At 53.4% G+C, this 138,609-nt stretch overlaps 4 protein-coding genes, 1 long non-coding RNA gene and 2 other non-coding genes across 18 annotated transcripts in view; 2 read left to right on the top strand and 5 right to left on the bottom strand.

The window, feature by feature from the left end:
• The window catches only part of ATP13A2 (ATPase cation transporting 13A2), a 28,535-nt gene extending 1,678 nt beyond the window's left edge, over positions 1–26,857 (top strand). The window contains exons 2-29 of one of the 3 annotated variants that reach the window (XM_010373023.1): positions 5,029–5,123; positions 5,251–5,433; positions 5,735–5,793; positions 5,978–6,092; positions 6,387–6,466; positions 8,405–8,482; positions 8,676–8,745; positions 10,587–10,721; positions 10,809–10,875; positions 10,972–11,103; positions 14,278–14,433; positions 14,959–15,069; positions 15,154–15,200; positions 15,289–15,477; positions 17,628–17,834; positions 19,085–19,180; positions 19,264–19,423; positions 19,537–19,657; positions 19,808–19,932; positions 22,201–22,361; positions 22,485–22,601; positions 22,717–22,796; positions 24,344–24,496; positions 24,583–24,679; positions 25,547–25,770; positions 25,856–26,007; positions 26,184–26,353; positions 26,457–26,857. In XM_010373023.1, the coding sequence (XP_010371325.1) occupies positions 5,029–5,123; positions 5,251–5,433; positions 5,735–5,793; positions 5,978–6,092; positions 6,387–6,466; positions 8,405–8,482; positions 8,676–8,745; positions 10,587–10,721; positions 10,809–10,875; positions 10,972–11,103; positions 14,278–14,433; positions 14,959–15,069; positions 15,154–15,200; positions 15,289–15,477; positions 17,628–17,834; positions 19,085–19,180; positions 19,264–19,423; positions 19,537–19,657; positions 19,808–19,932; positions 22,201–22,361; positions 22,485–22,601; positions 22,717–22,796; positions 24,344–24,496; positions 24,583–24,679; positions 25,547–25,770; positions 25,856–26,007; positions 26,184–26,353; positions 26,457–26,594 (3,518 nt within the window). In that variant the 3' untranslated portion in view covers positions 26,595–26,857. The remainder of the gene's footprint in view (positions 1–5,028; positions 5,124–5,250; positions 5,434–5,734; positions 5,794–5,977; positions 6,093–6,386; positions 6,467–8,404; positions 8,483–8,675; positions 8,746–10,586; positions 10,722–10,808; positions 10,876–10,971; positions 11,104–14,277; positions 14,434–14,958; positions 15,070–15,153; positions 15,201–15,288; positions 15,478–17,627; positions 17,835–19,084; positions 19,181–19,263; positions 19,424–19,536; positions 19,658–19,807; positions 19,933–22,200; positions 22,362–22,484; positions 22,602–22,716; positions 22,797–24,343; positions 24,497–24,582; positions 24,680–25,546; positions 25,771–25,855; positions 26,008–26,183; positions 26,354–26,456) is intronic. The other 2 variants (XM_030913828.1, XM_010373024.2) reach the window with 2 other exon arrangements.
• A 4,930-nt stretch (positions 26,858–31,787) lies between these two features.
• MFAP2 (microfibril associated protein 2) lies at positions 31,788–38,388 on the top strand. 3 transcript variants are annotated; one of them, XM_010373021.2, is made up of 9 exons: positions 31,788–31,870; positions 34,561–34,638; positions 35,684–35,773; positions 35,972–35,998; positions 36,101–36,187; positions 36,352–36,396; positions 37,173–37,260; positions 37,534–37,607; positions 37,852–38,388. In XM_010373021.2, the coding sequence occupies exons 2-9, from the start codon at positions 34,602–34,604 to the stop codon at positions 37,953–37,955; spliced, it is 552 nt and encodes a 183-aa protein (XP_010371323.1). In that variant the 5' UTR covers positions 31,788–31,870; positions 34,561–34,601; the 3' UTR covers positions 37,956–38,388. The 3 variants fall into 3 exon arrangements, with proteins under 3 accessions (XP_010371323.1, XP_030769687.1, XP_010371322.1); XM_010373020.2 differs by lacking the exon at positions 31,788–31,870 and adding an exon at positions 32,110–32,228; XM_030913827.1 differs by lacking the exons at positions 31,788–31,870; positions 35,684–35,773 and adding an exon at positions 32,011–32,228.
• A 1,801-nt stretch (positions 38,389–40,189) lies between these two features.
• CROCC (ciliary rootlet coiled-coil, rootletin) lies at positions 40,190–99,623 on the bottom strand. 7 transcript variants are annotated; one of them, XM_030913819.1, is made up of 37 exons: positions 99,565–99,623; positions 92,135–92,270; positions 90,467–90,621; positions 85,668–85,853; positions 85,492–85,575; positions 85,352–85,413; positions 85,105–85,270; positions 84,174–84,280; positions 79,022–79,258; positions 78,155–78,251; positions 77,393–77,476; positions 76,733–76,966; positions 75,763–75,962; positions 72,055–72,237; positions 70,430–70,574; positions 69,636–69,797; positions 69,069–69,299; positions 67,552–67,745; positions 67,150–67,277; positions 65,243–65,412; positions 62,629–62,808; positions 61,756–61,890; positions 61,225–61,368; positions 60,435–60,673; positions 59,837–59,996; positions 56,671–56,838; positions 54,294–54,666; positions 47,589–47,758; positions 47,362–47,482; positions 46,910–47,073; positions 44,738–44,953; positions 43,815–44,039; positions 43,216–43,365; positions 42,693–42,893; positions 42,379–42,510; positions 41,517–41,699; positions 40,190–40,804 (listed from the first exon to the last, which is right to left on the bottom strand). In XM_030913819.1, exons 3-37 carry the CDS (start codon positions 90,599–90,601, stop codon positions 40,718–40,720), a joined length of 5,853 nt encoding a protein of 1,950 aa, XP_030769679.1. In that variant the 5' UTR covers positions 90,602–90,621; positions 92,135–92,270; positions 99,565–99,623; the 3' UTR covers positions 40,190–40,717. The 7 variants fall into 7 exon arrangements, with proteins under 7 accessions (XP_030769679.1, XP_030769681.1, XP_030769680.1 ...); XM_030913821.1 differs by having other exon boundaries at positions 41,538–41,699; XM_030913820.1 differs by having other exon boundaries at positions 69,636–69,782.
• On the bottom strand, positions 98,617–99,526 carry LOC115892411. Its single transcript, XM_030913826.1, has one exon. The coding sequence runs from the start codon at positions 99,385–99,387 to the stop codon at positions 98,830–98,832; it is 558 nt and encodes a 185-aa protein (XP_030769686.1). The 5' UTR covers positions 99,388–99,526; the 3' UTR covers positions 98,617–98,829.
• A 22,635-nt stretch (positions 99,624–122,258) lies between the features above and the next one.
• LOC115892409 lies at positions 122,259–136,213 on the bottom strand. 2 transcript variants are annotated; one of them, XR_004052302.1, is made up of 3 exons: positions 135,799–136,213; positions 135,433–135,514; positions 122,259–123,263 (listed from the first exon to the last, which is right to left on the bottom strand). It is a non-coding gene; the product is annotated as an uncharacterized LOC115892409 (long non-coding RNA). The 2 variants fall into 2 exon arrangements; XR_004052301.1 differs by lacking the exon at positions 122,259–123,263 and adding an exon at positions 125,450–125,875.
• LOC115892427 lies at positions 122,261–122,424 on the bottom strand. The gene has a single exon (XR_004052317.1). It is a non-coding gene; the product is annotated as a U1 spliceosomal RNA (small nuclear RNA).
• Positions 135,580–135,743, bottom strand: LOC115892425. The gene has a single exon (XR_004052316.1). It is a non-coding gene; the product is annotated as a U1 spliceosomal RNA (small nuclear RNA).
• Positions 136,214–138,609: the final 2,396 nt, after the last annotated feature.

Here is a 138,609-nt window from a genome sequence, read left to right as displayed (position 1 = left end):
AGCCTGGCCAACATGGCGAAACCCCATCTCTACTAAAAATACAAAAATTAGCTGAGTGTGGTGGCGTGTGCCTGTAGTCTCAGCTACTTCAGAAAGCTGAGGCAGGAGAATCGCTTGAACCTGGGAGGCAGAGGGTGCAGTGAGCCGAGATCTCGCCACTGCACTCCAGCCTGGGAGACGGGGAGACTCCATCTCAAAAAAAAGAAGAGCAATGCCATCATGAAGGTGCTCTCGCCCCCCACACAGCCTGTGGGTGCCTGTTCTGGGCTGGTCTGAGCTGGTGAGTGTTCGGATACCCTCCCGCAGCAGCCCTGGGGAGACTGGGCTGTGGCTGGGGATAAACAGATGTACTGCAGGAGAGAGTGCCCTGGGCATGATCCTTGCAGGGAGGGGCTCTGGAGGTTTCCACACCAGTGACTTCCTCCCTCAAGTTCTGTACCCCTTCTCCTCCTTGCCAAGGTTGACAGAAAGTGTCATTGTGAAGTGACAGTCATACGATTGATATGAGGAAGAACTTCCCAGGGGGACCGCTGTTTACATACTGGGGACTCCACCCTCTTTATGAAGAACCTTTTGTTCATAAAGAGTCTCGAGGCTGGGCCTGGTGGCTCAAACCTGTAATCCCAGCACTTTGGGAGGCTGAGGTAGGAGCATCGCATGAGGCCAGGAGTTCAAGATCAGCCTGGGGAACAAAATGAGACCCTGTCCCTACTAAAAAAAAATAAGCCAGGTGCAGTGGCACCTGCCTATAGTGCCAGCTACCCGGGAGGCTGAGGCAGGAGGACCTCCTTTAGCCCAGGAGATCAAGGCTGCAGTGAGCTAGGATCGGGCCACTGTGCTTCAGCAGCCTGGGTGACAGAGTGAGACCCTGTCTCCTTTTTTTTTTTTTTTTTGAGACGGTGTCTTGCTCTGCTGCCCAGGCTGCAGTGCAGTGGCCGGATCTCAGCTCACTGCAAGCTCCGCCTCCCGGGTTCACGCCATTCTCCTGCCTCAGGCTCCTGAGTAGCTGGGACTACAGGGGCCTGCCACCTCACCCGGCTAGTTTTTTGTATTTTTTAGTAGAGACAGGGTTTCACCGTGTTAGCCAGGATGGTCTCGATCTCCTGACTTCGTGATCCGCCTCCCAAAGTGCTGGGATTACAGGCTTGAGCCACGGCGCCCAGCCGACCCTGTCTCTTTAAAAAAAAAAAAAAAAAAAAAAAACAAGGAAGAGGCTCGAGCCCCTCCCACCCCACTCCCAGCACCTTTGCCTTCAAGCTCTGTTGTGTCCATGAGACGGACATTCATTCATTCAGTCAGTCAGTGTTTCCTGACCCCCCAGCACATGGCAGGTACTGTGAGCAGGCAGGGCAGTGACACCCACACGAGCCTGATGCTGATGGGAATGTCAGGAGTAGGTGTGCTGGGCAGAGAGGACCTGGGAGTAAGGTCTGCCCTGTTCTAGCTTTGAGACAAGTCTGAGGGCAGCTGCCCCAGAGGCTCAGGGCTCTCGTTTGTCAAACTGGGTAAGGGAGCTCACCTTGTGGGTTGGTGCGGGAGGAAATCAAATCAGCACCACAGTGATGGCTCCTTTCCCATCCCTGAGCCCGCTGGGCTGTTGGCCTGAGGGTTTGTTTGTTTGTTTGTTTGTTTGTTTTTGAGTCTCGCTCTGTCACCCAGGCTGGAGTGCAGTGGCGTAATCTCAGCTCACTGCAAGCTCCGCCTTCTGGGTTCACGCCATTCTCCCGCCTCAGCCTCCCAAGTAGCTGGGACTACAGGCGCCCGCCACCACACCCGACTAATTTTGTTTTTGTATTTTTAGTAGAGACAGAGTTTCACCGTGTTAGCCAGGATGGTCTCAGCTAGTCTCAATCTCCTGACCTTGTGATCCACCCGCCTCAGGCTCCCAAAGGGCTGGGATTACAGGCGTGAGCCACTGCACCTGGCTGGCCTGAGGGTTTTAAGGTACAAGGAGCAACTGTTGAATGGGCCTAGGGAGCCGTGGGCAGCCAGGACTTCAGACAGCACGGTGATGTGAAAGGAGAAGAGAGCCTGGGAAATGGATGAGCAGAAGCCACGTGCCCCTGGCCCGGGAGCCGGGTCCCGCTCACCTCTCCAGGCAACCCCCCCAAGAAACTTCAAATGCCTGGGCCAAGCCAGCTTCTGCCTCCCTATGTGCTGGATGCTTCGGGACTATCATCCTAGAGATGAGAAATGGAAGCCCAGAGAGGCAAAGGCACTTGCTGTATGAAACACAGCATCAAAAAATAAATTCTTAGGAACAAATGATGGGCAAAAAGACAGAACCCCATCTCTACAAAAAAAAATTAGCTGGGCGTGGTGGTCTGTGCCTGTAGTCCCAGCTATTTGGAGGCTGAGGTGGGAGAATCGCTTGAGCCTGGGAGGTCAAGGCTGCAGTGAGCTATGATTGCGACACTGCACTCCAGCCTGGGTGACAGAGAGAGACTGTGTCTCAAAAAAATACTTATACACTGAAAACTGTAAGCTGGGCCTGGTGGCTCATGCGTGTAATCCCAGCACTTTGGGAGGCCGAGGCTACAAGAGTGAAAAATAAATAAATAAATTAATTAATGAAAGGAGATCACAACCGAGGTTACCTGGCAGGGTCAATACGTTCGCCATGTAAAGAGAGCCAGGGCAAGGTGACCCTGTGCACAGTGAGCCCTCTAGGAGTCTTGAAGCCAGAGTGTTTGGGGATGGGGCTATTCAGAGGCTGGGGGTACTGTGTCCACAGCAGCTGCCTGGGGCACTCTGGACTCTGGGTAGAAATTTTAGAAGGACTCAGACTGGGGGATGGAGGAGGGAGCCCAGAAAATCAGCAGCCTTCCCCACACCCGCCCAACTTTCCCAGCCTGCTCAGTGAACTTCTCCAGAGGCTCCTATGAAACCACAGATGCCCAGCGCCACCCCTGCCCCAGCCTGAGGAGTTGATCCAGCCAGTCTGGGGAGGGCCCCGGCATCTGCATGTGTAAAAGGGTGCTCCAGGTGGTCTAGGACCATAGATGAACCCTGACAGAGGCTGTCCAAGGGCGGGAGTGGTGAGCTTTACCCACTCTGGAACCCCAGAACATCCACTGGCTGCCTGCCCTGCTAAGGCCACAGCTCTACAGCACAGGAGGGAGGAGTGAAAAAAATATCTGTGGCCTGGCGCAGTGGCTCAGCCTGTCAGCCCAGCACTCAGGGAGGCGAGGTGGGTGGATCACCTGAGGTTGGCAGTTCGAGACCACCCTGACCAACATGGTGAAACCCCATCTCTACTGAAAATACAAAACTTAGCTGGGTGTGGTGACGGGTGCCTGTAATCCCAGCTACTCGGGAGGCTGAGGCAGGAGAATCGCTTGAACCTGGGAGGCAGAGGTTATAGTGAGCCAAAATCATGCCATTGTACTCCAGACTAGGCGACAGAGCGAGATTTCATCTCAAAAAAAAAAAAAAGAAAAAAAGAATATCTACAATAGAACCACCTGATTACATTCACCAGTTTACCCATCTGTAAAGATAGGCCTGCAGGACTGACCTCTTATCAGTCCAGGCTCGACTTTGCATCTCCTCACTGCCAGACCTGGGCTGGGCATGGGATCGAATGAAGATAAGCAGCCATGACCCCTGCCCTCAGGGTGGGGACTGGATGAGGATGGCAAAGTGAGACCCAGAGCTCCAAGAAAGCTAATGGCTGGATGCACGAGCACCGCGGGGTCTTGGGGCACTGACCAGGCCCCATTCTCCAATTCTGGACCATACATAGCAGAGAGAACCACACACGCAAGGAAACAAGACACTATTGGCCCAGCATGGTGGCTCACGCCTGTAACCCCAGCAGTTTGGGAGGCCAAAGTGGGCAGATCACTTGAGGTCTGGAGTTTGAGACGAGCCTGGCCAACATGGTGAAACCCCATCTCTACAAAAAAACAAAAATTACCTGGGCATGGTGGTGCCTGCCTGTAACCCCAGCAGTTTGGGAGGCCAGAGTGGGCAGATCACTTGAGGTCTGGAGTTCGAGACCAGCCTGGCCAACATGGTGAAACCCCATCTCTACAAAAAAAAACAAAAATTAGCTGGGCATGGTGGTGCCTGCCTGTAATCCCAGCTACTCAGGAGGCTGAGGCAGGAGAATCGCTTGAACCTGGGAGACAGAGGTTGCAGTGAGCCAAGATCACGTGACTGCACTCTAGCCTGGGTCACAGAGTGACACTCCGTCTCAAAAAAAAAAAAAAACCACTGTGAGTAAGAACCGATAGAAAGAAGAGCCAGATAAGGGACACAGTAAGACATGAGCTTTGGACTCTATCAGATCAGGTGCTTATTGTTTTTTGTTTTGTTTTGTTTTGTTTTTTGAGATGGAGTCTCACTCTGTCACCCAGGCTGGAGTGCAGTGGCATGATCTTGCCTCACTGCAACCTCCACCTCCCGGGTTCAAGTGATTTTCCCTGCCTCAGCCTCCTGAGTAGCTGAGATTACAGGCACGTGCCACCACGCCCGGCTAATATTTTTATTTTTAGTAGAGATGGGTTTCACCATATTAGCCAGGTTGGTCTCGAACTTCTTTTTTTTGTTTTTTGTTTTGTTTTGTTTTGTTTTTTTGAGGCGGAGTCTCGCTCTGTCGCCCAGGCTGGAGTGCAGTGGCCGGATGTCAGCTCACTGCAAGCTCCGCCTCCCGGGTTTACACCATTCTCCTGCCTCAGCCTCCCAAGTAGCTGGGACTACAGGCGCCCGCCACCTCGCCCGGCTAGTTTTTTTTTTTTGTATTTTTAGTAGAGATGGGGTTTCACCATGTTAGCCAGGATGGTCTCGATCTCCTGACCTCGTGATCTGCCCGTCTCGGCCTCCAAAGTGCTAGGATTACAGGCTTGAGCCACCGCGCCCGGCCTGGTCTCGAACTTCTAACCTCAAGTGATCCACCCGCCTCGGCCTCCCAAAGTGCTGGGATTACAGGCGTGAGCCACCGCGCCCAGGCTGATGTTTATTGTTTTTAAGGAAGCAAGAGGAGGAGACGCCTCCCCAAATGACCTTTCTCTTTTCTGTCCACAGACAGCAGCCCTCTCGTGGGCAGCACGCCCACCGGTTATGGGACCCTGACGATAGGGACATCAATAGATCCCCTCAGCTCCTCAGTTTCATCCGTGGTGAGTGGGCAGAGCGGGGTGGGGAAAAGCTGCAGAGGCTGAATGCCCAGGCCCACCCAGACACCCCAGCTTCCTACTCCAGCCCTGCCCCCACCCCGACCTGGGCCCTCTCTTGCTGCTTTCACAGAGGCTCAGCGGCTACTGTGGCAGTCCATGGAGGGTCATCGGCTATCACGTCGTGGTCTGGATGATGGCTGGGATCCCTTTGCTGCTCTTCCGTTGGAAGCCCCTGTGGGGGGTGCGGCTGCGGTTCCGGCCCTGCAACCTGGCCCACGCAGAAACACTCGTTATCGAAATAAGAGACAAAGAGGTGAGAGTCGGGCTGAGCCTGGGGCTAGAGAAGGGCAGTGAGGGTCAGGGTCGGGGGTGGAGGATGCTTGGGTGCCAATCCGGCCACTGACTTTCCATGGGACGTTAGGCAGGTCCTGTTCTTCTCTGGACCTCAGCTTTCCCATCTGAGCAGTGGGCACAAGAGACGGGTCGGGTGGTTTCTGGAGGGCTCCCCGTAGCCTTGATTTCTGCCTTCTCCAGCAGAGGCCCCCTGGCTGTGGGACAGGGCCTGGGAGGGGAGGGGACTCTTCCGGGACTGAGTCCACACCTCTGTGTTCCAGGATAGTTCCTGGCAGCTCTTCACTGTCCAGGTGCAGACTGAGGCCATCGGTGAGGGCAGGTGAGGCAGCCCCATTGCCGCTTCCCAGAAGCCCCTGATCCCCTGGCCTCCCCAACCCTCTGCCCCCCGATTAAGGCTGACTGTGGCACCTCCCATCCTAGGGAGGGAAGGTGGCTCTGTGAGCACAGGGAGGTGCCAGGGCAACTCCCAGAGCTTGATAGTAACTCTCACCCCCTCTCCCCAGCCTGGAGCCGCCCCCACAGGCCCAGGTGGAGGATGGCCGGAGCCAGGCGGCAGTGGGGGCGGTACCAGAGGGTGCCTGGAAGGATACGGCCCAGCTCCACAAGAGCGAGGAGGCGGTGAGTGGACGGGTGGGTTCTGGAAAAGTCCTTGCCCCTCTCTGGGCCTCAGTTTCATGATCTGTGCAATGGGAGAGTCAGACTTCATATTCTCCAATCACCTTTTGGTTTTGTTCTCCCAAACATCCAGGATGCTGTCTGAGCACGTTTACACTTTCAGGCCCCTCCCCACCTCTCCGTCTGGTGACTCCAGTCCCTGCCCGCTTACTCCCCATCCCTCAGCTCCCAGCACAAGCACACTCCTCCTGGGGCTGGGGCCAGCTTCCAACCCATCCTCTCCTCTCTCCCACCCAGAAGCGGGTGCTGCGGTATTACCTCTTCCAGGGTCAACGCTATATCTGGATCGACACCCAGCAAGCCTTCTACCAGGTCAGGTAGGAGTCAGGGCCTGTGTGGCTCTCATCACCTCCCAGAGTGGCACTGGCTCGGGCATAGATGGTGGCATGGCATGGCCTGGGCTCCCCTCTCACCTCTAATGCTTTTGCTCTCTGAAACCTTGGGCAGGTTACTGAGCCCCTCCAGGCCTGGGATTTCTGTCTGTAAATGGGGCATGAAGATAACTTCTTCCTCCTAGGATTGTTTTGATGGTGAAATAGATAATAATTCATGTAGGGCTTGGCACCACGTCTGGTCCGAGGTGCTGATACCACTGTGAATCACACCATCAGCTCTGGACTCAGACTGTCCCCTCGGGGTTTAGTCATTGCTCTGCCACCTACAAAAGGCTTAAGAAACATGAGCTCGGGCCGGGCGCGGTGGCTCACCCCTGTAATCCCAGCACTTTGGGAGGCCAAGACAGGTGGATCACAAGGTCAGGAGTTCAAGACCAGCCTGGCCAAGATGCTGAAACCCTGTCTCCACTAAAAATACAGAAATTAGCTGAGCATGATGGCACGTGCCTGTAATCCCAGCTACTCAGGAGACTGAGGCAGGAGAATCGCCTGAACCCGGGCGGCAGAGGTTGCAGTAAGCTGAGATCACACCACTGCACTCCATCCTGCCTGGGTGACAGAGCACGACTCCATCTCAAAAAAGAAAAACACAAGCTCACCACACACCTTAGTTTGTGTGTGTGTGTATGTATGTGCGTGTGTGTGGTTTTTTGTTTTGTTTGTTTGTTTTTTAAGATGGAGTTTCACTCTTGTTGCCCAGGCTGGAGTGCAATGGCACAAGCTCGGCTCACTGCACTTCCGCCTCCTGGGTTCGAGTGATTCTCCTGCCTCAGCCTCCCGAGTAGTTGGGATTACAGGTGCGCGCCACCACACCCAGCTAATTTTTGTAATTTTTGTAGGGACGGGGTTTCACCATGTTGGCCAGGCTGTTCTCGAATGCCTGAGCTCAGGTGATCTACCCACCTCAGCCTCCCAATGTGCTGGAATTACAGGCGTGAGCCCCCGGGACCTGCTCACACACCTTAGTTTGAATGCCCCAGGAGCAGACCCCCAGACGAGGGCGCAAGGGCAGGGAGTTGGTTTTGAAGCTGATCCCAGGCAGTGCTGGGGAAGGGACGGAAGCACGGAGGGAGGTTATGCTGGCTGCCACTGCCGTGGACACCCCGAGTTCAGTCACCCTGGGGATCTCCTCAGGACAGTGGAGACCACACACCTCCGGGCGACCTCACACAGGGAGTGAGGGAGCTGGGACACTTACCCATCAATTCCCTGCCGTTATCAGTCATGGGACAGGAACCTTCTGCGCTTTCCAGGCTCACAGGCAGAGGGTGCACACACAGGCAGAAGGCCTCAGGTAAAGACAGGTGTTTTCAGGGTCCAGCTGTCATGTGGAGGTGAGGCAGATGGGAGATGGGGATGGCAGCAACAGCCTCTGCTGCATGATGGGGATAATAGCAAAAATCACTTGTGCATTCATCACTTAGCAAATGGCAGGCACGTCCAAAGCAGTCCATGAGGCTTGCTCCACTTAATCCACCCATGGCCCTATGTGGTAGGTGCTGTCACTGCCCCCATTTTGCAGATGAGAAAACTGAGGCAGAGAGGTTAAGTGACTCTCCCAAGGTATCATCAGTGTAAATAGTGCCCTTATCACTAAATAACAGCCACTCTTTCACTGTTCATATTGTTAGCATCATCTCTCTGTTCTCCTTCTTCAGTGACTTGGTTTGGAGCCCAGTAAGAGGAATAAAAGGGCAAAGCCAAGCCTTGGGTTCAAGGGGGGCTTACTTGCTCCCAGGAGCTCAATGTGGCAGAAGAGGGATGGGGGGCCTGGAGCCAATAGTCTCCGGCCTGCACAGGGTAGGGGATGCAGAGCTCAGGCCCCATGGCCCATGTGTGTCCCCTCGCACCCATCCTCAGCCTGCTGGACCACGGCCGCTCTTGTGACGACATCCACCACTCCCGCCATGGCCTCAGCCTCCAGGACCAAACGGTGAGGTCAGTGCTGCCCTGGGCCGGGATGCCCTGAGAACCGAGGCTCCTTGTGTTGCTCCCCAATGTGGTTGGCTTCCAGTCACCTGCCTTCTCTGGGCCTCAGTTTCTCCAGCTGTAAAATGGGGAGCTCCTTCACCCCGGGAGGGTCCAGCCACAGCTCCTCCTACTCATGGCTTGACCTCATCCCCTCTTCCAGGAAGGCCATTTATGGCCCCAACGTGATCAGCGTACCGGTCAAGTCCTACCCCCAGCTGCTGGTGGACGAGGTAGGGCTATCCCTGGGTCTTGCTCCAGCCCTGGCTTGGCATGCTGTGTGACCTTGGCCCAGGGCTTGCCTCCTCTGGGCCACTTTACGATGGCAACCAGGCCAGCTGTCCCCTTCTCCATAGTGGATCGTCATCTCAGAACCTGCCGCAGTCAGCCCAGCCAGAGAGACCAGGTCCAGGAATTGGAGGTTCTGCCCAAGGCTTGGGTCACAGATTGGGGCCCCACTTGCAGGGATTGGAGGCCAAGAGGCAAATCCGAGGCCGGGCGCAGTGGCTCAAGCCTGTAATCCCAGCACTTTGGGAGGCCGAGACGGGCGGATCACGAGGTCAGGAGATCAAGACCATCCTGGCCAACATGGTGAAACCCCGTCTCTACTAAAAATACAAAAAACTAGCCGGGCGAGGTGGCGGGCGCCTGTAGTCCCAGCTACTCAGGAGGCTGAGGCGGGAGAATGGCGTGAACCCGGGAGGCGGAGCTTGCAGTGAGCTGAGATCCGGCCACTGCACTCCAGCCTGGGTGACAGAGCAAGACTCCGTCTCAAAAAAAAAAAAAAAAAAGAGGCAAATCCACATGGCCTAAGCTCCTACCGGGTCCCCAGAGACACACTCTAGAGCCTGGGTCCTCTCTGTGCATCCTCCACTTTGTGCTCCCAACAGCCCCGTGGGATGGGCCTGGGACTGCACTGTTCACACCTGAGAAACCCAAGCTTCAGTGGGAGGCTGTGACATGGCCCAGGTCACACAGGGACAAAGAGAAGCCAGTGAGTGACCTGGACACATCTAGGATAAAGTGTGAACATCCCAGCCCTCGGACCAGGATCAGGCACCATGAAAGAGAGAGAGATCTTTGAGTCTGGCCCCGTGTAAATCAGTCTGTCACTTAGGAGCTATGTGGTTTTTTGTTTTTTGTTTTTGAGATGGAGTTTTCTCTTGTTGCCCAGGTTGGAGTGCAGTGGCGTGATCTCGGCTCACTGCGACGTCTGCCTCCTGTGTTCAAGCGATTCTCCTGCTTGAGCCTCCTAAGTAGCTGGGACTACAGGCTACTTAGCTGGGACTACACCACGCCCGGCTAATTTTTTTTTTTTTTTTTTTGTATGTTTAGTAGATACGGGCTTTCACTATGTTGGCTAGGCTGATCTTGAACTCATGACCTCAGGTGACCCACCCGCCTCGGCCTCCTACATTGCTGGGATTACAGGCATGAGCCACCACACCCGGCTGGAACTATGTGGTTTTAGGCCAGTGGCTCAACCCTTCCATGCCTTGGTTTCCTCATCTGTAGAATTGGTGCTAATGGTGGCACCCGCCTTGTGGAATTGTAATTGCTGTTGTGTGACACTTAGATAAAGTGCTTGGCATGTAGTGGGGGTTCAGTAAATACCCTTGTCCTATTTATTTATTTATTTATTTGTTTGTTTGTTTGTTTATATTTTTTGAGACAGGGTCTCTCTCTGTCACCCAGCCTGGAGTGCAGTGGTGCGATCTCAGCTCACTGCGACCTCCACCTCCCCGGCTTAAGTGATCCTCCCACCTCAGCCTCCTGAGTAGCTGGGAGCATAGGTACAGGCCACCCCATCAGGCTGATTTTTGTATTTTTTGTAGAGATGGGGTTTCGCCATGTTGACCAGGCTGGTCATAAACCTTGTTCTCTTTAGAGTGGAGAAACTGAGGGCCCTGGGGATGTCTGGGTGGGTGGAGATGGGATTGACCAGGAGAAAGGCCTGGCTCCAGTCCTTTGGCAGCCACTGGGCCCTCTGCTCCCATGGGCACAGGAGACCCAGCCTGTGACTGGGCTGCCCTGGGGGACGCAGCCCTGACGCTGCCTCCTGCCCCCTCCCCAGGCACTGAACCCCTACTATGGGTTCCAGGCCTTCAGCATCGCGCTGTGGCTGGCTGACCACTACTACTGGTACGCCCTGTGCATCTTCCTCATTTCCGCCATCTCCATCTGCCTGTCGCTGTACAAGACCAGAAAGGTGAGTGCCATGAGGTGGGTGGGGACAGGGCAGGTGGGTCCCCAGGGGCCCCCACCCACTTACAGCCCTCTTGTCCCCTGCCCACAGCAAAGCCAGACTCTAAGGGACATGGTCAAGCTGTCCATGCGGGTGTGCGTGTGCCGACCAGGGGGAGGTGAGGAGCTAGAGCCCAGGGAGTGGGGGCAGGAACCTGGGGGGCGTGGCTAGGGCTGGCCCCACCTAGCTGAGCTCCTCTCCTACCTGCCTGCAGAGGAAGAGTGGGTGGACTCCAGTGAGCTAGTGCCCGGAGACTGCCTGGTGCTGCCCCAGGAGGGTGGGCTGATGCCTTGCGATGCGGCCCTGGTGGCCGGGGAGTGCATGGTGAATGAGAGCTCTCTGACAGGTGAGCCCCCAGCCCCTGGCCTGCAGCTTCCTTCCTCCCCTGCCATCCAACCCTTTGCCCTGCAGCAAAAGTTTTCATTTGAGTTTCCTTTTCCTTTTTTTTTTTTTTTGAGATGGAGTTTCACTCTGTTGTCCAGGCTGGAGTGCAGTGACATGATCTCAGCTCACTGCAGCCTCCACCCCCCGAGTTCAAGTGATTCTTGTGCCTCAGCCTCCTGAGTAGCTGGGACCACAGGTGCATACCACCAAGCCCAGCTAATTTTTGTATTTTTAGTAGAGATGGAGTTTCACTATGTTGCCCAGGCTGGTCTTGAACTCCTGACCTTAGGTTATCTACCCACCTCGGCCTCCCAAGGTGCTGGGATTGCAGGCGTGAGCCACCGCGCCCGGCCTCCTTTTCCTTTTTCTCTCAAGTAACAATCTTGGCTTTAGCACTTGCTGACCTCACACCCTTGGGCCATTACAACTTAACCTCTCCATGCCTCAGTTTCCTCTTCTGTAAGATGACTGTCAGTCGCTCCTCCTGGACAGAGTTGTGCAAAGCGCTTAACAGCGTGACAGGTGCAGCATAAATGGCTGGCCACCCAGTGCATCTGAGCTATTTCTTTCTTTCTTTTTTTTTTTGGAGATGGAGTTTCACTCTTATTGCCCAGACTGGAGTGCAGTGGTGCGATCTCAGCTCACTGCAACCTCCGCCTCCTGGGTTCAAGTGATTCTCCTGCCTCAGCCTCCCAAGTATTACTGGGATTACAGGCATGCACCACCACACTGGGCTAATTTTGTATTTTTAGTAGAGATGGGGTTTCACCATGTTGGTCAGGCAGGTCTCAAACTCCTGACCTCAAGTGATTCGCCCACCTCAGCCTCCCAAAGTGCTGGGATTACAGGCGTGAGCCACCGCACCTGGCTGCATCTGAGCTGTTTCTATACCAGTGCCCACTTTCAGGTCATAAAGATTCCAGATGGCACAGGAGAGTGGGAAGCCCTCTGCCAGAGTGAGAGACTGGGGTCCCCATTCACTCCCCCACAGACCCCTTCCCTTCCCTTCCCCTCCCCAGGGCAGACACTGTGAAGGGTGTGAGGTGTCTTTCACGCCTTTTTCCGCATAACGTGTGTGCACATGTGCTGATATGCCTCTCCTTTTGTTCTGAATGTGGGATCGTGTGCTGTGTATTGTTCCATACTTTGCTTTTTCTCCTGGGCATCCTTCCGCAAGCACGGATGGCCCCACCTCACGGCTGCCTGAGAGTCCACAATACGGATGTATCGTAACTGACTCAACCGGCCCACTCCCCATGATATTTAGAATGTGACTTTCCAGTCATTGCAAAGGATGCCACAGGAGGAGCTTTGTCCTGTGTCTCTTGATAAGTGCAAGTATTTCTTTCTCTGAGATATGTTATATTTTGGTGGTAGATATTGGAGAGAGTTTACTAAAAAACTGCAGGATAGTGGTTTTTTTCCAGGGAAGTTTTCTGGCTGGCGTTGTATTTGTATAATAATAGTTAATCGTAGGCCGGGCGCAGTGGCTCGCACCTGTAATCCCAGCACTTTGGCAGGCTGAGGTGGGCGGATCGCCTGAAGTGAGGAGTTTGAAAACAGCCTGGGGCCGGGCGCGGTGGCTCAAGCCTGTAATCCCTGCACTTTGGGGGGCCGAGACGGATGGATCACAATGTCAGGAGATCGAGACCATCCTGGCTAACACGGTGAAACCCCATCTCTACTAAAAAAATACAAAAAACTAGCCAGGCGAGGTGGCGGGCGCCTGTAGTCACGGCTACTCGGGAGGCTGAGGCAGGAGAATGGCATAAACCCGGGAGGCGGAGCTTGCAGTGAGCTGAGATCTGGCCACTGCACTCCAGCCTGGGCGACAGAGCGAGACTGCGTCTCAAAAAAAAAAAAAGAAAAGAAAAGAAAACAGCCTGGGAAACGTGTTGAAACCCCATCTCTACCAAAAATACAAAACATTAGCCAGATGTAGTGATTCACGTCTGTCGTCCCAGGTACTTGAGAGGCTGAGGTGGGAGGCTGAGGCTAAGCTAGAGCCTAGGAGGTGGAGGTTGCAGTGAGCTGGGATCACACCACTGCACTCCAGCCTGGGTGACAGAGTAAGACTCTGTCTCAGAAAAAAAAAAGTAGTAATTGTGATCGGTATGATTCATGGGCACACGCCCTGAGCCCAGCCCTGCATAAACTGTCCACACATGCTTCATCTGTTCATCTCTTGTGAGGCAGACGTGGCAGAATTGTCTCTGAGTCCCTCGCAGGAATGTGCACACAGTAGGTGCTCAGTAGTCCCAGCCTGCAGGCATTCGATAAGGGAGTGCCACTCTTTGCCAGGCAGGCTGCCCAGGGCTTCACAGGGCCATGGCAAGCATGCAGTGCTCTTCTCATTCCAACTCATGGAAATATTTGCCCGCTCCATGTAAATATTTCTCTCCCCTCCCCCTTCCCCTTCTCCCTCCCGCTCCTTTCCCCCCTTCCCTCCCCTTCTTTTTTGAGACAGAGTTTCACTCTGTTGCCCAGGCTGGAGTGCAGTGGCACGATCTCGGCTCACTGCAACCTCCATCTCTCTGGTTCAAGTAATTCCCCTGCCTTAGCCTCCCAAATAGCTGGGATTACAGGTGCCCACCACCACATCCAGCTAATTTTTGTATTTTAATAGAGACAGGGTTTCACCATGTTGGCCAGCCTGGTCTCGAACTCCTGACCTCAAGTGATCTGCCCACCTCAGCCTCCCAAAGTGCTGGGATTACAGGCGTGAGCCACCGCATCCGGCCCCTTGTAAATACTTCTATTGGTTGGAGTTAGAAAAGCACTCCATACATGTTATAAAATAATTCTAGCAGAAAGAGAACGACCCCCCCGACCCCGCCCCACTGCACACATGATGCCCATACACGCTCTGTCTGACCACCCCCCCCCACTGGTTCCTGGGAGCTGGCTGCCACCCGCTTCCAGTGCCTTTATGTCTCTGTCTCCCTGTGCCTTTATGTCTCTGTCCTCTCTGAGCCTCAGTGTTCCTCTCTGTAAAATGGGGCTGTGATTTCTTGTTCACACCTGGTTACCGAGTTAACTGAGACCTAGAGCTTGTGGGACAGTTGTACACGTAACTCCTGGCTTGCTGGTGGGAGGGAGGAGTGTGGAGTGGTTGTCACACCATGTTCCCTGCCAGGAGAGAGCGTTCCAGTGCTGAAGACGGCGCTGCCTGAAGGGCTGGGGCCCTACTGTGCAGAGACACACCGGCGGCACACGCTCTTCTGCGGGACCCTCATCTTGCAGGCCCGGGCCTATGTGGGACCGCACGTCCTGGCAGTGGTGACTCGCACAGGTATGAGCCAAGAGGCTGGGCTTGAGAGAGATCCTGGGCTCAGCACCCATGGGAGAGGTGGAGCGGGGCAGGGTGTGACCTGAAACCCTGGACCCCACACCCACCTCTGCTGCTGCCCTGCTGTGGGACCTCGGGCAAGTCGGCCCACAACTGGGGTCTGATATTCCCATCTTAGCAGGAGAAGTTGGGCCAGACTAAGGCCAAGCATTGCAAGGTCTGGAGGAGCCACCGGGGTTACAGTGCTGGAGTGGACAGGGATGTAGCGGGCCGGCAGGAGCCTTCCCTGTGTCTGGATTTTAAGTGGAACCACCCAATGTTTAGATGCTATCCACTAGTTCCTTCTTTAAAGCCCTCAAAAAACCTACAAGAGCTGGGCCAGACTTGTTAGGACTCCACACTGCTGATGGCTAATCTCACAAACACCGTGTCTTGCAACTCCAGAGGCACAGGTCGGGAGGGCTAGGGGTGGGGAAGACCTGTCCTCACCCTGGCTTCCCTGCCTTGGGGTCCCTGCCTCCACCCCAGGGTTCTGCACGGCAAAAGGGGGCCTGGTGAGCTCCATCTTGCACCCCCGGCCCATCAACTTCAAGTTCTATAAACACAGCATGAAGTTTGTGGCTGCCCTCTCTGTCCTGGGTGAGTGGCCCCCTGTACCCTCCTCTGCCCATAGCCTCCCCGCCTGGGTCCCAAATCCCACTTAGTCCCTCACTGTCCCCTCAGCTCTTCTCGGCACCATCTACAGCATCTTCATCCTCTACCGAAACCGGGTAAGCCTTGGGGGTGGGGTGGCGGGTGCTGCCAGTAGGGCCCAGGGGCCAACCAGCCAGGTGCTCACATTCATGGTGCCCCTGCCAGCTGCCTCTGAACGAGATTGTGATCCGGGCTCTGGACCTGGTGACCGTGGTGGTGCCGCCCGCCCTGCCTGCTGCCATGACCGTGTGCACACTCTATGCCCAGAGCCGGCTGCAAAGACAGGGCATCTTCTGCATCCACCCACTGCGCATCAACCTGGGGGGCAAGCTGCAGCTGGTGTGTTTCGACAAGGTGGGGCCACAGGCGGGGTTGGCGCGGGGTAGCGGGACAGCCACAGGCACCCAGCCAGGCCTCCACTCCCATGTTATTCTCTCAGCAGCACCCACAGGATGCCAGGTCCTGTCTAGGGATGGAAACCCCCAGAGGATCCACCCCCGTCCCCCACCCCACCCCACTCCCGCCCTCACTGGGCTCATGGTCTAGCAGATGAAATGTCTAGAATCACGTATTCATGTGTTCAAGAACTGGTGGGGGGCCAGGCGCGGTGGCTCACACCTGTAATCCCAGCACTTTGGGAGGCCAAGGCGGGCGGATCACCTGAGGTCAGGAGTTCAAGACCAGCCTGACCAACATGGCAAAACCCCGTCTCTACTAAAAATACAAAAGTTAGCCAGGCATGATGGCACATGCTTGTAATCTCAGCTACTCGGGAGGCTGAGGCAGGAGAATCGCTTGAACCCAGGAGGCAGAGGTTGCAGTGAGCCAAGATCACGCCATTGTACTCCAGCCTGGGCGACAGAGTGAAACTCAAAAAAAAAAAAAATTACTGGTGGGGCCCTGGGGCCCTAGTGTGCATCCCGTGCTGCTCTCAACCCTTGGGGCCCAGCAGTGACTAACACAGGCATCCTTGTGGTCACTGGAGTGTGTGTGTCCCCCACCAAAATAAGTGATCCAGGAGTGCACAAAGGAGCTGCCGGGGTGGGGGGTAGGCGATGGGTTTTAGGAAGGAAGCCATTGGGGTAGAATGATGGGTTGTAGATGGGGACACTTCCTTAGAAGGCAGTCAAGGAAGCCCCCTGAGCAGGTCCCTCAGTGACCTCAGTGAGGGGTAGGTCAGGGAGAAGCAAGGGTAAAAGGCGGGAGTGACATGGCACAGATGTACCATGCACCTGGGGCACAGGGAGTGGCGTGGCACAGATGTGGCATGTACGTGGGCATGGGGAGTGGTGGAGCAGGACAGGGCTGGGTAGGCAGTGGCCTGGTTGACAGAGGCTAGAGGCTAGATGACATTCAGAGGCTTTCGGGGGCCACGGAGAGCTTTTAAACTGGGGAGGAGGCCCAGTGCAGTGGCTTATGCCTGGAATCCCAGCACTTCGGGAGGCCGAGGTGGGCGGATCATGAGGTCAGGAGTTCAAGACCAGCCTGGCCAATATGGTGAAATCCTGTCTCTACTAAAAGTATAAAAAATTAGCCAGGTGTGGTGGTGCATGCCTGTTGTCCCAGTTACTTGGGAGGCTGAGGCAGGAGAATCACTTGAACCCAGGAGGCGGAGCTTGCAGTGAGCCAAGATTGAGCCACTGCACTCCAGCCTGGGCAACAGAGCGAGACTCCGTCTCAAAAAAATAAATAAGCCAGGGAGGGGGGCTGACCAGATTCCTATAGCTCCCAGGCTAGCCAAGGAGCCAGACACATACTTGGGCAGTTAGAGTTTAGGGTGGGGAACACAGGCACTGACTCATGCACTCAGTCAACAAATATATTGAGGCTGGGCGTGGTGTCTCACACCTGTAATCCCAGCACTTTGGGAGGCTGAGGCGGATGGATTGCCTGAGGTTGGGAGTTCGAGACCAGCCTGACCAACATGTTGAAACTGTCTCTACTTAAAATACAAAAATTAGCGGGGCAGGGTAGCGCATACCAGTAATCCCAACTACTTGAGAGGCTGAGGCAGGAGAATCGCTTGAACCCGGGAGGCGGAGGTTGCAGTGAGCCAAGATCGCGCCACTGCACTCTAGCCTGGGCGACAGAACAGCAAGACTCCATCTCAAAAGAAAAAAAGAAAGAAAAAAATATATATATATACATATATTGAGCACCAACCGTGGGCTGAGTTCTTAACCACAGTGCACAAGTGTGGGGAAGTGAAGAGGCCATGGGTAGGAGCCCAGAGCAAACCAGCTGCCCTGACCTTGGGAGTTAAGGAGGAATACTCCCTAGAAGAGATGATGCTAGACAGGGGAACAGCGGGGTCTGGGCAGGGGGACCTCAGCAGAGGGAACCGCATGTGCCAAGGACAGCAGGCAAGAAAGGGCATCTTCTGGCTCCAGCTCGGGTTCCTGGAGTTCCCATAGGGTCCGCCGGGCCTGGGGTTTGGATGCCCAGCTCAGCAGGGCACCCCCATCCCAGGACTCATCACTACCCCACCCACCTGTCTCCCGCAGACGGGCACCCTCACTGAGGACGGCTTAGACGTGATGGGGGTGGTACCCCTGAAGGGGCAGGCATTCCTGCCACTGGTCCCAGAGCCCCGCCGCCTGCCCGTGGGGCCCCTGCTCCGAGCACTGGCCACCTGCCATGCCCTCAGCCGACTCCAGGACACCCCCGTGGGCGACCCCATGGACTTGAAGATGGTGGAGTCTACTGGCTGGGTGAGGAGGCCAAGCAGGTCAGCCCCCTGCCTCTGGGCAGTGGGGCCTAACGAATCCTACCCTGTCTTCCCTCTCAGTCTTCCAGAGTGGTCTCTTACTATGCCCACCATTAATAATAACAGGCCAGGTGCAGTGGCTCACACCTGTAATGTGGCTCCTGGCACTTTGCGAGGCGGAGATGGGAGGATCACTTGAGCTCAGGACCCCAGCCTGACCTACATGGCAAAACCCCATCTCTGCCAAAAATACAAAAATTAGCCAGGTGTGGTGGTGCATGCCTGTAGTCCCAGGAGGCTGAGGTGGGAGGATTAATTGAGCCTGGGAGGGCGAGGCTGCAGTGAGCTGTGATCACACTACTGCACTCCAGCCTGGGTAACAGAACAAGACCCTGTCTCAAAGAATAATAATAATGATAGGCCGGGTGCAGTGGCTCATGCCTGTAATTCCAGCACTTTGGGATGTTGAGGTAGGCAGATCACCTGAGGTCGGAAGTTTAAAACCAGCCTGGCCAACATAGTGAAACCCCATCTCTATTAAAAATATAAAAATTAGCCAAGTGTGGTGGAACGTGCCTGCAGTCCCAGCTACTCAGGGGACTGAGGGCAGGAGAATCGTTTGAATCCAGGAGGCAGAGGTTGCAGTAAGCCGAGATCACACCACTGCACTCCAGCCTAGGTGACAGAGTGAGACTCCGTCTTAAAATAAAAATAACGTAATAAGGGCAAGGTCACATGCTGAGTGCCTAGTATGCGCCACCGCGCGGGCTGCAGCGGCCTGGTCTCATTTCCTCTTCCCCAAGCCCTAGCAAACAAGCTCAAGTGTTGCTTCACGGAGGATGCTGAGGCTCCTCCGTGATGCCGAGGCTCCTCCGCGACGCCGAGGCTCCTCCCTGATGCCGAGGCTCTTCCGCGACGCCGAGGCTCCTCCCTGATGCCGAGGCTCCTCCGTGACGCCGAGGCTCCTCCGTGACGCCGAGGCTCCTCCCTGATGCCGAGGCTCCTCCGTGACGCCGAGGCTCCTCCGTGACGCCGAGGCTCCTCCCTGATGCCGAGGCTCCTCCGTGACGCCGAGGCTCCTCCGTGATGCTGAGGCAGCAAAGCTAGAGTTTGAATTTGAGTCCACCTGACTCCAAAGCCCACATTCTTAACCCACCATCCAGTCTCCCACGAAGGAAGTCTTCCCTGAGTCTAGCTCAAATCCTTCTGTGCACCAAAGCCCCCAGACACCAACCTTCCCTGCCTGCCTGCCAGGTCCTGGAGGAGAAGCCGGCCGCGGACTCGGCATTTGGGACCCAGGTCTTGGCAGTGATGAGACCCCCACTTTGGGAGCCCCAGCTGCAGGGAATGGTGAGCTGAGGGAGGCCTGTGGGGTGCAGGGCAGAGGGGTGGGCTCCGCAGCCAGCGCCTCAGCTGCCTCTCCAACCCTTCAGGAGGAGCCCCCGGTGCCAGTCAGCGTCCTCTGCCGCTTCCCCTTCTCCTCGGCTCTGCAGCGCATGAGTGTGGTGGTGGCGTGGCCAGGGGCCTCTCAGCCCGAGGCCTACGTCAAAGGCTCCCCAGAGCTGGTGGCAGGGCTCTGCAACCCCGAGACAGGTGCAGGGGGCAGCCCCTGAGGCCCCCTGGTTGGGCATTGGCACAGAATGGGGTGGGTGCCCAGCCTCTGTCTCTGCTGTCCCCTCCTCGTGACACCTGCCTCTCCCTGGCAGTGCCCACCGACTTCGCCCAGATGCTGCAGAGCTACACAGCTGCTGGCTACCGCGTCGTAGCCCTGGCCAGCAAGTCACTGCCCACTGTGTCCAGCTTAGAGGCAGCCCAGCAACTGACAAGGTGGGCCTGTCCCCTGTCCCACCCTCTCTGAGGACAGGGCAGAGGGAAGCTCTCATGCAGGCAGAGCCCAGGGAAGATGCCCTGCCTGGTGGCTGGGAGAGGGGCCCTGGCTACTGTGTGACCTCTGATCCAGGTCTGCCCACCCTCCAGGGACACTGTGGAACGAGAGCTGAGCCTCCTGGGGCTGCTGGTCATGAGGAACCTACTGAAGCCACAGACAACGCCAGTTATCCAGGCTCTGCGGAGGACCCGCATCCGTGCCGTCATGGTGACAGGTACAATGGCATGTAGGGGCCCGAGCTAGCAGGGCAGAATCCACCCCTTCCTGGCAGAGAGAAGGGGCACCAGGGATCCCTTTTTGGGGCATCTTTTTGGGCCCTTGCTTAAGGCCAGGTCCTTTTTAAACATTTAGTGAATCTGCACAATATCCCCCCCACCAAGTGGTAATTGTCACCCCTGTTTGACAGATGAGGAAACTGAGGCTCAGAGGAGTGGAGTGACTTCCAAGGAGCCCAGATGTGCTGTCAGACAGCCCGGGTTCTGGGTGGCGCCCCTGAGAAATGGGGATAATGATGTCAGCCTCAAAGGCTGTGACAAGGCCGGGCGCAGTGGCTCATGCCTGTCATCCCAGCACTTTGGGAGGCTGAGGCGGGTGGATCACGAGGTCAGGAGATCGAGACCATCCTGGCTAACACGGTGATACCTGTCTCTACTAAAAAAGACTATTAGCCGGGCATGGTGGCGGACACCTATAGTTCCAGCTACTTGGGAGGCTGAGGCAGGAGAATGGCGTAAACCTGGGAGGCGGAGGTTGCAGTTAGCTGAGATCCAGCCACTGCACTCCAGCTTGGGCAACAGAGCGAGACTCCGGCACAAAAAAAAAACAAAAACAAAGGCTGTGACAAGCTCAAGGAGGAGGAAGAGAAAGATTCTGGCCGGGCATGGTACCTTGTGCCTGTAATTCCAGCACTTGGAGAGGCTAAGGGGGAAGGATCCCTTGAATCCTGGAGTTCAAAACCAACGTGGGCAACATGGCAAAACTCCGTCTCTACAAAGAGTACAAAAATGGCCGGGGACAGTGGCTCACACCTGTAATCCCAGCACTTTGGGAGGCTGAGGCGGGCAGATCACTTGAGGTCAGGAGTTCGAGACCAGCCTGGCCAACATAGTGAAACCCCATCTCTACTAAAAATACAAAAAATTAGCCAGGCATTGTGGTGGAGGCCTGTAATCCCAGCTACTCAGGAGGCTGAGATAGGAGAATCACTTGAACCTGGGAGGTGGAGGTTGCAGTGAGCTGAGATTGCACCATTTCACTCCAGCCTGGGCAACAAGAGCGAAACTCCATCCCCCCCCCAAAAGAAAAGAATACAAAAATTAGCCAGGCATGGTGGCATGTGCCTGTGGTCCCAGCAACTTGGACGACTGAGGCTGGAGGATTGCCTGAGCCCAGGAAGTCGAGGCTACAGTGAGCCATGATCATACCACTGCACTCCAGCCTGGGCAACAGAGTGAGACCCAGTCTCAAAAAGAAAGATTTTAGCCAGGGTGAAACAGCAGGAGCTAAGAGGTCTGTATCCTTCTTGTCCTCCCTGCCCCTGCACACACACACATGCATGCACACACAGTCATGGGCACTTGGCAGCAGAGTCACACAGCAGTAAGGAGTGTATGTGGGCTGGGCGCATGGCTCATACCTATAATCCCAGCACTGTGGGAGGCCGAGGCAAGGGGATCACCTGAGGCCAGGAGTTTAAGACCAGACTGGCCAACATGGTGAAACCCCATCTCTACGAAAAATACAAAAAAATTAGTCTGCCGGGCGCAGTGGCTCAAGCCTGTAATCCCAGCACTTTGGGAGGCCGAGACGGGTGGATCGCGAGGTCAGGAGATCGAGACCAACCTAGCTAACACGGCGAAACCCCGTCTCTACTAAAAAATACAAAAAACTAGCCGGGCGAGTTGGCGGGCGCCTGTAGTCCCAGCTACTTGGGAGGCTGAGGCAGGAGAATGGCGTAAACCCGGTAGGCAGAGCTTGCAGTGAGCTGAGATCCGGCCACTGCACTCCAGCCTGGGCGACAGAGCGAGACTCCGTCTCAAAACAAAAAAAACAAAACAAAACAAACAAACAAACAAAAAAACAATTAGTCTGGTGTGGTCGCGCCCTCCTGTAATCCCAACTACTCAACAGACTGAGGCAGGAGGATTGCTTGAGCCCAGGAGGAAGGAGGTTGCAGTGAGCCGAAATCGAGCCACTGCACTCCACCCTGGGCAACAGAGAGAGACTGTTGTCTTAGAAAAAAAAAAAAAAAGAAGTACATATGGAGCTCCAGCCCAGGGCTCCAGTTTCTCCTAAGACCCTTCGATGCCTGGATCTACAGATGAGGAAACTGAGGCAAAGGGATGTTGATAACCTGCCTCAGCTCACTTGGCTGGTGGTGGCAGATGGATTTCATCCAGCCTGTTTTCCCATCTGTCAGGATCAGGGTGAGGATGGCCCCCCCGGATAGCCTCAGACCCTCACCTTGCCCCATACCCTCCAGGGGACAACCTGCAGACAGCGGTTACTGTGGCCCGGGGCTGTGGCATGGTGGCCCCCCAGGAGCATCTGATCATCGTCCACGCCACCCACCCTGAGCGGGGTCAGCCTGCCTCTCTTGAGTTCCTGCCGATGGAGCCCCCCACAGCCGTGAATGGCGTTAAGGTGAGGCTAACCCAGAGTTCCAGCTGTACCGCACCCAGTGACCCCACCGCTGTGTCACCTGACCCAGGCCCCAACTCTCCAGGGTGGGCAGGGGGAGCTAAGCTGAGCTTCCTGGGCCCCTAGGATCCTGACCAGGCTGCAAGCTACACCGTGGAGCCAGACCCCCGATCCAGGCACCTGGCCCTCAGCGGGCCCACCTTTGATATCATTATGAAGCACTTCCCCAAGCTGCTGCCCAAGGTAGGACCGCCCCAGCTCCCTGGCCGCCCCACGCCTCCCCTGCTCTGTCTCCCTCCTCATGGCTCGCTCTCCCTGGCGGGTGCCTCAGCCCTCCCCCATCTCCCTGTGCTTCCAGGTCCTGGTGCAGGGCACTGTCTTCGCCCGCATGGCCCCTGAGCAGAAGACAGAGCTGGTGTGCGAGCTACAGAAGCTTCAGTGAGTGCTCAGCAGAGGGTGTGGGCAGGGCCTGCGGGGGCTGAGCTTGTCCGCTCATCTGTTCATGTGCCCTTCCCTAGGCCTGTCTCCCTCCTCAGGCACCAGAGAGCTGTCACCCCTCCCCACCAAAAGCAGGCAGGCTCTCCCGGGTCTTTCATGCTAAAAATAATCATTGTAGCCTGGGTGCGGCGGCTTATTCCTGTAATCCCACCTCTTTGGGTGGCTGAGGTGAGAGGATTGCTTGAGCCCAGGAGTTTGAGACCAGCCTGGGCAACAAAGTGAGACCCCATCTCTACAAAAAATTTGAAGATTAGGCCGGGCGTGGTGACTCATGCCTGTGGTGACTCATGCCTGTAATTCCAGCACTTTGGGAGGCAGAGGTGGGCAGATCATGAGGTCAAGAGATCAAGACCATTCTGGCCAATATGGTGAAACCCCGTCTCTACTAAAAATACAAAAAAAAAATTAGCTGGGCGTGATGGTGCTCGCCTGTAGTCCTAGCTGCTGGGGAGGCTGAGGCAGGAGAATTGCTTGAACCTGGGAGGCGGAGGTTTCAGTGAGCCAAGATCGTGCCACTGCACTCCAGCCTGGCGACAGAGTGAGACTCCGTCTCAAAAAAAAAAAATTTTTTTTTTAAATTAGCCAGGTGTGGTGACACACCTGCTGTCCCAGCTACTCAGGAGGCTGAGGCAGGAGGACTGCTTGAGCCTGGGAGGCCATGGCTGCAGTGAGCCGAGATCACACCACTGCACTTCAGCCTGGGAAACACAGCGAGACTCTGTCTCAAAAAATAGTAATAGGCCGGGCGCGGTGGCTCATACCTGTAATCCCAACACTTTGGGAGGCTGAGGCAGGTGGATCACCTGAGGTCAGGAGTTCAAGACCAGCCTGGCCAATATGGTGAAACCCCATCTCTACTAAAAATACAAAAATTAGTTGGGCGTGGTGGTGCACACCTGTAATCCCAGCTACTCAAGAGGCTGAGGCAGGAGAATCACTTGAACCCGGGAGGCAGAAGTTGTAGTAAGCAGAGATCACGCCACTGCACTCTAGTTTAGGCAACAGAGAGAGACTCTGTCTCAAAAAATAATAGGCTGGGCACAGTGGCTCATGCCTGTAATTCCAGCACTTTGGGAGGCCGAGGCGGCTGGATCACCCAAGGTCAGGAGTTTGAGACCAGCCTGGCTAACATGGTGAAACCCCATCTCTACTAAAAATACAAAAAATTAGCCAGGTGTGGGGGTGGGTGTCTGTAATCCCAGCTACTCGGGAGGCTGAGGCAGGAGAATCGCTTGGGCCTAGGAGGCAGAGGTTGCAGTGAGCCGAGATCGCACCATTGCACTCCAGCCTGGGCAACAAGAGTGAAATTCTGTCTCAAAAACATGATAATAATGATTATTATAATAATTGCATCTATTCACTGAGCACCTCCTGTGCACCAGGCACCATGTGGTGTTAGGGGCCCAGCTATCATCATATTCTGCTAGCCCACGCGTGGGGTGGGTGGGGTCGTTCCCCAGGCCACACCGGGCCACACCTCTCTTCAGGTACTGCGTGGGCATGTGCGGAGACGGCGCCAATGACTGTGGGGCCCTGAAGGCGGCCGATGTCGGCATCTCGCTGTCCCAGGCAGAAGCCTCAGTGGTCTCGCCCTTCACCTCGAGCATGGCCAGTATTGAGTGCGTGCCCATGGTCATCAGGTAAGGCAGGCAGGGACCGATGGGCAAGGGCTCGGCAGGGCTGGTCAGCCAACCTAGACCCCTAATGTCCATGCCCTGCCGCTCAGGGAGGGGCGCTGCTCCCTCGACACTTCGTTCAGCGTCTTCAAGTACATGGCCCTGTACAGCCTGACCCAGTTCATCTCCGTCCTGATCCTCTACACGGTGAGTACCTGCAGAGCTGCATACCCAGCACTGTCCCAAGACTAGGGAGGGGACACAGCCGTGTGCCTTGGAGCCGGCAGGTCCTGGGATAGATGATGTGGGCCCAAATCATGACCCTGCCACTCTCCAGCTGTGTGGTTGGAGAGGTGGCAAGGCTCGGGGGAGAAGAGGAAAACACCAGGCACAGAGCCTGGTGCCCACTAGGTCCTCACAAATGGCAGCAGCTGTCATGGGCTAACATCTTGACCGCAACTCTGGGAACTCCCCCATCTGCAGGGAAGACTGAATGGAGGCAGGGCCAAAACCCTTGCCCTTGCCCCATTCCCACAGGTCTGCCCATTTCTCCAGACGCACTTGTTCTGCCCTATACCTTGGCTGTACCTCCCACACCCTACTTGGAGGAGATCTCCCCTCCCCTCCTCTGGGCATGGCCTGCTCACCCCCAGCGAATGAGGTGACACTGTAGGGCAGCGCACATCTTACACTCGGGTCTGCCCGTGTGTCTGCCTGAAAGCAAGGAGCTTCCTGAGGGCAGCAACTGTGCATGCCCTGGTAGCTATAGGGACTCCGCAAGGCAGAGCCGAAGCCTCCCCATTGGGCTGGGAGTTTGTTACAGGGAGGGAAACCTCCCCTCAGATTTAGGCCCCGAAGGTCAGCAAAGGTGCCCTTTCCATCAGACCAGAGGTTTGTCTCACATCAAGAGCTATGCCTCCTCCACTGGGCTGGCAGGAGAGCACTGCCCCCATTAGACCGGGGATGTCTTACCCATCAGACTCCTTTGGGGCAGGGGTGGGGCCTCTGCTGTCAGACTAGGGGCTGCCAGGGCCAGGTCTTAGTTTCCCCCCTGTCCTCCCTTCCCGGTGGCAGATCAACACCAACCTGGGTGACCTGCAGTTCCTGGCCATTGACCTGGTCATCACTACCACAGTGGCAGTGCTCATGAGCCGCACGGGGCCAGCGCTGGCCCTGGGGCGGGTGCGGCCACCGGGGGCGCTGCTCAGCGTGCCCGTGCTCAGCAGCCTGCTGCTGCAGGTGGCCCTGGTGACCGGCGTGCAGCTAGGGGGCTACTTCCTGACCCTGGCCCAGCCGTGGTGAGTAGGGAGCCGACCACCCCCATCCCGCCCCTGCCCCGTCCACCCCACGTTCGTTCCCTGACCCCCATCCCTGTACCCCCAGGTTCGTGCCTCTGAATAGGACAGTGCCCGCACCAGACAACCTGCCCAACTATGAGAACACCGTGGTCTTCTCTCTGTCCAGCTTCCAGTACCTCATCCTGGCTGCAGCCGTGTCCAAGGGGGCGCCCTTCCGCCGGCCCCTCTATACCAATGGTGCCACTGCAGGCGTGGGCGGGAGATGCTGGCGGAGGAAGGGAGGAAGGAGCCCTGGGGTGCTGGGGGAGGCAGATGGGAGAGAGATGCTGGCTGAGTGGAGACTGGTGTGCACACGTGTGTGTCTGTGGGTCCCGGGGGCGTGGCTCCTGCCTGAGAGACTCTCCTGCTCCCAGTGCCCTTCCTGGTGGCCCTGGCGCTCCTGAGCTCCATCCTCGTGGGCCTTGTCCTGGTCCCCGGCCTCCTGCAGGGGCCGCTGGCGCTGAGGAACATCACCGACACCTGCTTCAAGCTGCTGCTGCTGGGTCTGGTCACCTTCAACTTCGTGGGGGCCTTCATGCTGGAGGTGGGGCCCGCCCTGGGTCTCAGCAGCGGGAGAGAACGGAGGTGGGGGTGGATTGACCCCAGCTCAGCCCCGGCTGCCCCGACACCCTCCCTGCCCTTCGCAGAGCATGCTAGACCAGTGCCTCCCCGCCTGCCTGCGCCGCCTCCGGCCCAAGCGGACCTCCAAGAAGCGTTTCAAGCAGCTGGAACGAGAGCTGGCCGAGCAGCCCTGGCCGCTGCTGCGCGCCGGCCCCCTGAGGTAGTGCAGGCCTACGGGCACCCCAGACACTGGAACTCCCTGCCTCTGAGCCACCAACTGGACCCCTCTCCAGTGACACCACCGCCACCACCTCCCACATCCCCGAGGTTGGCGATTGTCTACACTGCTCCCCCGAGACCACCCCCACCATGGGGAAGTGTTGACTGCTGTCCCCCACCTTGGACCATCCCGAGTAGGAATGGCAGCCCCCAACTCCCCTCAGCGCTGCTGTCAGTGTAGCAAATAAAGTGACGATATTTTCCTGGCTCTGCCGTGCCTATCTCGTACCTGGCACCATAGACCCTCCCACCTGCCCAGGAGGAAATGCATGTACCCCTGGGTGCCCAGCGGGCAGCCCCTGCATGTGTCTGCCCCTGGAACCCCCTGGGGGGTTGGTTTTTCAGCCTGACAAGCCCCTGGAACCCCCTGGTTTTCAGGCTCCATTGGCCAACTCCCCTCTCTGGGCCTCTGGCCCTCATCTCACAGTAGTAATGTTTCCTGTGTCCAGCATGTGCCTGGATATTCTGTTTAGCTTTTTTTTTTTTTTTTTTGGTCTTGAGATGGAGTCTTGCTCTGTCATCCAGGCTGGAGTACAGTGGCGTGATCTCTGCTCACTGCAACCTCCGCCTTCTAGGTTCAAGCGATTCTCCTGCCTCAGCCTCCCAAGTAGCTGGGATTACAGGCGTGTGCCAGCACACCCGGCTAAATTTTGTATTTTTAGTAGAGACAGGGTTTCCTCGTGTTGACCAGGCTGGTCTCGAACTCCTGACCTCAGGTGATCTGCCCATCTTGGCCTCCCAAAGTGCTGGGATTACAGACGTGAGCCACTGTGCTTGGCCCCGTTTAACATTTTACATACGTTGTCATGTCATCCTTCCAACAAGTGGGGTACTATTCCCATTTTACAGATGAGGAAACCGAGGCTTAGAGGTTGCACAAGTAGTCAGAGTGGGGCTGGATAGCTTTGACTCCAGCTTCGATATTCCTAACCCTCCTACCCTCCTTTGGAGGACAAGGAGATGTGGGCTTGCCTGGGAGGCATTTGCTAGGGGACAGTTCCCTCTCTCCCACCTTTCCCCCTCCCCGTCCCACCCCAACATCCTGGGACATGTTTGTGGGCAGTTCCTCCCTCAGATGAAATCCAGGCTCAGAGCCCACATCTCCCAGCCAGAACCACGTGCATCATCCCTCAGGGAAGGGTGGGTGCCTCTGAGCTCATCTCACCAGCGGGCCCCTGGCCAAGCCCCTCTGCTCTAGAGAGGCAGCTTGGCCGTCTGGCTCATCTGGGCAGGGGAGAACAGGAAAGACTGGCTGTTTCCTGCCTTCCAAAAGCCCTGGCCAACCTCATTCCTGGAACCCCTGGTGCTATCCCCAGGCCTGCCAGAGTAGGGGCTGAGAAAACGTTGAATCATGCTGGGGAGAAGGGATGTGGGTGTGAGGATGTAACTCCTGCCAGGAGGCACATCATGGTGGACCTCTGCTCTGGGCACTGCGTTGCCAGCCAGCGACGGTTCAGGGTGGCAGATGCTATTTCAGAGGAAGCCACAGAGAGGCCTGGGTTCAAATACCTCCTCTACCCTTAGCCGATTATTCATGAATCTATTGGACAGGTGTGTGCCAGGCACCAGGACTAACTCAACAACCTGAATAAAACGGGACAAAAACGTGGTCTCACCCTGCAAGCAGTTCACCATCCAGCATGAAAGCCTGGCAGGGAAGGAGCACGTCTCCAAGGACATAGTGGGAGCACAGCAACCACAGCCCCATCCCCTCCCCTGCCCAAAGAAACAGCCAGGGGAATGGGCAGAAGCAGCAGAGAGGACCTGAGAGCCAGGACATGAGTTGGCAGCTTTAGCCCCTCAGTCTCCCAGTTTTTCTTTCTTTTCTTTTTTCTTTTTTTTTTTTTTTAGACAAGGTCTTGCTCTGTTGCCCAGGCTGGAGTGCAGTGGTGCAATCATGGCTCACTGCAGCCTCCACCTCCCCAGGCTCAGGTGATCCTCCTACCTCAACCTCCTGAGTAGCGGGGACCATAGGCAGGCGCCACCACGCCTAGCTAATTTTTGTATTTTTTGTAGAGATGGGGTTTTGCCATGCTGTCCAGGCTGATCTCAAACCCCTGGGCTCAAGCCGTCTGCCCGCCTTGGTCTCCTAAACTGCTGAGATTACAGGTGTGCGTCACTGTGGCCAGCCTCCCTCTTTTTTTTCGAGGGTAAGGGACAGCATTTCTACTGGGTGATTTCCTCTCTTTTGCCAGTGGGATTGCTCCTGGCAGCAGTGGGGTCTAAGGGCAGGCAGAGAGGGCTGGGCTGGCCTGAGGGCCCACCTCTCTCCAGGTGACAAAAGTTTCTGCTGCACTGCAATAGACACTGGGGGACGGGGCATGGTCATTCTTCAACAAAGCAATCCTGGGGAATGAAGGAGGCACAGGACATATTGAGTCCCTTCCTAAGACTCAGAGTCTAAGGGAAGTGGGGGAATGACTAGGGGTGAAGAGATCACACGGCAAGGGTCTCAGTCAGGGACCATCCTCATCTCCTCCCAGCCCGCAGCCGCTACAATTCTCACTCCCGCCTCAGGCCTAGGCTCCTGGGCAGGACTGAAGCCTGCCCCAGAGGCAGAGGATCTGCACTCCCAGCCAGTCTCTCTGGGAAGAGTTTAGAGTACAGTTCACTCATTCATTCCACAACTGTTTGCTCAACTGCTGCTGGGAGCCGGGCTCTGAGCCTAATCAGCAAAACTAAAGATAAGCAAAAACAGGCCTCAGTCCTGGCCTTCACGGGGCAAGATGACAGTCTCATCGGGAAGAGGGACAGGGCTCAGATGGTCACAGACAGGCCAACAAGAGAGCTGCAAGCAGTAAAGCTAGAAAGCACAAAAAAAGGAAAAAGGGAAGGCCCCTCTGAGGAAGGGAGGGTTTGATCTGTGACCCCATGGAGGAGACCTCAGCCAGTGCTCGGAGGAAGAAACGCCCCAGTCTGGGAAGGAGAGGGATTTGGGAGAAAGCCCCCAAAGGCCGGTGGCTAGAGGAGGAAGAGGAGGCAGAGCCAGGTTGCCATAAAGGGCAGGGGTCCTGGAGGCCACAGGGGAGTTGAGCCCCCAACCTGAGTGAAAGGCGTTCAGTAGAAGCGGGCATGATCTGTGGGGGTGAGGGAGGCAGAACCCACATGGGAGAGCCCGGAGCAGAGGCTATCGCAGAGCCCAGGCAAATGATGGTGGTGTCAACTAAAGAAGAAATCAGCCTTTTGACCAGGCCCAGTGGCTCACGCCTGTAATTCCAGCACTTCGGGAGGCCGAAGTGGGTGGATCAACTGAGGTCAGGAGTACAAGATGAGCCTGGACAACGTGGGGAAGCCTCATCTCTATTAGAAATAAAAAAAAATTAAATTAAAAAAAAAAAAAAAAAAGTTAGGCACAGTGGCGGGTGCCTGTAGTCCCAGCTACTCTGCTACTCTGGAGGCTGAGGCATGAGAATCACTCAAACCTAGGAGGCAGAGGTTGCAGTGAGTCGAGGACGCGCCACTGCACTCCAGCCTGAGAGACAGCAAGACCCCATCTCAAAAAAAAAAAAAAAAAAAATCCACCTTTCGGCCAGGCACAGTGGCTCATGCCTATAATCCCAGCACTTTGGGAACCCAAGGCAGGTGGATCAGCTAAGGTCAGGAACCTGGCCAACATGGTGAAACCCTGTCTCTACTTAAAAAAAAAAAAAAAAAAATGCAAAAATTAGCCTGGCATGGTGGCATGTGCCTGTAATCTCAGCTACTTGGGAGGCTGAGGTGGGAGAATCCCTTCAACCTGGGAGGTGGCAGTTACAGTGAGACAAGGTCACGCCACGGCACTCCAGCCTGGGCAACAGAGTGAAACTCCATTTAAAAAAAAAAAAAAAGAAAATCAAGCCGCTGAAAAAATTAAAGTTAGTTTTATTGAGTCTTACTGAGGACTGCACCCCGGGAGAGCGTTTCAGAGAGTCTCTGTCAGACTGCTCCAAAGCAGCATTTTAGCCCACACTTTAGATACAGAGGCTGGTGGTTCTGCATATACTCAGAAGTATGGTCAGGCACGGTGGCTCACATCTGTAATCCCAGCACTTTTGGAGGCTGAGGCGGGTGGATTGCTTGAGCTCAGGAGTTCGAGACCAGACTGGGCAACATGGCAAAAGCGCTTCTCTACAAAAAAAAAAAAATTAGCCGAGCATGGTGGCTCTTGCCTGTAGTCCCAGCTACTTGGAAGGCTGAGGTGGAAGGATCACTTGAGCCCAAGAGGTGAGCTGTGATGGTGACACTGCACTCCAGCCTGGATGATAGAGCGAGACCTGGTCTCGTTAAAAAAAAAAAAAGAAAAGAAAAAAGTTACATCAAATGTCTTCAGAAGCTACACTAGAGCAAATCTCACCGAGGTTTGGGTTCGAGGATGCACCTAGTTATATAGATTATAGAGGCATAATCGTCGGTCCTGTCAGGTGCTATCTTATGTACAGGAAAAGGCACAGCCAGGATCATTGAACTTACCTTTTCTAACAATGCAGTGATTCAAGCAAGAGGCGTGGGAGCCTGTGTTCTGCCCTGCCTGCCATCTTCAAGGCATCCTTCCGTTGCGCTGCCACCGGTCACTGAGTCAGGGCTTTGTCAGCTTCTGACAAGCAGAAAGAGCAAATGTGGTTTCTTGGGATTGCAACTTGGTCTCACAGTGGCTTAGGCCAGGGAGGGAGCAGTGGACAGAGTCACAAAAGAAATTTTTAGTAGCATTCGCAGGTGGGTGCTGGATTAGATGCAGGGCTAAGGGTAGGGGAGGAAGCCTGGGTAATGGAAGGCTGGGGGGCCAGTGGAGAACTGGGAACCCTGGAAAGCCAGGTCTTGGGGAGAGTCAGGAGGTTGTGAATTTGGACTTGGATGCTTGTTGAAGTTGATGCACCTTGGGGACATTTGTGGGACACATAGATAGGGTCAGGGCTGAAAAAAGTGCTGGTTATGACCGGGGGCAGGAAATCTTGCCTGTAATCCCAGCATTCCAGAAGGATGAGACAGGAGGAACTCTTGAGGCCAAAATTTCGAGGCCAGAAGTTCGAGACGAGCATGGGCAACACAGCAAGACCTTGTCTCTAGAAAAGGAAAGAAAGAACGGCTGGTTGTGGAAGCCAGCCATGGCCCAGAGCTCAGCAGTGTAGGAGGAGACGGTGCGGGCCTGGGAGAGGCAGCAGGAAAACCAAGGCAGGAGGGTGTCCTGTGAGCTGGGAGAAGGCAGAGTGGGAGCGAGGCTTACTTCCTGGCTGAGGGGCCTATGGTGAGTCACTTGGGAAGCTTGGTTTTCTCCTCTGTGAAATGGGCTACACACCCACCCTTGCTCACCTCACCCACCTCACCCCGTCGACGTCGAGTGAGGAGCAGCTGTGAGAAGGAGAAAGCTTTGCACGGACGTGAGGACGGCTCCGGGCGCCTCTCCCCCGTGGACACTCCCGAGGAGATGGAACCCCGAGGGCACGGCGTGGCGGCCTGTGCGGGGCACTCGCGTTAGGACCCAGAGGCTCTGGGGCTGGAGGGCGGGCGCCAGCCCCGTCGGGGGCCCGGAGGGGGACTCGGAGCGGGCCAAGGGGCGGCTCCGGCGGGCGGACTTGGAGCGGGCGGCGGAGTGACCCGGACAGGTAGGCGCGGGCCTGGCGCTCGGGGGCCCCGGGGAGCGGTCAGAGGCGTCGACGGGTCCCCCGGCGCGGGGACGGGGGTGCCAGGCTCTCCGGGTCCCCGATCCTGGGGCGACACGCGGAGGTCCTGAACCCAGCGCCTTCAGAGCGGACGCCAAGGGGGCACCTGGAAAGTTTGGAGTTGCTCTGCAGCGAAAATGTGAATTGGGAAGGGTGGGGAGCCCGAGTTTGGGGAGAGCCAGAGGTGGGGGCGTCGGGGGATGGGACATCTTTTGTTCTCCCGGGGAGGTTGGAATGTGGCGGGTGGGGTGGGGGCCCGGGTGGGAATGGCCGAGACAGAGACGCAGAGAGACAAAGAGAGATCAGAGACGGGAGCGCGAGGGCGCGCGAAACAAGTTTCCTCGGCTGACTGTTCCCAGCTGTGCGGCGCTGCAGCATCTGGGTTCCCCCCGCCGGGACCCCTCCCCCCTAGCTCGACTCTGGAGCGGGCAGAGCCCTCCCTCTGTCTGAGGTCTGAGCCAGCGTCAGGGCCCCCTGTCCCCCTCCTCCCAGGACGCAGGGGAGTCGGGGTTGGGGGAGGCCGCAGCTGTGGAAGAGGCCAGAGGTGGGGGTGGGGCAGCCTCCCGGGCAGGTCCTGGCCTCCTGCACGCCCCAAAACCCCTTGGTCTAGAAGTGCTTGGAGATGTGGTCCCCTGGGAGGAGCCCATGAACTCCACACTGACTTCCCTCTTGCCTGTCTCCCCACTAGCCCGTGGGCCTCCTTCCCCCAATAAGCCTGGGTTTGGGGGCCAGTCCTAGGGAAGAAGACTCCACGCAGGGGACCGACAGGCATCCCCCAACACCTTGCAGCCCCTCATGCCCCAATTCAGCGCCTTCTGCTGAGCAGCAGGGGCTCCGACTGGCCTGACCGATGGGGAGAGGGGCGAGGATGGGGAGAGGGGCGACGATGGGGAGGGGGGCGACGATGGGGAGGGGGGGGATGATGGGGAGAGGGGCGACGAAGGCTCTTGGGGTCTTTTCATCCCCTTTCCATGAGGAGGTCAAGGGTTTTCAGAATGGGGTGTGGGGAGTCAGCTATCCCTCACCTCTGGGGCAGCTTGGTCCTGAGCCTCGTCTCCCTGCTCCCACTCCACCTCAGTGAAGTGCCCAACGCATGAGAGGGCCAGGGGGTCAGGGAGGCCTCAGGATTGAGAGGAAGAAGGGAAAGACCCCATGCTTTCTCCCCTTTCCCTCCCCTCCCCCTGGATTCCCGGTGGGGAAAATAGAGCACAGTTGGGGTTTCCAGCTAGCTTTCTGGAAAGACTTCCTGGGTTGCAGCAAGGAGGGGCCCTCCTGGAGAATGGACCCCACCCTCGCAGCCCTCCCTACAGAAGGCTGACGGACCTGAGGTGGCCCTCCATGGAGCTGGGGCTGGATGTGTGGAACTGGAGGCTTCCCCAAGTCCCACCGAGTAGCCAGGACTGCAGGCTGGGCTTTTGAATGTCAGGATCCTAATGAAAGCCATGACCCCGTGCCCTCTCCCTCCAAATGACACACATACTTGCCTACAATGTCAGGGGGTGCGGAACCCCTAGGCTGGGTGATGTCATGGCCCCTTCAGTGCTGCTGTTCTAGAATCCAGAGGAGCCCCCTCAGACTTCACTCTAGTGTTTCCTGCTGCTGCAAATAGCCCAGGTCTCGTGAGCCTGTGATGAACACAGCCAGGTCTTGCGAGGCCTGGAGGCCTGGCAGGAGAGGAGTCTTCTGGGCACTGGGAGCCCTGCCCGGCCTGGCCGCTGTGGGGGCCCGGCAGGCCCATGTGTATGTGGTTTCCTGCTGAGCAAGATGCTCAGGGCCCAGGGGCTAATTGGGAGCAGGTGGTGGGCTTGGCAGACACTGCTGAGTCCAGGCGGTGATGCCGGTTGGCCAGGGTTGGGGTCCCAAGGATGGGCCTGGTTCAGCGATTCATGCAGTCAGTGCCTTGGACACCCGGGGAGGCATTGGGCCAGAGGGCTGAGCATGGGTGTGGGTGAGGACAGAATGGCCCGGGCTGGGAGCACGTTAGGAATGTCCCCTTAGTGAGCAGGGCAGGGTCCACCCTTCCCTGACCATGTCTAGTACACACACGACATGGGGTTTGCTTGTCAGGATCAGTCCTGGAGCTGAGTTGGAGGCCTTGTTCCTTGTGACCTGAACACCTGGGTGGGCCAGCAGGGACTGGGATGTCCCTCCAATCCAGCCCTCCCATGCCTGGTTTCTGGGTGCCACCTTCTCCAGGGTGAAATCAGGGGATCAAAGGTGGGCTCTGCTGTCCTGGGTGTGGCCCTGGGTAGAGCTCCCACCGGTCTTTCCCCAGCTGTCCTCCCTGACACCACTCCGGCCTGCCTCTTCGTTGCCATGAGAGCTGCCTACCTCTTCCTGCTATTCCTGCCTGGTAAGTGGCTCCTGGGGCAGAGGGTAGCTCCCCTTATGTGGGGGTGGGGAGTAGGGTTAGTAGGGGGGATTAGCAGTGAGACTTTGTCACGACTTACGGCCAGAACTCAGCTTCCCAGCCCCCAGGGCCTCTTGCCTGCTTGGACCACAGACTGGACCGGCCAACACTGGCAGCATCTGGAGGCAGCTCCCGGCCCTTCCCCCAGCCTTCCACAGCAGCAGGCAGGCAGGCAGGGTTCTGGAGGGCACGTCCCAGGCACAAGGACTCCGTGGCACAAGGCACAACGCCCCTCTGGGAGCCGATGTGCAGGTGGAGGTGCAGGGGCACCCAAGGCAGGGAGTCCGGACGCTTGGGTTCTGGATCCATTCAGGGCCCTTCAGCTCTATACAGTCTCGACCTTGAGGGGGTCCGTACTGGCCAAATGAGGAGAATCAATGAGGACCACAAAAGTCCTAGCAGGGCCAAGATTCATTCATTCAGCTGTGATGTGTTGAGTCCCTACAACATGCCAAGTGCTGGGCTAGGCCCTGGGGATTCAGCGATGAACCAGGCAGACACATCGTTGCTCCTCATCATGCTGCCAGTCCAGGGAAGGGAGACAAATAGGAAACAAGCAGATATGAGAAACTCCAGCATGTGCTGAGTGCTGGACGGAAATCAGCAGGAGGGCCGGTGGGCTGGGGGTGGGGCAGCCTCTCGTGAGGCTGAAATTCCGGGGAAGACCTGAAGCAGCTGAGCAGGCCTCACAGGCCCAGGGAGCATCAGGTGCAAAGGCTCTGAGGGAGGCAGGAGCATGTGGAGTCCCAGGAACAGCCAAGAGGCCAGCAACAGGAAGGGGCAAGATGAGGTCAGGGAGGTGACCATGACCAGGGTGGGGAAGGGTCTTTACCATCCAAGAAGAGTCTGGATCCTCTAGGAATCTGCTTGTAGGGTCCTAGGTTCTTACAGACCTGCCCTTGTGACCCCCGCCTCCCCTCCCCAGAAGTGCCTCGGGCCCCCGTTGCCCCTCCCCGTGGGGTACACCACACGCTTTGCCTCCCCACAGCAGGCTTGCTGGCTCAGGGCCAGTACGACCTGGACCCGCTGCCGCCGTTCCCTGACCACGTCCAGTACACCCACTATAGCGACCAGATCGGTAAGGGCCTTCCACCCCCAGCCCTGCTGGGTCACGGAGGCCTGGCTGCTCAGATGTGCATGGCTCAGCCAGGGACCGCACTGGACAGGCTGACGGGAACTCTGGGGGTTGGTCCCTGGCTCAGCGGGGACCTGTTTGCCCCTGGGGCTGGGGGAGTAGCCTGACTCCCACCAATTCCACTTTCATCTTTGTTTGCAGACAACCCAGACTACTATGATTATCAAGGTAATGGGTTGAGGGTAGGATAGGACGGGCGGGCAGCTGGGGTGGGGAGAGCCCCTGGGAGGGGTAGAGGGAGCAGACCCCCTTATCCTCCCCTGGCTGCAGAGGTGACTCCTCGGCCCTCCGAGGAACAGTTCCAGTTCCAGTCCCAGCAGCAAGTCCAACAGGAAATCATCCCAGCCCCAACCCCAGGTAGGTGCCAGACCCTGCTCCCACCCCTGCCCCAGCTCCTGCCTCACCCCTCCCCACTCTGTCAACCCTGGGAGTGGGGGTCTGCCAGGGCTGGGAGAGGTGACTCCCCTTGCTCTGAAGATACCCCTCCCAATGATGTCTGCCTACCTCTGTCTCAACGCCAGAACCAGGAAATGCAGAGGCGGAGCCCACAGAGCCTGGGCCTCTTGGTAAGGGCTTTCTTGACAGCCAGAGAAATGGAGGCACGGCCTGAAGTTGGGGTGGAGTAGGGGACGGTGCTGGTGGGCTGGAGGTCTTTGTCCCTTGCCCATGTGGGCTGTTGGCAGTAATATGGGGCAGTATGACTGCTGTAGGCTGGCATCCCCAGGCCCCACTAGGCAGCTCCAGGAGGTCCCACCAGTCCCCAGCATGCCTGACTGGAGGCTAAATTGGCACCCTAGGAAGGCCCCTGTCCTCACAGTTACTGGGAGGGGCAGGGAGTGTGCTGGGGACTTCCTGTCAGCCAGAGAGACTGGGTGGTGCCCATGTGGAGGCGAGGAAGGGCCAGGGAGCGCAGGCTGGCTGAGCGGTGCCCCTCCGGCTGCCCCAGCTGAGAGCTTAAAAGAACAAGGTGTGTGTGTGCGAGAGAATCCGGGTGCTCACCCTCGTTTGGGTTGGTGTGTGCGTTCCTATGTGGGCTTCTGTGAGCGTGGGCAGATCTGCTTGGAAGTTGGTATGGGCTTTTGTGACGATGCATGGGTGGGTGGGAATTTCTGTTGAACTTAGGCTTCTATAGTAAGTGTGGTTTTGAGTTGATACATGAATATTACAGCCCTGGTAAGTCTGACAGTGCTGCATGTGTCTATGTGGGCATGTGTAGGTATGGGTGTCTGCACGGGGCCTGAGGGTACAGGGGGGACTAGGCCCTGCGAGCCAGCCTCAGGTGGGTGAGGCTGGGGGCCACCCCCCAACTCTGGGCTCCTAGTCTGACCCCACCTGTCACCAGACTGCCGTGAGGAACAGTACCCGTGCACCCGCCTCTACTCCATACACAAGCCGTGCAAACAGTGTCTCAACGAGGTCTGCTTCTACAGGTGAGCACAGGTGGGCAGCTGTCGGGAGGACTTCGGAGTTTGGGGGGCTAGAGGGCACAGGGGACAGCTCTGGCCAGCCAAGGTGGGAGTTGGAGGAAAGATAGTGAGTCCTGAAGTTGAGCTCAATTCTGTGGTTGGGCCTGGGCCAGGGACCTCCACTCCTGGGCTCCAGTGCCGGGTTCTGCCTGGGCTCCAGTGCCAGGTTCTGTCTGGGCTATCCCAGTGGGGTTGGGTGGACGTGGGGCTGAGACCTCCCGTGCCCTGTCCCCGCAGCCTCCGCCGTGTGTACGTCATTAACAGGGAGATCTGTGTCCGTACAGTGTGTGCCCACGAGGAACTCCTCCGAGGTAGGAAGGCCTCCTCCCCAAGACCTCCCCTACCCCCACGTCCACTTCATTATCTGGCCACCTAGTCACCTGCCTGATGTTTATTCAACACGTATTATCCACCAGGCCCACTTCCAGGACACCCTGAGCTCCCCTCCCTGCTACTTTTCATCCTCAACACTCCTATCACCAGAGTTGGGGGAGGGACAGCGGTTCTCATCTCCCAGCTCCACCCTGACCCCCCCCTCCTTCCTGCCCCCAATAGCTGACCTCTGTCGGGACAAGTTCTCCAAATGTGGCGTGATGGCCAGCAGCGGCCTGTGCCAATCCGTGGCAGCCTCCTGTGCCAGGAGCTGTGGGGGCTGCTAGGGTGGTGCTGGCATCCGGAGTTCTGGCCCTCCTGGGATCTGGGGCCCTCGGGCCCTGCCTGACCTGGTGCTTTTTCCCCCATCCCCATGTTCCTTTTATTCTGTAAAAAGTTAGTGGACTGCAGCCCTGGGGGTTGCAGGCTGCGGTGCCTCAGGCCACTCCTTCAGCCTGTGGCCACCTCTGGGGCATGATGGGGGCTCCCCACTGCCTAGTCTCTGCCCCTCAGGTTGGGGGGGCATCCCAGGCCTCTCTGTGGGACCTTGGCCCCTGATGGGCCTTCTCAGCCCCTTTTGAGGACAGACAGTCCCCCCTTCACAGTCCCCTGAGGTAGGCTACGTCCCCCACCCCAGCTGGTCTGCTTGGATTTCCTACAGCCCCTCTGGGCATGGACCCCCTTTATTTTATACAAAATTAAAAACAAGTTTTTACAAAAGATTGAGTCACTTTTTTGGTGGAGAGCACAGAGGGGCCAGCCAAGTGCCCCCAACGCAGACTGTCCTGAGAGGCTCCCCACCCCTTCGCGTGAACGGTCTGCTCGGGTGCCCTGTGCTTCTGCAGTCCCAGCCCTACCTCCTCACCCACTGGCTCCAGTTCTGCCCTGCCCAGAACACTGCGTCATGACAGTGTACGTGCGCACGCGTGTTGCAGGAATTGCATGGGAGATGGAAGGCTTCAGGGACACAGCTTTCCCATGATCAGGGCTGCTTGGTGAGGACATGAGTTCCCATCACCAGAGGGACACAGTGAAGATGGGAGGCTGCCCATGGGGTTGGAGGGCATGGGGTCAAGGCAGGCGGACTGACATCCAAGGCCTTTGAGAAGTTGGGGAGATGGGTGCCATTAAGAGAACAAAAATGGCGGGGTGCAGGGGCTCACACCTGTAATTCCAGCACTTAGGGAGGCCGAGGTGGGCTGATCACTTGAGGCCAGGAGTTCGAGACCAGCCTGGCCAACGTGGTGAAACCCTGTCTCTAGTAAAAATACAAAAAAAAATCAGCCAGGCGTGGTGGCATGCGCCTGTAAACCCAGCTGCTCAGGAGGCTGAGGCACAAGAATTGCTTCAACCTGGGAGGCGGAGGTTGCAGTGAGCCAAGATCGCGCCACTGCACTCCAGCCTGAGCAGAGCAAGACTGTCTCAAAAAAAAAGAAAAGAAGAGGGCAAAAACCAGCAAGCCATGATAACACCTCCTTCTGACCAGCACGTGGGGCCTGGGCTCTGCGTGAAGGCTCGCATACTCCTTAACTCTGAACAGGCATATGTGGTGGATGTAATTCATATCCCCCTCTTAGAGACAGGAAAACTGAGCCCAGAGACATGAAGTAACCCACCCAAGGGTCCCACCCACGGGTCCACAGCTGTCAGCGGCAGTGCTGTGGCCGAATCGGGCAGCTGGACTCCAGCAGATGAGGATGAGTGTTAATTTCTCCTTCAGACACTGATTGAGCACCTCCTACGTGAACTTCCCCAGTCGCCCTATGTGGTAGGTTCCCATTTTACAGATGAGCAAATTGAGGCTTTAAGCGGTTAGGCAGGCTGGGCATGGTGGCTCACGCCTGTAATCCCAACACTTTGGGAGGCCAAGGCAGGTGGATCACCTGAGGTCTAGAGTTTGAGACCATCCTGATCAACATGGTGAAACCCTGTCTGTACTAAAAAAAAAAAAAAAAATTACAAAAATTAGCTGGGCATGGTGGCGGGCACCTGTAATCCCAGCTACTCAGGAGGCTGTGGCAGGAGGATCACTTGAACTCGGGAGGCGGAGGTTGCAGTGAGCTGGGATCGTGCCATTGCACTCCAGCCGAGGCGACAGCTTTGCTCAGGATCACTCAGCGGAGCCAGGCATGTTCACGCCCAAACCTGCACTTGTTTGCCATGCTGCCTGGAAGGCCTGTCACTGTCCCGAGGGTGGGCTTGGATCTAAGGAGGGGCCAGAGAAAGGGGCAAGAAAGCATAGACTGGAAAGAGTCAAGCTGCCCAGGCTCGGCCCAGTCCCAGGCTTCAACAGCCCCATCTGTTCTATGCACCGGGTGACTGAGGACCCCAGAGGGCTCCCCATCTGACATCCTGTGAGGCTGGCAAGTTCCCTTCCCAACACAGGCCTCCGTGCCTCTCCCTGCTGCCTCCCCAAGCACCCCTCCCTACAGGGCCCCATCCCTCTTGCCCCAGACCCCACCTGTCTCCCCCCACCACATCTCCTCCAATCGTCTAGAAAAGGGACACACCTGTACAAACTTTTTAGAAAAGGAGGTCTTGTTACAAAAAACAGTTCTGAACAGTTAACATTGTAAAAAGGTATAAAAATACAGGGACTCTGAGCACTCTGAGGAATTTCCTGACACACACTCTCAACTAAGGTGGACAGATCTCTGGGAAGCCAGAGTCAGGGACTGGGCCTCTGACCCCTGCCCTGGGCCTGGCCCCTCTCCTCTTTCCCACGAGCCCTTGCTCCAGGGCTGACCAGAGACGAGGGCGCTCCCCAACCCTGGCTGCGGCTCAGCCCCTCAAGGAGGAACTTGTACGATCTACAGTGGCTCATCCTGGAAGAGGGAGGCTGGACTGAGGTGGGGCCTGCAGGCGATGCCGGGAAGCCTCTCCAGGCCTGGAGCTGGAGCACCCCTCCTCAGCACTGCCAGCAGAGCGCCTCCTCATCCCACCCCAGCTTGAGGCCCCCAAGGGACTGGGCTCTGGGGGGTGGGCTGTGCAAAAGGAGGGCCCTCCCCTGTCCCGGGCACAGGGCCTTTTTCCAGATGCCAGGAGGGGCTCATTTCTCTGGGGGGCCGGAGGGCGGAGAGAAGGGTGCTGAGCTCCTTCGACACTCCTGCTGCAACTGTCCCTTCAGTGTGGACACCTGGGGAAAAAAGGGAAGATAAGGCCAGTCGGGCCCTCAGCCTGGCTTCAGAGAAAGGAAGGCAGCTGGGAACCCCAGAGGGACACAGTGCCACGGTTTCAGGAAAGGTCTGACCTGACTGAGAGTCAGGGGCTGTCCTGCCCTTCTCATTTTGTTCCTTACTGCGGAGTCAGGCGTCTTCTGACTGTCGGCACCTTTGAGGGCAACTCCACCCCCATTCTTTATCCCCATCATCACTTGGGTGGGCATGGCTCTAGCCCAGACCCAAGAGGTGGACATGTGACCCAGCCTGGCCTAGCAGAGCAGCCTTGCCCAGCTGACAAGGCTGGCTCAGGCATGGTCAGGAAGGGGTGTGTGATCTGAGCAGGCCAGTGAGGGACAGCCCTGGGACTTCTGCCCCTGCTGTCTTCAGGGATGAGATTGCTGGGAGAACCTGAGGCTGGAGCTGCTGAGGACACCTGGCCACCCAGGGAGAAGGCTGCCCTGAGCATGGAGCCAGGGGGAGCAGAGCCATGGCAGGAAGGCCTTGGGGCCCAGGAGCATCCCGTGGCCCCTGGTCTGGTCTTGGCTGATACCAGCGCAGAGCCAACCCCACCCTTTTCGGTTATGGGAGCCATCAACTGCCTATACCCAAGAGGTCTTGACTGGGTCTCTCCTCTTCCTCCAGCCCCACACATGATTCTGGCCCAGCCTTCCGAGGGGGCCTGCACACCTGCTCCTCCAGCCCACGCACCCTCTGGCGGTGGGCCCGCTCCCGAGCCTCCAGCGTGTGCTCAGTCTGCACCTGGGCACTGCGCAGTCGTTCCACCTCCTGCTGCAGCTCCAGCTGCTGCTGCTGCGCGTCTACCTCCAGCTGGGCTGGGCTGTGGCTCTGCTCCAGCACCACCACCTGCGCCTGCAGAGAGGGGCTGTGGTCAGGGTTCTGGCCCAGCATGAGTGTGTGTGTGCACGTGTGACAGGTTGTCAGGTACCTCCCTGGGAGGTGGCCAGTGCAGAGGGGGAGGGCAGGAGAGATCCTTGTGTGTCTTCCATCCTGCTGGCCCTGACAGTGAGCCTGCGAGCCCAGGGTGAGTGCACCCAATGACCCCCACTCAGGTAGGTGCGTGCACACACACACACATACACTCACACACTCAGACGTCATACACACAGGCACAAAGGCAAGCATGTAAATCCCTGCCTGGACTCACACAGGTGCATGTGTATGTGCAAAGGCCCAACTCCCACATACATGAAAACATCTGTACACAAACACATATTCACAATACCCAGACACGCCACACCATGCACAAGGTTCATGCTCCATACACAAGAATGATCACATGGGTTCTCACACTGCCGCATGGCCACAACATACACGAACCCACAGGCTCACGTGCAAACAGGCCTTTAGTGTCTTTTCTGTACACCTTAGGGAGAACCCCTCCCTCCATAGCCTGGCTGGGTCACTGGAAGGCTCAGGGCTCCTAGAGGAGGGGTTTGTGGGCCCTGGGCTGGCTGGGCCATCAACACTGGGATTGCTGAGCACTCAGACTGGGGATGAAGTTGGGGTCCCAGACTGGGTGGGGTCAGACCTCCAGCTGCTGGATCTGCCTCTGCGCCTCTGCCAGCTCCAGCTCAGCTCCCGTGAGGGTGCGGTCCAGGCGGCCCTTCTCTGCGCTCAGCCGCACTGTGTCCTCGTGGCTACGAAGATTCTCCCGCTCCACCTAGGCAGGAGAGCCAGGGGAGATCAGGGTGCCAGGAGGAGCTCACTGAGGGGGCTCCAGTTCCTGAACCTCAATGGAATAACCTAACCCCACCAGTGGCAGCAGACCCTGGGGATGTGCAGTGGGATCCACCACAGCTAGGCCCCAGAGGAAGTGAGGGGAGAGCCCAGGGAGCAGCCTACCTTGTCCAGCGTTCTCCTGAGGGCTACACGGTCCTTCTCCAGCCGCAGGGCTGAGCGCTCCACCTCCCGCTTCTCGGCTTCCAGCTGAGCCAGGGCGCGCTGCAGGCTGCCCAGGCGCTCCTGCAGCAGCCGCCGCTCATCTTGCAGCTTCTGGACCATGTGCAGGGCTGCAGCCTCACCGTCCTGCCGCTGCCGCAGTACCTGCAACAGAAGCCAGGCAGGCCCTGAATCCCTCTGGGCCTGAGCGTACTTATCTGAAGCTTGGGGATAATGAGGCTGGCCCACTCACAGAGCAGGCGATGGTGAGGCCCACATCAGAGAATTGTCACCTGAAGCCAAACCTTTCTCTCAGACTCTCAGTTTCTCCATCTGTGTAACAGAACTATGCTCTGAATGAACCATGTTTCCTTACTGGAGGTTGCACCAGGGTTTGGGATGAGGTTGAGATGGGTGGGAACGTCCCCCCCGCCCATCCCAGGGCCTCGCAGTCTTGGGGACAGAGGAGGCACACCCTGGCCCTCACCTCCCGTAGCTGTTGTAGCTGGCCCTCGGCCTCCACCCGCTGCAGCTCCAGGTCAGCCACCTCGCCTCGCAACGTCTGCACCTGCTCGCCCAGAGAGCTGCTTTGCTTCCGTGCTTCAGATAACGCCTGCCGGGCAGCATCCAGCCGTTCCTGGGGGACAGGGGCTGATGGTGCCAGGCTGGCCTGGGAGCCCTGAGAAGTCCTCTCTATTCTGTACCTCCGGATAGGTCCACAACCCATAAAACAGGCAGTCATCTCACCTGGAGGGTAGGGTGCACACCAGACCCATCCACGGCCTATCCACTGACCTGCGTAAGGTAGGACCCACTCAGACCCCAACTCTCCCCAATAAACCCTGCACCTGGGTCCCCCCAAGTCTAGTAGTCTTGTCTTCTTAAGGGACATACCCAGAGCCTCTTCTCATTGGCTGATGGTCTACTGGGCCCACGCCCTCCCTTTAAGCCTGCTCTCATTGGCTCCAACTGACTGCCCCATTGGCTGGCTCTTTACCGGGGCGGGGGGGGGGGGGGCCTCCAGGCCTGCTCTTACTGGCTGACTCTCTCACTGGACCCACCCCAGCCAGACCCTGGGTCCCAGACCTGGAGCACTTGGCAGTCATGTTCACAGGCGGTCAGCGCCTTCTGTAGATGCAGGTTCTTGTCCTGGGTGCTGTTGAGGCTGGCACTGCTCTGGGCTAGGGCCTCTGTCAGGCCCCGCACCTTGTCCCGCAGGGCCCCCTCGCTTTCCTCCACCTTGGCCAGGGCTCCGTTCAGCCGCTCCACGGTCAGCTGCAGGGTCCCTGCCTTCACCTCGCTGTCTGCCACCTGGCAGGAGGACAGCCAGAACAATCAGGGGGCTGTTCCCATCTGGCCTCTACACCTCTGCTCCTACTGTGACCTCCACCTGGCATGCCGAATCCACTCCCTTCCCACTTCTCTCTGGGCCTCCATCATCGAGACCCTCTGTTCCTAAGAACTCCCGCTAGCTCAGCCTACTGCAACCTGGGCCCCACGTCACTGCTGGCTAACTACTCGTGCCCAGAGTGCCATCAACCTAGTTGTCTTAGACTCACTGGTCTCCTCCCTGTCCTCATTCCCCTCTCCTCTCTGCCATGGAAGAGACAGGGTAACCACCACAACACTAAAATTTTCTATTTTTGACTTCGGTGGGTGTTCAGGCAAGGCTAGCCAAATTATTTAACATTCCAGTTAGAGCTGAGCTTCCTAGCAGTTAAGGCAAAAAGGGAAATGAGTGAAACCTACATCTCTAACTTATCCCAGATGACCCCTATGCATGCAGATTCTGTCATCAAATAGCCCTGAATTCTAATTTTGGCTCTGCCTCTTACTAGCTGTGGGATCTTGGACAATGACATCACCTCTCAGCCTCTATTTTTCCATCTGTGAAATGGGGATGTTGGTAATACTTGCCTCACAGGGTTGTTGAGGGACTGCGTAGTGCCTACAAAGCTCTTGGCACAGGGCATGTGAATGTTGTGGCCGTGATTTGGAGAGGGGCCCACCTGTCTCTGCAGGGAGTCCACCCGATCCTGGAGGGCCTGGGCATGGGCCTCACGGTCACTCAGGCCCAGGCGGCTGCGCTGCAGCTCCCCCTCAAGCGAGCGCCGCTGCAGCTCCAGCTTGACGGTGCGGCTCTCGGAGGCGTCCAGGACCTCCTTCAGGCGCCGCTTGTCGCCCTCCAGCTTTGTCTCATTGGCCTTCATCTTGCTGATCTTCTCCTGCAGGTGGCTCGGGGCTCAGGCCCAGACATCCAGTGCACCCCACAGCCCTCCCGCACACGCCCTGGGGCCCATAGGGGAAGAGTGGGGAGCAGCCTTGAAGGGTGACCTGTGTGACCTGGGGCCAGCCTGGGACCCTCTGGAGACCTCGGTCTCCCCACGTGTTCCCAGGATGAGTGGACGTGAAGATCCCAGAGCCCACCTTTCCAGTTTTAGCCCAGGCCAATGGGCTGTGGAACCCAGGACTGCCCCTTCCCGCTCTCTGGCCCCATTTCATATCTGCACAGTGGGGATACTGGATTGGTCCCAGGGTACCACAACCTGGGTGCTCACAGAAGCCCTGAGGAAGGGGCTATAGAAATGCAGATTCCAAGGCCCTGCCCCACTGACTCACGTGCAAACTGAGCTGAGCCTGACAGTTCTGAGGGGGCCCTGCTGTTCTAGGGTTTCAGGTTGTGATTCCCCCTCCCCTGCCCAGGGTCAGCCAGTGAAGAAGGCCTGGGGAGTGGGGATGGGACAGGAAGGCAGACTAGGGGTCCTCCAATCCCTGGTTCTATCCTAGAGACAGGGTGGATCAACAGGGGGTGTTATTAGAGCCTCCCCAGCCCCCATCCTGAGCCTGGCCCCTCTGCCACCCTGCCCACAGCCCCAGCCCTGCCCTGTCTGGGGCCCCCACTCTGGCTCCCGCCCAGCTTTGTTCCTGGCCTCCTCCCGCAGCCCCTGCGGCTGGGCCCACGGCCAGGGCTGAAGCCGCAGACACAACAATCCAGCTAAGCTCGGCCCCAGGCCAGAGGCAGGGGGTTGAGTGGGGGGCAGTAATAGAGGGACAGGCTGGGGAGGGCGGAGAGGAACTGTGGCTGCACTGTCACCACCAGGGCCTAAGTTTCCTGCCCCAGACAGGCGGACACACACACTGGCACCCGCAGCTGTCCCCCAAACACACATAAAAACCCCAGAACTACAGAGACATAAAACAGAGGCTCCCTGAGTACCACCTGTGATAAGAGCCTATGTGTATCACCCTGTGAGGTAATCACTGCTCCTCCTTTTACAGATGAGGAAAACGAAAACCAGGCAGATGACAGCTCAAAGCCCAAGCTCTCTTTCTTTCCTTTCTTTCTTTCTCTTTTTTTTTTTTCTTTTTTGACAGAGTCTTGCTCAGTCGCCCAGGCTGGAATGCAGTGGCCCGATCTCGGCTCACTGCAAGCTCCGCCTCCCAGGTTCACGCCATTCTCCTGCCTCAGCCTCCTGAGTAGCTGGGACTACAGGCGCCCACCACCGCGCCTGGCTAATTTTTTTGTATTTTTAGTAGAGGCAGAGTTTCACCATATTGGCCAGGATGGTCTCGATCTCCTGGTGTCAGGTGATCCGCCCGTCTCAGCCTCCCAAAGTCCAAAGTGCTGGGATTACAGGCGTGCGTGAGCCACCGCGCCCAGCCTTGCTCGCTTGCTTGCTTGCTTTTTTTTTTTTCTGAGACAGGGTCTCACTCTGCCTTGCTAGAGTGCAGTGGCATGATCACAGCTCATTGCAGCCTCGACTTCCTGGGCTCCAAGTGATCCTCCCACCTCAGCCTCCCAAGTAGCCAGGACTACAGGCCCACACCACCATGCCCAGCTACTTTTTGTATTTTTTATAGAGATGGGGTTTCACCATGTTGCCCAGGCTGGTCTCTGAACTCCTGGGGTCACGGGATCCACCCACCTCGACCTCCCAAAGTGCTAGGATTACAGGCATGAGCTATTGCACCTTGACCAAGCTCTTTTTTCTACAGCTAGTGACCACAAGTGACACGAGAGGATGGAGTCTGAATGTGATTTCAGACTCACAGGCTGGTCACCTCAGTGGGTTGCAGAGAGACTCAGGCAGACAGACACAGGGAGACACACGTAAGAGTTAGACAACCACTCGGGTACACAGATTCCCTGTCGCCCCCGCTGGCCCTCAGCTCGTACCCACCTGGCTGGCCCGGAGCTCGCTCTCAGTGGCCTGGAGGCTCCTCTCCAGTGTGGCTACCTGGTCCAGCGTGGCCCGGCGCTCCCGCTCACTGCGCCGCACACTCTCCTCCTGCAGCGCCAGCTCCGCCTGGACCCCGCTCAGCCGCCCATCCACGCTGCGCCGGGCTGCAGCCACCCCCCACCCCATCAGGCATGGCCAAGCACAGCCCCGAGACCCAAACCAGGTCACAAAATGTCCAGCCTGCACTCCACCCAGTGCAGGGCCAGCCTGTCTGCACCCTTCATAGTGTGCAGGTCTGCACACAGGTGAGGCTGTCCAAGGAGGGTCCTCTTGGAGACAGCCCCGAGTCAGGTCATGGGGGCCACAGCAGGGTCAGAGGCCAATCCCCCGGCTTCTGCCTCAACTGCCCAAAACACAGGAGAGAGACCAGGGACCCCGAGGATCAGACTCACCTTCCTCACTCTCAGCCACCACCTTCTGCAGCTGCCTGGCCCTCAAGGTTGCATGGTCTCTCTCAGCCTCCATCTCAGCCAGCTGGCGACTCAGGGCACTGGTCTGCGTCCGAAGATCATCCTACAGCCCCAACATGGGGGAACGAAGGAAGACCCCTGCTCTGACACCCTGCAACCCCTCCAGGGCCCTGCAATTTCCCTATCCAGCCACGCATGCCCAGGCTTACCCGTTCTCTCTGGGCACTGCGCAGCTCCTGCAGAAATTCCCGGAGGGCCCCGCGCACGGCCTCCGGGTCCAGGTCTGGAGGAGCCGGGGAGGTGGCAGGTCCTGGAGATGGTGGCTGGGACCCAGGGCTGCATTCTAAGGTGCTGGGGCTGCTGAGCCCGTCCCCACTTCCTAGAAGAGAACACTTGCTCAGTGATGCAGGAGCCATGGGCCGGCCTCCCACGCATCTCACTCACTGTCATCCCTGCCTTTCCCAACAGCCCTCAGAATCAAGCCCAACTTCTCTGCTATAGCTTAGGGGCCTTCTTGCCCAAACCAGCTGAAACCTTCTCACCGTTTACAAACTGGCCACCCTGCATCCCCCATGTTCTAGAACATTCTTTGTCCCAGCCCTAGGGCCTCTGTACATGCTGCTCCCCCTCTCCCCATGGTGTCTCTTTGCCTGGCCCGTCCTTTAGGGCCGCCCCCCTCCCTCAGAGGCCTCTCTGGCCCCAGGCTGGATTACAGTGAGCTCATCCCATCCTCAGGGGGGTCTGATGTCTGCCACCCCACCCAGACCATGAGCACCACGAGGGCTGGGCCTTGTCTCTTCCATCCACCACTGTTCCCAGGGCCCAGTGCAAGGGTGGCTGCTGCATAACCTCAACGTCTCTCCACACTGAGTGCTTACTGTGCTAGGCACTTCATCTTCACAACAACTTCCTGACAGGTAAGGAACAATTTATCCTCTTCCCAGGCAAGGCTGGCACAGAGCAGTTAAGTGATTTGCTTGTTCTCTTGACTGGGTGTGGTGGCTCACGCCTGTAATCCCAGCACTTTGGGGTCCGAGGCAGGCGGATCACTTGAGGTCAGTTCAAGACCAGCCTGGCCAACACGGTAAAACCCCATCTCTACAGAAAATACAAAAATTGGCCAGGCGCGGTGTCTCACACCTATAATCCCAGCACTCTGGGAGGCCAAGGCGGGCGGATCACCTGAGGTCAGGAGTTTGAGACCAGCCTGGCCAACATAGTGAAATCCCATCTCTACTAAAAATACAAAAATTAGCTGGGCGTGGTGGCGGGCGCCTGTAATCCCAGCTACTCGAGAGGCTGAGGTTGGAGAATTGCTTAAACCCGGGAAGCGGAGCTTGCAGTGAGCCAAGGTCGAACTGCTGCACTCCAGCCTGGATGACAGACCAAGACTCTGTCTCAAAAAAAGAAACAAAAGACTGGGAGCAGTGGCTCACGCCTGTAATCCCAGAACTTTGGGAGGCCAAGGTGGGCAGATCACGAGGTCAGCAGTTCGAGGCCAGCCTAGCCAACATGGTGAAACCCCATCTCTACTAAAAATACAAAAATTAGGTGTGGTAGTGGGAGCCTGTAATCCCAGCTACTCAGGAGGCTGAGGCAGGAAAATTGCTTGAACTGGGACCCAGGAGGCAGAGGTTGCAGTGAGCCAAGACTGCACCACTGCACTCCAGCCGGGGCGACAGAGCGAGACTCCGTCAAAATAAGAAGAGGAGAGGAGAGGAGGGGAGAGGAGGGGAGGGGAGGTGAGAGGAGAGGAGAGGAAGGGAGAAGAGGAAAAGAAAAGAGAGAGAAAGAGAGAGAGAGGAAGAGAGGAGAAGAGAGGGGAAGAGAGGGGAAGAGAACAGAAGAGAGGAGAAGAGAAGAGAAGAGAAAAGAAGAGAAGAAAATAGAAAAATTAGCTGAGCATGGTGGCCCACGCTTATAGTCCCAGCTACCTGGAGGGCTGAGGTACGGAGGCTGAGGCAAGAAAATAGCTTGAACCCCGGAGACAGAGCTTGCAGTGAGCTGAGACTGTGCCACTGCACTCCAGCCTGGGCGACAGAGCGAGACTACGTCTCAAAAAAAAAAAAAGGGGGGTGGAGCCGGGGGCGGTGGCTCACGCCTGTAATCCCAATACTCTGGGAGGCCAAGGCAGGTGGATCACCTGAGGTCAGGAGTTCAAGACCAGCCTGGCAAACCTGGTGAAACCCCATCTCTACTAAAAACACAAAAAATTAACTAGGCGCAGTGGTGCACGCCTGTAGTCCCAGCTACTCAGGAGGCTGAGGCAGAAGAATTGCTTGAACCCGGCAGGCGGAGGTTGCAGTGAGCCGAGATCGCACCATTGCACTGAAGCATAGGCAACAGAGTGAGACTTGGGCTCAAAAAAAAAAAAAAGTGATTTGGTTGTTCTCAACACTGGGAAGTTTCAGGGCTGAGGTGGGAATCCAGGCAGCCCCACTCCCTGGCAGAAAATTGTGCACTTTGCTTGGAGTGATGGCCAGGGGAGGTAGAGGGGGTAGGGCGGGTGGAACCAGGGCACTACCTGGAGGCTGGCACTGGAACTGCAGGACACGGGTCCTGCCATGAGCATCCTGCCTAGGCGGCGGAGGGACACCGAAACTTCCCCGCAGCCACGAACTTGGTCACCACCCAAAAGGCCTCGCTCAGAGGTTCCCAAAGAAGCAGGCCTGCCCCTGGTGGACCAGCTCTAGAAGGTCCCATCATCATCTCGTGAGACTTACTCACTATCATGAGAATGGCATGGGAAAAAAAAAAAAAGAAGGTCCCATCGTCTCGGGGTAAAAGTCCTCGTAGAGGCCTACAATGTCTATTGGAGCAAACCCTTCGTCCCCAACCCTCACTCCCCTGCTTGATGCTCTGGGACTGATGGCCCCTGCTGTCCACAGGACAGGGGCACCTCCACTCAGGACCTCCCTCCCTCAGCTGCTCGCTCACGTTCTCCCCTTACCTATCACCTCCTCAGTAAGGCGCCTGCTGCCCCCGCATGAACTGCCCCAGCCCTTCCCTTGGCTTTGTCCTTTTTTTTTTTTCTGAGATGGAGTCTCGCTCTGTTGCCCAGGCTGGAGTGCAGTGGCGCGATCTCGACTCACTGCAACCTCCCCCTCCCAGGTTCATGGGATTCTCCTGCCTCAGCCTGCCAAGTAGCTGGGACTACAGGTGCCTGCCACCACGCACGGCTAATTTTTGTATTTTTAGTGGAGACAGGGTTTCACCATGTTAGCCAGAATGGTCTTGATCTCCTGACCTTGTGATCTGCCCACCTCGGTCTCCCAAAGTGCTGGGATTACAGGTGTGAGCCACCGTGCCTGGTCTCCTAATTTTTTTGTTGTGGCAAAACATATATAACATAAAGTGTCCCAGTTTCACCACCTTTTTTTTTTTTTTGAGACAGGGTCTTGCTGTGTTGCCCAGGCTGGAGCACAGTGGTATTATCACAGCTCACTGCAGCCTCGAATTCAAGGGCTCAAAAGATCCTCCCACCTGTGCCTCCCAAGTAGCTAGGACTACAGGCATGCGCCACCATGCCTGGCTAACTTTTGTTGTTGTTGTTGTTTTTGTTTTATAGAGATGGGGTTTTCCCATGTTCCCCAGGCTGGTCTCAAACTCCCAGACTCAAGCGATCCACCTACGTCAGCTCCCCAAAGTACTGGGATTAACAGGCGTGAGCCACCGCACCCAGCCCATTTTCACTTTTTTTTTTTTTTTTTTTTTGAGACAGAGTTTCACTCTTGTTGCCCAGGCTGGAGTGCAATGGCACAATCTCGGCTCACTGCAACCTTCACCTCCTGGGTTCAAGCGATTCTCCTGCCTCAGCCTTCTGAGTAGCTGGGATTACAGGCATGCGCCACCATGCCCAGCTAATTTTGTAATTTATTAGTAGAGACGGGGGTTTCTCCATGTTGGTCAGGCTGGTCTCAAACTCCCGACCTCAGGTGATCTGCCCACCTCGACCTCCCAAAGTGTTGGGATTACAGGCGTGAGCCACCATGACCGGCCTTTTTTTTGTTTTTTTGTTTTTTTTTTTTTTGAGACAGAGTTTCGCTCTTGTTGCCCAGTCTAGAGTGCAATGGTGCGATCTCGGCTCACCACAACCTCCGCCTCCTGGGTTCAAGAGATTCTCCTAGGCCGGGCGCAGTGGCTCACGCCTGTAATCCCAGCACTTTGGGAGGCTGAGGCGGGCAGATCACAAGGTCAGAAGATCAAGACCACGGTGAAACCCCGTCTCTACTAAAAATACAAAAAAAATTAGCCGGGCGTGGTGGCGGGCGCCTGTAGTCCCAGCTACTCAGGAGGCTGAGGCAGGAGAATGGCGTGAACCCGGGAGGTGGAGCTTGCAGTGAGCTGAGATCTGGCCACTGTACTCCAGCCTGGGCGACAGAGTGAGACTCTGTCTCAAAAAAAAAAAAAAACAAAAAAAAGACAAACAAAAAAAAGAGATTCTCCTGCCTCAGCCTCCCGAGTACTGGGATTACAGACAGGTGTCTGCCACCACACTCGACTAATTTTTTGTATTTTTAGTATAGACAAGGTTTCACCATGTTGGCTAGGCTGGTCTTGAACTCCTGGCCTCGAGTGATCCACCCGCCCTGGCCTCCCAAAGTGCTAGGATTACAAGCATGAGCCAACACGCCAGGCCATTTTCACCATTTTAAAGTGTACAACTGAGTGGCATGAATTACATTCACACAGTTGTGCAGCCATCACCATCATCTGTTCTCAGATCATCCCGACTGGAGGTCAGGAGTTTGAGAGCAGCCTGTCCAACATGGTGAAACCCCATCTCTACTAAAAAAAAAAAAAAAAAAAAAAATATATATATATATATATGCATATGCACATACATATATATACACACATACATATACATACATACATTTTTTATATATATATAGTACTTGCACATATGTAATATGTAAGTACTATGCCATTTCATATCAAAGACTTGAGCATCCACCAATTTTGGTATCCAGTGGAGTCTTAGAGCCCATGCCCCTCAGATACCAAGGGATACTGCATATTACATATGTGCATCCTGTCATATACTCCCATACACTTTCAATCATCTCTAGGTTACTTATGATACCAAATACAGCTAAGTGGAAATAGTTGTTATACTGTATTGTTTTTAGTTATTCTTTTTTTTTGAGATGGAGTCTTGCTCTGTGGCCCAGGTTGGAGTGCAGTAGCATGATCTCAGCTCACTGCAACCTCTGCCTCCCAGGTTCAAGTGATTCTCCTGCCTCAGCCTCCTGAGTAGCTGGGAGACTACAGGCACGTGCCGCCACGCCTGGCTACTTTTTGTATTTTTAGTAGAGATAGGGTTTCACCATGTTGGCCAGGCTGGTCTTGAACTCCTGATCTTAGATCTGCCCTCCTCATCCTCCCAAAGTGCTGGGATTACGGGCATGAGTTACTGCGCCCGGCACACCCTGGCAAACTAGGACAGCCCCAAACAAAAACTTTAACTACTAAATAAAGCAGTAACCCCCAAATCCCCCACTTTCCTCAGCCCTTAGTAACCTCTAATCTGCTTTCTGTCTCTACGAATTTGTTTATTCTAGATATTTCATATAAGTGGAATCATACTGTATTTGTCCTTTGGTGACATGGATTTCACTTGGCATAATGTTGTCAAGGTTTATTTGTGTTGTGGCATGTATCAGAATGTCATTCCTTTTGAAGGCTGGATAATATTCCATTGTAGGGCCATGCCATATTTTGTTTATGCATTCATCTGTAGATGAACATTTGAGCTGTTTCCTTTGACTATTGTGAACAATGCTGGAATAAGCATTGGTGCTCAAATATCTGTTCATGTCCCTGTTTCCAATTATTTTGGGTATATAGCTAGGAGTGGAATTGCTGGGTCTACAGTAATTCTATATTCAGTGTTCTGAGGAGCTGCCAAACTATTTTCCATGGTGACTGCAGCATTTTACAATCCCACCAGCAATGTCCCTTGCCTGGTTTTTCCTTTGGAAGGATTTCCTGGAAGGGGTCAGGCCTGGTGGTGTATACATCTGAGGGAGATATTGGGGTTACAGGTGTGGTGTGGAGCTGAGGAAGACAGGCTGAAGAAAATGGGATGTTGCTGGAGAGAGGGCAGGGGTCAACGAAGAGGATGGAGGTTCAGAAAATCAAAAAAGGAGTCAAGAGCATTAAGAGCCCTCCATCCCCCCATCCAGGAAAGGTGCAGTGGCTCATGCCTGTAATCCCAGCAGGAGGATCCCTTGAGTCCAGGAGTTCAAGACCAGCCTGGGCAATATGGTGAAACCCCATCTCTACTAAAAACACAAAAATTAAGCAGACATCGTAGTGCACACCTGTAGTCTCAGCTACTTAGGAGGTTGTGGTGGGAGGATAACTTCAGCCCAGGAGGCAGAGGTTGCAGTGAGCCAAGATCACACTACTGCACTTCAACTGGGGTGACAGAGTGAGATCCTGTCTCAAAAACGGAAAAAAAAGAACCACCCCACCTCCCCCCAAAAATAAGTGGCCCAGACTGGGTGCCATGGCTTGTGCCTGTAATCCCAACACTGAGAGGCCTAGACAGGAGGATCGCTTGAAGCCAGGAGTTCAAGACCAGCCTGGGCAACATAGTGAGACCCCCCGTCTCCACAAAAACTACAAAAATTAGCTGGGTGTGGTGGCACACCTGTAGTCCCAGCTACTCAGGAGGTTGAGGAGGGAGGACCACTTGAGCCCGGGAAACAGAGTGAGGCCTTGTCTAAAAAAAAAAGAATCGCCCTTGAGAAGCACGGATCAGTGAAGGGAGGGGCCTTGGTGAGGGGGCGGGGCTAAGAAGCGGGCCTCAGTGGAGGGGTGTGGTGGACTCCTTGAAAAAAAAAAAAAAACCTGCCGTGTGGGGGCGGGCCACCTTCCCCCTTCCTGCAGCGCGGCGCTGCCCTTACCTCCTGCGGGTACGTCCCGGGCAGGGGAGCCGGGCACCGGCCGCGGGGCTGGGCTGGGCGCGCGACCAAGGCCAAGGCCCCGGCGCAGAGCCGAGCGCAGGCCACCCAGCTGGGCCTCCGCCGCGCGCCGCTGCGCCTCCACGCGGGCCAGCTCGGCTTCCAGGCCTTGTGCCCGGCCCTCGGCTGCGCTCAGCCGCAGGCCCAGCTCTGCAGCCTCGGCCCGCGTCGCCTCCAGCTTCAGCTCTAGGCCGCGGGCGTGGTCCAGCTGCTGCTTTTCAGTGCCACGCGCCTCCTCCAGGGAACCCAGCAGGCGTCGCTCGCGGGTACGGAACTCGCCTTCTTGTTCCTGCAGCTTCCGCTGGGCTACCTGGAGCTGGAGTAATGCCAGGAGGTGGGGGTCGGCAAGGGCTCCCCTAACCCGATGCCCCACCCCTAAGGCCCAGACTGGAGCCCACCATCCCTGGCTGTGTGCTCAGCACAACCCTTTATCCTTTAGTGCTCGCCACTCAAGCAGGAGATGCAAATACATCCCCGTGGGATGAAATACTATAATTTGTTTATTAATCTCTTTATTCTTTATACAAGCCTTGTAATGCCCATAGTTTATTAGTAATAACAGCTAGCATTTGAATACATAGGGCTTATCAGTGCCAGCCACCAAGTAACTTTCCAAAAAATATTAACTCGAATTACTACTCTATGAATTGATCTCACTTTACAGAAGATGAAACAAGCACAGAGATGCTAAGTAACTTGTCCAAGGCCACAGAGTTAGTAAACTGCCAGAGCTGGGATTCAAAGCCAGGCATTCTAGCTCCAAAGGCTGTTTTTTTAATTGTTGTTTTTGTGGGTTTTTTGTTTGTTTGTTTTTGGAGACAGAGTCTAGTTCTGTCACCCAGGCTGGAGTGCAGTGGCGCAATCTCAGCTCGCTGTAAACTGCCTCCTGAGTTCAAGTGATCCTCCCACCTCAGCCTCTGAGTAGCTGGGATTACAGGTGAGCACCACCATGCCCAGCTAATTTCTGTATTTTTAGTAGAGACGGGGTTTCACCATGTTAGCCAGACTGGTCTCGAAATCCTGGCCTCAAGTGATCCACCAGCTTCAGCCTCCCAAAGTGCTGGGATTACAGGTGTGAGCCACTGCTCCCAGCTGTTTTTGTTTCTGTTTTTAAAGCTTTTTTAATAGCTTGACAGCAGCTTATTAATCACATGTACTCACAGCCCTAGGGGGTGGGGGAAGGCAGGGAGGCACACCACACAGGGCCACGCAGGGGCTGCAGGCTGGGAACACAGTGAACAGCTAGGAAGGTTAAGTGCCCACTGGTTCCAGAGGGAGGTGTGTCCAGAGGCTGTTCCCTTAACCACTAGGCTACATTGCCCCTCCTTGCCCATAATTTATCAATCAATCTGCACACAATGTGGGCATGCATTAAAAAATCATTTACCAATGGGATGCAGGGTCACACAGACACAAAGCCACCCCTGCCATTTAGAGAGTCAACCTCTCACAGTCACCAATTTCACTGGAAACCCCATCTACTGAGCAGCTGGGTGCCAGGACCTGTGCCAGGGCCCTTCATACATGCCCAGCTGTGCTAGTCCATCTCTTATGAGCACTCTGAGGCATAGAGATGAAATGACTTGCTCCGGGCCATACAACAGATTCACAGCGATGAGACAGCCGGAAAAGGTAGAGCAGCAAGAGTGGGGGCTTTGGAGTCAGACAGACCTAGGTGACTGTGTGACCTTGGGTAGATCCCTCCACCTCTCTGAGGGTTCCGTAAAATGGGGCTAATGGTAGGACGGGCGTGGTGGCTCACACCTGTAATCCCAGCACTTTGGGAGGCCGAGGCAGGTGGATCACCCGAGGACCAGAGTTTGAGATGAGCCTGACCAACATGGTGAAATTCTGTCTCTACTAAAAATACAAAAAAATTAGCTGGGCGTAGTGGTGAGCACCTGTAATCCCAGCTACTCGGGAGGCTGAGGCAGGAGAATCACTTGAACCCAAGAGGCAGAGGTTGCAGTGAGCCAAGATCGCGCCAGTGCACTCCAGCCTGGGTGACAGAGTGAGACTCCTTTTCAAAAAAAAAAAGTAAAAATAAAAATGGGGCTAACGGTACCTATCCCATGGGGCTGCTGGTAGAGTCAAACAAGGTCATATTTACAGGGCCTCTCCCTGCCCATTTTGTGGCGGCATACAGTAGACCCACTGTTCTTTGGGCTGTTCTTATTATAACTTGGGAAAGTTCTCAAGGAGTGGGGGAAGGAACGAGCCCTAGGGAGTGGCCTTTCAGAATGGTCCCAGCATTGGGGTGCCTACCTGCTTCCTGCTGGAGGGAGGAAAGATGCACCAGCCCACCCGCCTGCTCAGTTACCTCCTGCCGCATCACCTCCAGGCTGGCCTCGCCCTTCAGCAGCCTCTGCCGGAGGCCCAGGGTCTCCCGCCGGCTCTCCTTTTCTGCCCGCTCGCCCAGCGCCAGGCGGCCCTGCAGCTCCGCCAGCTCCCGGCCCAGTCTGGTGTTCTCACTGTCCAGCATCTTCATCTGTGAGAGAGCAGGAACGCCAGCGGGTTCAGCTCTGCCCCGTGCCCTCCTAGTCCTGGCCCAAGGCCACTTAGGACCTACTGCTCTAGGGACACCTATATCAAATACCACCCCATATCCACTGGGAGCCAGCCCCTAGATAACCACACTGAGCTCAGGCGATGCTAGGCACTTGAGCATCAGTGGCCTGTTTACCATTTAATCAGTGGGTCAAAACTACCTTTCATGAGGGGATTGGTATAGTAGAAGGAGGGCTCAGCCCTTAGCAGACCAGGAGTTCACAGGCAGGAACCATAGCTCCCTGGGTTGTTTTTCATTTCTACAGTGGTGATGAACATGTTTGAAGTGCTCACCATGTGTCCAGTCCTGTTCTAAGCACTTCAGTTACATTAACTCATTTAATCATCGTACAGTGCTGTATGAGGGAGGTAGAAACATTATCCCTATTTAACAGATGAGAAAACTGAGCCTCAGAGTGTCAGAGTAACCTGCCCAAACTCACAGAGCCCACACACACCAGACTGGGATTTGATCTGAGACAACTGCAACGTTCTAAGCCCCCATTTCCCCACAGGAGCAGGTGGGGGTACTGCCTACCTACCCCATATGCTACAGCAGGGGTAACAGGAGATGCCGTAGCATGAAACATGCCCAGCAAAAGCTGGCATGCAAACGCCAGCTCCTTTCAGGGAGTCTTGTGGTTTCTCAGGAAGGGGCCTGGGTGAAGGGGGCTATGGTATCTCTGGGCTATCAGAGTATCAGAATATCTCTGGCTATCCGGTTGTGATATCTCTTTTTTCGTAACTAAAAACAAATTTTTTTTTTCTTTTTTTGAGATGGAGTCTCGCTCAGTCACCCAGGCTGGAGTGCAGTGGCGTGATCTCGGCTCACTATAAGCTCTGCCTCCCAGGTTCATGCCATTCTCCTGCCTCAGTCTCCTGAGTAGCTGGGACTACAGGCGCCTACCACCACGCCCGGCTAATTTTTTTTTTTTTTGAGACGGAGTCTCGCTCTGTCGCCCAGGCTGGAGTGCAGTGGCCGGATCTCAGCTCACTGCAAGCTCCGCCTCCTGGGTTTACGCCATTCTCCTGCCTCAGCCTCCCAAATAGCTGGGACTACAGGCGCCAGCCACCTCGCCCGGCTAGTTTTTTTTTTGTATTTTTTAGTAGAGACGGGGTTTCACAGTGTTAGCCAGGATGGTCTCGATCTCCTGACCTCGTGATACGCCCGTCTCGGTCTCCCAAAGGGCTGGGATTACAGGCTTGAGCCACTGCGCCTGGCCCTTGAGCCACTGCGCCCAGCCTATTTTTTTGTATTTTTAGTAGAGACGGGGTTTCACCGTATTGGCCAGGATGGTCTTGATCTCCTGATGTTAGGTGATCCGCCTGTCTCAGCCTCCTAAAGTGCTGGGATTACAGGCATGAGCCATAAAGTTTCTAAAAAAAATTTGGGGAGGCCAGGCGCGTGGCTTACACCTGTAATCCCAGTAATAATTGGTGGCCAGGTGCGGTGGCTCACGCCTGTAATCCCAGCACTTTGGGAGGCAGAGGACAGTGGATTGCTTGAGCCCAGGAATTCGAGACCAGCCTGGCCAACACGGTGAAACCCCGTCTCTACTAAAAATACAAAACAAAAATTAGCCAGGCGTGGTGGCGGGCATCCATAATCCCAGCTACTCGGGAGGCTGAGGCAGAATTACTTGAACCTGGGAGGTGGAGGTTGCAGTGAGCCAAGATCGCGCCATTGCACTCCAGCTTGGGCAACAAGAGTTGAGACTCTGTCTCAAAAAGTAAATAAATAAATAAAATAAAAATAAAAATTTTAAAAACTTTTTTAAGAGACAGGGTCTTGCTTTGTCACCCAGGCTGGAGTGCAGTGATGTGATCACAGCTCACTGCAGCCTTGACTTCCTGGGCTCAAGGGATACTCCCACCTCAGCCTCCCGAGTAGCTGGGACTCCAGGAGCATGACATGACAACTAGCTATTTTTTAAATTTTTTGTAGAGACTGGTTCTCACTATGTTGCCTGGGTTGGTCTTGAACTCCTAGGCTCAAGCAATCTTCCCATCTTTGCCTCCTGAAGTATGAGATTAAAGGCATGAGCCACCACAGCTGGCTAATTTTTTGTATTTTTAGTAGAGACAGGTTTCCACCATGTTGCCCAGGCTGGTCTCGAACTCCTGGGCTCAAGCAATCCACTGGCCTCTGCCTCCCAAAGTGCTGGCATTACAGGCGTGAGCCACTGCACCTGGCCTGGTTGTGATATCTCTGGGTGAGGACAGCAGGTGCTTCTTCAATGCATGCTGCTGTTCATGAGTTTGGAGATCATCTAATTCACAGGTCAGCAAACTACAGCCCACAGGCCAAATTTGGCCAGTCTCCTGTTTCTATAAGGGTCTGAGCTAAGGATTTTTTTTTTTTTTTTTTACATTTTTAAATCGTTGAAAATGGATCATTTCTAAAGGAAGAACAATATTTCTTGACACATGAAAATGACAGAAAATTCACATTTCAGTGTCCCTAAACAAAGTTTTACTGGAACCCACACCCCTCTGTTCATGTGCTGTTTGGGGCTGCTTTCTCACTACCCCGGCAGAGCCAAGTAGCTGCAACAGAGACTGTGTGGCCGGTAAAGCCGGAAATATTTACCATTTGGGCTCTTTACAAAAAACAGTTTGCCAACCTCTGACCTAGTTCACGAAATCTGTACCTTTTGTTGTTCGCAGATTCCTCTGAGAACTGGACAAGGACACCAGCTCCTCTCCTTGGAGAAACGTGAGCCTGAGCGTGCACACAAATGCACGCAAACTTTTGCACAGTTTCAGGGATTCAAGGATTCCTCAAAGCCCATCCATTCACACCAAGGTTAGGTGAGAGGACGAGTCAGAGTTCAAGGCCCTGGTTTTACCTAGGGGGAAACGTGATTCCAGAAGGGGGGAGCTACTGGCCCTAGGACGCACAGCAAGCCCTGGGGCAAAGGGTGGCGCAGGGAAAGTACCTGACGCCGGAGCTCCTGCAGCTCCCGCCGAGCCTCCAGCCGCGAGCGCTCCACCTCCTGCAGTCCAGTTCGCAGCTCCCCGGCCTCCTTGCCCACAGCTGTCCGTGCCTCCTCTAGGAGAGCCAGCTTCTGCTCCTTGTCCTCATTGGCAAGCTTCAGGCTGGAGAGGGCAGAGGTCAGGGGCTGCCCTGGGTCCTGGGAGTAGTCAGTGGCTCTACACAAAAGCAGCCTCCTCCAATTCCTGGAGTGGGTCAGACACTGCCCGCCTATGCGGCCTCTCCCAAGAGCTGAGCCCTCCAGGGCTGGGGCCCAGGCCCTCAGCTGAGAGGGGTAGACTAGTGACTCCAGGAGGAGACCTGGTTTCCAGGGTGATGAGGCAGGTGGATCTGAGTCTGGACCCAACCCTGCCCACTGCCCCTCTGCCCCTTTCCCCAATCAACAGGGAGGAAACCTTCCTAAAATGAGCCAGGTGCCAGGCTCTGCTTAGGAGACAGAGAATTCGTATCTGGGCAATTTCCCCAGAACCTTGGGGCTGAAGTTAGATTTCAAGGATAGGATTCCATGAGAACTCAGGGCTGGTCCCCCTGCGACGCCCCACCTGATGCGCTCGCTTTCTGCCTTCTTCACAGCGGCCCGAAGCTCCTCGTTGGAGCGCCGCAGGGCCTCGCGCTCCTTGGCGCCCTCGCCCAGGCTGCGCCGCAGCTCGCCTGCCTCCTGGCGCTGCACCTCCCGGCCCTCCTGGCTCTCACGCAGCTTGCGCTGGGCCTCCAGCAGCTCCCGCCGCAGCCCATCGCGGGCATCCTCCAGCAGACGCAGCTGGGTCCGAAGCTCTTCTGCCTGTGAGCACAGCAGGTGTCCCCAGGCCAGCGGTCAGGGACCACCCCTCAAGCTGGGTCTTGTATCCCAGATCCCTGGCCCTGGGGAGCCTGCCCCATCCCTCTGCTGTGCTGAGACCGCAGGCTGTGAGTTATCATTTGAGCAAGGCGTGCTGCAACCAGTCATGTTTTCACCTGAAGTCACCATCAGTCAGGAGTGTCCTGAGCACACCAAGACGGCAGAGACCCCACTCACCCCTCCTTGAGGCCAAATCCCACCTGTACTCAACAGGTGCTTCACAATGCTTGCTAAATGCCACCTGCACACAACAGGCGCTTCACCATGCTTGCTAAATCCCACCTGTACACAACAGGCGCTTCACCATGCTTGCTAAATCCCACCTGTACACAACAGGCACTTCACAATGCTTGCTGCCTCCTTTCTAAGTGCTATTCATTGGTCCTCACATGCAGGGAGGAATCTTATACTCTTCCGGGGCCCTGGGGAACTAGGCCCCCAGGCACACAGCGCCATTTAGGATATGCTGCTCAGAAGAGGGGGCGGCTGCTCACCTCGCGAAGACAGGAGTCCCGCTGCTTGCCCAGGTCTCGGGCCTGCTCTTGCAGCCTCCTCACCTCCTGGGCGTGGGCTGCAGCAGCCTCCTCCAGCTGAGCCCGTAGGTCCCGCAGCTCGGACGTCAGAGCATTCACGGTGCTCTGGGACAGAGGGGCTCCTCAGACTTGGTCCTGCTGTGTCCCCAAACCCTGGCTCCTCCCAACCCGCTTGGTGCACTGTCCACCTTCAGCCCTAAACATGCCCCCCCCACCCCCGCCACCCGCTGGCCTGCCGGACCCTCTGCCATCCCCTGGATGCATAGTGAGTGCTGCCCGTGTAGCCAGGCTCTCCCTCAGGCCAAAAGGATTCATCAGGGCAGGGCTGAGCCACCTCCCTCAGATGGGGGCTCCCAAAGGAAGGGCTAAACCTCCTCTCCCACAGCCTGGAAGCTTCTCCAGGACAGGGCCATGCCTCCCCGTGGTGGGAGCTCCTCAGCCAGGGATGTGCCTCTCTATGAGACGGCAGCCCAGCTGCCCAGCCCGCCCTACCCGGTCTTGCTCCTGCCGGCTCTGGGCATCTCGTTTCTGCCGCTCCATCTCCAGGGAGATGGTGGCCAGGCTGTGCCGTGTACCCATCAACTTCTCTGACAGCACCGTCTTCTCAGACTCCTTCAGAGACAAGGCCTGGGCAGAGGCAGGGGACAAAGGGCTTGGGGGATGGGCTGGTCCTGGGGGCATGCTCAGGCTTCTTCCTGCCTGGGAAATGTGCCCACTGTGGGCTTAGAGGCCTGAGTGTGCCACCGCAGGTGGACCCAGGGCAGACGTGCAGCCCTGGAAAAGGCCATAACGGCAGTCACAAGAATCCCGGACATGGATACCACTCACAGAGCTCACTAACCCGCCACAGCACCCTGACAGCAGAGTCTTTCATTCTACCCATTTTACAGATGAGGAAACTAGACTCAAGGAGGTAAAGCGACTCGCCCAGGTACACAGCTAGTGAGGAGAGGAGATGGGCGCAGTCTGCCCTTTCTCTGTTACATTATAGAAAAGTTAGGGACTTGTTATTTGTGGGGACGGATCAGCTGATGCCTGTGGGCATCGTGGGGACTGCTCAGAAGGCAGTCCTGAGGATCCATGCCCGGCCTGGGTGGGATGAGGCATGGGAGAATACGGAACAGCTTTCCTGGTGTCACAACTGTCACTGTCACTCAGTGAGTGCTCACTGTGTACCAGGCATGGAGCACAGCAAGGCCTCACAAACCCTCTTCTAATCCTCCCGTCCTGCAGGTGAGGAAACAGAGGACCCCAAGAGGGCAGTGGCCTGCCCCAGGGCTCTTAGCTGCCATGTGGCGGAGTAGGGTCCACCCCAGAACAGGAGCAGCTCAGAGAGCAGCAGAGGCCATGCCAGGGCTCACGAACCTGCTGCTTCTCGCTCTCAGCCAGGAGGAGGCCCTCGTCGCGCTCCTGCTGCAGGGTAGCAATCTCCTCACTCAGCTCTTCCTTCTCGGCCTCCAGCCTGGCCAGCAGCTCCTCCTGCTCGCGCTGCAGCTGACTCTGCAGCTGGGCCCGCTCGGCCTCCAGCTCCCGCCATGCTGCCTCCTAGGGGGCCAGGACCGGACACATGTGACACACCAGGAGGGGCCCAGGCAGACCCCACAAGACATCAGGGCAGCAAGAGCCATCTGGCCCCCATACCCTCAGTGACAGGGAGGGTGACCAGGTAACTACAAGGGGGTGACGGAGACACACCAGGGCTTTCTGAAAGTGCCAAGGGGCAGCAGTGGGCTGGCCTGGTGGTCCGAACATGGTCCCCTGAGGAGGGACAAGCAGCTGTCAGCCAGGTAAAGAGAGAAAGACAAAGAACCCCAGGCCAAGAGCACAGCTCCTGGAAAGGCCTAGAGGATGCAGGGTGCAGAGGGAAACGGGACGCAGTGAGCCACAGTGCCAGAGCCCCAGGCAGTGGCCGGGCCAGGCCAGGCTGTGTGGGCCACGGGGATTCTAAGGACAGTGAGGGGAGTGGGGGAGAGGACTCGAGCCAAGGTGACAAGGAGCAATCTGATTTTTAGCTTAGGGGATGTTCCAACAGCTGTGGAAGAGGGATTGGGGTTGGGATGGAGGGGAGTTAGGACTGGCTGTGACGAATGAATGGGGTCAGGGGGTGCCAGAGGAGCTGGAGAGAAGAACACAGACTAGGGGACATTAATGAGGCCAAGCCAGGCAATGCAAAGGGCAAGAGCAAGGGGGAGGTCACAGGAGTTTAGATCCCTGGGGACTGGAAAGGCGGGCAGGCAGAGCCCACAGGCAAAGAGCAGCCCACCTGGGGAGCCCGAGGGCAGGTGCCTGCCTTTTTTTCTTTCTTTCTTTCTTTTCTTTTTGATGGAGTCTTGCTCTGTAACCCAGGCTGGAGTGCAGTGGCGTGATCTCAGCTCACTGCAAGCTCAGCCTCCTGGGTTCATGCCATTTTCCTGCCTCGGCCTCCTGAGTAGCTGGGACCACAGGCGCCCGCCACCATGCCTGGCTAATTTTTTTGTATTTTTAGTAGAGACGGAGTTTCACTGTATTAGCCAGGATGGTCTTGATCTCCTGACCTCGTGATCCACTCACCTCGGCCTCCCAAAATGCTGGGATTACAGGCTTGAGCCACTGCGCCCAGCCTCTTTTTTTTTTTTTGAGACGGAGCCTCGCTCTGTCACCCAGGCTGGAGTGCTGTGGCGTGATCTTGGCTCACTGCAATCTCTGCCTCCCAGGGTCAAGCAATTCTTCTGCCTCAGCCTCTCGAGTAGCTGGGACTACAGGCGCATGACACCATGCCCAGATAATTTTTTGTAGTTTTAGTAAATACGGGGTTTCACCGTGTTAGCCAGGATGGTCTCGGTCTCCTGACCTTGTGATCTGCCCACCTCGGCCTCCCAAAAGTGCTGGGATTACAGGCATGAGTCAGCATACCCGGCCAAGCCGCCCCTTCTTTAAGAGCTTCACCGTAGCTCATGCCTGTAATCCCAGCACTTTGGGAGACCGAGGCAGGCAGATCACGAGGCAAAAGTTTGAGACCAGCCTGAGGAACATGGTGAAATCCCGTCTCTACTAAAAATACAAAAATTAGCCAGGTGTGGTGACGCGTGCGTGTAATCCCAGCTAGACAGGAAGCTGAGGCAGCAGAATCGCTTGAACCCAGAAGGTGGAGGTTACAGTGAGCCGAGATTGTGCCACTGCACTCCAGTCTGTGCAACAGAGCGAGACTCCATCGCAAAAAAGAAAAGGAAAAAAAAGAGTTTTATCGCCACCTGCTGGAGAAGCGTGATAACAACCACCCAAGGCCATGGGGACTGCAGGATGCACGGCATCCCCTGGAGCCATGTAATCATAGCCTGCACCTCTGTTGGAGGTAGCCCTGTCTAGGATTTGGTGGCCCAGGGCTCCTGTCCCGAGGGCCACTCTGGAGAGCATGCCAGTGCCAGCAATAATAACTTATGGAGCATTTGCTAAGTACCAGTCACTATGCTAAGCCCTCTATGTGGATGGTCTCAGTTCATCCTCAATATCTTCCACTATCCTATCCCTATTTCTACAGGTGGAGAAATGAAGGCACAGACACCTTGGGTAGCACCACCAGTAAGTAACCAAGATTACATTCAAACCCAAGCAATGTAACCCCAGAGTCAGTATTCTAGTAACTTCCCTGGCCCCTTGCCTTTCTATATACTCAGGTCTGAGTGGCCCTTCATATGCAAACAGTACTTAGCAAATGAAAGTGCTTTCCTGCTGTACATTAGGTCAGCATTTCCCAAATGTGGTTGTGGACCCTCTGCATCAGGATTACCAGGGCTGGACCAGATTTGGGACCTGGGAATCTGCATGTCTAATAAGGACCACAACCTCCCCCCCGCCTGCCCCCCAAGTCCTCCCAGCTGTCCCCAGGGCCTCCACAACAGAGAGGAAGTCCCATTTCACAGATGTAGAGACCAAGGCAGAGGAAGAACGATGATGAGACACTGGCTCAGAGTCCTGCCCACCCCTCCCCAGCTGCCTGAACCTTTTCACGCTGGAGTCGCTGCAAGTCCTCCTCGTGGGCTGCCCGCTGCTCCCGCAGAGAGGCCTGGGCCTCCCGCTCAACCTGCACCAGCTTCTGGGCCATCAGCTCCTTGTCTAGACTGGCTTTCTCCTGTGTAGCTATTATTTGCTGCCGCAGGCCCGCCAACTCCCCTGCACAAGAGGAATGGAGGAAAGGGCAGGGTTGGGTTCAAACTTTTCCTTGGGCCAGCAGACTTAGGTCAGGTGAGCCATATGGGCAAAATCCCAGAGGCAGAGGGCCTGCCTGGCAGCTAGTTTGGGTCCTCTTGAAGAAGTAGCTTGCCCTCTCTGGGCCTCAGTTTCCCTATCTGCTACATGGGCTCACTGGCCCTGACCCCTTTCCTGCCTACCTAGAATGGCATTAAAGGCATAAAATGACTGACGAGAAGGCCTCCCAAATGGGAAGGATGCCAAAGATATAACAACCCTAGGCCAGGCGCAGTGGCTCACACCTGTAATCGCAGCACTTTGGGAGGCTGGGGCAGGTGGATCACCTTAGGTCAGGAGTTCGAGACCAGCCTGGCCAACATGGCAAAACCCTGTCTCTACTAAAAATACAAAAATTAGCCGGGTGTGGTGGTGGGCGTATGTAGTTACAGCTACTTGGGAGGCTGAGGCAGGAGAATCGCTTGGACCAGGGAGGCAGAAGTTGCAGTGAGCCGAGATTGCACCATTACACTCCAGCCTGGGCGACAAGAACGAGACTCTGTCTCAAAAAACAAACAGGCTGGGCCCAGTGGCTCATGCCTGCAATCCCAGCAGTTTGGGAGGCTGAAGCAGGCGGATCACCTGAGGTTGACAGTTCGAGACCAGCTTGACCAACATGGTGAAACCCTGTCTCTACTAAAAATACAAAATTAGCCAGGTGTGGTGGCACATGCCTGTAATCCCAGCTACCTGGGAGGCTGTGGCAGGAGAATTGCTTGAACCTGGGAGGCGCGGAGGTTGAGGTGAGCCAAGATCATGCCATTGCACTCCAGCCTGGGCGACAAGAGTGAAACTCCGTCTCAAAACAAACAAACAAAAAACAACCCTATTACTGACTGAGCACTAACTATAGGTCAAGCACCCAGCTAAGTATTCTAGACATAACTTCATTTTGTCTTCATAATATGCCTAGGTAGTTTATCCTCATCCCCATTTAACAGATGATGAAATGGAGGCTCAGAGGAGATCAGCAGCGACTTCCCAAAGCCGCACAGCTACACATAAAGCATCTTCTTTAATGACTGACATAAACATACCTGTCAAACGTCAACTATCAGTATTAATGGAAATGACTACAGGAAATGGAAATGGTATAGCCACCATCTCAAAACCATCTCCCGGGTTGGAACCCACCAGCATTTCCCTTCCTGGTTCTGTCTGGCTCAGGTGTACATGGACAGGAAAATTAATTTCCATGACCCAAGTAGGTGCTTAGTTAATGTTAGGTGAGCAGAAAGGAAGCCCTGAGTTCAGAGACTGGATGGGGAACGGTGTAGGGAAGCGGGGCTGGGATTTTGGGGCCAAGAGAGTCATCTGAAAACCACAGATAACTCAGACTTTCTAACAGGCCTGATGACTGCAGTTACCGTTGACTCAGCCAGGCACCATGCCACGGCCTTACACGCTTTTCCCACGTCATCCTGGCAATAGGCTTAGAAGGTGGGCACTGACACCTGTAATAATCAGATGAGGAGTCTGCAGCCCAGAGAGGAAAGGGGCTTGCTCAAGGGAAGGTCAGGTCTAAGTGGTGGCACAGGACTAGAACCCAGACCAGCCAGACTCCTACTCCAGTGCTCCCAACTTCTGTGAGACCCCAGACCCTGGGAGGTTGCAGTCTGGTCTGGAGCCTGGTGTTCCCCCCAAGTCCCCAGCCCCTCGTACCAGTAAGGGTCTCCTTGGCCAGCAGCAGGGCCTGCCCCTCGGCTTCCAGCTGCTCCCGGCGGGCCTCAAGCTGGGCCAGCTGCCGCTGCACCTCAAACAGGCTGCCCTCCAGGGCTTCCTTCTCCAAGCTGCAGCACATACAGTCCCTGAGGCCCTGGGACTCAGCCTCCCTGGCCCCAGGAAACTGTGGATCTCAGGGAGTGGCCAGGCATGGGCCAAGTGCCAACCTACCTGCCTGGCCAGGTCCACACTCCCTGGGGAAGCCTGAGCCACAGCTAGGACATGTTGGTAAGCCAGACTCCTTAGTAACTGCCCCTGGGGGCCCATGCCTGGGTGTGGCTGGTCATGGTGTGGCCCCGGGAGGACCCCCCAAGGTGGGTTGGGCAGAGCCCAGGGCCTTACCGCAGGCGCGTGGCCTCCTCTGACAGGGTCCTGCCTTCACGCTCCGCAGCTGCCAGCTGCACAGCCAGGCCAGCGCGCTCCTTGGCTAGCGCCTCCTTCTCCCGGGCCGCTCGCTCCAGTGCCTCCACCTGCCGCTGGGCCTCCCGCCGGGCCTGCTCCAGCTCCTGCTCCCGCCCGCTCAGCTGCCGGGAGAGCTGGCCCCCACCCAGAGACTGAGCAGCACTCCCACCATCCCCCAGCTTGTTCGTCGTGCAGCACCCCAACTCTGGGCCTAACCCAGTCCTGGCAGAAGGCCTGGGTTCGAGCCCAGGGTCTGCCCTCATGTGCTATATGTACTTGGGCAAGTCATGACCTTCTCTAGATCTGCAGTGCACGTGTGTACAAAAACAAGGGCCCGGCCGGCATGGTAGCGCACGCCTATAATCTCAGCACTTTTGCTGGTGGATCACTTGAGGTCAGGAGTTCAAGACCAGCCTGGCCAACGTGGTGAAACCCTGTCTCTACTAAAAATACAAAAATTAGCTGGGCATGGTGGTGCACGTCTGTAGTCCCTGCTACTTGGGACGCTGAAGCAGGAGAACAGCTTAAACCCCGGCGGCGGAGGTTGCAGTGAGCCCAGATCATGTCACTGTACTCCAGCCTGGGCAACAGAGCAAGACACTGGCTCAAAAAAAGAAAAAAAACAAAACCAAAAAAACGAGGGCCGTCACTCAGCTTCGGGACTAACAAGTAACAGAACCCTTGTATTATGCTAAACTTGCAGAGAAGTTGAATATAGAAAACAGACTCAAGTGTAGCTGCTCAGTAGGCCTCAAGGTGGAGACCTGCACCTTGCTCCCTGCACCCCCTGCCCCATCCTCTAGAGGCCCCTCCCAGTAACCCAGGGGCTCCAGCATAGACACTGCATGAAGGTCCTTGGATCCTTGAAATCTTAAGGTCTCTTCCAGATGTGATGTTCCCAAAAGTCTAAGATTCCAATTCTAAAAGTCTTGACCTCTTATTAATCTGTATCATTATTATTATTATCATTATTATTATTTTGAGACGGAGTCTCACTCTGTTGTCCAGGTTGGAGTGCAGTGGCACCATCTCAGCTCACTGCAATCTCTGCCTCCCGGGTTCAAGTGATTCTCCTGCCTCAGCCTCCCGAGCAACTGGGACTACAGGCGCCAGGCACCATGACCAGCTAATTTTTTGTAGAGATAGGGTTTCACTGTATTAGCCAGGATGGTCTTGATTTCCTGACCTTGTTATCCACCCGCCTCAGCCTCCCAAAGTGCTGGGATTATAGGCGTGAGCCACTGCGCCTGGCTAGCCCCATGTTATAGATGGGGCAACTGAGGTATGGGGAAGTTGGGCAGCTTGTCCAAGGTCCCCAGCTAGCAGAAGTGGGGCTGGATTTAACCCAGAAGCAGGCTCCAGAGCCTGTGACTTAACCCAGGACTGGATGCAGGGGGCTGGGAGCCCGGCCTGCCCCACATGCTCTCCACACTGCCCCCACACACAGCTTGGCCCACCTGCGCTAGCTGCTCCTGCAGCCGGCTGCGCTCATGGCGCAGCGTGGGGAGTTGTTGCTCCAGGGCCTCCTGGGCCTGCTCTGCCACTCGCAGGGAGCCCTCCAGGCCCTGCCGCGCCACCTCCTGCTCCAGCCGCAGCTCCTCCAGCCGCTCCTGCTCTTCCCGCGCCACTGTGGCCTCCTGCTCTGCCTGCCGCTGCCGGCCCTGCAGGGCGGCCTTTTCTTCCTCCAGCTGTGGGCCGGGTATGAGTGGGGCCTCATGAGCAGGGCGCCCCTCCCAGGACCAGGATGCCTTCTCCACCCACCCACCACCCACAATAGCCCAGAGGAGGCTCCAAGGGAATAAGGGACAGTGCCCTTGGGTGTGTGGGACACTGGGGAAGGGGAGATGAGGGCCCATGGAGCTTCTGTGCTTTGACGCCTAGAGAGGATAGACGGAGACAGACAGACAACCAGAGACAAAAAAGGAGGCAGCGGGCAAGACAGGTACAGGGCTGGGGCCGGGGTGCCTCACTGAGTGGGGAGGATGGGTGGGCAAGGCAGGTGGGCCTGCAGGTGCACAGCGTACCTGGGCGACAAGGCGGTTCAGATCCAGCTTGTCCTGAGCAAGGCTCTCATTGAGGGCGCTCAGCTTGGATAGGGAGTCCTGCAGGGAGGCCTCCTCTGCCCTCAGCTTGGTCATGGAGAGCTCGAGCTCCACGCGGCCAGCCTCAGCCTGCAGAGTCAGGCCCTCAGAGATGAGGAAAGGCAGAAAGGTTGGGAGGAGGTGAGGAGAGACAAGAAGAGACCCAGAGAGATGGACCCTCAGAGACAGGGGAGGGGAAACAAGGAGGGGACACAGCGTGAGATGGAAAAAAAAATCATCGCAGAAAGCCTGCTGCTTATGGAGCCATTTAAAATCCACGCACCACAGAGCTGTGCAAAAATAGCTCAAGCTGCAGGGCAGGACCAGAGTTCAGAGGATCCCTGAGTAGGGTTTAGGGATAGCACTGCTCAGAGCCCAGGCTGCAGCGGACAGGGCCGGCCTCCCGCCAAGGAGTCTCTGGGCTGTGGCCCCAACTCTCAGGCCCCAGGAGCTGAGTCTCAGGCACTGGATGACCCTGAGTTATAGGCATTGTCCCCGGGAGCATCCACAAGAGCAGGGATATGGCCATAAAGAGAGGTCAGTCCACTTATACCTGGGACCAGAGGTCCAGAGGATCTGTGGCCTGCGACAAAGATCAGCCTGTATCCAGAAGGAGGGGTCAGTCTGTGCAGGCCCAGAGGTCCGCCTGACACTGGGACCAGCCGGTGCCAGAGCGAGAAGTCTTGGGGCTGGGGGTCAGAGGTAAGTTTGTGGTTGTGCAGCAAACAGGGACCCACCTTGGTCAGTGCCTCGGCCACCTCGGCCTTCTCGGCCTGCAGCACGTCCCGCTGCAGCGTGGCGTGGCTCAGCGCCTCCCTCACCTCCACCAGCTCCTTGGCCAGGACTGAGCGCTTCCCTTCCAGCTGCTCTAGTTGTCTATGGCTGCGGGACAGAGGGCGGGCGGGTGCCCCATGTCACTTTCCTGCCCTGAACCTCCTGTAGCCAGTGAGATGCTGGGCCAGGGACCAGGCCTGAGGCAGGAGTTTGGAGAGAAAGAGCCTGGCCCACAGGGCACCCAAGCCCACTACACTTAGCTGCATGACCCTGGCCTCCGTTTTCACATCGGCAAAATGAGGTAACACTTGCCTCGTGACATTGTTTTTTTGAGACAGAGTCTCACTTTGTCACCCAGGCTGGCATACAGTGGCGCGATCTCGGCTCACTGCAACCTCTGCCTCCTGGGTTCAAGCACTTCTCCTGCCTCAGCCTCCTGAGTAGCTGGGATTACAGGTACCCACCACCATGCCTGGCTAATTTTGTAGTTTTAGTGGAGACGGGGTTTCCCCATGTTGGTCGGGCTGGTCTCGAACTCCTGACCTCAGGCGATTTGCCTGCCTTGGCCTCCCAAAGTGCCGGGATTATAGGTGTGAGCCACCATGCCCGGCCTGTTTTAAGGATACAGACTTCACATGTGCTTAAAATGGTGCCTGACACATCTCCCCAAGGGCCTTCAGAAACAAGAATAACATGCACCACCACAGTCTACTAAACACCATCATCGATCACGTCCCAGAGAGGTAAGCAGCGCAGTGGGGAAGAGGTTAACTCTGAAGGCAGAATGCCTGGGTTCAAATCCTGGCTCTTCTGCTAACGAGTCGTGTGACCTGGGGCAAGGGACATGGCTCCTCTGTGCCTCAGTTTACCATCCACAAAATGGAGATAACAGCTTCTACGACACAGAGTTATCATAGAGTTGAATGAGAAATGAATTTCCTTTTTTTTTTTTTTGAGACGGAGTCTCGCTATCACCCAGGCTGGAGTGCAGTGGCCGGATCTCAGCTCACTGCAAGCTCCGCCTCCCGGGTTCACGCCATTCTCCTGCCTCAGCCTCCGAAGTAGCTGGGACTACGGCGCCCGCCACGTCGCCCGGCTAGTTTTTTGTATTTTTTAGTAGAGATGGGGTTTCACCGTGTTAGCCAGGATGGTCTCGATCTCCTGACCTCGTGATCCACCTGTCTCAGCCTCCCAAAGTGCTGGGATTACAGGCATGAGCCACCTCGCCCGGCCTGAGAACTGAATTTCTTAAAACGGTATCTGGCACTTAGTGAAATTAGTAAGGATATTATTATGATCATAACTAAATTTTAAAAATACTATTGTTAATATTACTACTGTTATTTTAATTATTGTTGTTATTATCGTCCAAGTTCTACCTTTTAACTAGTTCTCTGATCCCAAGTAAGTGACACCTCCCTGAGCCCCAATTTCCTGAAATGGGTCTGGTTAGAAAACCTGACATCAGAGGGGTCCAGATGGTAGGAGGCCCAGGACCCAGTGGGTGCTCCCTAACCCCCTGGGGGCACTGTCAGGGGATCTGAGGCACATCTGAAGGGCCCTGGCAGGCAGGCGAGATGCTGCTCACCTGCGCTCAAGCTCCCGGCGCACCCTCGCACCATCCTGCACCGCGTCCTCCTGCTCTTCCTCCAGCCGGTCCCGCTGGCGCCGCAGCTCCTCCTGGGCAGCCTGCAGCTTCTCCCGCTCCTGCCGTAGGTCCTCGGCCTGCTGCTGGGCCACCTGCAGGCTGTGGGCCAGGTTGCTCTTCTCCCTTCAGGACAAGGGGAGGGGAGCAGAGGGGATGCTGGGGCTGCGCTCTCCTGGGAAGGTGGCTGGCTGCTCCTCTAGCCATGAGCTACAACCTTCCATCTTCCAACGCACCTGCCTCCAAGGAAGCCTTCCCTGACCACCCTGCCCATGGCTGACTCATTTCACTAACAGCCTCCAGCAGAAGAACCTGGCTTTCCTTCTCTCCAGCCTGCCCACTTGGAGGCCCAGTGGAGTGAATGGAGGCACCGGCATGATCTCCAAGCACCCCACCAGGTAGAAGAGGCCACGCTGGGCTCCTGGGACACACGGGCAATTGTGCCCCCAGCTCTGCTAGGCCATGTGACCAGGAAATGACCCCTGTAACACCCCATGCCCCTCAATTCTGAGAAGCCTGATAGAGTTGAGTCTGCAGATCCCACAGCTTCCTGCTACATAGGCACATGGTGGCCACGGCAGGGGAGGGAGGAGAAGGCAGCAACTGGGACCCCAAAGACTTGCTGCGAGCTGCCACTTTCCTCACTGGCAGTAGGTGCAAAAAACTTCACAACGTGATTTTTTTTTTTTTTTAGACCGAGTTTCGCTCTGTCGCCCAGGCTGGAGTGCAGTGGTGTGATCTTGGCTCACTGCAAGCTCTGCCTCCCGGGTTCATGCCATTCTCCTGCCTCAGCGTCCGAAGTAGCTGGGACTATAGGCGCCTGCCACCACACCTGGCTAATTTTTTATATTTTTAGTAGAGACAGGGTTTCACCGTGTTACCCAGGATGATCTTGATCTCCTGAACTCGTGATCCACCCGCCTCAGCCTCCCAAAGTGTTGGGATTACACAGGCATGAGCCACCGCGTCCAGCAATTTTTTTTTTTTTTTTTAGATGGAGTCTCACTCTGTCACCCAGGCTGGAGTGCAGTAACATAATCTCGGCTTGCTGCAACCTCCACCTCCAGAGTTCAAGCGATTCTCCTGCCTCACCCTCCCGAGTAGCTGGGATTACAGGCGCCTATCACCACGCCCAGCTAATTATTGCATTTTTAGTTAGAAGTGGGGTTTCACCATGTTGGCCAGGCTGGTCTCAAACTCCTGACCTCAAGTGATCTGCCCACCTCAGTCTCCCAAAGTGCTGGGAATACAGGCGTGAGCCACCACACCTGGCCCTAATTTTTTTTAGTTTTTACTTTTATTTTTATTTACTTATTTTTTTTGACACAGAGTTTCACTCTTGTTGCCCAGGCTGGAGTGCAATGGTGTGATCTCGGTTCACCGCAACCTCCACCTCCCGGGTTCAAGTGATTCTCCTGCCTCAGCCTCCCAAGTAGCTGGCATTACAAGCATGCGCCACCATGGATGGCTAATTTTGTATTTGTAGTAGAGACGGAGTTTCTCCATGTTGGTCAGGCTGGTCTTGAACTCCAGACCGCAGGTAGTCCTCCAGCCTTGGCCTCCGAAAGTGCTGGGATTACAGGCGTGAGCCACTGTGCCTGGCCAAATTTTTTTATTTTTAGTAGAGATGGGGTTTCGCCATGTTGGCCAGACTGGTCTCAAACTGCTAACCTCAAGTTATCCACCCGCCTTGGCCTCCTAAAGTGCTGGGATTACAGGCGTGAGCCACTGTGCCCAGTCGACAATGTGCTGTTAAGTAAAAATAGCAGAATGCCAAATGGGATGTTTGCTGTGAACACAACTAGAGTTCTTAAAAAGATCTTCTCCTTTCCAGGCATAGCAAGCCTCGGTTTACTCTCACATGGACCTGAATTCCAATTCCCACCCTGCCACCCCCAGCCACACACGCTGTACAAGTCTGAGCGAGTCTCTCAAGCTTACAACAATGGAGTTCCGAATTGCATGAGTCTGACAGGAAGACTAAGTGACAGAGTACATAAAAAACACTCGGCCAAGAGCCCGGCACACAGTAGGTGTTACAGGCATGAGCCACCACACCCAGCCTGAATTTTCACTTTTTAAAATTTTTAATTAAATTTTAATAGAGCCAGGCACAGTGGCTTATGCCTGTAATCCCAGCAATTTGGGAGGCTGAGGTAGGAGGAGTGTTTGAAGCTAGGAGTTCAAGACCAGCATGGGAACATGGTGAGACCCCCATCTCTACAAAAAATTTAGAAATGTTGGGGGCTTGTCTAGCATCCTCGGGGATGAGATCAGAGTTGCCCAGGACCCGGGGAGGTGAGGGCTCAGAGGGTGGTGAGGGCACAGAGGAAGGGAGTGGAAACCTCAGGCATCGGTCCCATATCCTTCCCCAGGCCAGGCCCAGGCCCTGGCCCCCAACTAGGGGCAGTAGGGAGGTAGAGGTGGGAGGACCGCTTGAGTCTGGGAGTTCCAGGCTACAGTGAGGTATGATGGAGCCACTGTGCCCCAGCCTGGGAAACAGAGCAAGGGCATGACTCAAAACAAAGCAAAACAAAACTGAATAATAAAAAATAAATGTAGGCCGGGCGTGGTGGCTCAAGCCTGTAATCCCAGCACTTTGGGAGGCCAAGAAGGGCAGATCACGAGGTCAGGAGATCGAGACCATCCTGGCTAACACTGTGAAACCCCGTCTGTACCAAAAATACAAAAAAATAAATAAATAAATAAATAAATAAATAAATGTTGGCCAGGCGCTGTGGCTCATGCCTGTAATCCCAGCACTTTGGGAAATGGAGGCGGGTGGATCACCAGGTCAGGAGTTCAAGATCAGCTTGGCCAAGATGGTGAAACCCCATCTCTACTAAAAATACAAAAAAAATCAGCCAGGCATGGTGGTGGGCACCTGTAATCCCAGCTACTCGGGAGTCTGAGGTGAGAATTGCTTAAACCTCGGAGGCGGAGGATGCAGTGAGCCAAGATCACGCCACTGCACTCCAGCCTAGGCCACACAGTGAAACTCCGTCTCAAAAAAAAAAAAAATTAGCCAGCCGGCCGGGCGCGGTGGCTCAAGCCTGTAATCCCAGCACTTTGGGAGGCCGAGACGGGCGGATCACGAGGTCAGGAGATCGAGACCATCCTGGCTAACACGGTGAAACCCCGTCTCTACTAAAAATACAAAAAACTAGCCGGGCGAGGTGGCGGCGCCTGTAGTCCCAGCTACTCGGGAGGCTGAGGCAGGAGAATGGCGTGAACCCGGGAGGCGGAGCTTGCAGTGAGCTGAGATCTGGCCACTGCACTCCAGCTTGGGTGACAGAGCGAGACTCCGTCTCAAAAAAAAAAAAAAAAAAAAAAAACAAACAAACAAAAAAAAAATTAGCCAGCCCTGGCGGCAGGCACCTGTAGTCCCAGCTATTCGGGAGGCTGAGGCAGGAGAATGGCATGAACTCGGGAGGCGGGGCTTGCAGTGAGCCAAGATCGCGCCACTGCACTCCAGCCTGGGCGACAGAGCGAAACTCCATCTCAAAAATAAATAAACAAACAAACAAATAAATAAATATTAATAGGCACATGTAGCTACTGGCGACAATATTAGCGCATAAGGCTCGACTGGTGTTATGCCAGGATGTTTATGTATTCTTCAGCAGCCCCCAACTCAGACCTCCCTGGCACCTGCTCAGGAGCTCGTTGGCGCTCCGCAGCCGCTGCACCTCGCGCTGGGCGTCCTCGTGGGCCTGCATGGCGCTGTCGGTCTTGTCCCGCAGGCGCTGCAGCTGTTCCTCTAGGGCCCGCCGCTCACTCTCGCTGTCGCTAAGCTGCTTGCGCAGGGTGCCCAGCAGGTCCTGGCTTGCCTCATAGCGCCCACGCATGTCCTGGGGCGTGGGGATCACAGAGTCTAGAGGGGTCCTGGGAGGCCTCCAGAGCCCACCTACTCTCTTCTGGTTCCAGGGATACACACTAGACTACGCTAGGCGGGGTCCAGGACCTGGACCTGGCCTGGGACAGAGTAGGGGCCTAGGCCTGAGAGCCAGGCTTCCGCTCTCCTACTATGTGCCCTCACCACTGTCTGAGCCCTCACCTCCCTGGGGTCCCGGACAACTCCTATCAAAGTCTCCCCTCCCCCCATGCCACACAAACCCCCAGGCACACTAGTCTCCTGGGATCTGACCGCACCCACCCCCCAGGGCTCCCAGGCCCCTCCCCTTTGCATCCCGGTTCCACCCTCAGACTCCTCCCTACCCTGACTCTGCCCCTAGTTGCCAAGCTCCTCTCATCCTAGGCTCAGATTCCCCTTGCTAGACCTTTTCCCAGGGTCCTGGCTCTGTATGACCAGGGACATGTCTCCCTCTCTACCAGGACCCTAACACTGCCGCATTCTCCTCCCTCCACCAGCTGCCCAAGCACCCCTACTTCTGGGCTCCGTTTCACCGCAGAGCTCTCGGCCACCTCCTTGGGGGTCCTGACACCCTCAGACACTATTTCTAAGGGCTCTGGCTGCACCACAGGGCGCTCAGACTCCTGTTCCGGACCCTGGCCCCGGACCCGCCCCCTCCGGCACCCCCACCCCGACCCCTACCCGGAGGGCGCGAGCACCTCCCCCGGGGCCTCTGGGGGCGCCCAAAACACTCAAACCCCTTCCTACCTGGACCTGCAGCTGGCGCTTGTGCAGGGCGGAGTGGATCAGGGCGAGCGTGGAGGAGTCTGAGCAGGCCGGGGAGGGGCCTCGGCGGGGCGAACGGCCTCGGCCCGGTGAGGAGCGCCGCGGTGGGGACGGGGTCCGCTGGCCCGAGAGCCCCCGTAGGCTGCCGTCGGACGCATCCGCGGTGGGCTCGGAGCCGCTCAGCTGGACGCCGCTCTCAGAGTCCGACAGGACGGCCTGAGGGCAGGGGAGGGAGGCAGAAGGAGGCCACCGAGTTAGGAACCGCGGGGTTAGCTGGGCAAAGACGCCCAGGCGAGGCTGGGGGGCCGCCTCATCCCAAATGATCCCTCCTACAATAAGCCTTCCTGATTTCACCTCATCCACTAGTTCAGTTCTCAGCTCGCAGCTGAGGCCTCCGATTTATTGCGAAGACATCATTTGGCGTTGCTCACAGGTGGGCTCCGAAAGGGCCGTGCCCCCGCTCTGACACTGGGGGTTCCCCAGGGCAGGGGCCGGGTGAGCTAGCAGGGGTGCTGAGCAGCTACAGCCTGGGCCCCAGGACCCCACCGATTTGCAGTTCAGTCCTAAGCCACCGAAAGGCGTAGCGGGGGAGCCCGGGACCGCCTGGCAGGGCCCTGTCTTCCTGCCTCTCTGGGCTCACACCTGTGCCAGGTCCCTTAGGGTCTGCTGTAGCCCCTCTCCGTCCTCTGTCTCCAGGGCTGCCTGCTCCTGTAGCCGCAGGGATTCCTGGAGTGCGGTTAGGGAGACAAAGGGTGGTCTGGGTTCTGTCTTATCTGAAACCTCCCCTTCCCCTCCTCCCTCCCTGGCCCACCACTGACCAGGTGGCCTCTGAAGCCATGTCCATAGGCCAGCCACCTGGTAGACCTCACAGCAGGCCCGAGGCCCTCGCTGAACAGTCCAGGCCCAGAGAAGAGCTGTGTCCTGCCCCAGGTCACACAGTCGATTGGAGGAGAGCCGGACCTAGAACCCAGGCCAGGCCCCACACAGAGGGGTGACCAAACCAGGCCGAACCCTGGAGGAGTGAGTGTCCCACTGGTGGGGGAGGGGGAGCAGCTGGGTTGCCAGAGGCAGCATCTGGACCTGGAGAGCGCGGATGGGAGTTCAAGTCCCCACTCTCCCGCTTACTGGCTCTGAGACTGGACAAGCATTTCCCCTCCTGGGCCTCAGTTTCCCCATCTGTGTCATGAGGATTACGCTACTGGGCTGCTGGGGGGAAGAAATGGGATGGGGGAGGTGAGTGTGCTTACCACGAAGATTGCACACCTGTGAGGGCTGAACCTGAGTGTGAGTGGGATGCTGGGGGTGGCCCAGGCGGCCCAGGCAGCCCAGCCCTAAGCCTGCGTCCATGGATCTGGCCAGTACCCCATCCCACCCTGCCACATCTCAGGGGAAGCGACAGCTCACCAGGGCCTCAAGCTTCTCGGTGAGGTCCTTGTTGACCTGATCCTTCTCCAGATTCTGCTTCTGAAGACGCTCCACTGCCAGGCCCAGCTCTGTCACTCTGGAGTTGGGGGAGCAACAGAGGTGAATAGGGGACCACCCCTGCCTCTCAAATCCACTAGCTCTGTGTCCACCATGCTTCTCCAAACCCGAGGCAGGGACCCTAACATCCACCTCCCTGGCTGTGTGACCTTAGGCAAGTCCCGGCTCCTCTCTAGACCTTACACTTCTCATCTGTGAAACAGGAATGAGCTTCCCACCAGCTTTATCTCATGGGAAAGCACTTGAGGACTTGTCCAGGTGGCAGGAGTAAGGGGCACAAGTTCTTTTTTTTTGTTTTTTTTTTGAGACGGAGTTTCCCTCTGTCATCCAGGCTGGAATACAGTGATGTGATCTTGCCTCACTGCAACCTTCACATTCTGGGTTCAAGCGATTCTCCTGCCTCAGCCTCCCTCATAGCTGGGATTACAGGCATGCGCCACCACGCCCGGCTAATTTTTGTATTTTTAATAGAGACAGGGTTTCGCCTGTTGGGCAGGCTGGTCTTGAGCTCCTGACCTCAGGTAATCCCCCCATCTTGGCCTCCCAAAGTGCTGGGATTACAGGTGTGAGCCACCGCACCCGGCCACAAGTTCTGTCATCAGAGGCTAAGCTGTTTATGATATACACTGGGCAAGTGCCTTCGGAACCTCAGTGGGGTGCCTGGGAAGACTGGCTGAGCTCACAGAGGAAGGTCCTGTGCCTAGTGAACAGATGCTCCCTTCTCCTCAACCCTCCAGTTTTACCTTCTGCAGGGACGCCTGCCTTGTGCAGCACCCACCAGGTACCCACCTGGCACTGAGGTCAGCCTTGTCCAGGTCGCTTTGCATCTGCTGCTGGGCCAGGTCCTTCTCGCGGAGCACCTTGTCCTGAAGCTGCTCCTCCAGCTGGGCCTGCAGCAGGGCCTGCTTCTCCAGGGCTGCCTCGGTCCGGCTCTCTGCCAGCCGCAGGCCCGTGCTCAGTCCCAGGCCTGCCTCCTGGACAGCTCGTGATGTCCGGGCCAGCTCCCCTCCCAGCTGCAGCAGGTCCCTTGGGGAGAGAGCACAAGCTGGCAATGGGATGGGGCTCGCTCCCAACTACAAATTAAAACTATGCTGGGGCCAGGTGTGGTGGCTCACATCTGTAATCCCAGCACTTTCTTTGGGAGGCCAAGACGAGCAGATCACCTGAGGTCAGGAGTTTGAACCAGCCTGGCCAACATAGTGAAACCCCATCTCTACTAAAAATACAAAAATTGGTGGGGCATGGTGGCACCCGCCTGTAATCCCAGCTACTTGGGAGGCTGAGGCAGAACTGCTTGAACCCAGGACATGGAGACTGCAGTAAGCTGAGATCACGCCACTGCACTCCAGCCTGCACAACACAGCGAGACTGCGTCTCAAAAAATAAATAAATAAATAAAAATAAAAATATATTAGGCTGGGTGCGGTGGCATGCACCTGCAGTTTCAGCTATGTGGGAAGCGGAGGCAGGACTGCTTGAGCCCAGGAGTTTGAGGCCAGCATGAGAAACATAGTGAGACTCCATCTCAAAAACAAAAGAGGAAGAAAAAGAAAAATACAGCAACAAACCCTACACTGGGATGCCATTTGTCCACTATCAGATTGGGAAAAAAAAAAAAAAGGGTCACATAATACACAGGGAGGGGTTTTGGGGTAACAGGCGCTCCCCTACACAGCTGGTATGAGGGTGAGTACAACCACAAGGGAGGGCACCGGGGGAGAGTTCCGAAAACTATGCATGCATAGGACCTTCCCACCAGCTCCTCCTCTAAGAACGTATCCAAAGATATACCCCAGCACAGAGGAGATGGCTTGTGGACAAGGAGGTTCACTGCAGCATTGCTCGTGTAAAAAAATCCTGGTGACAACCTGAATGTCTATCAAAGAGGGACTGCTACTAAGTACATGATGGTACATCTATTCAGTGGAACACTCTGTGGTCAAAGAAAACCAGTGAAAAAGTTCCTCCTGGTCTGACACAGAGTCACATCCCAGTTAAAACTGGTAGGTGAGGAAAGCGTCTTCAAGAACTGTGAAGATGAAATTTTACCAGGTGCATATACAAAAAAGTGTGTGTGTGTTGTGTGTGTGTGTGTGATCTGCTTTATTTGATTATATAAGATAACCCTGGAAGGTCACTTAAGAAACTGATAGGCCAGGCGCAGTGGCTCACGCCTATAATCCCAGCACTTTGGAAGGCTGAGGTGGGAGGATCACCTGAGGTCAGGAGTTCGAGACCAGCCTGGCCAACATGGCGAAACCCCGCCTCTACTAAAAATACGAAAATTAGTTGGGTGTGGTGGCTCATGCCTGTAATCCCAGCTACTTGGGAGGTGGAGGTGGGAGAATCGCTTGAACCTGAGAGATGGAGGTTGCAGTGAGCCAAGATCGTGCCACTGCACTCCAGCCTGGGAGACAGAGGGAGACTCTATCTCGAAAAAAAAAAAAAAAAAAGAAACTGATAATGCGTCTCATAGTAACTTGGTGGCCAAAAGAAAAAAGAAAAAAGAAAAAAATTGTATATATAAAAAGAAAAACAAGCTGATAATGCTGCTTGCCTCCAAGGAGGGAAGGGGAATATCTGGGGTCAGCGGGGAGAGGGAGCCGTTTTACTGTGTACTGTTTTGAAATGTGAACCTTGTGAACACGTGACTTAATCAAAAGTAAAATATAAAAATATTAAAAGGCTACTTAAAAATTTTGTTTTTGTTTTTGTTTTTTTTGAGATGGAGTCTCTTTCTGTTGCCTAGGCTGAAGTACAGTGGTGTGATCCTGGCTCACTGCAACCTCTGCCTCCCCGGTTTAAGTGATTCTCCTGCTTCAGCCTCCCAAGTAGCTGGAATTACAGACATACGTCACCACATCCAGCTAATTTTTGTATTTTTAGTAGAGACAGGGTTTCACCATGTTGGCCAGGTTGGTCTTGAACTCCTGACCTCAGGTGATCCACCTGCCTCAGCCTCCCAAAGTGCTAGGATTACAGGCATGAGCCACCACGCCTGGCCTTAAAAATGTATTTTAAGGGCAGGCGTGGTGGCCCATTTCTGTAACTCCAACACTTTAGGAGGCCGAGGCAGGTGGATTGCTTGAGTCCAGGAGTTCGAGACCAGCCTGGGCAACATAGCAAGACCCTATCTCTAAAAAAAAAAAAAAAAAAAAATTAGCTGGGCATAGTGGTGCACACTTACAATCCCAGCTACTTGGGAGGCTGAGATGGGAGGATCACTTGACCCTGGGAGGTCAAGCCTAACATGAGTTGTGATTGTGCCACTGCACTTCAGCCTGGGCGACAGACAGACACTGTCTCAAAAAAAAAAAAAAAATGTATTTTAAGTCTGTAATACAGGTTAAATCCTTTCCTTTCCTTCCCTGAATGAACTGTACCACTGGTTATCCAATAGTAAGCAGGGAAAGTGCCTCATTCCAGAATTCTAATTAATATACAAAGGAGTGACTAAATGAGAAGCTCATAGTTTTGCAGCCTCTGATGAGTGGGTTGGATCTCGAAAAGAGAGACACCAGGCATAGGGACATCCCGATGGAAGAATACATTCTACTTATGGAGTCTTGATTAAGAAAAAAAAAAAGAAAGAAAAGCAAGCAGAAGAACCTGAATCTGACCTAGCTTTAGATCCAACATCCAATTTACAGGAAATACATGGGATAAAGAAACATGTTAATTGACACCATAAGGATGCAACCAGCAAAATCCAGACCATGAGAATCTCCGAGGACAATTGGCCCAGTTTCCTGAACAAGTAAGTTAAAAGGAACTTAAAAGACAAAGCAGGGGCCAGGCACAGTGGCTCAGCCTTGTAATCCCAGCTCTTTGGGAGACCAAGGTAGGTGAATCACCTGAGGTCAAGACCAGCCTGCCAAAATGGTGAAGCCCCCATCTCTACTAAAAATACAAAAGTTAGCTAGGCGTGGTGGCACACGCCTGTAATCCCAGCTACTCAGGAGGCTGCAGCCATAGAATTGCCGAACCCAGGAGGCGGAGGTTGTAGTGAGCCAAGATGGCGCCACTGCACTGCAGCCTGGGCAACAAGCGAGACTCCAATCTCAAAACAAAAACAAAGACAAAGCAACCACTCACATTTTGTGAATGTCTATGGATCTGGATTCAAACAAACTGTCAAGAAAACACTAAAGCAAGACTATCCGTGAATTTTTTTTTTTTTTTTTTTTTTGAGACAGAGTTTCACTTTGTCACCCAGGCTGGAGTGCAGTGGTGTCATCTCGGCTCACTGAAACCTCTGCCTCCTGGGTTCAAGCGAGTCTGGTGCCTCAGCCTCCCCAGTAGCTAGGATTATAGGCTTGTGTCACCACGCCTGGATAATTTTTGTATTTTTAGTAGAGATGGGGGTTTCACCATGTTGGCCAGGCTGGTCTCGAATTCCTGACTTCAGGTGATCCGCCTGCCTCGGCCTCCCGAAGTACTGAGATTATAGGCGTGAGCCACTGTACCTGGCCTATCTGTGACATTTATGAGACATATGGAAAATCTAGACACTGGCTATTTGATGATATTAAGAAAAGATTATTAAACCAGGTGTGTGTAATCCCAGCACCAAAGGAGGTCAAGGCAGGAGGATCACTTGGGCTCAGGAGTTCAAGACCAGCCTGGGCAACAAAGTGAGACCTCAACTCTACAAGAAATAAAAAAATCAGCAAGCCTGGTGGCATGCACCTGTGGTCCCAACTGCACAGGATCTGAGGTAGGAGGACTGCTTGAGACCAGGAGGCATAAAGAAATGAAAAGATTACTAACTAAAATGTTTTTAATGCACTAAATGAAACACCTTGGTCCCCTGCCTTGGGGCTCTCTCCACAGCCTCCCCGACACTACTGTTGAGCTGACTGCTCACACCGATCAGACGCCCCTGTTCAAACATCAGGCAGGCCCAAGCCTCCCCGCTGAGGCAGGCTCTCCTTTCCCTGTACCAGTGCTTCGTTGCAACCCCCCTGGCTGCCATGGGCTCCCACCTCCCTGCCTTTGCTCCTGCCTTGCTTCTGCTTGGAGTGCCCGCTGCTCTGCTTCAACCCTACCCATTCCTTGAGGCTCTGAGCAAATTCCATCTCCACAAAATGGTTTTTCTGACCTCCCCACCCCTCCCATCCTTCTGAGCCTCCAGGACATTCCCTCTGTCCCATGTACATATCACTGACCACTCGCTTCCTTAGTCTAGAATTTTGGGGATCTACGTCTCTTCATCCCTAGAGGCTGTGAGGTCCTTGGTAGCAAAGCTGAATATTCTAGTGGGTTTAAATCAGGAACTTCGGCCTGGTGCGGTGGCTCATGCCTATAATCCCACCACTTTGGGAGGCTGAGGCTGGAGGATTGCCTGAGCTCAGGAGTTCGAGACCAGCCTGGGCAACATGGTGAAACCCCGTCTCTACTAAAAGACAAAAAAAAAATTAGCCAGGCGTGGCGGCATGCCCGTTATCCCAGCAACTCAGGAGGCTGAGGCAGGAGAATTCCTTGAACCCAGGAGGTAAGAGGTTGCAGTGATCCAAGATCGTGCCACTGCACTCCAGCCTGGTGACAGAGCGAGATTCCGTCTCAAAAAAAGAAAAATCAGGAACTTCAAACTCTGACTCAGCCACTTAGGTACTACTGTGTGACCTCAGGAAGATCACTCAACCTCTCTGTGCTTCAATGTCCTCATGTGTAAAATGGGAATGAACACAGTTCCTACTTCACAGGGAAGCTATGAATATTAGTTGAAATGAAATATACAAAGAGTCTAGCTCAGAGTAAACATCTAATAAATGCTGACTGCCATGACTGTGGTAATGGTTATTACAAGTTGCCTCTGTGTCCTCACACGCCCTTGTGCACAGTAGGTGCACTGAGTTGAACTGAAATTCAACTGAGTTGAGTTGGATGTAAAGAGCAGGGCTGGCTCTCAGCTGCTGCCCCGTCCCCGGCCAGGCCTCACCTCTCAGTGAACATCTTCACCTCGCTGACCAGCCGCCGGAACCCCACTACCTGCCTCCAGAGGAGGAGCAGGCGACTGTGCTCGTTGCTGAAGTAGGCGTTGAAAGACTGGAGGGAAGACATGCCGAGGGAAGGGTTGGGGTGAGAGCAGGTTTACCACCTCCCCCAGCTTCCCCCATCTCCGACCATCCCAGGAGGCACCACCGTTCAAGGGAGTGGGTCTTCTTGTGGGCCTGTGCACAGAGTTGTGTCCCAGCAGCCACGCTCAGCCTCCCCAGCCTCATGGCTCCCTCCTGCACAGGGACCTGGCTTTCAAGTCCTCTTTTGGCTGCAACAGGCAGCAAGGAAGGGAAAAAATGCAAGGGACCTAGCTTTGCCTCTCAGCTGCCAGTTGCATGACTGTGGGCAGGTTACTTAACCTGTCTTTATTTATTTTGAGACAGAGTCTTGCTCTGTTGCCCAGGATGCAGTGCAGTGGCACGATCTCTTAGCCTCCTGAATAGCTAGGATTACAGGTGTGTGCCACCACGCCCGGCTATTTTTTGTATTTTTAGTAGAGATGGGGTTTCACCATGTTGGCCAGACTGGTCTCGAACTCCTGACCTCAGGTGATCCACCTGCCTCAGCGTCCCAAAGTGCTGGGATTACAGGCATGGGCCACAGCAACCAGCTTTAACCTCTCTTTATAATCAGGAGAATGATAGCACCTACCACATGCTGTTATCACAAGGAATAAAGGTCAATGCACACCATGCACATGGTACATGCTACACATGGATAAAGACCAGCTATTGTGATGATGGCTATTTACTTCTCCTAACATGCTCCCTTGGACAGTGCTCCCTCTCCCTCTCCAGGCTTCTGAATCCTCCCTCCTTTGCAGTGTACCTTCCCCTTGGGTCAAGCTGGCCTCCCTGTACCCCTATGCCCACCTCCTCCTCACGCCTCCATGCTGCCTCCCGCTGCTCCAGCTCCTTGCGGCTGCGTGCCCAGTCGCTGGTCACCTTTCGTATGTCCTCACTCAGAGCCTGGTTGGCCGAGCCTGCCTGGTCAAGCTGTTCTCGGAGCATGGCATTCACCTGGGCCAGACTGGCACTCCTGAATGGGGCACAGGGGATCAGCAGGCACTCGCCCAGGGGGTCATCCTGCCAGCCCTGGCCCTCCCTGCTGCGCCCTCACCTCTGCTGCTCCTCCTCCAGCCGAATGAGGGCGCTCTCCAGGTCTTGGCTGTGTTCTGTGTCCTGGGTGGGAGAAAAGTTAAAGCATCAGGCTGGGCAGGTAGAGGGCAGGGCCTGCCCCTGCCCCACCCTGGCACCCACCCTCAGTCGCTGCTGCTCCAGCTCTCCAGATCTCTCCAGCAGCTGCTGCTCCAGCTCCGAGCACCTCTTCTTGTACTGGAGAATCTGGGGATGGGGAGCTGATGGTGAGCCCCAGGGGTTGGGGCAGGGCAAAGTGAACACGTGGGAGGGCAGGAGCAGGAGTGGGTGGCCCTGACCTTGCCCTGCAGCCGCTGCACAAGCTGGGCCTGCCGCTGCTGGCCCTCCTGGTAGGCCTGCAGCTTGCGTCGGTAGGAGGCCTGCTCCTCCTGCAGCTGCCTCCGCAACTCCACACTCTGCCGTACCAGCCCCCTGGGCTCCTGCGTCTCCAGCTCCCCAGACTCCAGCCGCAGAGTCTGCTCCAGCTGCAGGGAAGGGCCGTGGGTGAGAGTCCTGGGCCTCCTGGGAAGGCAGGCTCAGGCCTCTGTAGGGGACACCAGGCTGGGCCCAGACCCACAATGCCTTATAGGCTGATAGTCTGGCATTCTGGGGAGCAGGCATATGTGGGCAAGCCCAGGGGCAGTGCACATGTGCAGGGGGTGATGCAGCCATGCACAGACATGCAGATGGGGCATGCATGGACACATGCAAGTGAGCCCACAAACCCAAACCATGTAGGCAAAGCTCAAAGGTGCACCTGGGATCAACCTCAGGGGCCTCAGTATACCATGTGCCTCTCCTCCGGAACACTCAGCCCTGTCGTGGTTTCTGTTTATTACATTGATGCCTGTGTCTCCCCCACCATGCCCCCACCCCAATGGAGTCAGGCCTGGATTTTTGCTCCAGTGATCTTAGTATAGATGTGGCTTGGTACGGCTGGTCCGCTCAGTTTTGTTGTGATGGTGAATTATGCTATGAGTGGGAATATTTAAACAGTGTCATCCACTACGCATATGAGCTAAGATATGTACAGCGGGGCGGTGGCTCGCTCAGTAAAATCCCAGCCTTTGTTGTGGCGAGCGGGTGGACACGAGGTTCAGGAGATAAGCCATGAGCTATGGTGAAAACCGTCTTACAAAATACAAAAAACAGCCGGGCGACCTGGCGGGCGCCTGTGTCCAGTACTCGGAGCTAGGCAGAGAATGCGTGACCCGGGAGGCGGAGTTGCAGTGACCGGCCATGCCTCCAGCCGGGCGAGCTTCCGTCTCAAAAAAAAAAAAAAAAAAAAAAAAAACAAAAAAAAAAAAAAAAAAAAAAATATGTGCACACATACAGGCAACCTCAAACATCCCCAGGGGGACAGGAATGAACCCCCTCAAATATACAGCATTAAGATTTGTAAGAGATGCGCACAGATGTTGCCCTATACAGCGCCTGTATATTAATGCCACCTTCTGGCTGGGTGCAGTGGCTCACGCCTGTAATCCCAGCACTTTGGGAGGCCAAGGTGGGTGGATCACTTGAAGTCAGGGGTTCAAGACCAGCCTGGACAACATGATGAAACCCCGTCTCTACTAAAAATACAAAAATTAGCCGGGTGTGGTGACATGCACCTGTAATCCCAGTTACTCATGAGGCTGAGGCAGGAGAATCGCTTGAACCTGGGAGGCGGAGGTTGCAGTGAGCCGAGATCACGCCACTGCACTCCAGCCTGGGCAACAGAGCAAGACTCCATCTTTATTTATTTTTATTTTATTTTACTGAGACAGTCTCACGCTGTCTCCTGGGCTGGAATGCAATGGCGTGATCTCGGCTCACTGCAACCTCTGCCTCCCAGATTCAAGGAATTCTCCTGCCTCAGGATCCCAAATAGGTGGGACTACAGGTGCGCGCCACCACGCCTGGCTAATTTTTTGTATTTTTAGTAGAGATGGGGTTTCACTATGTTGGCCAGGCTGATCTTGAACTCCTGACCTCGTGATCTGCCCTCCTCAGCCTGCCAAAGTGCTGGGATTACAGGCATGAGCCACAGTGTCCAGTCCAAGACTCCGTCTTAACACAAAAAAGGCCCCCTTCGTCCTCACCTCAGGAAAGCCTCTGCTGCTGCCGCCCTTCCTCCACCCCCAGGCAGCTCCCATCCCCTGCATCCTCAGACCCCTGTGGGCTCTGGCTGCCCCTACCAGCCATGGAACCCTCTCAACTCCCTTAAGGCACCTGCTGGCCCCTGATCTTCCGCAGTTGTTGGGGGGAAGGGAGGTGAGGGAGGAGCAGGGCAGTGTGAGAGCGCACAGTGGGTCGGGGGCACCCAGCAGGGACAACACCCCAGCCCAGCTGACTCTGACACTGGCCCCGCACTCACCATCTGTGGGTGCGGGTTACACTGCACATTCTGTGAATTGGAGTGCTTTTGTGTGGCCTGGTTTTAGGGTCTCGCTATGTTGTTTGTGGCATGTTTTGTGCATCTGTGTGTCTCTGTGTGGGGCCCGGTATGGCCCGTGTCATGTCCACACTGCATGTCTGTGTGAAGCAGGTACTGTTTGCCTCTGGGACACAGAGGGGTTCAGGCCGTTGCAGGCTTCTCCTCCCCTTTCTCCAATGCTCAGAACCAGAGCCAGGACCCTCTCGGCCACACCTCACCCCTTTCCACAAACTTCACCCCGCACAAAACAGCCTTTCAATTTTACTTGCAATTCAAAAGGGAAGGAGGCTGCCACTAAGCCAGAGATGAAAGAAGTTGACTGTCTCCCCTAGCAACCGCTGCCCTCGGACCGCCATTCAATTTAATCTTTCCAGGTTGCTATGGACACGAGGGAGCCCAGGGGGTCTGTCCTCTGGAGCCAAGGGAGGTGTGGCCACTCCCTCCTTTCCATTCTTGGCTGCGCCTACACCTGCTTCTCAGGGACAGCAAGAAGGGGGGACCCCCATAGAGGGCCTGAGGTCCTCTCTCTTGGCCGGGAGGTGGCCTCTGGGAGTTCCTCAGTTTCCCTGCAGGACATGCAGTCAATAGGACACAGACCTGACGCTCCCTCCACTCCCCATGCCAGGGGTGCTGCAGGTTTGGAAAGATCACAACAATCTCGCTCACTGCCCCCAACCCAGCCCACCATGCCAGGGAGGGCCGCAGGGGCAGGCACTTGCCACCTGTGGCCATGGGGACAAGGGGGTGGCAGGGAAAGAATGTTGCCCAACTGCAGAGCCCTGGACCAAGGGTCTCATCCCAGCACCACCACTGACCTTGGGCCTATCATGCCCCTCTCCAGGACGGACTTTTCCTATCTGTGATAAGGTGATCTCCAGGCTCTGAAGTTCTCTGGGGACCCACCCTCCAGGAAAGGCCTTTGCAGTCATTCCTGTTCCACCTCTGCCTCCAGGTGGGGCCTCATTCAAACCATGGTGGATAGAGGACAACTGAAGCAGTGGGCGCCCTCTGTGTGCCATTTGGGGCCCCCCTAGCCACAGGAGGGAGCTTTCCACACTAACCCAGACCCCCTGTGCTGCAGTCCTAGCCCCAGCTGCTGTGTCCCAGCAGAGGAGGAACCTGTCAACTCCCACCTCTTCCCTTCCCTGCCAACTGGGGGCAGGGCTAGCTTCAGAAGGTGGTATTTAAGAGGCAGGCCCTGGGGGTGTGGCACTGTGCCATGCATGGGCCAAAAGAAAAGGGAGGGCTGGCTCAGTGCCCCATCACCACTGACAATGCAAGACTGGGGCCAGCATGCCCTACATACCCGCTGCAGACCTTGGGAAAACTAGCTCTCCACTGTCCTGATGCTAGGGGCCACTGTGGGCCGCCTACCCGCCTCCTCTACAAGTCCCAACTCGTCAGGGGTTTGTCCAGCCAGGCAAATCCCAGGACACGGACACGCCCCACAGTCACACACAGGAACACACACCCTCCTCCCAGTGTGGGCTCCAGCCTGGACAAGCCCAGCTCAGGGGTCCCACGCCAACCCTAGCTCTGCCACTACCACACCAGGGGACCCTGGGCCAGCCCCTGCCTCTCTGGGTCCCTTCCAACTTTGCCAGCTGTGCCCTGAAATCCCTAGCCCAGTGTCTCTTCCCGGACGTAGGAAACAAAACTTCAGAACTTTGGTTCTAGACTGGGTTAGTCTAGAAACCAGAGCCCCAGGGCTGCGAGTTGGAAGACCTGGTGTCTAGCCTTAACTGGCTGTGTGCCCCCAGCATGGTGCTTCCCCTCCCTGAGCTTCTGTTTTCTCCTTTGTTACATGGGATCATAATGGTCCCGAACTTGGTGTATTAAATGTGAAACACTCAGCACGTACCTGGCACACAGTAGGCACTCAATAAACAGTAGCTACTATTAATACGCTACTGCCACCTGCATGCCTCCCATCTGCACACATACACTCGGTCCCACTTGCAACTCCCTTACCAATCTTCAGCCACCACCAACTTCCCAGGGTCACCTCCCGGCCACCTGGAGGCCCAAAGCAGACAGTGCATCAAGAGCATCCCACACCCCTGGCACCGGCTCACACCCAGCTCCCGCCCCAGGCCGTGGGACCCCCACAAGCCTACAGCACGGGTGATGTGAAACCTGCCTGGACATGAAGACAGGCCTGCTTCTCCTTCCTTCCCTGCCTGGAACCCATTCCAATAGGCAGTGGCAGCAGGTCTTGTGGCTGCCCCAGATGGCCTGCAGAACACCGCGGATGTCCACAGCAGCCTCAAGCCAGCATCCAGCCACCGCCTCAGCCCCAAGGCCCGTGGCAATGGTAGCACAGGGAGATGCCCAGAAACTCAAGGGGCAGGAATCTCTAGGGATCTCGTTCTGTGTCCTGCACCCCTAACAGGCCTGGGACAGACGGGAACAAAATGCCCCTATGCCAGGCACTTTATTCTATTATTTCCTATTATTCACACAACTCCACGTCCCATTACAATCCCCACTACAGAAAACAGGCTTGAAGAATGTAGTGATTTGTTCAACGCCACTCAAGGTGGCAGAGCCTCAATCCAAGCTCAGGCCAACCTGACATCAGGGCCCATCTTTTTCCCCGTCTGTGGGCCTGGTCTAGATGCCTCCATGCCCTCAAACCAGGGGAGCCCTGGCCTAGCCCACCACCTGGGCGGCACGCACCCTCTCGCTGACTGCGTTGTACTTAATGGCGAGTTCATCGCGCTCGGCACGGGACTGGGCGAGCAGGTCCTCCACCCGGGACAGCTCCTGCTGCAGCAGCTGGTTCTCCTCCTGCAGTGACAGCAGCGATGCCATCTCCGTGGCCGGCAGCGGGACTGGCAAGGGACAGCGGGCACATGGTTGGCTTCTGGGTCCAGTGGGACATCCTCCCCCAATGGAGAGGGCAAGAAAACCATCCAGGCCCCTGGGATGAGCCCAGGTGGGAATGGCTGCAGCATTAGGCCTGCAAACAGAGCTGAGAACAGGGAGGAAGGCAAGGAGGGGATACAAAGCTGGACATAAAGTGAACACAGCTCCAGCTAAAGTGTGGCCCAGCAGGTTTTGGAGATGCAGGAGAGAGGCTCAGTCTAGGAGCCAGGAGACCCCTGAGTTCTTGCTCCCTCCTTTTCCAATTACTATTCTTCTCTGGGGCCTGTTTTACTTATCTGTAAAATGGGTAGGGCGGGCGCGGACTCACGCCTGTAATCCTAGCACTTTGGGAGGCGAGATGGGAGGATCACCTGAGGTCAGGAGTTTGAGACTAGCCTGGCCAACATGGTGAAGTCCTGTCTCTACTGAAAATACAAAATTAGTTGGGCATGGTAGTACATGCCTGTAGTCCCAGCTACTTGGGAGGCTGAGACAGAAGAATCACTTGAACCCGGGATGCGGAGGTTGCAGTGAGCTGAGATTGCACCACTGCACTCCAGCCTGGGCAACACAGCGAGACTCTGTCTCAAAAAAAAAAAAAAAGGTAGAATAGTAACCAGATCCTCCCAGAAAAGCATCAAAGCCGCGCTCGAGGGAAGAGCTTCATGGAACTTTAAAGGCTAGGACTCAGGATAGCGTAGGTCAGGTTGTGAGGAGGAGGAGAAAGAGAGAAGAGGGAAAGAAAGGCCAGCGGGAGAAGCGGGGTTGTCCACCTCCTGTGGTCTTCCCTTCTACCCTGGGAGAACTGGACATACGCCCCAGGTGCCAGGGTGAGGGCCCCCGGAGTCTCTCTCTGTCTGGGGCTCCAGGGCACCGACATCCCTGGCGCTCCCAAGGAGGGGGCCTGTCTGTAGCTTGTCAGTTGAACAGAGACAATGGTTAGAACACCAACACGCCATCACGGAGAGCTGCCAGCACACCAGCTGCAACTGACTGTGCCAGTTCCCAGACCCTCAAGCCACATAACGACACCATGTGTGCCACCCACTGAGAGAAGCAGGGACCATCCGCCTTCCTGCCCAGTGGGAAATGCATGGACAGAGCCATCCACTCAGACTTCTGCAAAACCCTGGTCTGAGCTGAGCTGCCCTCTCCCTATATCTTGGGTTCAACCAGCTCACACCTTCCCGGGTGGGAATATGGGATTTGGGGTTCACAACTTTGCAGCAGGCTACAGGCAAGCACGGAGGGGATGCTCAGCCCTTCCTTCTAGTTGCACCACATGCAGAATAAGTCTGGGCAAATGACATCCCTGAGCCTCTGTTTCCTCATCTGTAAAATGGGTTCTTCCATCATAAGGTTGTGCCTGCCCCACAGCGAGTTACAGTCATGATCATCATGGTAACTGCTCAGGAAAGGAACATGCAAAGACGTAAAATGTGGGTGGTGTTTATGGAGGGGAGCGGATGGGGGTGGCACCTGGGCTCTCAGGCAGGGAGAGGTTGCAGGTGACAATTTCCCTGATGCGGGCAGGCAGGCTGGTGGTCTGAGCGTCCTTGGCCAGTTCCCACGTGCCCAAGCCCTTCTCCTGGCACAAGAGGCTGCTCTCCAGTGTCTGTGGGAAAAGCGAGAGGGTCTTCAGGGGACCTGGGACCCGGGGCTCCCTGGCCTCGGGGGGAGAGCCGCAAAGTCCTACTGCCCAAGATGTGGGTCCCCAGGAGCCCCATCAAGCTGGAGTGAAGCCTGGGAGTTAGAATCCGAAAAATCCCCGTGGGCGGAGCCTCTTGTGCGCTCCCTGCCTCTGGAAGAAGGCCACCCAGGGCCAGAGATGTGAACCAAACCCCACGGGCAACTCCCAAACCCCACTGGAGGCAGTCCAGTGTTGGGGGCTCAAATCCGGCTCTGACCCTAGATGGATGAGGATCCAGCTATGCCAGAGGTCCCCCGAACCCTAAAATCTGGAAGTAGGGACCCCCCTTCTCCCAATGCAGGGCACTGGGATGAGGGAACCACAGCAGGTGCACCCTGTGTGTACCTCTGCCCCCCCGTCTTGCCAGGAACTGCAAGCAGGGGCCCCTTATGCCCCACCACCACCACACCTCTCCCACCCCTTGACCCCCAAGTCGTACACACCTCTCACCACTCCTGCTAAGTCCACACTACCCTGCCCCAGACAGGGTGGGCACAGCCCCCAGGACCCACCTGGATAACAGTCTCTAGTGTCAGCTCGACCTCCTGTGCCCCCGCCAGCCCCAAGCTCATGAGGGGGAGGCTGTGGGCACCCCTCCAGCCCCCTTCCCCAGGACCCCAAGACTAGCTCAGTCAGCAGGCGCCACAGCCAGGCTGCTGTGCTGAGCACCAGGCAGATTAAGCTTAAATCCGGCGGCGCCCCCATGTGACCACTGGGGTGGGAGGAGCGGGATGGGGGCTGAAGGGGGAGGGGATGGGAAAGGACCGGAGAGGAGGGAAGCAGAGGCGGGGAGCCGAAGGAAGAGGAAGGATAAAAAGAGGGGAGGAGAAGGGAGAGAAAGGAAGGGAGGAGAGAGAAGAGGGAACGGGAGTTGAAAAGGAGGGGAGGTACCTGGAGGTCAGGACCTCACACACTCTCCACCCTCCGCAGGTTGCTGGGTCCTAGAGCCCTCCAAGCCCAGGGGATGGGGTCAGTAGCCATGAGACAGGAAAGGGCAGAGTCCTAAGTCTTCAGGACCATCTTTGCTGGTCCAGAACTGGGGTCACATGGTTAGCTAAGAATGCAAGGATTTACAGCATGCTGGGAGTAAGTTTTCCCACAACAGGTGTAGGGCAAAGAATGCAGGCTGTGAGGTCACCCAGACCAGGCTAGGCACTTAGTTGGGCATGAGCAGTCCAGCCTCGACTGATGAGCATTTATGCAACACCTGCGGCATTCCTAGGTGTGACCTAGACACAGTGGTACAGCCCCGACCTGCAAATGCCCCAGCCTTGCCCTTCAGGCACTTATTGGGAAGCTTCTGGCTTCCACACCCACCCCAGCCCCCACTTCCTGGGTGCACCAGCGACAGTGACTTTGCCTCTCTGAGCCTCAGTGTCCTCTTACGTAAGATGTGATAATATTGGCACTCACCTCATGGAGCTGTCTGGGGATGAAACAGAATATCGTGTGTGCATAACCAGCACACGACACGGTGCCGGGGGGTCACAGGGTCAACACTCAAGAAATCCTCATGTCATTCATTTGAAAATCCAAAAGGCAAAGTCCCGGCCGGGCATGGGGGCTCAGGCCTGTAATCTCAGCATTTTGGGAGGCCAAGGCAGACAGATCAGCTGAGGTCAGGAGTTTGAGACCAGCCTGACCAATATGGTGCAACCCCATCTCTACCAACATTACAAAAAATTAGCCGGGCAAGGTGCCGCCCGCCTGTAATCCCAGCTACTTGGGAGGCTGAGTCAGGAGAATCGCTTGAACCTGGGAGGCAGAGGTTGCAGTGAGCCGAGATCGTGCCACTGCACTCCAGCCTGGCGACAGAGTAAGACTCTGTCTTAAGAAAATAAATAAATAAATAAATAAATAAATAAATAAATAAATAAAATAAAATAAAAAAATTAGCTGGGGCTTAGTGGCATGTGCATGTAATCCCAGCTAGTCAGGAGGCTGAGGCAGGGGAATCACTTGAACCCGGGAGGAGGAGGTGGCAGTGAGCCAAGATTGTGCCACAGCACTCCAGCCAGGGTGACAGAGCAAGACTCTGTCTCAAAAAAATAAAATAAAATAAAATAAAATGAGACCAGACCGGGCGTGGTAGTTCAGGTCTGTAATCCCAGCACTTTGGGAGGCCAAGATGGGAGAATCACTTGAGCCCAGGAGTTTGAGACCAGCCTGGGCAACATAGAGAGACTCTGTCCTACCAAAAACAACAAAAAAATGAGACTGATAGTACTTGCCACACCTGGCAGGTGGTGAGCTATTAGCCAATGGTGGCCACTGTTCCTTTCGTCATTAGCATCATGTGTCTGGGCTCCTGTCCTTAGAGTTGTAAGCCCTGAAAAAGGACAGGAATTGCTCACTTGAGCAGCTCGGCTTTTAAGACACAAGTTTGCCGAAGTTCCCAGCCAAATAAAGCTCATTCCTTCTTTAAAACGGTGTCTGAGGAGTTTTGCCTGTGGCTCGTCCTGCTTCACTGCTATGCCTCAGCCCTCGGCCTCTGGGTGCCCTCTGCTCCATGCTGTGCCCCAAAGGGGCACATTCACATTATCTCATTAAATCCTTACTTCAACCCATTTCCAGATGAGAAAACTGAGGCTCAGAGAGATTGGGCTCTCACCTATTCAAGGTGACATGCTTCAGGGGAGTGGTGAGCCCAGAGCTCATTCCACTTTGACCAGCAGCCTCCCAATAAGTGACTGAAGGGCAAGGCCGAGGCATTTGCGCTTTGAGGTTCTACTACTGTATCGCGGTCAGACCCAGAATGCCACGGTGCCGTCCAAATGCTCATCAGTCCAGGCTGGACCGCTCATGCCCAAAGGAACCTGCCCTGCAGATGGAAAACCAAGAAACAGGGCAGAAAAGATAAATGTTGCCAAGTTGCAATGGCAAGCAAGCCAGATTTGGGCAAAACAAGACCAGCCACTGGCCGGGTGCGGTGGCTCACGCCTGTAATCCCAACACTTTGGGAGGCTGAGGCAGGTAGATCGCTTGAGATCAGGAATTCTAGACCAGCCTGGCCAACGTGGTGAAACCCCGTCTCTACTAAAAATACAGAAATTAGCTGGGCATGGTGGTGGGTGCCTGCAGTCCCAGCTACTCGGGAGGCTGAGGCACAAGAATCACTTGAAACAGGCACAGATTGCACCACTGCACTCCAGCCTGGGTGACAGAGCGAGACTCCGTCTCAAAAAAAAAAAAAAAAAAAAAAGGAATATGGCTAAAAGTCATTTCCCAGACTCCCTTCCAGTCAGATACGGCCTTGTGGTCAAGTTCTGGTCCACAGAATTCAGACAGAAAGAAAGCGTGCCACTTTAGGCTTGGCCCATAAAATTCTCTCTCTCCTTCCTGGTCCATCAGCTAGAAGGAAATAACTCCAAAGTCCTAGGGGATGCTGGCACCACAAGACAGAAGGGATCTGGGTCCCTGGGTCACCACATAGATGGCCACCGGCCAAACACCCAACAGGACTTTTCATGAATGAGAAATAAACTTCTACTGTGCTAAGCCTCTGAGGATTCAGGGTTTCACTATCACAGTAGCTAGTGTTACCTTAATTACTACCAGCAGTTAAACAGCGGGTAAGTGTTGGCTATTATTACTGTTATCATTACTATCATGAGTATTATTGACCCAAGCTAGACCCCTGTGCCTTGTTCTAGATGCTGAGCCATTACTTGGTGGCCAAATACAGAAGAGACACCCTTTATACCCTTCCCTCCCCACTACTACCCTCCAAACCTGCCTTTTGCCAGGGTTAGCGGCAGGAACTAGCCAAAAAGCTCCTCAGAGATTACTCATTTCAAACATAGCAGCAGCTCTTATCCGCTTACCCCTTCTTTATCCTCCTGTTGCTGACTGGAAATTATGACAAAAATATTGAACCAACCACGAGCCAGGCCCTGTGCCCAAAACGTTACATCTGTCCCTTACCTGCTTTAACATTCCCAGCACCACTCTACTCACTTTACAGATGACAGCATGAAGTCTCAGCGAAGTTAAATAATTGACTCCAATGCACCCAGCCACAAAGAGCTCAAGTCACAGCTGCGACCTAGGTGTGCCTGATTCCAAAGGGTTTTTGGTTTTTTTGCTTGTTTGTTTTGTTTTGGAGATGGAGTCTCACTCTGTCACCCAGTCTGGAGTGCAGTGGCCCGATCTCGGCTCACTGCAACCTCTGCCTCCTGGGTTCAAGCAATTCTCCTGCCTCAGCCTCCTGAGTAGCTGGGATTACAGGTATGCGCCACTGAGCCCAGCTAATTTTTATATTTTTAGTAGAGACAGGGTTTCACCATGTTTGCCAGGCTGGTCTCAAACTCCTGACCTCAAGTGATCTGCCTGCCTCGGCCTCCCAACGTGCTGGGATTATAGGCGTGAGCCACCACGCCCAGCCCAGAGTTTTAAATAATAACAGCAAGTTGGGTGATCCCAACATTTTGGGAGGCCGAGGTAGGAGGGCTGCTTGAGCCCAGGAGTTTGAGAACAGCCCTGGCAACATAGTGAGACTCCATCTCTACCAAAAAAACACAAAAAAATTGGCCTGGCATGGTGGCATGCACCTCCTGTAGTCCCAGTTCCTTGAGAGGCTGAGGCAGGAGGATTGCTTGAGCCTGGAAGGTTGAGGCTGCAACGAGCTGCGGTTGTGTCACTGCACTCTAGCCTGCGTGAAAGAGCAAGACCCTGTCTCAAATAAACAAAAACAGTAACAGCAATGACTGCCATCCTGCAGCGCCTGCTGTGTGCCTGGCACCACCCCAGGACTCCGATGTGTATTACATAAGCCACTGCCTGGACTGCTCAGTGGCTCCCCAAGGGTCTCTCTGCTTAGCTGCTCATCCCCTCACCCCACTCAATTTCACACAGTACAGGTCATACCCCTCCCCTGCCCAAAGCCCTCTACTAGCTCTTACTGCACCTAAAATGAAGTTCAAAGTCCTTCCATGGCTCACAGGGCCCCCTAGATCTGGCCCCGCCCCACTTCTCCCACCTCATCTCCTTCTCTCTAGCCCTCGCTCATGGCCTTTTTTTTTTTTTTTTTTTTTTTTTTGAGACAAAGTCTGGCTTTGTCGCCCAGGCTGGAGTGCAGTGGCGTGATCTCCGCTCACTGCAACCTCCGCCTCCCAGGTTCACACTATGCTCCTGCCTCAGCCTCTCAAGTAGCTGGGACTACAGGCGCCCGCCACCACGGCTGGCTAATTTTTTGTATTTTTAGTAGAAATGGGGTTTCACCGTGTTCTCCAGGATGGTCTCAATCTCCTGACCTTGTGATCCACCCACCTCGGCCTCCCAAAGTGTTGGGATTACAGGCGTGAGACACCGCGCCCGGCTAATTTTTGTATTTTTAGTAGAGATGAGGTTTCACCATATTGGCCAGACTGGCCTTAAACTCCTGACCTCAAGTGACCCACCCACCTTGGCCTCCCAAAGTGCTGGGATTACAGGCGTGAGCCACCACACCCGGCTGCTCATGGCCTTCTTGATTCCTCAAACACCAGGCATGCTTCCACCTCTGGGCCTTTGCACTGCCATTTTCTCTGCCTGGGACGCTCTTCCCCCTTCCTCTGCACAGCGGACTCCCGACCAGATTTTAGCTCAAAAATATCACCTTCTGAGGGAGCTACCCCTGACTCCCAGCTAAAGAGGTCCCTCCAGTGGCTGTTCCATTTTCTCCAACATGTATGTTGTCTGTCTCCTCCTTTTTTTCCCTTTGAGACAGGGTCTTGCTTGTGCTGTCCAGGCTGGAGTGCAGTGGCAAAATCATGGCTCACTGCAACCTCGACCTCCTGCGCTTAAGGGATTCTCCCACCTCAGCCTCCTGAGTAGCTGGGGCCACCATGCCTGGCTAATTTTTTACTTGTTGTAGAGATGAGATGTTGTCCAGGCTAGTCTCCAACTCTTTGGCTCACGCGGTCCTCCCACCTCAGCCTCCCAAAGTGCCAGGTTGGCTTAGTTCACTGCCATTTCCACAGTGCATGGGCTAAGGTCAAAGCTCCACGAAGAGCTGCTGAATGAATTAATGAATGCTAAGAGCCAAGTAATAATGTAGGATGTTAAATGGAAAAAGAAATGATTCCCCTTGGCTCTGGCTGGGGTCATGTTGGGCCACAGATGGTGTCAGCCACACACGGGGATCACGGAAGGACACCAGCCAACACATCCAGCATCTCCCGCATCCCAGAAGTTCAGGATGAAAACCAGGCCGTGACCCCCACAGGGGCCACCTGGGTGGAAAGGGGGCCTCCCCTCCAAGGGCTGAAAGACTGGGGAGGGGAGGGTTAAGTCAGGGAAATGTGCGCGGGTGGGGAGCCTCTGAGATCCAGGGGTTGACTCCTGGAGTCTTGCCTGAATCCCGCTGGCCTCTGCTCCCGCCACAAGATCTGTTTATTAAGCACCTGCTGTGAGCCCAGCTAAAGAAAACAGAAATCTCTGTTTTCTGGCGTAAACAGACAGATGGCACCGTAAAGGCCCCTTCCCCAGGGTCCCCATTCCCCAGTCAATAGTCTTCCCGAGGGAGCTGTGAGCTGGTCACCAGATGGGCAGACATCCGCCCCAGCACGGTCTTCAGACTTAGGTTTGTGTGAAAATCAGGAGGGCGCTTATTCAAAATGCCCACTCCAGAGAGGCTGCCGGGCCCAGGGGCCTGAGGCCGCATGGCTGAGAGGCGCAAGCGGTGCAGGGCCCCATCCCCGCACAGCATCCGGCGGCCTTGCCTTCGTGGCCAGCCCAGCTGCGCACTCTGGGCCTCAGTTTCCCCATCTGCACAATGGAGATGCTTCCGACTCGGCAGGGCTGCAATGAAGACGAAACCGGGTCCCACACGAGGAGGGCAGTGCAGAGCGGGGCCCGCACTCAGGAGCTGCAGAGGGCATCTGCGGGGGGCAGCGGCTGTCGCGAAGGCCTCCCACGGCCGCCCGCGGAGCAAGGGGACCCCGGCCGGAGGAGGGACGGCTGCGCCCTGCAGGCCGCTGCGCCCGAGCAGGCCCCGGCCTCCTGTCGTGCCCCCGGCCCGCGACAATCCGGGCAGGATGGGCGGCAAGACGCGGCGGGGCATCCGCGGATCCCGTCGGGAACGCTCACTTGGCCTCCGGTGCCGAGCAGCGGCGGGTGAGGCGCCCACAGCGCCCCCAAACCCAGGACGTGGCTCCAGCCCGTCCCCGGGCGCGCCGCCTCCTCCGCCGGGAGCGCGTCCGTCCCGCCCCCGCGCACGCGCGCGCCCCCGGCCTCCTACCTTCGCGCGCCTTCGCCGCAGCCGCAGCCGCTGCCGCCGAGGCCAAGCGGGCCGGACCGGGCAGGGGGATCCGGGGGAGGAGCCTGCGCCGCGCGGGAGTGGGGCGGAGGCGGGGGCGGGGCGGAGGCGGGGACGGGAGCCGGGAGCCGCGCGCCTGCCGGGCTTACAGAGGCCGCCCTGGGCGGACACGCCTACTGCGCCCTCCGGCTTGCTGCTTTGCACCGCCGGGCAAGCCAGGCGCCTCCTGCACGCACGAACTAGGATTTCAGGCGAACGAAGCACGACCCCCCAGGGCCTCGCAGTTGCAAGGCCACAGTGCAGGATCGAAACCCCCACCCGGCTGCAGAGTCCCCCTGCAGTCTGGCCTGGCCTTAAAGGCCTGAAACTCCTGAGCACTGACCCTTCGCCCAGCCAGACAGAGGGGACATTTCATGCCAGCCCCGTCACAGCCCCCAGCGACTATCCCGAGGCTTCGGTGATTTGACCCGTCGGAGAGAATGCCTTTGTTTTGCTAACTGAGGTACAGCCCTGAGGAAGGCACTGTGGCCTCAGTTTGTTCGCAAGACTCAACCCGGCGGAGCGCCTGTCTCGTGTCCTTTCCGCTGTATGTTCGTTCCACCCCCTCACTGGACTTGGACCTCCTCTGTTACTGAAGGCATTGGATGAAATCATTCTTTTTTTTTTTTTAGGGAGTCTCGCTCTATTGCCCAGGCTGGAGTGCAGTCGTGTGATCTCGGCTCACTGCAACCTCTGCCTTCGGGGTTCGAGAAATTCTCCTGCCTCAGCCTCCTGAGTAGTTGGGACTACAGGCGCCCGCCGCCATGCCCGGCTACTTTTTGTATTTCTAGTAGAGTGTTTCACTATATTGGCCAGGCTGGTCTCGAACTGCTGTCCTCGCGATCCAGCCGCCTCCGCTTCTCAAAGTACTGGGATTACAGGCATGAGCCACCGCACCCGGCCAAGATCATTCATTTTCAAAGGGAGAGGCAGCTCTGAATCTCCAGGGCTAAAAGAGGGATGTGTTTGGTTTGAAAAGGCACATTTAATTTAATGATTTTGTGTTTTTTCCAAACACAGTACTCAGAAAGAACGGCCAGCAGGCCCGTGGCTGATGGTTGGTTCTGTTTCCTGCGTGGTAGGAGGGAAGCAGTGGAAGTTTCATCTTTGTCAAAGAGGAATCTGTTTGTAACATCTGAAAAACTGCACTAAAGGCTGCCAGTGTGTCCTTTGGGCTCTGAAACCTAGCCTAGTGCAAGCAAGGCTGTGGCCTGGACCAGGACCCTGCCGCAGGGAGGCACATACTTACCTCCTTGGGGGGACCTCCAGCTCCCCTGTCTGTGAGGAGCTTAGGTTCCCTGCTGTGCTGACTCCTTGGCTCTGCTCAGCTCAGCCTGACTGGGCTACGGTCCTTTGAATCCCCAGTGCTGCCGCCCACCGGTCACCCTGTCCTGTCACCAGGTGGTGACTGGCCCAGTGACCCCCAGGACCACCCACCAGAAAAGAATCATGCCAGGTGCTCACCTGCTCACTGCAGAGGGTTCTAAATCCGCAACTCAGGTAACAGGGAAACAAGTAACTGATTGGAGTTACCACCCTCAGGTTGCTAAGGCCAAGTGCCTGCCAAATCCAGTGGCTAGGCTGGGGAGGACTCTGCCCGCCATCAGCAGAACCACATTCACCGGGAGGTGTAGAGGACAGTGCTCTGGTTAACTGGATTTGCTGGGCATCTGAAGGCTAACTTGCAGAGTCTTTCTATCCTGCCAAACTTTAATACCAAAAAGGTAGAAAGACCTAAACGTTCAGCAGTATGGGACTTGTATAATAAACCATGGGTTATTCATATAATGGGATACTATGATGTCATTCCAAATGTTATAGAAGAACATTCAATGACTGGAGAGATGGTTACGATATATTAAGTGAAGGGTTCAGAAGAGTAATACAGAATAAGCCCATATTGTAAAAAAACAAACAAACAAAACTATGATTTCTTTTTTTTTTTTTTTTTTTTTTTTTTTGAGGCAGACTTTCGCTCTTGTCACCCAGGCTGGAGTACAATGGCGCAATCTCGGCTCACTGCAACCTCCGCCTCCAGGGTTCAAGCAATTCTCCTGCCTCAGCCTCCTGAGTAGCTGGGATTACAGGCGCCGGCCACCACGCCCAACTAATTTTTGTATTTTTAGTAGAGATAGGGTTTCACCATGTTGGCCAGGCTGGTCTCGAACTTCTGACTTCAAGTGATCCACCCACCTCAGCCTCCCAAAGTGCTGGGATTACAGACATGAGCCACCAGCCCAATAATTCACTCCCAACCCAATAATTTTTTTAAAAACATTTTTGTAGGCCGGGTGCAGTAGCTCACAAAATACTAAATTTGTAGACATTTTGGTGCCTTAATGTCAGTAAGGGTTGCACAAGTTTTGATAGGCATGTATTCCAGAGATGTATAGAAATTCTAGTTACTGGCTGGGCACAGTGGCTCACTCCTGTAATCCTAGCACTTTAGAAGGCCCAGGCGGGTGGATCACGAGGTCAGGAGTTCAGGACCAGCCTAGCCAAGATGGTGAAACCCCATCTCTACTAAAAATACGAAAACTAGCCGAGTGTGGTGGCGGGCGCCTGTAATTCCAGCTACTCAGGAGGCTGAGGCAGAGAATTGCTTGAACCCGGGAGATGGAGGTAGCAGTGAGCCAAGATTGCGCCACTGCACTCCAGCCTGGGCAACAGAGTGAGACTCCAACTCAAAAATAATAATAATAAATAAATAAACAAATTCTAGTAACTCACAAATTTTTGGGAAAGAAGCCTAGAACTAGATTCTTACATTAGATAATAAGGAAGTCTAATTGCCTCTAAATTCCTCAGATGAGTTTTGCCTCTAGACGGTCTGCTTTACAGCCACCAGGTGGTTTTTGCTCACCTCGGTGACCTTTTAAGTCTAGGATTTTTTTTCCTTTTTTTTTTTTTTGAAACGGAGTCTCGCTCTGTTGCCCAGGTGTGTTCAGTAGCGTGACGTCGGCTCACTGCAACCTCCCCTCCTAGGGTTCTAGCGATTCTCCTACCTCAGCCTTCCGAGTAGCTGGGTTACAGGCACCTGCCAGCATGCCTGGTTCATTTTTTTGTGTTTTTAGTAGAGACGGGGTTTCACCATGTTGGCCAGGCTGGTCTTCAACTCCTGACCTCAGGTGATCAACCCACTTCAGCCTCCCCAGGTACTAGGATTACAGGTGTGAGCCACCGTGCCCGGCCCTAAGGGTGGGCTTTTTTTTTTTTTAAGATAGGGTTTCACTGTCGCCCGGGCTGGAGTGCATGGAGAGCAGTTGTTCAGCATGGTGATTACATGATTTTTACATCATTCCATTTTCTTTCCTTTGTTGGCTTATTAGCTATAACTCTTCCTTTCTTCTGGTCCACTGCTCCCCGACTTCTTTTCGTGCTGTTGCTTTTTCAGTGATGGCTTTAGGGTTTCCAGAATACATCTTTATCGGTGCCATCTAGTGACATACTTCCCCTTCTGGCTGTTACGCTAGTGTTGTCATGTAATTTGATTTTAGACATGTTATAAACCCCATAATCCATTATTATTGCTTTTAATTGGTCAAATTATTTTAAAAGATTTAAATAATAAAAACATATATATATATATATATATATTTTTTTTTTTTTTTTTTTTTTTTTTTTTTTTGAGACGGAGTCTTGCTCTGCCACCCAGGCTGGAGTGCAGTGGCCGGATCTCAGCTCACTACAAGCTCCGCCTCCCGGGTTTATGCCATTCTCCTGCCTCGGCCTCCCGAGTAGCTGGGACTACAGGTGCCCGCCTCGTCGCCCGGCTAGTTTTTTTTTTGTATTTTTAAGTAGAGACAGGGTTTCACCGTATTAACCAGGATGGTCTCGATCTCCTGACCTCGTGATCCGCCCGTCTCGGCCTCCCAAAGTGCTGGGATTACAGGCTTGAGACACCGCGCCTGGCAAAAAACATATATATTTAACTATGTACATACCGATTTCCAGTAGTCTCCATTTCTTTCTGTAGATCCAGATTTCTGTCTGGTATCCTTATCCTTAGGCCTGGAGGACTCCTTTTGCATTTCTTGTAGTGTGGATTGCTGAATTCTTTCATTTTTTGTGTGTTTTTAAAGGTCCTTATTTCAGTCACATTCTTGAAAGATTTTTAATTTTGACATAGAATTATAGGAAAACTTTATTTCTTTCAGTACTTTAGGGTGTTGCCACTTTGTTTTTGTAAAACTGGTATAAAGTGGACTTCCTGTACTTGTTATATAATTTTTGGAATGTATATTTAAATTAAAAACATTAAAATGGGCTGGACGAGGTGGTGCATGCCTGTGGTCCCAGCACTTTGGGAGGGGGAGACAGGAGGATCGCTTGAGGCCCAGAGTTGGAGACCAGTGTGGGCAAGATAGCAAGACCCTGTCAGTCTCTTATATATATATATATAATGTGTATATATATACACACACATATATACACACACACATATATACATATATATACAAACATACATACACACACACACACACATACATCGTGAATGTCCTACGTTCTTCTTAAGTTCCACCAACAGTGCATTTGAAGTAAAATGTGCCCAACCTTTGGGTTAAACCTACCTGCTGACGTGTAAGTTGTGTTTGTAAAACATTCTCAACAGCATTTGCTTTCCCGAGCATAGCAGTTTTCATGTTTTCCTCACACCTGAATGTCTAAAGTGCAAAACCTGTCAGAAATCATTTTCTTTGCCAAAAGATTCTAAAATACTTTTTTTTTTTTGAGATCAGCTCACTACAACTTCCACTTCCCACGTTCACAGGATTCTCCTGCCTCAGCCTCGTGAGTAGCTGGGACTACAGGCCTGCACCAACACACCTGGGTAACTTTTGTATTTTTAGTAGAGACGGAGTCTCACCATGTTGGCCAGGCTGGTCTCGAACTCCTGACCTCAAGTAATCTGCCCACCTCGGACTCCCAAAGTGTTGGGATTACAGGCGTGAGCCACCGCGCCTGGCCTAAAATAGTCTTACTTCAAGTAAAAGTGCATTAAAAACAAACTTCTCAGTTGCATCCCTGGAATCCATAGAAAGCCTGGGAGAGACAATCAAGTGCTACAGGATCAAGAGCTAAACAGGGGAGGACAAAGGTGGCTTCCTAACTGGGAGTCAAGGCAAAGTTATCTGCTTTGGTTTCCAATGGAGACCGGAACTCGGTTCACCTGTGACGGGACGACGTGGTCCAGAGGAGGCAGACTTTCTCTTCATGATGCCTTCAGATAGGAAATCTAGGATTTCTTTCTTTCCCTTTGATCTACTCACAATGCTCCCTTTCTGTTTCTCCAAGACCTTTTTTGGATCCCTAATGCGCAGGACCTAAGGGGCTGGTGCCCTTCCCTACCTTCTCTGTCTGGGTGTCTTCAGCACCCAAGCTCACCCAGAACATTACTGCCTGCCAGAGACAGCGAGAGGACCAAGGAGGGTGGCAGGTGCAGTGGGAACTACAGAGTCACCGTGTACCTACTTGTGCCTCATGGGCTCCTAGCAAATTGAATAAATGTCCCCTGAAGCTTCTCTGCAGGTCAGAGGGAAGGGGAGGGTGGCTGCTGACCTGGCGGGAGAAGCAAGCAAGAAGCACTGGGAGGATCTGGCCCTGCCCCTGAGCCTTGAAGACAGGCCTGGCTAGGCTGATTTTAATGGGTAGGCCAAAGAAAAGGTTCAAGGGCAGCCCAAACCCCAACCCTGAGATTAAGGCTTTCAAATGTCTGATCATTTTGATGTTGGTCCATAGAATCCATCCCGCCTTTATCAGAAGACTCCTTTGCTAAAATTCAGAGATCTGGGATTCCTGCTGGTTGCCGCACAGAAAGCCAATCACCGAGATGATTCTTGCCAAGGAAGGCGCTTTAATAGGGTGCTGCAGTGGGGGAGATGAGAACTCAGTCTCAAATCCATCTCCCTGGCCGACCAACACCAGAGGTTTAGATGGCAGGGAAGAAATGTAACAATGTGTAAGAAAACGGAACTCGGGAGGAGCAAGGAAGCAATCATGATGAAGGAGGGGTCCCAGCATCTCACTGTCGGCATGAATTTCTGTTCTTTGATAGCTTTCTTGAGAGGCTGTTTCCTGAGGAAGGAACTCAGATAAATATTAAGTTTCAAGCTTTAAGACCAGAATGATCCATTTCTAGGTTTATCCAAAAAAGCTACATATGGGACTATTGGGTGGTTTTCAGACCAAGAAAGAAAAAGATAATGCAGTCTGAAGTTAACCAAAGATAAAACATACTTTTCTGACCAATAGGATGTATGGGGCCAGAGAACGACCACGCTATAAAAGAGCTGTTTTTTGTCCTGAGCATAGGGGAAGGATAAAGTTGCACCAACTAAGGTGGAATTAAGCTGCAGATGGGGAAAAATCTGGATTTTGGTTCAGAGTCCTGAGGTCTTCCTCAAAAGTCTCTTTCCTTGAAAGAGGAACCCTGTCTTGGTTTCTGCATCTCTCTGAGTCCTTTGGGAGGTTGGGGATGCTGAGGTCTTGGTGCTTGGCCCCTCTAACCCTGAGTACCCCTCTCCTGCCGGGCAACCTGGCCCAGTACCCAGGCCCCAGCTCCAGCGACCATTTCCCCCTACTTTGTTCCTAGCAAAGGCTATTTCTAGGTCAGTTGTGAGGTACAGGCAGGACGGGGCAACTTGTTCTGAGATTTTTGGCCCTGAAAGGCCTTGAGCCCTGTGTTCCTGCAGAACTGCTGTCTCCCTCTTTTGGAGAAAGGGAGGAAATGACCTGTGTGGAGGGAATCGAGGGCTGCACCTGCATGGAGGAGCTGAGGCAAGCAGGGCAGTTCCAGTCTGTCAATATAAAGGACATTTGTCATCCAAGAGGTTGGGCTGTTAATTTTTAATTTTATTAATTTTTAATTTTGTCAATACAAACTGAAGGGAAATTTTTCTGCTTACTTGTAGGAACCTCACAAGACCTCCTATCTTATATTCCAGGGAGAATTGCTGTGTATTACAGGAACACATAGGTGAGACTGCTGTTCTGACCTGCAGGCCTCAATGCCCTGCACACGGGCACCAGAGCACTGGCAAAGCCCTTCCCATACAAAGAGCAAGCGTGTTATGTCTACAACCCAAGGGCACCAGTTCCAAGTACAATTTCTACTTGGCTCTGTGAGCTGAGTACACGTTCACCCCAGCACAGAAATTCTACAAACTCCCATGAATGCTATACTGAAAAGCAGGGGCTGGCCAGGTGTGATGGATAACACCTGTAATCCCAGCACTTTAGAAGACCGAGGCAGGACAGACCATTTGAGTCCAGGAGTTGGAGACCAACCTGGACAACATGGTGAAACTTCAACTCTTTTTTTTTCTTTTTGAGACGGAGTCTCGCTCTGTCACCCAGGCTGGAGTGCAGTGGCCAGATCTCAGCTCACTGCAAGCTCTGCCTCCCGGATTCACGCCATTCTCCTGCCTCAGCCTCCCGAGTAGCTGGGACTACAGGCGCCGCCACCTCACCCGGCTAGTTTTTTGTATTTTTAGTAGAGACGGGGTTTCACCATGTTAGCCAGGATGGTCTCGGTCTCCTGACCTTGTGATCCACCCATCTCGGCCTCCCAAAGTGCTGGGATTACAGGCTTGAGCCACCGCGCCTGGCCTTCAACTCTTAAAAAAACAAAACCACCACCACAACAACAGAAACAAGAACAGAAATGAGCTGGCTGTGGTGACTCGTGCCTCTGCTACTCCAGAGGCTGAGGTGGGAGGATCGCTTGAAGGAAGATGCCACCAGATACAGTGAGACTCTGTCTGAGGGAAAAAGACAAAAAGAGGCTGTGTAAGAGGTGACTCTGGGGACAGTGGAAAAACACTACTAAGGTTTTCAAGTGGTGGTAAAAGCCAGTAGGCCTTGGGGACCATTGAGCAATCTACACAACAGGGAAGCCTCCATCCCTGAGCTCCGCCTGCGGACAGCACTGCAGCTAACATGAGAGGTCTCCCCCACAGAGACTGAAATTTGCCTCCTTAGGAAACAAGTGATTACAGACATCTGTCCCAGGACAGTAAAAAAGAAAAGAAGGTCTCACAAACACAAAAACAGCTGACCACACCATACAATCACTGAGACCGAGCCTGTGACTGTAGGCGAAAAAAAAAATGCTGTCTATTATTCATACCATGAAAGAGCAGGGGGAAAGTGCGAAAGCAGTCCCCTATGACTGTTGGGGGAAACAGGAGAACGGAGAGGCCAATGGGTGGAACAGGAGGATTTTATTGAGTGCGCTCAGGCCCCGCAGATTAAAATCCAAAGGCCGAGCCCCACAAAGGCAGGGCTTGACTTTTATACACACTTCCGAAAGGGGGTTGGCTAGTTTGAATGGCGCGGCGGGAATTTAATGGCGCCAAACTCGCGGGGTAGGCAAGAGGGCTTACGGAAGCAGAACAAGGAAGCTAATCAAACTGTGACGGGTCTTGCAAGGCAAGCATACCTGGCGACCGTACAGCTCCACTGAAGGGAAATCAGGAACTTAACAAAACTTGAATAACGAGAAATGGTAAGGGAGAAATAAAAAATAGTAAAGGCACTTGTTTTTTTCTCTTATTTTTGCTAGGGGCGGACTGTGTCGAGAGTCTCGGGCACTAACTTCCTCAGGGGTCCGAGTTTTCAGATAGTATTACCAATGATCGGCTAGGGCTCTACTGCAAGCTTTGCAGTCAGCCAAGAACAGGAAAACCTGTCCTTTCCCTTTAGCTTCTAGTTTTTCATAAGTTACACAACCGAAAGAACCCACGTTAAATAAAAATGACAGATATCAGCACATCCGGAGAGTAGCGGACAGACTTCACAGCTTCAAAACACAAATCCCGATTAATAACAACAGCATTTAGCCCTGCCTATTAAAAAAAAAAAAACCGCCCTTGTCCTTTGGGGAGGTGCGCCGAGACCCCGCATCTAGTCTCCCCCAAAGAAGCGACTACTTAACCTGTGTCCGGAGGACCCTTCTGGCGGCCAGCTGGAAGCCTGTGCACCCGTCTTCAAATAATGGCTTTTAATTCACAGACTAAAACTGTTTGGATGAACGGAGGCAAGATGGTGCACTTCCGGGTTCTTCTTCACCAACTTTTCCCAGGCGCGCGAAAATGCAGCCGGCGCCCGGGAAGGTGCAGACCAACTGGGCATGCGCCAGGTGACGTCAATCCGAAGAGACCAAGATTTACCTGGTCGCACCTGCGGAACGCCCCCTGACACGCCTGTGCCCCGCCTATTGCCCTCCCACTCCTAGAAAAGCCGCTCCGGAGGGACTCCACGCGAGGCCTTCCTCAGTCCTCCACTCCTGTCGGCATGTCAGGACTGCAGCAACTCCATCGGAGAGCCCCACCGGGGGACTCTGTCGGCCATCTTTGCCGGAGGCCGACAGACCTCTTTCCCACACCTTAGGTGACCAAAATAAACTTGCAGTTTTGCTCCTACCCTTGCCTAGTCGCTGGTTCTTTTGTGCCCGCTCTGGTGGTCTTAGAAAAACAAATCAAAAACGTTTAGGATTACAAAGAAAGGCCGGGCGCGGTGGCTCAAGCCTGTAATCCCAGCACTTTGGGAGGCCGAGACGGGTGGATCATGAGGTCAGGAGATCGAGACCACCCTGGCTAACACGGTGAAACCCCGTCTCTGCTAAAAAAAAAAAATACAAAAAACTAGCCGGGCGAGGTGGCGGGTGCCTGTAGTCCCAGCTACTCGGGAGGCTGAGGCAGGAGAATGGCGTGAACCCGGGAGGTGGAGCTTGCAGTGAGCTGAGATCCGGCCACTGCACTCCTGTCTGGGCGACAGAGCGAGACTCCGTCTCAAAAAAAAAAAAAAAAAAAAAAAAAAAAAAAAAAAAAAAAAACAAAGAAAACCAGTTCCTTTCAAACCTGGTTATCTTTGTGAAGTAGCATTCAGATTAAAACTGGAAGCCCTTCAATTTTAGAGAGAAATCATATCTATGAAACTAGAGAGGCTGCTCAGGTGACTGCAAACCAGCCATCCTTACTGGTTTTACCAGCAGTAGTGTTATAAAGAAAGTTTTCCAGTTTTATGAGTCTTGTAGGTTTTTCTGTTTTTCAAATACAGTATTGTACAAAAAGGAAGCAGAATGTAGTGCTGTCTCAATGTAATGCCTCTCTGGGCCTGAGAATTTGAAAAGGCTCACACTTCTCATAAAAGTTCTCTTCTAGGCCAGGCGCCGTGGCTCACGGCTGCAATCCCAGCACTTTGGGAGGCCGAGGTGGGCAGATCACAAGGTCAGGAGATGGAGACCATCCTGGCTAACATGGTGAAACCCTGTCTCTATTAAAATAGAAAAAATTAGCCGGGCGCGGTGGCGGATGCCTGTAGCCCCAGCTACTCAGGAGGCTGAGGCAGGAGAATGGCGTGAACCCGGGAGGCGGAGAAAAAAAAAAAAAAAAAAAAAAAAAAAAAGGTTCTCTTCCTTTCTCATTCTCCGTTTAGATAAAAAGTCTTTCTTGAAAGCGTTGTTGATCAAAAGCTGTGTCCCTCCTTGCCAGAAAGGCTCATTCCCACATAGTCCTGTCCCAAACTGGGGGCAGGGGAGGAAAGGAGCCCTCTCACTGAGGATTTTTTTTTTTTTTTTTTTTTTTTTTGAGACGGAGTCTCGCTCTGCCGCCCAGGCTGGAGCGCAGTGGCCAGATCTCAGCTCACTGCAAGCTCCGCCTCCCGGGTTCACGCCATTCTCCTGCCTCAGCCTCCCGAGTAGCTGGGACTACAGGCGCCGCCACCTCGCCCGGCTAGTTTTTTGTATTTTAGTAGAGACGGGGTTTCACCGTGTTAGCCAGGGTGGTCTACGATCTCCTGACCTCGTGATCCGCCCGTCTCGGCCTCCCAAAGTGCTGGGATTACAGGCTTGAGCCACCGCGCCCGGCCCACTGAGGAATTTTTAACAGCGCACAAAAGCTAAATTGGTGTGGAATCACAGAATAGGGGGGTGGAAAAAAGAGAGAGAGAGAGATCTAGGCCAATTCTATAGTTGCTGTCACTTGTTGAATCATCTCTAGTCTTCGGAATACCATGAATTTAGTTTCTCAAAAGAAGTAAAACAATGAGAAATACATGACATTAGTAATTTGAGTAGCAGAAATATAATGCACACAAGAATGATAATCACAAAGAGAATCTGTATCCTGGAACAGTAAGGGAACCTATTCCGTTAGACAGCCAACTGAAAACATCAGGAAAAACATCAAATCCCATTTCTTCTTTAGTGATTTCTTGTAGCCAAGTGGCTCCTTTTCTGATTTTTTCTAGAGAAGATTCTACTGCATGGGGAATATTTATGTATATGCAACAAAAGGCATTTGCCACCACACATACATCTCCCTGCTCAGCTAAACATATCATCTAAAGTCATGTGATTGTCTAGTACAACCTTAGCCAGTGAATAAATAGCTTTTTATTGAGCTGCAAAAGAGGCCACAGTTTCATCAGCAATGTATTTCTTTCCTTTTCTTTCAGAGACAGTGTCTGGCTCTGTGGCCCAGGCTGGAGAGCAGTGGCGCCATCATAGCCCACTGCAGCCTCGGACTCCTGGACTTAAGTGATCCTCTTGCCTCAGCCCCTGAGTCACTGGGATTACAGGCCAGAGCCACCATGCCTGGTTTTCATCAGCAATGTTTCCTGAGAAAGATTTGTAATCCTGGGAGGAAACACTCCCTTGAAGCAAAGGTGTTTACTCCCCAAAAATGCAAGGAGCTATTCTTGATAGCCAGGCAGATAATTCTCAGGTTTTGCCCCACAGACTGTCTATCTAAAATAGAGCAGCGGTCATGCCTAGTGAAAAGTTTGAGGGAAGTCGCCCAATGTTGGGTTTCTTCAGAGTCATATATATATACATCCTAAAATACACTGCTCTTCATCATTCCATGCTGTTAGACATTTATAGGACCATGGATGGTAATCTCCTCCAGACAAAAATAAATGCTGTTGCAGAACAGGTAAGTGTACTACAATTTGAGTTCATCAGCTTTTGGGCATTTTAAACCATGGGTCAGACATGTTAGAGCAAGAGGGCAGGTTGATAGCAAGAGGGAGTGTTTTAGCAAGGGTGAGTGTTTTTCTTTTAATTTTCCAATAGTAAAGTGATGTTTGCCACTGTCATTTCAGAGTGAGGGGATATTTCGTTGTTGTTTGGTTTTGTGGGTTTGTTTTTGAGACAAGGTCTCACTGTCACCCAGGCTGGACTGCAGTGGCATGATCAGGGTTTACTTCTGCCTTGACCTCATGAATTCAAGCAAACCTCCTTACTAATCCTCCCGAGTAGCTGGGACTACAGGCATGCGACCTCACACCCTGGGGTGTGAACCGGGATTTGATGTTTTCAGTTGGCTCCCTAATGGAATAGGTTCCCTTACTATTCTAGAATACAGATTATCTTCATGATTATCATTCTCGCGTACATTATATTTCTACTACCCTGCTAATTATTTTCTCTTTTTGAGACGGAGTCTCGCTCTGTTGCATAGGCTGTATTGCAGTGGCAGGATCTCAGCTCATTGCAACCTCTGCCTCCCAGATTCAAGAGATTCTTTTGCTTCAGCCTCCTGAGTAGCCACCTGGCTAATTTTTGTATTTTTAGTCGAGACAGGGTTTCACCATATTGGCAGGCTGGTCTCTGGATGAACGGAGGCAAGATGGTGCACTTCCGGGTTCTTCATCCCCCCCAACTTTTCCCACGCGCGCTGGTGGTCTTAGAAAAACAAATCAGTTGGTGCCAAACCCGGGAGGAGACCCCTCCTCAGGGTCCCCAGGGTCCGGGGAGCCTCCTCCTCGTTCCACGCCGCGGACGGACCGGGACCTGAGACCCGCTTCCCTCACTCTCACGGCCTCTCTGGGGTAAGTGCCCTTGTCTCCTCTTTACCTCCCTCAGCCAAAAATCCTGCGCAGGTCCGAGGCCCACTTTTGAGCCACCATGTGGCTCGGGAGACCCGTTCAGGACGGAGACGTCCGCCTGAAGGTAATCTCCACTTTGGCTCCATGAGCCTCCAGTCTGTCTCTGCTGGTTCCAAAGGACGCTTTGAAGCCAGGCAGAGATCCACTTCCATTTCCATTGTGTCCATTGTGTAAGTAAAGAGGAAACAAACGGGAAACCCCCCAGTCCAAATTTCCAAAGAGCACCCCCTTAGGGTGCCTCCTAGCCAATTTAAAAACCTTACAGCTTGAACAAGACCTTAGGAGGAAGCGGTTAATTTTCCTTTCCACTGTGGCGTGATCGACCTCAGCAATTTCTGCCAGCGGCTAGGCAAGTGGTCTGAAATTAATTACATACAAGGCTTTTGGGCCTTACGCTCTCGTCCCGACCTGCCCTATACTCCTTCTCTCCCCGCTCTCTCCAACCCCTCCCTTCCTGCCCAGACTCCTCCTCCTCCCCCCATCCAGACTCCTCCTTCCTCCTCCTTATCTACTAGTAATCCACTCGGTCCCGTGCCTCCTTCCGGGCCCCCAACTGGCTGTCTTGAGTCCCCTGTCTCTGCCCACACCCTCCTACAGTGTTAGCACCTTTGCGAGAGGTGGCTGGGGCAGAGGGGGTAGTCAGAGTACATGTCCCTTTTTCATTGGCCGATCTTTCCAAAATTGAGAAGCGTTTAGGTGATTTCTCAGCTAATCCTACCATATACATAAAGGAATTTAGATACCTTTGTCAGGCCTATGACTTAACTTGGCATAACCTCCAGGTTATCCTAACCCCTACCCTAAACTGACTGAGGTTCTAACCCAGTATACCCGGTTAGATCCGGCCTCCCCCACAGGGGCCACCATTTTGGCGTCTTATTTCATTTCTCAGTCAGCTCCCGACATTCATAAAAAACTTCAAAAGGTAGAGGATGGTCCTCAGACACCAATACAAGACCTGGTTAAATTAGCCTTTAAGGTCTATAACTCCAGAGAGGAGAGGGCAGGCTCGCCTCAAACAGAAGTTACAGTTCCTAGCAGCGGCTTTACAGCCCAGTCGTAACCCCAGGCCAGAGAGTACACACTCCGCAGACTCCAAGGCTACGAGGAGCCTGCTATAAGTGCGGCAAGGCAGGACACTACGCCAACAGGTGTCCGCAAGGTCCCAGAGCCCCAACGCAGCCTTGCTATAAGTGCAAGGCATCAGGACATTGGGCCAGTGAATGTCCTAACCCTCGTCCACCAGCAACCCCCTGCCCTGCTTGCCAGCAGGGAGGACACTGGAAGTCTCATTGCCCCACCCTGAGAACAGGTGCCGCGTCTCCACGTGACCCCCTTTCCCAGGATCCTGGGAGCTCCTTCCAGCTCCTACATCTGGACGACAACGACAACTGAAGGTGCCGAGACTCAGGGACCCCCATCACCCTCGCCGAGCCGCGGGTAACTCTCCTGGTAGCGGGTAAGACAATCAATTTTTTAATCAACAGCGAGGCTACCTATTCTGTTTTGCCGTCCTTCTCTGGACCTAGCCTTCCATCCAATATCTCTGTAGTAGGAGTAAGCAGAAAGCCATCCACTCCACAAAAACTCCACTCTTTAATTGCTGCCTGGCCAACAACTACTCTGCGCGCTCGTTCCTCATTCCCAGCTAAAAAGGGCCCCTACCGAAAGCAATCAGTGGAAATCAGTTTGGCTTTCCCCCACTCGCCTCAAACTTACTAAATTTTCTTAACTATCTCATACTCCTCAACCTTGCTGGGACCTTCCTTCTGGGTTTTGCCCCTATTCCAACAAATGCTTCCATTCCTCATTCCTATACTAATACCTTATTTTATTCTTCATCCGTACGTCCAAATGCCAACCATGGGCCCCGACCTTAACGACGCCCCTTAACAGCAGGAAGTAGCCAGACAGACCACGGCACCCCTTATCACTATTACCAATAAAAGCTTGGACTGTTTGTACGAACGGAGGCAAGATGGTGCACTTCCGGGTTCTTCTTCACCAACTTTTCCCGCGCGCGCCCGAAAATGCAGCCGGCGCCCGGGAAGGTGCAGACCAACTGGGCATGCGCCAGGTGACGTCAATCCGAAGAGACCAAGATTTACCTGGTCACACCTGCGGAACGCCCCCGACACGCCCGTGCCCCGCCTATTGCCCTCCCACTCCTAGAAAAGCCGCTCCGGAGGGACGCCACGCGCGGCCTTCCTCAGTCCTCCACTCCTGTCGGGATGTTAGGACTGCAGGAACTCCATCCGAGAGCCCCACCGGGGGACTCTGTCGGCCTTCTTTGCCGGAGGCCGACAGACCTCTTCCCCACACCTTAGGTGACCAAAATAAACTTGCAGTTTTGCTCCTACACTTGCCTAGTTGCTGGTTCTTTTGTGCCCGCTCTGGTGGTCTTAGAAAAACAAATCAGTCTCGAACTCATGACCTCAAGTGTTCCACTCAACTCGGCCTCCCAAAGTGCTGGGATTACAGGCATGAGCTACCATGCCTGGCTCTCAAACCATTTTAAGTAAGCAAAGACAGATTTGTCTGGCTTTTTAGTACATTGCTGAATTATCCTTCAATCTGTATTTTTAGGAAGGACCTGGGGAATGGCAACATGGAGGAGATATTTGGCTAAAATGTGAACCTTTCATGTTCTGCTTCAGTCTTTTTTTTTTTTTTTTGAGATGGAGTCTCCCTTGTCACCCAGTCTGGAGTACAGTAGCGCGATCTCGGCTCACTGCAAGCTCTGCCTGCCAGGTTCACTGCCATTCTCCTGCCTCAATATGGAACTACAGGCGCCCGTCACCATGCCCAGCTAATTTTTTGTATTTTTAGTAGAGATGGATTTCACCGTGTTAGCCAGGATGGTCTCGATTTCTTGACCTCATGTTCCGCCCGCCTCAGCCTCCCTAAGTGCTGGGATTACAGGCCTGAGCCACCGCGCCCGGCCCTGCTTCAGTCTCTTTTTGAAAATCCTTCCAATTTGCCTTTTGCAACCAGTTAGTGGCCTTGCCTTCTTCACCAGCATGGGAATTAATTGATAAAGGTCAGAATATTTGGGCTCAAAGGTTTCAACAGTTAAGTCAAATTTTCTGCCAAAGTCTATAGGATCTTGGAGCCTGCTTTAGAAACAGAAAAGTGAAATGTATTTAAATTTAGATCAGGGAAGTCCTTTATAATACTCTTTTTTTTTTTTTTTTTTTTTTGAGACGGAGTCTCGCTCTGTCGCCCAGGCTGGAGTGCAATGGCCGGATCTCAGCTCACTGCAAGCTCCGCCTCCCGGGTTCACGCCATTCTCCTGCCTCAGCCTCCCGAGTAGCTGGGACTACAGGCGCCAGCCACCTCGCCCGGCTAGCTTTTTTGTATTTTTAGTAGAGACGGGGTTTCACCGTGTTAGCCAGGAGGGTCTCGATCTCCTGACCTCGTGATCCACCCGTCTCAGCCTCCCAAAGTGCTAGGATTACAGGATTGAGCTACCACGCCCGGCTATAATACTCTTAATTCACGTTTCGGTGAAGTGGTATGCACAATGGTAGGTGTTTGGACGAACGGAGGCAGGATGGCACACTTCCGGGTTCTTCTTCACCAACTTTTCCCGCGCCCGCGAAAATGCAGCCAGCACCCAGGGAGGGTGCAGACCAACCGGGCATGTGCCAGGTGACGTCAATCTGAAGAGACCAAGATTTACCTGGTCGCACCTGTGGAACGCCCCCCGACACGCCCGTGCTCCGCTTATTGCCCTCCCACTCCTAGAAAAGCCGCTCCAGACGGTCGCCACGCGCGGCCTTCCTCAGTCCTCCACTCCTGTCCGGATGTGGGGACTGCAGGAACTCCGTCTGAGAGCCCCACTGGGGGACTCTGCCTGCCTCCTTTGTCGGAGGCCGACAGACCTCTTCCCCACACCTTAGGTGACCAAAATAAACTTGCAGTTTTGCTCCTACACTTGCCTACTCGCTGGTTCTTTTGTGCCCGCTCTGGTGGTCTTTGAAAAACAAATCAGTAGGCTCCCCTCTTCCTGTGGGTTTGGGTTTTACCTTGAAAGGGGCTGTCAGAACAGAAGTTTCAGGCAAGGGGCCAGAGCCCTGGGGACTTTCCTCAGGTGATGGTGATGGAAGAAGAGGCGCGGCAGGACAGGAAGGCTCAGATAAGAAAGACTGTGCAGGGGCAGGAGGAAAAGGAGCAATTGGAGGCAAAAGAGACAAAGCCTCCTCAGTATTTCTCAATTCAGAAAACATGTCAGTTTACCTCCTTCAGCTTGCTTCCTCAATGGAGACAATTTTCCCAGTTCTTGTAGAAATTTTAGAAATTTAGAAATTTCTAGGTCTCATTGGAAGTAAGTCTCCCATTCAATTTGTCTGGTTCTAAAACCAAATTTATCTCTTTTTTTTTTCTTTTTGAGACAGGGTCTCACTATGTCACCCAGACTGGAGTGCAGTGGTGTGATCTCGGCTCACTGCACTCACCGCTTGCTGCATGACAGCCAGTAAGTCAAGGGATGAAGTGTAGGGGCAGGGAAGGTGACTTTATTCCAGAGAGCCACCAAACTGAATAGATGGTGAACTAATATCCTAAAGAACCATCTTAAATTAATATGATTTTCAGGCTCCTGATACGTTAGGGAAGGGAGGAAGAAGGAGGTGGTTGAGGTGATGGGGTCTGACAGTGACAGACTTATGGGCTGCAGTGAGAGCCCAAGGGGATGGTGAAAATTCTTTGGCCTTTGTCAGGTCACACTGCTCTTAGAAGTCTTCAACATAACACTGCTACTTGTGTATACCACCTCTCTACCTTCTCAGCAGTTAGTTTGGGGAAGGAATTATTATCATCTGTGCTTTAAAGTTAAACTGTAAGATAAATCCCTCCCATAGATAGCTTGGCCTGTGTGCAGAAATTTAAAAAAAAGCCGTTAGCCTGAAAGATATCACCACAGGGTAGGAAGGGTTAGGAGCAAAATGCAGTTAGTCATGCTAGGCCTCCTTTTCATTGTTATATATTTAATCTACTTGAACACATTTTTTTAATTTTTTGTACTTTTTTTTTTTTTGAGACAGAGTCTTACTCTGTCACCCCCCAGGCTCGAGTGCAGTGGCACGATCTTGGCTCATTGCAACTTCTGTCTCCCGGGTTCAAGCAATTCTCCTGCCTCAGCCTTCTGAGTAGCTGGGATTACAGGAGCCCGCCACCATACCCGGCTAATTTTTGTATTTTTAGTAGAGACAGGGTTTCACCATGTTGTCCAGGCTGGTCTCAAACTCCTGACCTCAGGCTCCCAAAGTGCTGGGATTACAGGCGTGTGCCACCACACCCAGTTTAACCAAGATTATTAAACCATTCTAATTTGTCAAAAGAGTCACACTGATTTTTAAAAAATAACATAATGGGCCAGGTGTGGTGGCTCATTCCTGTAATCCCAGCACTTTGGGAAGCCGTAGCGTGCGGATCACGAGGTCAGGAGTTTGAGACCAGCCTGACCAACATGGTGAAACCCTGTGTCTACTAAAAATACAAAACTTAGCCGGGCGTGGTGGTGTGTGCCTGTAATCCCAGCTACTCAGGAGATTGAGGCAGGAGAATCGCTTGAACCCAGGAGGCAGAGTTTGCAGTGAGCCGAGATTGCAACACTGCACTCCAGCCTAGGCGACAGAGTGAGACTCTGTCTCAAAAAAATAAAATAAAATAAAATAAAATAAATAACGTAATGAACTTTTTCATATCTTTTTATATTAAATATTTACATTATTTAAATTGTTCAAAAGCATCAAAGATTGCTCTCTGCTATCAACTTCATTTCATTTATTTTATTGTACCAAACTATCAAGACCATTAATCTACAGCTAGATCTATTATTTTTTCATGTTAGAAATTCAACAAGAAAATGTGTTTCCCCAGTGAAACCTCCCATTTCAAGTGGAGCTTGCAGTGAGCTGAGATCACACCACTGCACTCCAGCCTGGGCTACAGAGCAAGACTCTGTGTCAAAAATAAACAAACAAATAAATAAGCATAAGTAGTAAAAAATAAAAATAAAAAGTAAGGCACAGGTTCTTGCTCTGTTATCTGGGCTAGAGTGCAGCAGGGCAATTATAGCTGAGGAACTTGGAACTTCTGGGCTCAGGCAACACTCCTGGCTCAGCTTGCCTTGTACTTTTTAGAGATGAGGTCTTCACCTGTTGCCCAGGTTGGTCTTCAACTGCTGGCCTAAAGCAATCTTTCCACCTCAGCCTGTTGAGTTGCTGGGAGTACAGGTGCAAGACATGCAGCCTAGCATTGTATTAAAACAATTTTCAACAAATTCTTAATTTTCTTTCCTTTTCTTTTCTTTTTTCTCCTTTTTTTTTTTTTTTTTTTTTTTTTTTTTTGCTTTCTTTCTTTCTTTCTTTCTTTTTTTTTTTTTGAGACGGAGTCTCGCTCTGTCACCCAGGCTGGAGTGCAGTGGCACAACTTGGCTCACTGCAACCTCTGCCTCCCAGGTTCAAGCAATTCTCCTGCCTCAGCGTCCCGAGTACCTGAGACTACAGGCATGTGCGACCACACTCAGCTAATTTTGTATTTTTAGTAGAGACGGGGTTACACCATATAGGCCAGGCTGGTCTCGAACTCCCGACCTCGTGATCCGCCTGACTCAGGCTCTCAAAGTCCTGGGATTACAGGCATGAGCCACCATGCCCAGCTTGAGCCAGGAGTCTCACTCTGTCACCCAGGCTGGAGGGCAGTGGTACAAGCATCGTTCCCTGCAGCCTGCCTCAGGCTCCCTAATAGCTGAGATTAGAGTTATGCATTATCATGCCCTGCCAACTTTAAAAATTTAGCTAATACTTAAAAATTTGTAGAGACAGAGGTTTCACTCTGTTGCCCAGGCTGGTCTCCAACTCCTAACCTCAATTGATCCTCCCTCCTCAGCCTCCTAAACTGCTGGGATTGCAGATAGGAGCCACCATACCTGGCTTAATTTTCTTATTTTAATTTTATATAAGTGATTATTATTGTTCCTAAGATAATTGGGGCAGTGACTCCTTTAACATTTTGGAGACCTAATTTTTCTATTCACTTCACCGAAAGAGTATGGCAATTTGTTTCATGAGAAAATATTCTATATTTATAAAGCAGGAAAATTCCTTCCACCAAACTAGGGGGCATTCTCAAGAAACCAATTGTGCTAAGTAACTTATCACTTCAGGTGAAAAGAGAGGCCATGGTATCTGTTAACAATGTTTATCAGTGAAGGAAATAAATGGAAAACATGAACATTAGATCCTTGGAGGGCCTTCGTTGCTGAAAATCTGAGTAATATTGTGATACCCTTTTGAGTCCAGCAGGACATTCTCTTTCTAGGGCATGTAACGGTGAGTGACTAATTTCTTTTCATTCATTTTCATTAAGGACTGAACTTCCTTAATGTTCTGGAGATTATTAAATTTGATTTGTATAGTTGTGAAAAGTGCTGATTCCATTGCTTATATGTGATCATATAAATCTTTTCTCTCCTTTCTGTAGTGTGGTTGAAACTTAATCTTTAAAGGACATGTATTTGAATTTTTCAGCTGGTTAGAAACCTGAATACACCAATCAAAGAAAACTGCTCCTTACATGCTACAGATTTAGTTTTCTTCCCATACTAAGATGTCTTTTAGATATAGTAAATTTGTTCAAGCCAAGAGCTCCTTTGCAACAAAGTTGGGTGGCGGGGGGGGGACATTGAGTAGTACGATCACTCTTGTAATAGAGATGTCACTCTTGCAGATATTGACAACTATTGGACCCATAGTATTTTTACCAAACATTGGAAAGACAAGATCTGAACAACTTATCATTGCTGCAGTCTCAAGTATCAGGAAATACCATTATTCTCAGGACAATAAACAGACAATAAAAAAGACTCACAGACCAGATTAGCTGTCATGGTCAACAGGGACAAGGGTCAACACGACCCAACAGAGACTGTCCTCAGAAATTCACTTCATAACCTCTAAACTAAAAACCCACACTGGGCCGGGCGCAGTGGCTCAAGCCTGTAATCCCAGCACTTTGGGAGGCCGAGACGGGCGGATCACGAGGTCAGGAGATCGAGACCATCCTGGCTAACACGGTGAAACCCCGTCTCTACTAAAAAATACAAAAAACTAGCCGGGCGAGGTGGCGGGCCCCTGTAGTCCCAGCTACTCGGGAGGCTGAGGCAGGAGAATGGCATAAACCCAGGAGGCAGAGCTTGCAGTGAGCTGAGATCCGGCCACTGCACTCCAGCCTGGGCAACAGAGCAAGACTCTGTCTCAAAAAAAAAAAAAAAAAAACCCACACTGATGGCAAAAAATAATACGCAATAATGTGTGTGTGAGAGAGAGTCCTGTCCTATAGCCATACTTAGCGGGTAAAAGCCAAAGAGCTCAATTTCTGCTCATGATACTTAATAGAACATGGGGAACATGAGCCAATAGCTCAGTGAGTTCAGATCTGCACCAAGTGCCTGTTGGATGTAGGATTGTACTATCTCCAATAATGTGTCTCAGATGGACTAATTTTTTTTTTTTAGACAGAGTCTTGCTCTGTCACCCAGGCTGGGGTGCTATGGCACGATCTCGGCTCACTGCAACCTCCACCTCCCAGGTTCAAGTGATTCTCCTGCCTCAGCCTCCTGAGTAGTTGGGATTACAGACACACACCATCACGCCCGGCTATGCTTTTTTTTTCTTTTTTTAATGTATTTTTAGTAGAGACGAAGTTTCACCATGTTGGTCAGGTTAGTCTCAAACTCCTGACCTCAGTTGATCAGAAGAGGTGAGGTCAGAAAACATACCCTGGGAGAGGCTGGCACAATGCTCAGAACCGCCATCGCGGTTTTGAATTTGCCAGGGTACTGACACGTGTCAGGTGTAAACCGCAGGTTGAGAGAGGGCTAAGTATTTTCTGTCCATGAAGGTGATAAGCGAGGGTCCTGAACAAAGAAGGACAGGGGAGGACACTGGCACCAAAAATAGGAAAGGGCTGCTTGGAGGTGGGAAGGATGGGTTGGGGTGCTATCTAGAAAGTTGCCTGGATGTAGGATGTGTAAGCGAGACATCAAAGAAGAAGCTGTCGCTTAAATAAAGTCTGAAGAAAGACAAGATATGTAAACGGCAGGAGATAGTAGGAAACTGGACACGGCTCCTCATAAAACCTCCCGCCTTATACTTCAGGGAGGATCGCAGCCCATTTCGGCCAAGACAGGTGAGACTGCGGTTCTGACCTGCGGACCTGGATGAATATGCGCTAGGGTACCTGGGCGCCGGCAGAGCCCTTCCCCTACGCAAAGTAAGCGTGTTATGTCTACAACCCAACGGGGACAGTAAGAGCCCCAAAGGCCTTGCTTTCTTCCCAAAGAACAGCGCCCGTCTGCGTAGTTTCTACCTGGCTCTAGGAGGTGAGAACACATTCCCTCATAGCACAGAAATCCTATAAACGCGTGTGGGGGTTGCGGTTAGAAACAGAGGCTGTGTAAAAAGCGACTGGGGGCTAGAAAAACACAGAGCATGAGAACCTAAGAGACTGGAGGCTTTGGACTAATCTCTGCTTTTAAAAAGCTGGTCCTTAGAAAGGAAAGAGCTGTGCGGCCCTCGCTCAAGTTAGCTTGTGTTACAAGCGCTGACACTTATTTCAATTTCACCTCTGGGAGAGAGAGAATCCACATGTTACTTTCCATGCCCATATCGTCCGCAAAACTACAAAACAAAATAAAGACATAACCCTTACTGTACAACCTTTTCTTTAAACTACAAAAAGCCAGGGGAAAGCGCGAACGCAGTCCCCCACTACCACAAATTATGCAGTCGAGTTTCCCACATTTGGGGAAATCGCAGGGGTCAGCACATCCGGAGTGCAATGGATAAGCCTCGCCCTGGGAAAACCACCTTCGTGATCATGGTATCTCCCCTGCCAGGTAAGTATGACTTCCTACACCTCCGCCCCGCCACAGCCTCATACGGGTCACTCTTTCACTCACGGTCACTTGCCACGCGCACTCCCGAGCCCTTCTAGCCCTGACACACAGCTGGGATTCTCAGGTCCGACCAGCGGTCCTCAACCCGCTCCAGGGCATGGAAACTCCTTCGTGGCGAAGCAGCAGGTGGCCAAGCAGCAGTCCCTGCGCTACCTCATCTACATAGAAGGTCGCCCTACCCGTGATGTCACCGACAGTGCCTTTCCGAGTCCTCGTCTGCCTTTCTGTCACTCAGCCGACCAATCCGCTGCAGGAGCCGGCAAGGGGAAGTGACGTCTGCCTCTCCCTTTTTTCCTCCCGCCCCGGTGTCTGTTCTCTCCCAAAGAAGCAGGTCCTTAGTCTGTGTTGCGGAGACCTTTCCGCGGCCAGATGGATCCTGGACACCCTTCTTCAAGTAATGGCTTTTAATTCGCAAAAACTGCCGTGCGGAACGTTTAGGATTACAAAAGAAACCGGTTCTCTTCACATCCTTATCCTTGTGATGTAGCATTCCGCTTGAAATGGGAAGCCCTTTAATATCAGAGAGAAACCATATTTATGAAAGTAAAGAGGCAGGTTGGATGACTGCAAACCAGCCTTCCTTACTGGCTTTATCACTGGTAATGTTATAAAGACAGTTGTCCAGTTTCATGAATCTTGTTGCTTGTTTTCCCAATTCAGTACTGTAGAAAAAGACGCTGCCCCAGAAGAGATGATTGGACACTCTCAAGCGTGGTGTTGGACTTTGTCATCTCTTGCGCAGCCATCTCCAGACCTTCGTCCTTACCTTACGTTAGTTTTTTATATTCTGCAAAGACAAAACCAAAATCATCCAAATTTGACACAAATACCTGAGCTACATCTTATTTGAGATGTTTAACAAATGCCTGGATCATCTTTTCTTATGTATTACGCGAGAAACACTGTGAAGTAAGCAAAGTTGGAATGCCCAAGTCAAAGACCATTTGAATATTTACAAGTAGATTTCAAACAGGAATAATACAGGGTGGTCACAGGATAACAAATTCTAGGCAGTAGATTTACATGACTTGAGGCTATGGGCTGATAAGAGGCTGGAAAACCAGGGTGTGAACCAAGCTGGTTGAGACTGACTGGACCCAATGTGGTGCTGGATTGGACAGAGGTTTTACCTAGACTGTCATTATATGCTCATTAACATACTAAATCACACACCCACCAGTGCCATGACAGTTCTGAGACCATTATTTGATGTAAAAATGGAAGGCGCCACAGTTCCAAGAAATCTCCACCTTTACCTGGGAATTTTCATGAATATTCCACTCCTTGGTTAAAGAAACACATCAAGATGAAACCCCAGAACCCATTGTTCTTTCTCCGGTATGCCCAAACTCCCCTTTCTTGAGTGTGTACTTTTTGCTTTGCAATAAATCTCTTCTTTCACTATTTGCTGACTCATCCTTGACTTCGTTCTTGAGGTGGTGTCAAAAGCCTGGACCCCACAGCTGGGGTCGAGATCCCGCCAGTGTCCGGGAACCTCTCCCAGCCCACCAGTATCAGATTCTATTCCATTGCTCAAATCACAAAACATCGAGTGGAGAATTCTCCTTGGAGATCATAAAGTAAAGATTCTGTGGCATGGTGGCCAGTTAGGCCACTGGAAGGCATGGCAAAATATTGAAAATGAGGGATGAGGTGACAGTGTAGTATCTGCTGAATACTAAATGCTTGATCCGGGCCCCATTTCCTGGAGATTGACAGGGAGACACATTGTCCAGGCAGTAGTGGAGAAATACTTTCTGGGTATCTGACCAGCCTTTGTGGAAAGAACTGGCACCATCCTGCAGATGTAACCGCCTGATGGGTTCTTCCTGCCTAATATACACACAAAATCAATTCATGGAGACCACGGCATTGCAGTAAAGAGTTTCATTGACACAGGCCAGCCACGACATGTGGGAGACAGAGTTGTCACTCAAATCAATCTCACTGAAGGCTTGGAGGTAATGGGTTTTTCAGGTAGTTTGGTGGGGAGGGGGCTAGGGCTTGGGCGGTGCTGATTGTTGGGGATGAAATCACAGGGGTGTGGAAAATGGCCCTCCTGCATTGAGTCAGCTTCTGGGTGGGGGCTAAGGGACTGGTTGATTTTCGGGCCAAATGGTGCCATCCAGTAGTCAGAAATGCTAAAGCCTGAAAAGACATCTCAAGAGGCCAATCTTAGGTTCTACAATAGTGATGTTCACAGCAGTTATTGGGGAAGCTGCAAATCTTGCGACCTCTGGAATAATGGCTGGTAATCATTGAACGAGGCATACATCTTAGTAGAGTTCAGGCCTCTTTCATCCTTCTAACTTGGTGGCCTTTCATGAGTTTTACAGGGGTCATTTAGTTTTGGGGAAGGTTATCATTTTAAACCAACTTTTCTGGCTGTCCCCAACCTTTTTGGCACCAGGGACTGGTTTCACAGAAGACAATTGTTCCATGGAAGGGGGTGGTGGATGGTTTCCAGATGAAACCGTTCCACCTCAGGATATCAGGCATAAATTACAGTCTCATAAGCAGTGCGCAATCTGGATCCCTCACATACACAGTTCCCAATAGGGTCCGAGCTCCGATGAGCATCTAATGCTGATGCAGATCTGACAAGAGCTCAGGTGGTAATGCTTGAAGGTCTGCAGCTCACCTCCTGCTGTTCGGCTGGGTTCCTAACAAACCATGGACCAGTAGCTGTCTTGTGGCCCTGGGGGATGAGGACCCCTGATTTAAACTATAAACTCCCAAAGACAGCTTGGGAGAAATTGCCCAGGAAAGAGCAAAGACAGCTAGCCTGTGAGGCTAGAACCAAGATGGGGCCAGCCATGTCAGCTTTCTCTTATTGTCAGAATTTTGCAAAGGTAGTTTCTGAGGGACTGCGCTGGACACTTGTTAAAAACATGAGACAGATTTTATTGTATGTACTACAATAGGCAAGAGAGGCCAGCAGAGAACTGAGCTCAACCTCAAATACAGCAGGAGGAGTTGAAGATTATAGCCAATTGGCAAGAGAAGAAAGTCAGTGGATGGAAAATTACTAAGAGGAACTTGAAGAGCTATCAAAAGTGGTTGGGAGGACTCTTGCTAAACTAGACTCAACAGTATTCTTTTCTAAAACTGGACTTGGCAGGCCAAGAACTAACAGAGAAAAGGGCTCAGAGGAAACTACCAAGGTGTGGTGAAAGATGGAGTCCTTGTCAACTCTACACTGAAGCTTCTGCAAATAAACAAAGACCAACCAAATGGAAAAAAGCAAAGGCTATTTATTCCGAGCTTGCTATAGCAGGGAGTCAGTCACTGTGACTTGTGCTTTGGCAGAGACTTGAAGGCAGTCAGAAGGGTAGGAAAGCTTTTTAAAAAGAAAGGCTTCAGGTATGCTTGGACTGGAGGCTGTCAGCACTGGTGAAGCTGTAGATAGATGAAGAAAATCAAAATATTTTACCCCAGAATGTATTTCTTTGGCATATTTTAAGATGGCTGTCAGAGAGCCAGCAAACAGAAGTAACTCTGCAAAGTAGGGGAAATTTACACCTGCGGAGAATCTTCATTAATCCGGCCTTACCTTGTCAGGATTGAGAAATAAAAATAAGCCCTAGGCCCTACAACCAACTGAACGGACTTTTTCTAGAGAAAGTTCTACTGCATGGGGAATATTTATGTATATGCAACAAAAGGTATTTGCCACCAGACATACATCTCCCTGCTCAGCTAAACATATCATCTAAAGTCATGTGATTGTCTAGTACAACCTTAGCCAGTGAATAAATAGCTTTTTATTGAGCTGCAAAAGAGGCCACAGTTTCATCAGCAATGTATTTCTTTCTTTTTCTTTCAGAGACAGTGTCTGGCTCTGTGGCCCAGGCTGGAGAGCAGTGGTGCCATCATAGCTCACTGCAGCCTCGAACTCCTGGACTTAAGTGATCCTCTTGCCTCAGCCCCTGAGTCACTGGGATTACAGGCCAGAGCCACCATGCCTGGTTTTCATCAGCAATGTTTCCTGAGGTTACAGAAAGATTTGTAATCCTGGGAGGAAACACTCCCTTGAAGCAAAGGTGTTCACTCCCCAAAAATACAAGGAGCTATCTTCTTGATAGCCAGGCAGATAATTCTCAGGTTTTGCCCCACAGACTCTCTATCTAAAATAGCACAGTGGTCATGCCTAGTGAAAAGTTTGAGGGAAGTCGCCCAATGTTGGGTTTCTTCAGAGCTATATATATATATATATCCTAAAGGACACTGCCCTTCATCATTCCATGCTGTTAGACATTTATAGGGCTATGGATGGTGATCTCCTCCAGACAAAAATAAATGCTGTTGCAGAACAGGTAAGTGTACTACAATTTGAGTACATCAGTTTTTGGGCATTTTAAACCGTGGGTCAGACATGTTAGAGTAAGAGGGCAGGTTGATAGCAAGAGGGAGTGTTTTAGCAAGAGGGAGTGTTTTAGCAAGAGGGGGTGTTTTAATTTTCCAATAGCAAAGTGATGTTTGCCACTGTCATTTCAGAGTGAGGGGAAAATTTGTTGTTGTTTGGTTTTGTGGATTTTTTCATTGTTTGTTTTTGAGACAAGGTCTCACTGTCACCCAGGCTGGACTGGAGTGGCATGATCAGGGTTTACTTCTGCCTTGACCTCATGAATTCAAGCAAACCTCCTTACTAATCCTCCCGAGTAGCTGGGACTACAGGCACGTGACCTCACACCCTGGGGTGTGAACTGGGATTTGATGTTTTCAGTTGGCTCCCTAATGGAATAGGTTCCCTTACTATTCTAGAATACAGATTGGGCCGGGCGCGGTGGCTCAAGCCAGTAATCCCAGCACTTTGGGAGGCAGAGACGGGCGGATCACGAGGTCAGGAGATCAAGACCATCCTGGCTAACACGGTGAAACCCCGTCTCTACTAAAAAATACAAAAAACTAGCCGGGCGTGGTGGCGGGCGCCTGTAGTCCCAGCTACTCAGGAGGCTGAGGCAGGAGAATGGCGTGAACCCAGGAGGCGGAGGTTGCAGTAAGCTGAGATCTGGCCACTGCACTCCAGCCTGGGCGACAGAGCAAGACTCCGTCTCAGAAAAAAAAAAAAAAAAAAAATACAGACTGTCGTCATGATTATCATTCTCGTGTACATTATATTGTACTCTGCTAATTTTTTCTTCTTTCTTTCTTTTGTTATTTTTGAGACGGAGTGTCCCTCTGTCACCCAGGCTGTATTGCAATGGCAGGATCTCAGCTCACTGCAACCTCCGCCTCCCAGGGTTCAAGCGATTCTTCTGCTTCAGCCTCCTGAGTAGCCACCTGGCTAATTTTTGTATTTTTAGTCAAGACAGGGTTTCACCATGTTGGCAGGCTGGTCTCGAACTCATGACCTCAAGTGTTCCACTCAACTCGGCCTCCCAAAGTGCTGGGATTACAGGCATGAGCTACCATGCCTGGCTCTCAAACCACTTTAAGTAAGCAAAGACAGGTTTGTCTGGCTTTTTAGTACATTGCTGAATTATCCTCCAATCTGTATTTTTAGGAAGGACCTGGGGAATGGCAACATGGAGATATTTGGCTAAAATGTGAACCTTTCATGTTCTGCTTCAGTCTTTTTTTTTTTTTTTTTTTTTGAGATGGAGTCTCACTTGTCACCCAGGCTGGAGTACAGTAGCGTGATCTCGGCTCACTGCAAGCTCTGCCTGCCGGGTTCACGCCATTCTCCTGCCTCAATATGGAACTACAGGCGCCCGTCACCATGCCCGGCTAATTTTTTGTATTTTTAGTAGAGATGGGTTTCACTGTGTTAGCCAGGATGGTCTCGATTTCTTGACCTCATGATCCGCCCGCCTTAGCCTCCCTAAGTGCTGGGATTACAGGCCTGAGCCACCGCGCCCGGCCCTGCTTCAGTCTCTTTTTGAAAATCCTTCCAATTTGCCTTTTGCAACCAGTTAGTGGCCTTGCCTTCTTCACCAGCATGGGAATTAATTGATAAAGGTCAGAATATTTGGGCTCAACGGTTTCAACAGTTAAGTCAAATTTTCTGCCAAAGTCTATAGGATCTTGGAGCCTGCTTTAGAAACAGAAGAGTGAAATGTATTTAAATTTAGATCAGGGAAGTCCTTTATAATACTCTCTTTTTTTTTTTTTTTTTTTTTTGAGACGGAGTCTCGCTCTGTCGCCCTGGCTGGAGTGCAATGGCCGGATCTCAGCTCACTGCAAGCTCCGCCTCCCGGATTCACGCCATTCTCCTGCCTCAGCCTCCCGAGTAGCTGGGACTACAGGCGCCCGCCACCTCGCCGGGCTAGTTTTTTTGTATTTTTAGTAGAGACGGGGTTTCACCGTGTTAGCCAGGATGGTCTCGATCTCCTGACTTCGTGATCCACCCGTCTCAGCCTCCCAAAGTGCTAGGATTACAGGCTTGAGCTACCGCGCCCGGCTATAATACCGCGCCCGGCTATAATTCACGTTTCGGTGAAGTGGTATGCACAATGGTAGGTGTTTGGACGAAGGGAGGCAGGATGGCACACTTCCGGGTTCTTCTTCACCAACTTTTCCCGCGCGCGCGAAAATGCAGCCAGCACCCAGGGAGGGTGCAGACCAACCAGGCATGCGCCAGGTGACGTCAATCCGAAGAGACCAAGATTTACCTGGTCGCACCTGTGGAACGCCCCCCGACACGCCCGTGCTCCGCCTATTGCCCTCCCACTCCTAGAAAAGCCGCTCCAGACGGTCGCCATGCGCGGCCTTCCTCAGTCCTCCACTTCTGTCCGGATGTGGGGACTGCAGGAACTCCGTCTGAGAGCCCCACCGGGGGACTCTGCCTGCCTCCTTTGTCGGAGGCCGACAGACCTCTTCCCCACACCTTAGGTGACCAAAATAAACTTGCAGTTTTGCTCCTACACTTGCCTACTCGCTGGTTCTTTTTTGCCCGCTCTGGTGATCTTAGAAAAACAAATCAGTAGGCTCCCCTCTTCCTGTGGGTTTGGGTTTTACCTTGAAAGGGGCTGTCAGAACATAAGTTTCAGGCAAGGGGCCAGAGCCCTGGGGACTTTCCTCAGGTAATGGTGACGGAAGAAGAGGCAGGGCAGGACAGGAAGGCTCAGATAAGAAAGACTGTGCAGGGGCAGGAGGAAAAGGAGCAGTTGGAGGCAAAAGAGACAAAGCCTTCTCAGTATTTCTCAATTCAGAAAACATGTCAGTTTACCTCCTTCAGCTTGCTTCCTCAATGGAGACAATTTTCCCAGTTCTTGTAGAAATTTTAGAAATTTAGAAATTTCTAGGTCTCATTGGAAGTAAGTCTCCCATTTAATTTGTCTGGTTCTAAAACCAAATTTATCTCTTTTTTTTTTCTTTTTGAGACAGGGTCTCACTATGTCACCCAGACTGGAGTGCAGTGGTGTGATCTCGGCTCACTGCACTCAACCGCTTGCTGCATGACAGCCAGTAAGTCAAGGGATGAAGTGTAGGGGCAGGGAAGGTGACTTTATTCCAGAGAGCCACCAAACTGAATAGATGGTGAACTAATATCCTAAAGAACCATCTTAAATTAATATGATTTTCAGGCTCCTTATACGTTAGGGAAGGGAGGAAGAAGGAGGTGGTTGAGGTGAAGAGGTCTGACAGTGACAGACTTATGGGCTGCAGTGAGAGCCCAAGGGGATGGTGAAAATTCTTTGGCCTTTGTCAGGTCACACTGCTCTTAGAAGTCTTCAACATAACACTGTTACTTGTGTATACCACCTCTCTACCTTCTCAGCAGTTAGTTTGGGGAAGGAATTATTATCATCTGTGCTTTAAAGTGAAACTGTAAGATAAATCCCTCCCATAGATAGCTTGGCCTATGTGCAGAAATTTAAAAAAAAGCCGTTAGCCTGAAAGATATCACCACAGGGTAGGAAGGGTTGGGAGCAAAATGCAGTTAGTCATGCTAGGCCTCCTTTTCATTGTTATATATTTAATCTACTTGAACACATAATTTTAATTTTTTGTACTTTTTTTTTTTTGAGACAGAGTCTTACTCTGTCACCCCCCAGGCTCGAGTGCAGTGGCTCGATCTTGGCTCATTGCAACTTCTGTCTCCCGGGTTCAAGCAATTCTCCTGCCTCAGCCTTCTGAGTAGCTGGGATTACAGGAGCCCGCCACCATACCCGGCTAATTTTTGTATTTTTAGTAGAGACAGGGTTTCACCATGTTGTCCAGGCTGGTCTCAAACTCCTGACCTCAGGCTCCCAAAGTGCTGGGATTACAGGCGTGTGCCACCACACCCAGTTTAACCAAGATTATTAAACCATTCTAATTTGTCAAAAGAGTCACACTGATTTTTTAAAAAATAACATAATGGGCCAGGTGTGGTGGCTCATTCCTGTAATCCCAGCACTTTGGGAAACCGTAGCGTGCGGCTCACGAGGTCAGGAGTTTGAGACCAGCCTGACCAACATGGTGAAACCCTGTGTCTACTAAAAATACAAAACTTAGCCGGGCGTGGTGGTGTGTGCCTGTAATCCCAGCTACTCAGGAGATTGAGGCAGGAGAATCGCTTGAACCCAGGAGGCAGAGTTTGCAGTGAGCCGAGATTGCAACACTGCACTCCAGCCTAGGCGACAGAGTGAGACTCTGTCTCAAAAAAAATAAATAAATAAAATAAAATAAATAACGTAATGAACTTTTTCATATCTTTTTATATTAAATATTTACATTATTTAAATTGTTCACAAGCATCAAAGATTGCTCTCTGCTATCAACTTCATTTCATTTATTTTATTGTACCAAACTATCAAGACCATTAATCTACAGCTAGATCTATTATTTTTTCATGTTAGAAATTCAACAAGAAAATGTGTTTCCCCAGTGAAACCTCCCATTTCAAGTGGAGCTTGCAGTGAGCTGAGATCACACCACTGCACTCCAGCCTGGGCTACAGAGCAAGACTCTGTGTCAAAAATAAACAAACAAATAAATAAGCATAAGTAGTAAAAAATAAAAATAAAAAGTAAGGCACAGGTTCTTGCTCTGTTATCTGGGCTAGAGTGCAGCAGGGCAATTATAGCTGAGGAACTTGGAACTTCTGGGCTCAGGCAACACTCCTGGCTCAGCTTGCCTTGTACTTTTTAGAGATGAGGTCTTCACCTGTTGCCCAGGTTGGTCTTCAACTGCTGGCCTAAAGCAATCTTTCCACCTCAGCCTGTTGAGTTGCTGGGAGTACAGGTGCAAGACATGCAGCCTAGCATTGTACTAAAACAATTTTCAACAAATTCTTAATTTTCTTTCCTTTTCTTTTCTTTTTTCTCCTTTTTTTTTTTTTTTTTTTTTTTTTTTGAGACGGAGTCTTGCTCTGTCGCCCGGGCTGGAGTGCAGTGGCCGGATCTCAGCTCACTGCAAGCTCCGCCTCCCGGGTTTACGCCATTCTCCTGCCTCAGCCTCCTGAGTAGCTGGAACTACAGGCGCCAGCCACCTCGCCCGGCTAGCTTTTTGTATTTTTTAGTAGAGACGGGGTTTCACCGTGTTAGCCAGGATGGTCTCGATCTCCTGACCTCGTGATCCGCCCGTCTCGGCCTCCCAAAGTGCTGGGATTACAGGCTTGAGCCACCGCGCCCGGCCTCTTTCTTTCTTTCTTTCTTTTTTTTTTTTTTGAGACGGAGTCTCGCTCTGTCACCCAGGCTGGAGTGCAGTGGCACAACTTGGCTCACTGCAACCTCTGCCTCCCAGGTTCAAGCAATTCTCCTGCCTCAGCGTCCCGAGTACCTGAGACTACAGGCATGTGCAACCACACTCAGCTAATTTTGTATTTTTAGTAGAGACGGGGTTACACCATATAGGCCAGGCTGGTCTCGAACTCCCGACCTCGTGATCCGCCTGACTCAGCCTCTCAAAGTCCTGGGATTACAGGCATGAGCCACCATGCCCAGCTTGAGCCAGGAGTCTCACTCTGTCACCCAGGCTGGAGGGCAGTGGCACAAGCATCGTTCCCTGCAGCCTGCCTCAGGCTCCCTAATAGCTGAGATTAGAGTTATGCATTATCATGCCCTGCCAACTTTAAAAATTTAGCTAATACTTAAAAATTTGTAGAGACAGAGGTTTCACTCTGTTGCCCAGGCTGGTCTCCAACTCCTAACCTCAATTGATCCTCCCTCCTCAGCCTCCTAAACTGCTGGGATTGCAGATAGGAGCCACCATACCTGGCTTAATTTTCTTATTTTAATTTTATATAAGTGATTATTATTGTTCCTAAGATAATTGGGGCAGTGACTCCTTTAACATTTTAGAGACCTAATCTGTCTATTCACTTCACCGAAAGAGTATGGCAATTTGTTTCATGAGAAAATATTCTATATTTATAAAGCAGGAAAATTCCTTCCACCAAACTAGGGGGCATTCTCAAGAAACCAATTGTGCTAAGTAACTTATCACTTCAGGTGAAAAGAGAGGCAATGGTATCTGTTAACAATGTTTATCAGTGAAGGAAATAAATGGAAAACATGAACATCATTAGATCCTTGGAGGGCCTTCGTTGCTGAAAATCTGAGTAATATTGTGATACCCTTTTGAGTAGGGCAGGACATTCTCTTTCTAGGGCATGTAACAGTGGGTGAATAGTTTCTTTTCATTCATTTTCATTAAGGACTGAACTTCCTTAATGTTCTGGAGATTATTAAATTTGATTTGTATAGTTGTGAAAAGTGCTGATTCCATTGCTTATATGTAATCATATAAATCTTTTCTCTCCTTTCTGTAGTGTGGTTGAAACTTAATCTTTAAAGGACATGTATTTGAATTTTTCAGCTGGTTAGAAACCTGAATACACCAATCAAAGAAAACTGCTCCTTACATGCTACAGATTTAGTTTTCTTCCCATACTAAGATGTCTTTTAGATATAGTAAATTTGTTCAAGCCAAGAGCTCCTTTGCAACAAAGTTGGGTGGGGAGGGGGGGACATTGAGTAGTACGATCACTCTTGTAATAGAGATGTCACTCTTGCAGATATTGACAACTATTGGACCCATAGTATTTTTACCAAACATTGGAAAGACAAGATCTGAACAACTTATCACTGCTGCAGTCTCAAGTATCAGGAAATACCATTATTCTCAGGACAATAAACAGACAATAAAAAAGACTCACAGACCAGATTAGCTGTCATGGTCAACAGGGACAAGGGTCAACACGACCCAACAGAGACTGTCCCCAGAAATTCACTTCATAACCTCTAAACTAAAAACCCACACTGGGCCGGGCGCGGTGGCTCAAGCCTGTAATCCCAGCACTTTGGGAGGCCGAGACGGGCGGATCACGAGGTCAGGAGATCGAGACCATCCTGGCTAACACGGTGAAACCCCGTCTCTACTAAAAAATACAAAAAACTAGCCGGGCGAAGTGGCGGGCGCCTGTAGTCCCAGCTACTCGGGAGGCTGAGGCAGGAGAATGGCATAAACCCAGGAGGCAGAGCTTGCAGTGAGCTGAGATCCGGCCACTGCACTCCAGCCTGGGCGACAGAGCAAGACTCTGTCTCAAAAAAAAAAAAAAAAAAAAAAAACCCACACTGATGGCAAAAAATAATACGCAATAATGTGTATGTGAGAGAGAGTCCTGTCCTATAGCCATACTTAGTGGGTAAAAGCCAAAGAGCTCAATTTCTGCTCATGATACTTAATAGAACATGGGGAACATGAGCCAATAGCTCAGTGAGTTCAGATCTGCACCAAGTGCCTGTTGGATGTAGGATTGTACTATCTCCAATAATGTGTCTCAGATGGACTAATTTTTTTTTTTTTAGACAGAGTCTTGCTCTGTCACCCAGGCTGGGGTGCTATGGCACGATCTCGGCTCACTGCAACCTCCACCTCCCAGGTTCAAGTGATTCTCCTGCCTCAGCCTCCTGAGTAGTTGGGATTACAGACACACACCATCACGCCCGGCTATTCTTCTTTTTTTTTTTTTTTTAAATGTATTTTTAGTAGAGACGAAGTTTCACCATGTTGGTCAGGTTAGTCTCAAACTCCTGACCTCAGTTGATCAGAAGAGGTGAGGTCAGAAAACACCCTGGGAGAGGCTGGCACAATGCTCAGAACCGCCATCGCTAGGCCTGGGGTTTTCTTCTGTAGTGGAATTCATGTAGTGCAGGGACAAAACCAATTAGATACTTCTGGGAGTTAAAAAGAGATGCATTTACAGTGCAATTTGAGAAGGGGTACTAAGGAATTTGCCAGGGTACTGACGCGTGTCAGGTGTAAACCGCAGGTTGAGAGAGGGCTAAGTATTTTCTGTCCATGAAGGTGATAAGCGAGGGTCTGAAGAAAGAAGGACAGGGGAGGACACTGGCACCAAAAATAGGAAAGGGCTGCTTGGAGGTGGGAAGGATGGGTTGGGGTGCTATCTAGAAAGTTGCCTGGATGTAGGATGTGTAAGCAAGACATCAAAGAAGAAGCTGTCGCTTAAATAAAGTCTGAAGAAAGACAAGATATGTAAACGGCAGGAGATAGTAGGAAACTGGACACGGCTCCTCATAAAACCTCCCGCCTTATACTTCAGGGAGGATCGCAGCCCATTTCGGCCAAGACAGGTGAGACTGCGGTTCTGACCTGCGGACCTGGATGAATATGCGCTAGGGTACCTGGGCGCCGGCAGAGCCCTTCCCCTACGCAAAGTAAGCGTGTTATGTCTACAACCCAACCGGGACAGCAAGAGCCCCAAAGGCCTTGCTTTCTTCCCAAAGAACAGCGCCCGTCTGCGTAGTTTCTACCTGGCTCTAGGAGGTGAGAACACATTCCCTCATAGCACAGAAATCCTATAAACGCGTGTGGGGGTTGCGGTTAGAAACAGAGGCTGTATAAAAAGTGACTGGGGGCTAGAAAAACACAGAGCATGAGAACCTAAGAGACTGGAGGCTCTGGACTAATCTCTGCAAAAAGCTGGTCCTTAGAAAGGAAAGAGCTGTGCGGCCCTCGCTCAAGTTAGCTTGTGTTACAAGCGCTGACACTTATTTCAATTTCACCTCTGGGAAAGAGAGAATCCACGTGTTGCTTTCCATTCCCATATCGTCCGCTGTGAAGATAACACTTGCACACCCACGCAAACTACAAAACAAAATAAGAAAGACATAACCCTTACTGTACAACCTTTTCTTTAAACTACAAAAAGCCAGGGGAAAGCGCGAACGCAGTCCCCCACTACCACAAATTATGCAGTCGAGTTTCCCACATTTGGGGAAATCGCAGGGGTCAGCACATCCGGAGTGCAATGGATAAGCCTCGCCCTGGGAAAACCACCTTCGTGATCATGGTATCTCCCCTGCCAGGTAAGTATGACTTCCTACACCTCCGCCCCGCCACAGCCTCATACGGGTCACTCTTTCACTCACGGTCACTTGCCACGCGCACTCCCGAGCCCTTCTAGCCCTGACACACAGCTGGGATTCTCAGGTCCGACCAGCGGTCCTCAACCCGCTCCAGGGCATGGAAACTCCTTCGTGGCGAAGCAGCAGGTGGCCAAGCAGCAGTCCCTGCGCTACCTCATCTACATAGAAGGTCGCCCTACCCGTGATGTCACCGACAGTGCCTTTCCGAGTCCTCGTCTGCCTTTCTGTCACTCAGCCGACCAATCCGCTGCAGGAGCCGGCAAGGGGAAGTGACGTCTGCCTCTCCCTTTTTTCCTCCCGCCCCGGTGTCTGTTCTCTCCCAAAGAAGCAGGTCCTTAGTCTGTGTTGCGGAGACCTTTCCGCGGCCAGATGGATCCTGGACACCCTTCTTCAAGTAATGGCTTTTAATTCGCAAAAACTGCCGTGCGGAACGTTTAGGATTACAAAAGAAACCGGTTCTCTTCACATCCTTATCCTTGTGATGTAGCATTCCGCTTGAAATTGGAAGCCCTTTAATATCAGAGAGAAACCATATTTATGAAAGTAAAGAGGCAGGTTGGATGACTGCAAACCAGCCTTCCTTACTGGCTTTAAACACTGGTAATGTTATAAAGACAGTTGTCCAGTTTCATGAATCTTGTTGCTTGTTTTCCCAATTCAGTACTGTAGAAAAAGACGCTGCCCCAGAAGAGATGATTGGACACTCTCAAGCGTGGTGTTGGACTTTGTCATCTCTTGCGCAGCCATCTCCAGACCTTCGTCCTTACCTTACGTTAGTTTTTTATATTCTGCAAAGACAAAACCAAAATCATCCAAATTTGACACAAATACCTGAGCTACATCTTATTTGAGATGTTTAACAAATGCCTGGATCATCTTTTCTTATGTATTACGCGGGAAACACTGTGAAGTAAGCAAAGTTGGAATGCCCAAGTCAAAGACCATTTGAATATTTACAAGTAGATTTCAAACAGGAATAATACAGGGTGGTCACAGGATAACAAATTCTAGGCAGTAGATTTACATGACTTGAGGCTATGGGCTGATAAGAGGCTGGGAAACCAGGGTGTGAACCAAGCTGGTTGAGACTGACTGGACCCAATGTGGTGCTGGATTGGACAGAGGTTTTACCTAGACTGTCATTATATGCTCATTAACATACTAAATCACACACCCACCAGTGCCATGACAGTTCTGAGACCATTATTTGATGTAAAAATGGAAGGCGCCACAGTTCCAAGAAATCTCCACCTTTACCTGGGAATTTTCATGAATATTCCACTCCTTGGTTAAAGAAACACATCAAGATGAAACCCCAGAACCCATTGTTCTTTCTCCGGTATGCCCAAACTCCCCTTTCTTGAGTGTGTACTTTTTGCTTTGCAATAAATCTCTTCTTTCACTATTTGCTGACTCATCCTTGACTTCGTTCTTGAGGTGGTGTCAAAAGCCTGGACCCCACAGCTGGGGTCGAGATCCCGCCAGTGTCCGGGAACCTCTCCCAGCCCACCAGTATCAGATTCTATTCCATTGCTCAAATCACAAAACATCGAGTGGAGAATTCTCCTTGGAGATCATAAAGTAAAGATTCTGTGGCATGGTGGCCAGTTAGGCCACTGGAAGGCATGGCAAAATATTGAAAATGAGGGATGAGGTGACAGTGTAGTATCTGCTGAATACTAAATGCTTGATCCGGGCCCCATTTCCTGGAGATTGACAGGGAGACACATTGTCCAGGCAGTAGTGGAGAAATACTTTCTGGGTATCTGACCAGCCTTTGTGGAAAGAACTGGCACCATCCTGCAGATGTAACCGCCTGATGGGTTCTTCCTGCCTAATATACACACAAAATCAATTCATGGAGACCACGGCATTGCAGTAAAGAGTTTCATTGACACAGGCCAGCCACGACATGTGGGAGACAGAGTTGTCACTCAAATCAATCTCACTGAAGGCTTGGAGGTAATGGGTTTTTCAGATAGTTTGGTGGGGAGGGGGCTAGGGCTTGGGCGGTGCTGATTGTTGGGGATGAAATCACAGGGGTGTGGAAAATGGCCCTCCTGCATTGAGTCAGCTTCTGGGTGGGGGCTAAGGGACTGGTTGATTTTCGGGCCAAATGGTGCCATCCAGTAGTCAGAAATGCTAAAGCCTGAAAAGACATCTCAAGAGGCCAATCTTAGGTTCTACAATAGTGATGTTCACAGCAGTTATTGGGGAAGCTGCAAATCTTGCGACCTCTGGAATAATGGCTGGTAATCATTGAACGAGGCATACATCTTAGTAGAGTTCAGGCCTCTTTCATCCTTCTAACTTGGTGGCCTTTCATGAGTTTTACAGGGGTCATTTAGTTTTGGGGAAGGTTATCATTTTAAACCAACTTTTCTGGCTGTCCCCAACCTTTTTGGCACCAGGGACTGGTTTCACAGAAGACAATTGTTCCATGGAAGGGGGTGGTGGATGGTTTCCAGATGAAACCGTTCCACCTCAGGATATCAGGCATTAATTACAGTCTCATAAGCAGTGCGCAATCTGGATCCCTCACATACACAGTTCCCAATAGGGTCCGAGCTCCGATGAGCATCTAATGCTGATGCAGATCTGACAAGAGCTCAGGTGGTAATGCTTGAAGGTCTGCAGCTCACCTCCTGCTGTTCGGCTGGGTTCCTAACAAACCATGGACCAGTAGCTGTCTTGTGGCCCTGGGGGATGAGGACCCCTGATTTAAACTATAAACTCCCAAAGACAGCTTGGGAGAAATTGCCCAGGAAAGAGCAAAGACAGCTAGCCTGTGAGGCTAGAACCAAGATGGGGCCA

Source organism: Rhinopithecus roxellana, chromosome 12, assembly GCF_007565055.1.
Source record: "Rhinopithecus roxellana isolate Shanxi Qingling chromosome 12, ASM756505v1, whole genome shotgun sequence".
Lineage (NCBI taxonomy): Eukaryota > Metazoa > Chordata > Mammalia > Primates > Cercopithecidae > Rhinopithecus > Rhinopithecus roxellana.
The sequence above is the reverse complement of the archived record's forward strand: the minus strand, read 5'-3'. Positions and strand labels throughout refer to the sequence as shown.

Coding starts and splice junctions, on each gene's coding strand:
- MFAP2 (XM_010373021.2), top strand. CDS start 34,602: ATGAGAGCTGCCTACCTCTTCCTGCTATTCCTGCCTG. Junction 34,639..35,683: donor CTTCCTGCTATTCCTGCCTG/GTAAGTGGCTCC, acceptor GCCTCCCCACAG/CAGGCTTGCTGGCTCAGGGC. Junction 36,397..37,172: donor CACAGAGCCTGGGCCTCTTG/GTAAGGGCTTTC, acceptor ACCTGTCACCAG/ACTGCCGTGAGGAACAGTAC.
- CROCC (XM_030913819.1), bottom strand. CDS start 90,601: ATGGCATCGCTGCTGTCACTGCAGGAGGAGAACCAGCTGCTGCAGCAG. Junction 61,891..62,628: donor CTGAGAGCGAGAAGCAGCAG/GTTCGTGAGCCC, acceptor GCCTCTGCCCAG/GCCTTGTCTCTGAAGGAGTC. Junction 54,667..56,670: donor TGGAGGTGATGCGGCAGGAG/GTAACTGAGCAG, acceptor GCATTACTCCAG/CTCCAGGTAGCCCAGCGGAA.
- LOC115892411 (XM_030913826.1), bottom strand. CDS start 99,387: ATGCCCCGCCGCGTCTTGCCGCCCATCCTGCCCGGATTGTCGCGGGCC.